Here is a 144,179-nt window from a genome sequence, read left to right as displayed (position 1 = left end):
GGTTAAGGGGGTAAGTCACATGGGTTAGGGTTTAAGGGTAAGTTACATGGGTTAGGGTATAAGAGTTATGACATTAAGTCATATAGGCTAGGGTTTAAGGTTTAAGGCATTACGTCACATAGGTTAGGGTTTAAGGGTAAGTTACATGGGTTAGGGTATAAGGGTTATGGCATTAAGTCATATGGGTTAGGGTTTAAGGGTAAGTTACATGGGTTAGGGTATAAGGGTTATGACATTAAGTCATATGGGTTAGGGTTTAAGGGTAAGTTACATGAGTTAGGGTATAAAGGTTATGACATTAAGTCATATGGTTTAGGGTTTAAGGGTTAAGGGATTAAGTCACATGGGTTAGGGTTTAAGGGTAAGTTACATGGGTTAGGATATAAGGGTTATGACATTAAGTCATATAGGCTAGGGTTTAAGGGTTAAGGCATTAAGTCACATAGGTTAGAGTTTAAGGGTAAGTTACATGGGTTAGGGTATATCACACGCCATATCTCCTTAGCCATAAGCCTTATTCTTTAATCCATATATCACAAGCCATAATTCATGAATTGTAACTCCTAAGCCATAAGCCTTATGCCTTAATCCACACATCATAATCAATAAGCCATAAGTTATAAGCCTTAAGCCTTAAGCGATAAACTATATGCCAAAATACTTAATCAATAAGCCACATGTACCTAAATCTTAAGCCATTATCCCTAAGATATAAGCCTAAGATCTAAACCATAAGTCATAAGTCATATATATGTCCTAAGCCTTAATCTCTACACCCTTAGCCAAGAACCATACATTATACGCTATAAATCATGAGCCCTAAATACTAAACATTAAAGAATAAGTCATCAACTATAAGCCCTAAGCCATAGTCCTTGAGCATTAAGCCATGAGTGATAAGCCCTAAGACATAAACAAATAAGCCTAAACCCTAAGCAATTTATTAAAATTATCAATTATAATATTCAGTTAATTAAATTTATAATCATATGTTAAATTTTAATTTTATTTTTTTCCACCTAATAATTATAATAATTAAAAGTTCCATCCATTAATTTCACCAATTTTGATTTCCCTCCTTTAATTTCAGCGATCTTGATTTCCCTCCCCACTCAAAGTAATTTATGTTTTTTATTTTCCTTTTATTTATCTTAACCTAATAGATTTTCCTCTAGGACTATTTGTTGTATACAAATAGTGGACGACCCTTCTCCACATCATGTCTGTAAACAATATTTCAGCTCCAATCGGTGCCACCATGTTTCTTAAATCTCAACCGACCCTCATTTTACATCGCGACCGAATTCATTTTCAATCTAGATGAGATAATCACGAACATATTAGGTCACACTACTCAGAGGATTCTAAAGTTGGGAATTGTTGAGAAATTGTCGTTTGCAACAACAAGGCATCAGAAGACCATCAGTTGCCAATAAGATTGCACCGATAATCAATAGTACACTTTCTTCACACCGTTCTTCATACCCTTAGCAAGTCAACGATTCAACGGCTTCAGATTTCATTGTAATTTGCAAGTCAATAGTAATTTCAATTTTCCTAATTTCTAATTTGTCTTTGACCTTCATTATTTCAGTATAAATCAAAATCGACTACTCTATCATATCGTCTCTTCTAATTCTCTGTAATATGTATCTATGCTCAGGCTTCTATTCTAAGGATTTTGCTTCTAAGGGTCTGTTATTCGGATTTTCTTCTATCACAAATCTGATTATCTAAGGTAATTTTTTTTTTTGTAATTTTATACTGTTTAGTTGTATTAATCATAACGAAATGTTATCTGGTTATCTAAGGTAATTTCTATATATATATATATATATATATATATATATATATATATAGTGGTGGGGTGAACGATCAATAAGCATAAGTGTTCAGGAAGTCCAGAAAGATGCAAAGGATACATGGCTAGTTGCAGATTGGACCAAACTAGTTTGGTTTAAAAATAGAATCCCAACATTCTTTGGATAGCCATGTAGGGTTGACTTCACATTTTTTTATCTTGTTTAATTAGTACAAGTTATAAGTTCTTTAACTTCACATACACATTCAATTAAATGGATTGGGCTCTCATCCAGGTATTTGCAAGATGACTTTATAGATTAAGGGGCAAAAAGATTTTTAATTGGAGTTTGTGAAGCTCTTTATTGCTTTTTGGTATGCAGGAGACCTCAATCGAAATATGGTTTGGTATAGATGCGCTTTGAAGGCAAAGCGTTTTTATTCATTGGCCAAGTACAAAAGACCCTTGATTCATACATTTTCTATATCTCCATCTGCCATTTGATGATTTGCATTGATGGGAAGAGCTACCATGTAGCGTCTACATCATGTCCATGTCTCCATGTTTTCTTCAGTAATGAATGAAAATCTGATAGATGAAGGAAAATGTCTAATTTAGATGAAGGAAAAAGGCATAATTAGAAGGACCCTTGGTGGAAGAACTCATTGAGTAGGATATAACTTTTGTTAAACCCAAACCTGAAGAATTTACAGAATATCATAAAATATTTTATAGTAGGAAAGGTAAAAAAAGAGTAGATTTCTTTATTTAAAATGTTTCCAAATTTAAGTGGTTATGTTATGTATATCGATGTAATTTTTAAAGTGCACATGTTCATGTAATTTTTTTGTTACATAAGGTCATTTTATGTAGTTTTAGTATTACATAAGCATTATTGTAAAATAAGCATTAACTTTGATGAATATTGTAAAATAAGCATTATTTTTTATGATGTGACATTCTCTAGTTGTATCAAAACACACAATAACTATTTGACAATATCATTGACCATACCATTTCTGTTAATGTACACTACATATATTATACTATACTATTTCCGTTAAAGTACACTACATATATTATACTACTAGGTCAAAATGATGTTAGACACATAATAAGTTATGTGACCATGTGTACTACTACACTAATATTACTGCATGTGACCATGTATAGTCTCATGATTTAGACAGATAAACAATTACTGCATGTGACCATGTATAGTCTCATGATTTAGACACATAAACACTCCATGCGACTAATATCAAATTTAATGATAACCGTTTTTGCCCATTTTTGCTCTAAGTAATAGCCACATGAATATTTCAGGGTGTGACTATTATAAATATAGTGAACATATATAACCACCAAAATTGTTAGTGATATGACTCTCCAAAATTGATAACATTTTTACTTTAAAAAGTAGTTTTTTGCCCATATATTTATAATTTTTCTCATATTATGTAGCTTTTTGCCCATAAATGTTTATACTTTTTCCCATATTATGTTTTTCGCAAAAATATAAATGTAATTACCTGTATATGTGCTTGTATATGTACTATATATATGGTGGTTATTGTCCACATATAAGAAAGTTTTCACCAACGAATGTAGTATTTTTTTTTATTTGAACATAATATTCTTCAACAACACATATTTTACAATTCCGTAGCACAATTCTATAGGTAAATAGCTATGATTGCTACTTCCTTAGCAAAGCAACTATGGAATGTTTTTCCGTTGAAAAATTTCGTTGCAGATTAACATCAACTTCTAATTCCGCAGCAGAATTACAACGAAAAGTATTTTCATAACAAATTTCGTTGCAAAATTGCTATGAATGGTTTTTCCATAGAAATATTGGTAGCAATATAGCAACGGATTTCGAGGTGGTAACAGTTTCCATAGCAATTAACATGTTTGCTATGGAAAATTAATTACGTAGAAATTGTGGTAGCAAATTAGCTATGGAACGACATTCCGTAGCACGATCCGTTGCAGAATAACAACGGAAACACGTTCCATAGTGCCCTTCCCTAGAAAAATTGCATTTTTCTTGTAGTGCAACTAGTTATGCTCTAGCCGACTTGGGAGAAAGTGTTAATTTGATGCCCTAGTCATTCTTCAAGAAGATCGATCTCCCCGAACCAAGACCGGTCTGTATGGTCATCCATTTAGCCAACAAGACCATGACCTTTCAAAGAGGTATATGTGAAGACTTGCTAGTAAAAGTTGACAAGTTTGTTTTTCCCGCAAATTTCATTGTTTTAGACATGGAGGAAGACGAACAAGTCCCAATCATCCATGGAAGGCCCTTCTTGAGCACCGCCCGATGCTTGGTGGATATTAGAGAGTCCAAACTCACTCTTTGAGTTGGAGAAGAAGCATTCACTTTTAAAGTGAATAGAGCAATTCAAAATTCAAGAATAAGTGATGACATGGATTTTTCAGTTGATGTTATTGATGATGTACTTGAAAAAGAGCTAAGAGGGTGGAAAGAAAAAGAGACCGAGGGATATATGGTTCTAGGAGAAGGTGACTTTGATGTCGAACTTGATATAAAAGAATTAGAGAAGCTATTGGAGGAAAGCGGGTACAATCAATTGAAAAAGGAGACAGAAGAAGCAACACGACGTGGCACAGGCAACACGTCGTGGCCCTCAATTTTTCCACGATCTCATATTAAAAGCTGCGACAACACGACATGGCAGCAGGCCTACGTCGTGGTGACTGACAAAGAACAAAAAGTCGAGCTTAAAGCCTTGCCCGAACACCTGGAGTATGCATTCTTGGAAGAAGGACAACAAAAACCAGTAATCATAGCATCCGATCTAACAAAACACGAAAAATAAAGCCTCGTGGAAATACTAAGGAAAAGACAAAGCGCCATAGCATGGAAGATTACCGACATAAAAGGGTTTAGTCCCACCTATTGTTCACACAAAATTAACTTAGAAGAAGGAGCTAAACCGGTGGTGCAACGCCAAAGAAGACTAAACCCAAACATGCAAGAAGTGGGGAAAAAGGAGGTGGTCAAACTTTTGGATGTCGGCATAATATATTCAATATCCGATAGACCATGGGTAAGTCCGGTACACATGGTGCAAAAAAAAGGAGGAATGACGGTGGTTACCAACGAAGACAATGAGCTAATCCCAACAAGAACGGTAACCGGGTGGTGCGTTTGCATCGACTATCGAAAGCTTAATGATGCTACATGAAAGGATCACTTTCCTTTACCATTTATCGATCAAATGCTCGAAAGGCTATCCGTTCATCTTTACTATTGTTTCCTAGAGGATTTTTCGGGGTATTTCCAAATTCCAATTGACCCACAAGACCAAGAAAAGGCCACTTTCACTTGCCCAAGTGGGACTTTTGCATATAGACGCATGCCATTTGGGTTATGCAACGCACCAACTACTTTCCAAAGGTGAATGATGACTATCTTTCATGACATGATCGAGAAATTTATGCAGATTTTCATGGATGACTTCTCGGTTTTTGGGTCCTCTTTTGAAGATTGTTTGTCCAACTTAGACCTAATGCTAGCTCGATGTGAAAAGACCAACCTAGTACTAAATTGGGCAAAGTGCCAGTTCATGGTCTTGTGTTAGGACACAAAGTCTCAAAATTGGGGACAGAGGTGGATCGAGCAAAAGTTGACACTATAGCTAAATTACCACCTCCAACAAATGTAAAAGGGGTGAGGAGCTTTCTAGGCCATGCGAGATTTTACCGCCGATTCATCAAGGATTTTTCGAAGATCACAAGGCCATTGACTCAACTTCTTTTAAAGGATACCCCATTTGACTTTTCTAAGGAATGTCATGAAGCCTTTCAATTGTTGAAGGAAAAGTTGACTAGTACCCCTATTATGATAGCCCCAAATTGGAGTCTTCCTTTTGAGCTGATGTGCGATGCTAGTGACTATGCAGTGGGAGCTATTTTGGGACAAAGGGTTGACAAACATTTTCAACCTATCTACTATGCAAGCAAAACTCTAAACCCGGCTCAATAGAATTACACTACTACCAAGAAGGAGTTGCTCGTAGTGGTCTATGCTTTTGATAAATTCCGCCCATATCCAGTTTTATCCAAGACAATTGTTTTCACCGACCATTCTGTCCTCAATTATCTTTTTACTAAACGAGATGATAAACCAAGATTGATACGTTGGGTGCTTCTTTTACAAGAATTTGACATTGAAATCAAAGATAAAAAATGAATGGAGAACGTGGCTTCCGATCACTTATCAAGACTTGAAAACCCGAATTTGGAAGAATTGGAGGAAAACAAAATTGGAGATGATTTTCCCAAGGAATATCTTATGGTGATAACAGGAGAAGTACCTTGGTATGAAGACATAGCTAACTATTTAGAAAGTGACTATCTTCCAAAAGAGTTGACACGTCAACAAAAGAAGAAACTATTTTCGGAAGTCAAGTATTACTTTTGGGACGAGTCATATCTGTTCAGAAGTTGTGCTGACGGGATAATACGAAGATGTGTGTTCGGGAAAGAAAGTCTTGAAATCTTGAAACATTGCCATAACGGGCCCACTGGAGGACATCATGGAGCACAATACACGGTGAAAAGGTCTTTAATACCGGGTTTTACTGGCCCACTATTTTCAAGGATGCTACTAAATTTTTTAAAGAGTGTGATCGTGTCAGAGAACGGGAAACATTTCATCCCGAAACGAGATTCCCCAAAATAGCATCCAAGTTTGTGAGATATTCGATGTTTGGGGAATTGACTTCATGGGACCTTTTCCAATATCAAAAGGGATAAGTATATATTAGTGGTAGTCGACTACGTTTCTAAATGGGCTGAGGCACAAGCATTACCTACTAATGATGCTCGGGTAGTGGTTCATTTTCTTAAAAAGCTATTCTTAAGATTTGGTGTCCCAAAAGCTCTTATTAGTGATCGAGGTACCCACTTCGCAAACGATCAATTGGCTAAGGTGTTAAAAACATATGGTGTACACCATAGGTTTTTGACATCATATCATCCACAAACGAGTGGGCAAACCGTAGTTACAAACCAGGCGTTAAAACGAATATTGGAGAGATCAGTTGGTGGTAATAGAAAGAAGTGGTCGGAAAAGCTTGATGACGCACTTTAGGCATTTCGCACGACTTTTAGAACACCTATTGGTACTACGCCATATAGGTTGGTATATGGAAAAAATTTTCACTTGCCGGTTGAAATTGAACATAAGGCATTTTGGGCTTTGAAGACTTGTAACTTTGATTTGGCCGAACTCCATAACAACTGTTTGATGCAATTAAATGCGCTTGAGGAATTGAGGAATGAAGCATACACTAGTTCATTAATTTATAAGGATAAAACGAAGAAATGGCATGATGCAAGGTTAAAAGGGCGAAAGGATTTTCATGAAGGTCAAAAAGTGCTACTTTGCAATTCAAAGTTAAAGCTTTTTCCTGGAAAATTACAAACCCGGTGGGATGGGCCTTTTGTTATCAAACAAGTTTTCCCACATGGTGCCATTGAGTTAATATCAAGAGATGGAACTCCCTTCAAAGTTAATGAGCATAGAGTGAAGCATTATGAGCAAGGTATGCCAATTGAAGAAAGAGAAAGGGAAACTATGGAATTTTCACTAGCTGAATCAACGTCGACGGGAAGGATTCCGGCTCATGACTCCCCAAAAAGAAGCGCTTGCAGGAGGCAGCCTGTGATTTTGAGTTTGCATTTTCTTTCATTTTCTTTTGTTTATTTTTTTTTATGTTTGATTTTTACTCTCTCATTCTTCTAAATTTTTATCGATTTCGAAGTGGGGAATGGCATGGAATGAGTGTAGGGTGGACACTTTTATAAAAACTTTGACTAAATTATAACATTTGTAGCAACACGACGTGATATACTTCAACACGTCGTGGTGATTTTCCAGAAAACAAAACCACGAACTTTTATGCGACACCACAACGTGGTGCCCTCGCCACGAGATGGTGAGTTTTTAAACTCAGTAAAATTAAGGGTTTCTCTCCACATTCAAACTCATTTTCTTACTTTTACATCTACTTGCTCTCGTCGTGTCATCGTCTCCCACGAAGAACTTCCTTCCAAGGCTTCAATTTCTTTGCTTTTTCAACAAAAAGGTATGGTTTCTGTGTAATTTCCTTGCTAATAATCAAGTATCTACTAGTTTTTGGTATGTATTTGTTGATTAGAACAACATCTAGGACCGATTTTAGAACTAGTTTTCCGATTTTTGCAAAAATCGGACCCGATTGTTGATGTTTTTACTTTGAGTTTGTTGCTATCCTACTCGTTTTCATCCCCAGAGCAAACCCTGAAGTTAATTTCAGTTGATTATGTGCGGATTAGTACTCGACATTTCCCAGATTCACACGACAGTTCGTCGACCACGACGACTCGTCGTGGTCCTCGACGTGGTGAACAATATTGAGGCCTAATCTATTTTATTTTGATTTTAATCTTGCATATGGGTTCTTTGTATGTTATTTTTGGTAATTTTGCAGCCATGGCTAGTCGTTCACGCTGCAACCAACCCAGCCAATGCAACGATTTCCCGTGGTACACTTTTCAGCGGGTTGTTGGTCCCGAAGTTCTTGCCCAATGGAATGCAAAGCTAGAATGGATGAAGCAACAAAAATTTTATGTTCCTGCAGCAGTCAATTGGTAATGGATTGACCAAACGAGGTTATTGGAGGGCATCAATTCGTATTTGGTTAGGAACTTTGCTGGGGTACATGGACGGTTTATGTGCATGGGGTGGAGAAGGTTATTCCAGATCCAAGAAATAGTATATAAGGAATTGGTAATTAAGTTTTTAGCCACAGTTTCGTTCCGGAAGAAGGATGGTGCATTTGATGAAGACAACCTTACTTTTTGCCTTGGTGGGGAAAGGCGCACTCTTAGCCTCGTTGATTTCGCGTTGAGGACGAAAATCTATATTCCATCCGAGGTCCATTCCGAGCCATATCTCCAATACATTACAGGTTCCTTGTGCATCACGGAAGGTTTCAAGGCGGAAACACATTGGAACAACATAGAAAATGGAGCATATCACAAGGGGACATCTCAGGAAAGTGACATTCGGTCCCCTTTTCATCGACTCTTGCACCGGTTGATAACTAATACAATCAATAAAAGGCAAGAGGGGGACAAGGTCCCTACTATTGATGCATTTTTCCTATGGGCCTTAATGACTCCCGATGTTTATGTTAACCTTCCTTTCCTATTGGCGGAGTTTCTTGTAGTTAGAGCGGGTAAAGACAGGCATGGCTCTCCTCTTTATGGTGGCATGTTGATTACTCGCCTTGCACGATCATTTGGTATTCTCGTGAAACGCGAGGCTATGTTCTTGACGATTGATCCACATAAAGCCTTCTCTCCTCTCCTTTATAAGAGGGCACACATTGTTGAAGATCATGGGATGGGTACTTTTTCCATTCCCACTAACACTCCCTGCAACCAACCCAGTAGGCGGGTCCGACGAAGAGGAGGGGAACCGAAAGAAGATGAGCCGCCGGTGGTCCCGACAGAGGACGAGCTTCCCATGGATCCTTACAGTGATGCATGTAGAAGATTTCAGGATAACTTGGCAAGGAGCGGGAATTATACTAATATGACTCTAGATTATATGATGCAACAGCTGCATTTTTCTAGACCCGATCATTTTCCTGCATCGTACCCTTATGTACCTAGTTGGGAGGATTTGTGGCGAGAGCAGCAAGGCGGAGTAGGAGGCAACAGAGGAGGCTATGTTGATGATGAAGAATGAGAGTTTCTATCCTTTTTTTAAGTGGATTCAAGGCTTGTTTCTTTTGTGTTTTATTTTTCATGTGTTTGGTTTGTTTCTTTTGTTTTGTTGGATGCTTATCTTTGGTTGTTTAACTATGTTTCCTAGTTTCATTACTTTTCTTTGATTTAGATTCGGGAATTTTTAGAGTTCGAGTGAGGGTATTTTTGGCAAAACGAGGTTCTTTATAGAGAAAGATTATAAAACGACGAGAGAAGCGAGATTAGAGCATTTTTGGGTGTTTATATGCGTCAACGAGTGAAGAGTCGCGCTTAAGATATGCGTACATTAGTTGGTGCCACCACATATTCCAAACATCTGTTTATTTCGGCACATATAATTTCCATTTCAAAACCAACACATCGTGACACTCTCCACCACGTCGTATTGTCACAGTCAGAACACCCATAAATTATTCTGACAAAGCCACCACGGCGTGTTCCATTTCACCATGAGGTGGTGCCTTTTCAAGTCCGTTTTCCGAGTTTGATCACATACATTCTGAAGTCTAAGTGTCCAATTCCTTAATAAGTGAAGGAGGGTATATTTGGAAATATTATTATCCCGACGAATGGCGTTTCTAATTATACGTTGATTTCCATGGCATGGATGAGTTGCTCCCACACCATGGAGTTTTATTTTGACGCGATGACGAAGTATTATCCCGGCTGCTATGACATGGTTGATACTTTCCTATGTTGTGGGGGAGTTTTTCATCACGTAAGGAGGCTTCCATTCTACATACCACTTCCGTTTCCACACTTTCGAGCAAGCTGGCTTTCCTACACATATCCACACGATTCGAGATGCATCTTCTATCCTAGGGGAGTCTGTTCTTTTTTGTCCCTCTTTAATTATATTTTCATAATATGCAATGACGGCATTGCATAAAATAAGTGTGGGGTAGGGGGTATATTGCATTAAAGAAAAAGCATTTGATTTTTCAAAATTTGCATTGCTAGTTTCAAAATTTGCATTCATATAGACTTGAAATAATAGTTTAACTTAGAAAACTTAGCTAATTAAAAGCATTTGATTTTTCAAAATTTGCATTAAAGAAAAAGCATTTGATTTTTCAAAATTTGCATTGCTAGTTTCAAATTTTGCATTCATATAGACTTCAAATAATAGTTTAACTTAGAAAACTTAGCCAATTAAAATTTTTCCTAGTATAGTATGGGATGATCCGATGAGAACCTAAATGTTTACCTGAGCCAATATATGTTATAGTGTATTTGTGGTTTCCTATTTCTTAGTGAAAAGTCATGAAGTATGAAAGGTAATCTGGTAGCTTATATAATGCAATAAGTTTTGCAGCCTGTACCTGAAATCTATCCAGGAAAGCTTTAGTAGTCATTGCACCTAGACTAATGCATCAACCAATAAAGGTTGAAGTTAAGCTCCTTGCTTAAGCATGTAGGTTTTGAGTGAAAAAAAGTGAGGTACATGTAAAAAAGAGAGAAATTACCAAAAAAGTTGAAAGAATTTTGGAGCAGTCAAGGTATAATATTCAAAGATCAAAATTCAAAAGAAATTCAAAAGTTGAAGATACCAAAAATCAAACAAAGAAGGTGGTGAATTCAAAGAGATCAAATATCAAATAAGTGAAGAGTTCAAGGAGCTCCATTGTGGTATCAAAGTTTTAATTTTGCTAGAATTTATGTATGCTTGGTTGTTTAACCAAAAATACCTTGAGCATAAGAAAGATTTCTGGGGATTGATTCAGAGTGTTGCAAAAATGAGTGTCGTATAACTTAAGAGGTGAAGGTTCATAAAGATTGTGAGTATTTAGGAGTGGGAGGTTCTTAGGAATTGTAGACACAAATACATTCATTGCGGTCTTGGGATAATGGTTAGGTTTGAAATGGATTTTTCTATGCGATATTGGTGAGATAACAAAAATCAATTTGCTTAAGGGAAAGCAAAGAATAAGTGTGGGGTATTTTCATATGTGCATATTTATACACACAATTATACATAATATCTTAATATTTTAATTACTTTTATGCCCTTATTAAAACAAAAGGTACTTAATTTCTTATGAATTGTGTTGTAGGAGTAAAAGACATGCTTGGAGCAAAAAGGGAAGCAGGAAGCTGGAAGCTGGATGCTGGAAGCTAGGAGTTTGAACCAATGCTTTAAAATGAAGTTTAAATATACTCAACATGTCGTGGTGGATTTCCCATGACGTGGCGACTTGAAGTTTCCCGATCAATTTCGAAGACTTATGGAATACGGGATAACCACGAAAACCACAACGTGGTGGCCTCAACACGTCGTGGTGCCCTGATTTCGGGAAAAGTATAAATATAACTCATTCTTCTACGAATAGAAGACTTTTGGCTGAAGTTTATGAAGAATTTCAAAGATCAAAGTGCAGAACTAAGGATTGGGATTGAAGATACTAATTGAAGCTTGGAAATTTAAGGCATTAAGGCAATAAAACTTCTCATTACGATTTTCTCTTTAGTTTAATCATGACTATGCTATTGAAATTTGTTTTTATATCTTTAGTTGTTGAAATCATGGGCTAAACCTCATGACTTTCGTTTAGCCTAGGATTATTTGCTAAATTATGAGTTGATTTATGGATTGGATTTAGTTTTTATTGGTTATTTGTTGATCTAACTTATTAAAGAACCTCACATACTTTTGATAACTGCTTTTCTCTACTTATTGTTGAATTTAAGTAAGTTTGTATGACCATCTTTCTTAGTTAAATTTAAATCTTATAATCTTGTGACCAACAAAATTGTAGGACTAGAGTTTTGAATGAAACCTAGGGTTAAGTAGAAAAGTGGGTAAAAAGTGTAGGAGCTAATATATGACGACAAATCATATATAGAATTGATTCAAAGAACCAATTTGATCAATTAATTATAACTCTAATCAACTCGAACTGAACACTAGTAAACTTGCTAGTTTGTCCGCCTGATCACCGTATGAATGAGCTTGTTTGCTAAAGGATTAAAGGAGTGAACGCGAATTTGTTCATTATAGGAATCGGTAACCAATTAAACTATAATCCATTGTACTTCCATGAATCAACCATAATAACAAATAAATCTGAAGCTAAACAAAAGTATCTCAATTACCTTGGTTAATTAATCTTCGTGTTCCTTGCTTAGTTTTAGTGTTAGCTTAAATAGTTGATAGTTAGTTAGTTTGGTAAATCAAGTTTCTAGTCTTGCAAAACTAGAGAAAAACCCGTTTCAATTTTATTAGCAATTAATTAGTAGTAGATAAAAATTAGCTAAAACATTGTTCCCTGTGTTCGATACATGTCTAGTGTGCTATACTATCTTCAACAAGGTACACTGCCTTAGGAAATAATTAGTCACATTAGTAGGATTACCTAGTGCATATTATTTTTCGCATCATAAATATTATAGCAAGACATATAAGGTCTCTATGTAAGACATAATTAATTGAGTCTCATATGCTTCAGATATAGGATCGATTACATATGTTATAATATTCACTTGTTCTGATTTTTCCAAATGCCTTGGGAATTAAGAGGGAAAAGGACTATAACTTTGTGTGACTAAAGTTGTTAAACAACTGTCAAGAATATTCTAAGGTTATACCAAAAGATTGGTTGCTTGTGGACAGTTGAAGTATAGTATTGTTTGGAAGGACCATATTGACATGATTTTAGATTGAGATGATTATTGGTCAGAATTGATGGTCATATGGGAATATGGAAATGTTTCCATAGTAGGAGTTGATTATTGAAATCAACATGTGAGTTGGAAACTTTAATGCAAGGAAGGTGTTTAAGGAGTGTACCTTGAATTTGAGACTTCGTTACCATGGAAATGTTTTTAGTAACAAAGTTTCAATGAAACATTTTGTAATATCGTTGGCTAAGTCTCTGTGACTTTGAAGCCTCGAGAAGGATAATGCATGTAAGGTTGGAATTCTAGCATGTTTAAGTAGTGACAAGAATTTGGAATGTGAAATGAGCATCATTGGAATAGTATCCAGTCGATCTGTTCACAAAGGAAGGACCATAGAGAGACATAGTAAGCATGGCATGACTGATGTTTAATTCAAGTGGTTAGTTGATTACTCGAAACATTATACAATGAATAAAGTCTTTATTAATATGGAGATTAAATAATAAGAGTTTTATTTATATTCAATAGTTTTGAGACCATAGTTAATTAGGTTATTATTGTGTTTCACTTTGCATGTTTTACTTCCTGAATAATTTGATTATTCGAAATTCCACAGCCGCTCATAATTTTGGAAGTAAGTAGTGAATCAAGAGTGTCATGAATTGAATTGTAGATTGTCTATGGGGATTAGATATTGCAATAACATTTCTACAATGTTCATGAGTACATAGAAAATAGGGATTTTGAGTATTGGATAAACCCACACTCAGAGAAATACTTTATGGATTTTATCACGAGTAATTCTGAGACGATAATATCTTATGTTCTTGAAACATATATATATATATATATATATATATATATATATATATATATATATATATATATACTAGTAGCGGACCCGCGCGATGTGGTGGCGCCATATAGTTCCTTTCGGCAAATAGTTTTCATTCGGCGATTAGTTTCATTTTTGTGATAGTTTGTTTTGGCCTTTTGATAGTTTGTTTCAACCTTTTGGCGAACTGTTTTGTGTTAGAAAGTTCTTTCAGTGAATACGTACACCGTACACCGATTAATTCTTTCCGGTAAATATTTTCTTTGCAATAATTAGTTTCATTTCAAAGACATGTCATATCATAAAAAAAAACACAAAATACATCGAGTCCAACAAGTCATGCATTATAATTTATGACCTCAAGATCTATGGATGTTTTTAAAAGAATTAATTTTGTTATCCAAAAAAGGTTACGATACAGTTTGTTCCTCGGTTACCCATCAAAACAATACTTTTTAATTTTCAAAAAAGTTTTATTAAAAAAAACCATCATCTATTTAAAAAGATCGATGCTTTAATTCAAACTATCATACTCCGCATGAATCTATAATTTCCTTGGGAGTTGATTTTACGTTTATGATATTAAATTATCATTTTCATTGTTAGTAATTTTTCATGTTATTTATTTATGTATTTATCATTTCAAGTTTTCTTCACACTATCAAAGTTATTATCATTTCAAGTTTTCTTCAAACTACCAAAACATATACATTTTTACTCTTAGATTTTAGAATTAACAAAATTAATATCAATGGTTGCATTTTAAATCTGTTGGTTTTGTTATGTAATGTATGAACGATAAACAAAAAAATGTTAAACCATATATAAATAATATGAAAGTAAACTTTTTTTTTTGCTTTGAAGCATTATTAGAGTAATTTCATTGTTCTTATACTTTAAAAAGGACAAATGTTGGCAACAAAATAACTAAGCACGATAAACACATAGATCTTAAAATTAGGAAATAAAATAACAAACTGAATAAAGTTATTTCAATTACAACTAAATTCTTAAATCATATAGATCCAAAAGTTACAAAAAACTTAAGAGCTTTCTTTAACTAATATTATGAAGGAAAAAAAACTAATTACAAGAGTCCAAGAAATAAATCTTAAATGTCAAAATTTAAATAAATGCAGATTTAAACAGATTAGGGAACTATATTTTTATAAAGTATCAAACCAATAATAATGAGTGTTCCATTTTTCTTTTCTTTACTGCATTTTTGTCATCTGCTACAAAGCAAAAACGAAAATCGGATATATGGTTATAATAACATACCAAGACAATAATAATGAGAGCTCCAAAAAGTTTCTGCATAGATTTATACATAAATACAACTTTATGTCGAGAGATCTGCAACACAACCACATACAAACCTTCAGATCTTCCCCATCCTCAAACCTTCAGAAAACATACAAAACTCGGTAAAACTTTACAAACATAGAACAAATTATAAAAACAAAAGCTTATCAACAAAATAATATAGAGTTGTTTACCAGCAATGGAGGTGAGTGGTGGTTTTCAGATAAGCTTTTATAAAAACAGTGATAGGTGGCGATAAATAAGAAATGTATGCCATTACAATATTTTCTCAGATCCATCTTTTACAACTTCTTGAAACTTTTATTCTTATTTTATACTCCATATAATTTGATTTTTTACCTTAGCGTCATACTCTCCTCCTTGTGGCTCCTGGGCATTTCTACAAGCACATTATGTGTACAATCCTTGAGCATCTTATGAGCTTCTACCTTTTTCTGGACTAATAAATGAGATTAGGCTCCTACCTTTTTCTTTTTTTATGAATCAAGACCTCCAAACTCCTTAGATCAACAACCTACAAATGAAAATATAAGATATTAGCTTCCAATTGTTGTATAAAGTAACATTTTTTCAAAATCACAAATACCCTTTTACACCACTTCATATATGTGCAAAGTAGAATGCCATATTACAGAACTTAATATTGGAAAGTAAAAAATAGTCATCAAACCTTAATATTTGCTCAAATTAAAAAAACTCATACAAATAGGATATCAAAAAGGGTAAAAAAATATGCGATTGAACCAAAAAATAGATAAAACACAAACGAAAATCATATCAAAAAACATGTATATCCAGATATCTCTAGTTGGACCAATTGATTTTTTGCAAAGAAAAGGCTCGCCAAATCTTCTATGTAAAAACATGCATGATCTTGGAGAAGACATGGAGGTCAAGATGGCAGAGAGAAAATTACTTTGTTAGTGTATTTAATAGGAAAATGGGATCAAAGGAGAAAATAGTGATCATGCCAGGGCCGGTCCTAAGGATTCAAATGCCTAGGACGACGGAAAAAAAAGCCATTTGGCATTAACGTATGTCAATCCGACTTAAAACCAATGAGAAGTGTTTGTTTCTAGAATTTCATAGAATACTACTCTATAATATTAATCTAATTATCTGATATAGTGAATTAGTGATAAACTATAAAACTAATAATGATTCGTATCATTCAAGTGATTCAACATGAAAATTGACAACATTCAAGATTTCAAGTATTCAAGAAAATCAAGATTTCAAATAAAAATGATAAGGATAAAACATTAAAACTGATGAAATTGAATCTGAGAAATTGAGAATGATAATTGATAAACTCATAAACTGTAAAACTAATTCTGGAATTCATAAATCATAATCGTTTATTGATTTGCTTATCTGATTCAAGGCCGATAATAACCTGAGATAAACTAATTCTCAAATTCTCGTTTTGGATGTTCATGTTGCCGCCTTATGCCTCTCCTGTATGTGTGCCTCTCTTGTACGTGATCCCTATTTTTATTGACTTTGGGCCAAAACCTATTAAACTAAATATTGTATATTAAAAAAAATGGGCCCCTATAAAGAAAAGGCCTTGTGCATGTGCACAGCTTGCACACCCCCATAACCGGCCTTGGATCATGCCTTTCTTGATTATATCACAAAGAGCGGGATATCGAAAGCGAGCAGTTTCAATTTCTACAACAAAACTATATATTGGTTAGTTTTATATCAAGATTTATTAATCAATGAACATAACTATATCACATATCACATAAAAAATATATTTATGTTGGTGTCGACAGAGAGTAAGAGTTTTCCAGCTGTATGTTTGTAGTAAGTATTGAGATTGAGAATAGATTGTGCTTATGGAAAGGGGTGATCGGTGGCCAATTAGTTTTGCATAGTGATCAGGGTACTATCACCTCATGAAATTAAACAACATATGAATCTCAATATCATATACCTTTTGGTTCCGCTTCTTTCATGGTTTTGTCATTGAAGATATAAGCACCCCGGTCATCGCCTCTTCTGGACAGTTCACTGAAAGACCCACCTAGTGTCATTTAAACACCTACACAGGTAACTTCCTTGAAATACACACCATCTCTAAAAAAATAGAACCTATTAAAACTCAAACAGACAAAATCAAATATACTTCAAATGAGTATAGAGAATTAACATACAGGACAACAAAATGAAACCAATTAAAAAACAAACCTTTCCGGCAAAATCTTGGCAGAACTGAAGTTTCTTTTGAGCCCCGACACATGAAACCGAAAACCATAGCAAAATCGGTTAACAAACAGGACATTATTGTAAAAAAAAAATATGCCAAAGGCAACCTTACCTTGATTTCTCTCTGATTGAGGCGTCTCTTTTCCAAAAACAGGTTGGTGTGCAGACCTACGAAATCGACATAGACACATAGTTAAACATACATACACTATTAATCATACACATATAGAGATCTAGACCCAAATCCACTAAATCCACACAACTTCTTCTGAAGCTATCAACTCACCTGATAGAACTCTTGTATGGATTGCCATCTCCACATGTCTTGTGTAACGCACGTAGATCCGGGCTAGTCAGTTTAGAGATAATAGGGCTCGAAAACGACTTTTCGACAAAAGATTATTGAGAATACATAATCTTAATCAAGTTTTAGAATATGTCACAAGGATTCCGGGGATATAAAGAACGCCAAAATCCGAGTTATAACGAAGAAGTTATGACCCGTCGAAGTTTTACGGCAAAACCGGCACGGCACCGGGAAACGTAAATAGTGAATTTACGACAGAGGGGTTTTTAGCCTTAACAATCTAAACAAAAGTTGTAGAATATGTTAAACCGAGAGCGTCCATAAAAAGAACGCCCAAATCTGACTTCGTATGAGGAAGTTATGAATTTTCTAAGATTTGACATAGTAGTGCACGGCCCGAAACTGGAATTTTAGTTCGAGCGGTTTTTGGCTTACGCAACCTAAATGAGAGTTGAAGATCTCATTAATAGGAACTCCACGATAAAAAGACAGACGAAAACGGAGTCCGTATGAAGGAGTTACGAATTATTCGCGGTCATTTAACAGTCTAATCTCCTCCTACTATTAAATTTAAGATCGGTCGAGAAATAGCCAACGGAGTCAAAATGAAAGTTTTAGATCTTATTTTTACCTATGCGTGGATATAAAGAACGTCGAAAATGGAGCTCGTATGAGAAAGTTATGAATTTTTGAAAATCGGTTGATTTCCACCCTGTGTGCGATGCCACGTGTCAGCACCAGGCTGTGACTTGGTGCCCAAGTTGGCTCACGACGTGAGCATAATAAAACTCACGACGTGAGTGACCCTCCAACCTCCTATAAATAAGAGGTGAAGCCTTCATTCTTCCTCACACCTCCCATCACTTCACTCTCTCTCTATAACTTCTCTCTAGCCCCGAAACCCCCCGAAAAGCCTAGGGAACCTCCCTAGCACGAGGCGGAAGCCCCGAAGCGCCCGACGGCTCCGAGAAGAAGAGCCTTTCGGCTCGGGAATGCTGCTCCAGCGAAGCCCGGTTTTGAGAAAAACCCGCTGTAAGTGAGCTATGCCTACCCTATCTTTAGTATAACTTATGTTTTAATATAGTAATGTTATTAGGATCTTAAAATAATTATTTGAGCTATTATTATGAGTTATATAGAGTGTTGTTTAACGCTTATATAACAATAATAATAGCTAGACTATTAATTAGTCGCGATTAATGTTAGACTAAACCCTAGTGGTATTGATACTAGCTTTGTCAAGGGAAAATTATTTTGAGATAACGAAGTGTTGTTCGAGTGCCGAGTCACCACCTAGTCAAGTGAGTGCATAGTCCCTTTCATCTTACACATATATATGAAGTATTTAATATAAATTACGTGCTATGTGTGCATATTGTCTGTATACTTGCCGTCTGTGCTGGGTGAAAGATTTTTATACATGTTTTAAATGATTTAAACTGTATATGTATTTTATATCTACAAAATGTGTTGGGTAAAACATGGGTAGATGAAATAGTTGCTGTGTGACAAAAATATAATGATGAGAAGTGATATAGACCATGAGATAAGGGTGAGAGGTAAACCATGAGAGAAGCCTTTTACCCATGTGTTGGCCCCGTCATTCAGCAGAGTATGGATGACAACCACGGACTATTCTAGACAGTCCAGTGGACACTAGCAGGCTCGCAACCTGTAGGTGTTTTGAACTGTGTATTCACCAGGTGTACTCTAAAAACCCATTGACATGTATTGCGAGTGGATTCTCGAAAACGATACTGTCGATAAACAAACCCTGGCGACTATGAGACGTAGTGCCTAAACCCTGGCAACTATGCGACTTAGTGCCTGTTGTATAAACCCTGACGACTATGAGACTTAGTGCCTAAAACCTGGCGACTATGCGACGTAGTGCCAATTGAGTAGACTCTGGCAACGATGGATTTCGTGCCGATTCCTTAGGACAATCCTTAGGAATAAATGAACGAGGAATAGTTGATTCTTAGGGTAGAATAAAGAAGATAATGGGGATGGGTAATTGGGTTGATTGTTTAATTGTTTAAACATAAGAATTATATTATTGTGGGTTGAAAACCCTATGTACTCACCAGGTTTCCCAACCTGACCCACTCAGTTTATTTGAATCACAGGTGCCGATATGAAGTTACATTACACTGAGAGATTTAAAAGAGATGTAGATCACTAGTGTAAATGAATGTAAGTTCTGTTTATGCTTATGTTTATGTATTGACGATGACATCCCAAATGTTTTAAAATGAATAAAAATACATTTCTTCGGAAATGCTTTGATAATGTATTTATCATGTTTTACTGGGAACTAATTCCGCAACATTTTTATTAAAAGAAGTACTGTGATTTTTATAAAGCATAAACAAAATCGGTCTTTTCTGGCCGTGAAAATGGGGATGTCACACCTTGTTTTGCTGAGAAGCTCCTTATCCCAAAGAAACGTTAACCTTTTTTCACACAACCATTTATGATTAAAACAGAAAAAGTATTAAAATTGGGAAAATGTAAAATACTTTCAAAACTTACACTTCTTTAGATATTTAAATATAAATATAGTTATACTCATTAAAAAATAGTTTAACGATTCAATATGACTAAATGACAAAGTGCATGATTCATCATCTATGATTTACCAATCCTATAAAAAAAATTTTGCTAATCAGAAGGTAGTAAGATGTATTTTCAGCTCAACTAATCAAGATTCATCTATTAAACTTACTTTGAAAATTGAATGAACTTCAAGAACATATATCCCAATCTTTTCTGAGATAACATAGATTAGAGGTCATGGTTCGAATAATAAGCTTTCTTCCTTTTAAAACAAAAACCCACTCACAAACTTAACACAAATCATGATTCAAGAAGCTATCAACCTACAATCTGATTTTGAAACCATATGAAGATAAATAAAAGATCACAACTCTCGAAAAGCACAAACTTTAAATAGTTAACAAAGAGAAAATAAAATAATATTTCAGAACTTTAATATTTCAGAACTTTAAGCTATTTCAGAACATGTAAAATAGAACTAAAATTCAAGAACATGGACATTATCAACTCCAAGCAGCATAAAAGATGAATCAGATTCACATAAAACGTACACAAGTGGCAATGGATCAAATAGCTGAAGAACACATACATATTTAGCTTCCTTGAATTCAGTCACGGCTTTGTGAGAAGCATTTGAGAACACCACATCAGGGCCCAAGTCAGGAACAATGTAATGGTTGTGTATAAACAACAGTTCATGGCATCAAAATGGAATTATATGAAGGAAAAGAGAAATAAGAACTTGAACAATGCAACTTACTAATTTGTGTCAAACCACTTGGTCATTTCCCTAGCAGGGACACATTCGTTTCATCTTTCCACCCTAAAACGATTCAAGCGCAAGATTCAGGTCTTTTTTACAACAAAGGGGGAGTGAGAAATCGGTTTGTGTGTGATGCCTGGTGGCAATGGTGGAGCCACTTAAGGGTTAGGGTTTCCAGTAAACGGTTCTGATCCATGAAGGTGTTTGGGCTGTGAATGTTTGGTGGACTTCCAGGGCGTCGATTGAGAAAAGGAGACACTGCGATTTTTTGGTGAGTATCTATCGATTCTGAAACGATTAGGGAGGAGACGTAGAGAAGAGGGGTTCAATTTCCTACTGATGGCGGCTGTTTTTGTGTGTAGAGAAGATTAGGGAAACATAGAAGAGATAAGGTAATACCTTGTATACGTATACGATGTGATTATAAGCTTAATATTATTGTACATGAGGTAATAGGTATTGTACCTCTTAATTTTCAAGAAACAAGCAATATGTTTAATAATATAGTAATATATATATATATATATATATATATATATATATATATATGAGTTGTTGTTTATAAGTCAGTTTTGCATTGATAATACGTAAACGCATCAGTAACTTGATGTTATAAAACATATTGTTGTGCTTGATTTGATGAGTAAATAGTACAAGCATATAAGTCAAACTTTATTCGTTCCTTTTGACCTAATCGGAAAAGCGATATCTTTGGTCACCTCGATGATTTAATGTCGACATCTGAAGTGCTTGGCCGAGCCCGAACTAAATTTGACGTGTTCAATTAGTAGTCTGAATTCAGTCGTCATAAATTGGGAAATCGAGAAATAGAATTTTGGACAATGAGATTGATTTCAATCCATGTCTCGTGTCCATGTGATATCTTGTAGAACGAAGAAATATTTGATCACTTATCTTAGGACACGTAACTGACTGGGTCAGACTTCAACAACGACTTTTAGAAGCAACAACTTGTTGATCAGTTTCGTAGTTATACTGACAATTATAGTTATTAGACTTATCCAAGTGGGAGACTGTTGGATTAGGTGTATAAGCCCATAACTATACTTGGTATATACTTCAATTGATAGTAGCACAGTCCTTTTGGGTTGCCCTCAAAGCTAGCAATTTCATATGATAGCTTTTAAAGAGAGAGACTGATTTATTAATTTATTATATGGTTAACAAATTAATTAGAAATCAAAATAAATAATTTGTTAATATATTATGAGAATAATATATTAATTAGATATAGTATTATTTAATTAATAATTAATCAAAAATTAATTGAAATTAATTTTGGGATTAATTGTATTAATTAAAAGTTCAGGGGTTAAAGTGTAATTGTTCAATAGTTAAATAAGAGGAATTCTAGATTCTTCCTAGGACCATGGACAGTTTTGAAGAGGTCTAGAAGATCTAGAATTATCCTTGGAGGATAATTAAGAAACTGGATAACTACCAAAAATAAGATAATGTTATTTTATTGTTTGGGCTTATCTAGGGTTTCTTTGTTACACTATATAAGGACCCTTAGCCTTAGAATTTCGGCCATGACTTTTAAGGGATAGTTAGGCCGAAATTTCTACATCTCCTCTCTCTCTCTCTCTCTCTCTCTCTCTCTTCAAGCTCCTTGGTTTCTAGGGTTTGGGTGTGAACCATTAGAGGCACGAAACTTGTGGTGCTTGCTTCCAAGAGTTTTTCAAGAAGGAATTCAAGATTGTTTGCAATAACAATCTTCAAGGTAAGTTTCTTGTTCTTATGAATTAGTTTTTCATAAGAAAGTTTTGTAGGATGATGATTCATATTACGTTGCCTATATGTGAAAGACATAGATCCTATTAGGTTGCATGTGCCCTAATTATTTAATTGTTTAAATGTTTTTCCGCTTAGAGCATTATAGTTGTAACCCTAATAACCCATCAGTAATACGCTTCAGGAAGAAGGGTAAATTGGGGCACCAATATATTGGGCGATAGCCAGGGTTGGCAAGGCAGCGTACATATTGGATTTTCCTGAGGAGCTTAGCCAGATCCACAACACCTTCCATGTGTTTCAGCTTCAGAAGTATGTGGCTGATGGTTCCGCAGTGGTTCCATTGGGGGATATTCAGGTGGATGAGAGCCTAAATTACATTGAGAGACCGGTGGCGATCCTCGACCGGAAGACGAAGACCTTACGGAACAAGGAGGTGGGTTTAGTGAAGGTGCAATGGTTGCACCGAAAGGGTTCAGAATGGATGTAGGAGCCTGAGGAGTAGATGAGGGAGCATTATCCCGAGTTATTTGCGGCGGCGGACTTCGAGGACGAAGTCTGATTCTAGTTGGGGAGAATTGTAACACCCGGGTATTGGAGGTACTTATTTATTGATTTATAGCCTTTGGATGAGGGTCACGACGTGAGACATGGTGGTCACGTCGTGAGTAACCATTAAATAGTTGACCAGTGTTTTTGAACCTCACCACGTGACACTTTGAGTGCTCACGACGTGAGAACAGTCCGATGAACAAATACCTAATATTTCAGGTATTTAATGGAATGAGATGGCTAGGGTTTCCCATCCTTAGCCTCGCTCACTCTCTTGCCTTCTGAAAACCCTAATCTCGACCTGCTTGAAGTCCTTAGCCATGTTTGTGACATCGAAGCATTCTTTGGTGGTTTTTGACTCATTGAAGTGGAAGAAGACCTTGGTGGAGCAACCTCTTGGCAAGCCAACTTCTACCTCACCTTCTTTTAGAGCTTTTGGACCATTGTAAGTCATAAAGCTCTGGCCTTTTTACTTTTTGCATGCTAGATCTAAGTTTTAAGCTCCTATTTGCATGGTTGTGAAGGATTGCATGCATGGGATCCATAAAGTTGGAAATTTTATGGATCATTTAGGCATTCTCTATAGTATAATCATTGGATCTGAGTTTTGGTGTAGTTTTAGACTCCAAGCATGAGTCTTGATCTCATTTTTCCCTCTTTTGGACCTAGTGAGTGTTTAAGTCATGCATTGGACATGCATGACTAAAAAGCTATGATTTTCATCATCCTCTGGATGAAAGAAGACCCTTTGGAAAGTCCCAAGTATTGGCTGAAAGGAATAAGAGCTTAATGATCAAAGGTGGCCAAAGCAGTGCTCACGACGTGAGAAACAAGCCTGTCACGTCGTGAGAAGGTTTGTCATCCCAAATGTTTTGTCCGGATTGAGTCACGACGTGACTCAGGAAGTGGTCACGATGTGAGGGTCAACTGTTGGAGTTTGGACCGTTGACTTGAGACCATTTTAGAACATTTGGGCCTTAGGGTTCTTTAGATGGGTTGGGCCACTAGTGGGCCTAGTTTGGACTTGGGCCGTTATTGGACCTCATGATTATGGGTTTGACCTTAGAAAGTAACTAGGGTTGGTATTGATTGTGTTCAGCGTGAGGAACCGTTATGCAGCTGACTTGGGTGTGAGATTTGCTATCTTCTTATTGAGGTGAGTTTTCCTCACTGTACTTGTGGGTCGAAGGCACCAATGCCAACCCACTAGATTTTGTATCCTAGTATATAGGATGTTGTTATATGGTAGCGATCTATAGATCTGCATGTTTGTCTGCTGACTGGTTATATGATCATCTATTGCTAGATATATGGCATTTATTATGTATATGTCGACATATTATATTGGGGTTGAGACTACTGCTTTGTGCTAACATCCAATAGATCGGACAATCCAACCGAAAGGTTGTGAGCCGGGGCATTCCAACCAAAAGGTTGTGGGCCAGGGGTAATCCAACCGGGAGGTTTTGAACCCGATACATGTTGCTTATATGTTATGTGTGTTGGTAGTTTGGGGGAACTCACTTAGCTTTGGCTTACAGTTTATGTTTATTGTTTCAGGTGCTTCAGATGACAGTGGCAAGACGAATGCGTGACCATGCACATCCTTTAGTTTTATGTTATTTGGATTTTTGGGATAATCTGATTACCGAAATACACTTTTGAAACAATGGTTTTGTAAACATTTATGGTTTTGGGTTATTTTTGAAAAGTTAAAATTTGTTGTGATTTTTGGGATGTTACAGAGGCGCCAACTCTACCGTTAAGCCGAGACACATTTTCAATTTCAACATTCATTAATATAATACATTGTTGTAAAGTCTGCTAACTTTTAAAGGGAAACAAAAATGGAGAAGACAAGAATCAAACATGGGTCAATTCTTACTTTGGTGAAGATCTTACCACTAAGTGAAGCCTTAGGCTAAACGGAATGATTGCTTCTGTTACGTGTATGCTAACTTAGAAGGCTAACTTACACGTGAATTGGGGGGGGGGGGGGGGGAACCACCCCTACATAGTAATGATGTTAGTTCTTGTGACTCCATCTACGCATCTTCAAAATCTATTTCTTACTCCTCCCCCTCTATCCCTCCCTTATATATTTCTCTTCCTACCGGTAAGTATGTAGTGAACACCATTCCTCAATCCCGATGAATATCATGTGAAAGAGTATTTGATTGATGTGACTAGCTCCTACTCATGATAAGTTGGAGATTATAACCTTATGGTTGAAATAAAATGCTACCCTTATTGTATATAATGTGTATTTTTGGTACGTTTTTTAGTATCTTTTAGTATCCGTACTTATTATTTAAGTATTAATACATACAAATAAATATAAAACATTTTGATTTGTATAAATGAAGTATTTTTATAACAAATATGTATTTTTATATTTAAATGTGTATATCCATGGGGGAGGGGCATTGAGGGGAGGCAAAGTGGACAACTGCATAGAGCCCAATTTTTTTTATTATATATTCTATATATTTTTATTTAAAAATAAAAAGTTATATTAACGATAAGGGCCATTTATTTAATTAGCTCGTCTTGAGCCTTTGGGGATATTAATTCTTTAGAACCGATCCTGTGTATATCTAAATGTATTTTATATATTTATACAAATAAATTTTTACGTATAATTTTTTTTTAAAGATATATACTTTTATAGAAAAAATAGTTCAAATGTTAAATTGATTCTTTTTCCGAAAAATAAAACAAACATATTCAAAAAATCAACTAACAAAAATGCAATCCACACTTATAGTAATGTTATCTTTTTTTTTTTTTTAATTAGGAATGACATGTTTTCATTATTAGTTACTTTAGACAATATTCTCGTCATTATATATATATATATATATATATATATATATATATATATATATATATATATATATTAAATCCAAAGGAACTTAGGAATAATATTCTTTTAGCCTTTAGGATTTTGGCACATAAGTTTGCTGAACTTGACACTTTTAGTCCTTAAAGTCAAAATTTTTATATTTTTGCCTTTTGATTAAGTTTTTGTGCCTTAAGGTTTTTGCCACAAATCTTTAATGACTTTGACACTTTTAGTCCTTATATTCAAAGGTATTACATTTTGGTGTTTTTGCCACAATTCTTTAATGAATTTGACACTTTTTGTCATTGTAGTCAAAAGTTTTACATTTTGACATAAAAAACACAAAAAAACCTCCTTTAAAATTTTGCCAACATATTTTCCCAACGTTAACAACTTTAATATTATTGCCACAACATTTTGGATTTTCTCCACCAGTGTCCCTTTTTTTCGTTGTACACTTTTGACATCTAATTTTAGGAGTTGTCGACTTTCTTCCCTATTTATGGTGATTTACAATTTCAGCACATATCTTTTAAAGTTTGCCGATTTTTTCCATATTACCCCAAAAACGGCATAGCCGCGGGTTCTTTACTAGTTATAAAATTAAGATACGATAATGACAAGCTAGAGTTGACCAAGTAGATTCTATAGTTCTAAAATGTCAAAGGTGGTATGAAACATAAGATTGGAGGGTGGATTTGGTCTGGGCTAAATCAAGAGAATATCCTAATATTTTTCTTTCTACATATTCTCGTACTCATTTGAAATGATAACAAGTGTACTAAATTAATGATAATCTTATCCAAATATGACACATGTCACCATTTTACATGGGTAGGAACATAAGTAGAAAGAAAATGTAGGAGGATATTTAATTTCTCCTAAATCAACTCAACAAATACCCGCTCTTAAGTTCGTCATGTTAGTTCAACATCCAAACTCGGTAATGCCTTGAAAGGAAAGAGAGTCTTCAATCAGTTAATTTTTTTACCAATTTCGAAAAAAAAACTATTATTTTTCTCCAAAAATTCTAATATTTATCTTTCAACCAAAATAAATATCAACATTATCTATCTCCATTTCTTACCACTTTTGTTCTCAAAAGAATTGTGCCGTTTCAAACTACTAGATTCTCTACTTATTTTACAATATTTTAATTTGTAAATATATAACTAATAATTGTCCGTTTCTTTGCAGCATTATCTGATGGGTAGGGAAGGACTCAAAATTTTATCGAAGAGGGAGAAAAAATAATTTAATTTCTTTTATGGGGGTAAAAAAATTTTAAAGAGTAAAAATATGTTATTTTGAAATGATAAAATAATTTTTTTTTAAATACCTATTTATTATTATTATTATTATTTTTGCAAGTGCCCCACTGCTCCCATTGTAGGTCCGCCTATGCTACTGGTCAAACATTATCAAATTGTATTTCATCTAATAATCTAATAATCTAATAATATGAACTAGATTATTGACATCGATAAATATGGTTATTGGAACGCATAAAAAACATATATTCCCTCCGTCCCAAAATTATTGTCCACCTTACTATTTTAGTTTGTCCCAAAATTATTGTCCACTACCAAAAGTAGATATACACTTTTACCATATTACCCCTAACATTTAATAAAGTAACTTGAATAATTACAAATGCACATTTTCCATTGTTTTCAGAAAATGGCAAGAGAGTCATTTTACTCAAAAAGACAAAACTAATGATTGTTTTTCTTAATTTGTGTGTTTTTTGTCTGTGGACAATAATTTTGGGACAGAGGGAGTAATTGTCTATAGATGTTGTATAATAATTATAAAAAAAAATTATGGTTATTGGTATTATTGAAATGTATAGAAGATATATTGAAATCGATAAATATCTATAATCATTGAAATATCTATTTATACACAACATTTTTTGTTTTATTAGTTGAACGACCTTACTCGTCACATATAGTTATGATATTGTTATATAAGCATAAGGATTTTAATTAGACGTTTCTTCCATAATAAGGTTACCTAATTTAAGCATATATTGACAACCAATATACCGTTTTTTCCATTGCATTAAATATTGACAACTATTTTATTTATTCAAATAAAGTCATATAGTATAATTTATGAAATGTTAAATGTTATATCGATTTAATTTCAGTATATCATCAATGGAAATTCTTTTCTAAATCATGATTTGTTTATTTTAAATTGATTATGAATATAAGTGCTAGCTTTTATGTGTGTTCTTATTTATTTGGTGTTCGCAAAAACTTTGCATTAGTCTTGGCGCAACTTTGAATAATTTTAGTATACCATTAATGTAATTTGGTATATCTTTCAATTATATTAAATATCAAATAATGACATTTCATTACTATTGTGATAATTTAGTTTATATATTGCATTTTTACTAATTTTAACGGTCTTTTTTTTTTCTAATAACCGTAACGCTTTTACTAATTGTACTTTTTACAAATCTCCTAATATCTTATAATTTTTATCTTACTTTATAATTTTCCATAACTATGTTATTTTCAAAATTGACTGTCTTAATAGTTTTTTTTTCAGTCTATTCAATTTTATATTTCATTGTACAACATCATCGTTTGTATGTATTCTGAAATTTCACTTTAAAAATGCTTAATGTTTACACCTTGATATTATTTTTTTGGGTTATTGTCATTAAAACCCAACAACATTTTGTGTTTGGTTTTTAAAAGGTCCTTAAACTAATTTTTGTTCCTTTTAAAGGTATAAACTCAAAAATAACATGTTATTAAGGGGAAGATAACCTCTTCTTCCCAGTTACCATGTAAATTCAATCTAAACTTAGATGACATGGCATATATTATTCCACATGGATCCCACGTGTAAGACAAACCATTATCTTACCTTCCTATGGCTATCTATGATTGATACTCATGGAGTCATGAGTGTCTCCCCGTCATCTCTATCATCATCTGTAATCAATCACCGACATCTTCGTTGTATTCCCCACCAGGACCAACCATCTCATTCTATCTCCAGTCGTTGTCAATTCAAGCTTTCGTTAAAGGAACGAGGGGAAGAAATTGGGGTTACGCATCCTCTGTCTCTCGTGGCTACACCCTCCCTTCAGTAGCGTTGCTTTCTCACATGCATATCCATCTCTAGCAATCAATCACCAATGCCTTTCAATAAAATACAATGTATGTGTGATGGGTGAGTGTAGCATGTGGGCTTGAAGGTGACTAAGGTGATGATCGACAAAAGAATCGAGGGTTTGTGAAACGTTAGCTCCAATAGCGAGAACTTGAAGCAAATAATTGGTAATGAAGTCGTTAGATCCAATCGTGATTGAGAAGATAAATTTCTTAATGATTTGTTCTTTTACCTTTGATGCACCGATGAGTTTATCAACATGTTTCCTTTTGCAATTTCACTAAAATTGTCCATGTGGCGTTTATGATCTACTTCCCTCATCCACCGCCAGGTCTGTCTCTTGGCCTTGTTTTGGTCAGAGAGCGATATATCAGATTTGATGGCAGGATAGCTGCAATCATCACAATTGATGGTTTAGATCCCGATGTGACCATAGACGAAGGTGGGTGGGGTGGGATGACATGCGAATTGAACAATCTAGACACTCTCATTGGGCAACATCAGCTAGGGTTTGTAGACGAGCATATAGACAGTTGAGGTGCCAAGGTGTAACACATGTGCTCCAAGTAAGCATCTCTTCCACCGATGGATTTATTTTTGCAGATCATGAACTGTAACGACCCAATTTTTACAAAGAAAATTTTCATTTTTGAATACTTAAACACAATTCCAATATCAAGAAAACCAGTTATAATTGTTTTCAAAACATAATTCAAATACAACTTTTATCCCAAACATTAGAGTGTCCCACAAAAGTACGAGAGAGTGCACGTCGCGCCATCAAGCTTTGCCCTTGCCCTTGGGCTCCGACGTACCTGAAACAAATCCACAAACTGTAAGCTAATGCTTAGTGAGTTCCCCCAGAGCATACCCCAAGCACAAATCACATAGCACATATCATAACGGCTATAAAGACCACCTCTACCTCATACCACATATCATCTTAGCTATAAAGTTATCTCTACCATTAGCCATACAGGCTATCTCTACCGTTAGCTGTAAAAGCTATCTCTACCAATAGCCATAAAGGCTATCTCTACCGTTAGCTATAAAAGCTATCTCTACCAGAGCCGTGAAGGCTATCTCTACCGCATATTACAACAAAATCATGCCACACACCTCTACACAATGAGTATACCAACTAGTATGAAATGGGCCGGCCTTGGTGCCTTAGACCCATTGGTATGGTGGGAAGACTCACCTCTCAAAGGCTGAACTGGCAAACTGAAGTCAGATATATCCCACGCTGCTCTTCCCAAACTGCCTATAATCAATGAGTAAATAACTCAGCAAAATCCCATAAATACCCCCAGAGCCAACCCTGGTCAAAGTCAAGGTCTATAATCTATGTTGACCCTGACTCGTCGAGTGTAGCCTGACACTCGTCGAGTTCCTTGTTTAACTCACCAACTCGCCGAGTCACCCCAGTGACTCGTCGATTTCCTTGATGTTCACGGCCGTGAACTCCCAACCGGAAACCCATGACCGTGAAACCTTGCCCGTGAACCCTTGCCGGTGAATGAGAAAACCTTTCTCGACTCGCTGAGTCACTTTCACGACTCGTCGAGTTCCCCTAGTCCAACATGTTTACGGTCCTTTCTAGTGGGACTTAAGGTCCCAAACTTCAGATCTATATTCTTCTAGGGCGGATGTCATGTAAAGTTGCAAACTTTACTTGCATGCATGGCCTCACATGGCCATAACACCAAAACTAACCTCAAATAAGGTTTTCATGCATGGAGAGCGGATAAGCTTATAAAAATATGCAACTTTATGCTATTTGGGACCTAAGAAGGTCTAGTTCTAGAACCATATCACTGTGATAGGTCGAAATCCAAGCTTGATTCCATTTTCCCCTCAATAATGACCATAATCATCCAAATGGAGATCTAAGACTTCAAGGCTTAAGATGACGAATTAATACCTCAGTAAAGTGCCCAAAACGAAGTAGATGCTGGATCTGATGTTTCTCCTTTGATCCTTCTTCCTCCAACTTGAAATCCTTCCCAAGATTCACTAATTTATCTCACCAAGGATCTCACTTCTCTCACAAGAGGGTTTGCGGCCGTGAACAGTTCCTAGGGTGCAAATGGGAGGCTATGAAGGCAGTTAATAATGTTTATATAAGGAGCAAACCCTAAAGTTAGGGTTTTCATTAAACAACCCCAACTCGCCGAGTCGGGCCTTCCGACTCGCCAAGTCACTTCCAACCCGCGTCCATGATACACGACCCTACTCGACGAGTTGGACTCCCAACTCGCCGAGTCCATGCATATAACTTCTCCAATTGGAAAATTTTCAACCAATACCCGAAACAGGCGTTACAAGTCTCCCCCACTTGAACTAGACTTTGTCCTTGAAGTCTGCTGACCCAAACAAATCTGGGTAATGCTCTTGCATCTCTTCTTCCAGCTCCCAAGTCCATTCGGATCCCCTACGATGCTGCCATTGCACTTTCACAAATCTTACTTCCTTATTCCGAAGAACCTTGGTCTATCCAGAATCACAACGGGCTTCTCAATGTAGTTCAGGCTCTCATCCACCTGGATGTCACCCAACGAGACGACCGCGGCCTCGTCAGTGACACACTTCTGAAGCTGAGAAACATGGAAGGTGTTGTGAATATGGCTAAGCTCTTCCGGTAAATCCAGACGGTAGGCTACTTTACCGACTATATCGGGGTCTGAAATTCCCTACCTGAAATTCCTGAATGACCCAATATATCGAGGTCCTAGCTTACCCCTCTTTCGAAATCTGATGATTCCCTTCCAAGGTGACACCTTTAATAGTACAAAATCCCCTACCTGAAATTCCAGGTCTGAACGTCGTCGGTCGGCGTAACTCTTCTGACGACTTTGCGCAACTCGCAGTCGGTCGCGCACTTGCTGAATTAATCCGGTAGTCTTGAGCACTACCTCAGTGCTCCTCATGACCCGGTGTCCAACCTCATCCCAACAAACCGGGGTCCTGCATCTTCGACCGTATAACATTTCGAATAGGGCTCGATCGATACTGGTATGATAACTGTTATTGTACGAAAACTCTGCCAGTGGAGATACGTATCCTAACTCCCTCCAAAATCCAACACGCATGCCCACAGCATATCCTCCAGTGTCTGTTTCGTCCTCTCGCTCAGGCCGTCGGTCTGGGGGTGATACATTGTGCTAAAATGTAGCTGAGTGCCCAGCTCCTCGTGGAATTTCTTCCAGAATCTGGATGTAAACCGAACATCACGATCAGAGACTACCGAAACAGGCACCCCGTGTCTAGCCACCACCTCACGCATGTTCGTCAGTCTATCCACAATCACCCATATGGCATCCACACCCCTCGTCATCCTTGGCAACTTCGTAATGAAGTCCATCGTGATCTCCTCCCACTTCCACATGGGAACGGGTAGCGGCTGGACCTTACCATGAGGTCGTTGATGCTCGGCCTTGACCTTCCTGCAGGTCAAGCATCGCTCTACAAACCAAGCAATTTCCCGCTTCATGCAGGGCCACCAATAACTCAGCCTCAAGTCCCTATACATTTTCGTAGCTTCTGGATGTATAGAGAACTTGGACTTATGCGCTTCCTCCAATATCTTTTGTCTCACTCCCCCAGTCACTGGTACCCACACCCGGCCACACTGCGTCAAGAGGCCACGACTATCCCTAAAAAACAAAGGATACTGTCCTCGGATCCTCTCTATCTTCCAATTCTCTTTCTTCACTCCTTCAACCTGGGCCTCTTTGATCATCTCCAACAATGGAGAGATCACCGTCATTCTCAAACACACATTCACAATCAGGGAACCTGCCGTCTTACGGCTCAAAGCATCGGCCACTACGTTGGCCTTCCCTAGATGGGATAGAATCTCGCAGTCATAGTCCTTTAGCACATCCAACCACTTCATCTGTTGCATGTTGAGGTTCTGCTGATCCATCAAATACTTCAGATTCTTGTGGTTGGTGTAAATGGTATACCGCACTCCATACAAGCAATGCCTCCAAATCTTGAGGGCAAACACCACTGCCCCCAGTTTCAGATCGTGAGCGGGGTAATTCGTCTCATGTGGCGAGGCGTATGCTATCACGTGCCCCCTATGAAACAGTACCACACCTAACCCTGAAATCGATGCGTCACAGTACACCACCAGATCGTCTAATCCCTCAGGTAGTACAAGGATCGCAGCCTCACACAATCTCCGTCACAAGGTCTCGAAGGCCAACTGTTGATCCGCACCCCACTGAAACATCATATTCTTCTTGGTCAGACGGGTCAATGGCACAACAATCTTGGAGAAATCCTGGATAAATCTTCGGTAATAACCCGCTAAACCCAAGAAGCTACGAATCTCTGATGCATTCCCACCGCATCACAGCCTCAACATTGGCTGGATCAACCGAAGTACCCTCCTGATTGATGATATGCCCCAAAAATTGTACCTCTCGCAGCCAGAAATCACACTTGGAGAACTTGGCGTACAACTTTACCGCCCTTAGGGTCTCCAACACCTCCCTCAAATGCTGCTCATGCTGCTCCCTTGTCTTAGAATAAACCAGGATATCATCAATAAAAACGATCACCGACCGATCCAGCATTGGTCTGCACACCCTGTTCATATGGTCCATGAACGCTGTTGGGGCATTGGTGAGCCCAAACGGCATCACCACGAACTCATAATGCCCATACCGAGTCCTGAAAGCTGTCTTCGGTATATCCTCATCCTGAATCCTCATCTGATGGTACCCCGACCGGATATCAATCTTGGAAAACCAAGACGCACCATGTAGCTGATCAAACAAATCATCGATCCTTGGCAATGGATAATGGTTCTTCACCGTTAGTCTGTTCAGCACCCAATAATCGATGCACATCCTGTATGATCCATCCTTCTTTTTCACGAAAAGGATCAGTGCTCCCCACGGGGAACTACTCGGTCTTATGAACCCTCGGTCTAGCAGCTCCTGAAGTTGCGTAGATAACTCCTGCATCTCAGGTGGGGCCAACTGATATGGTGTCTTTGCTATCGGAGCGGCACCAGGCACCAAATCAATGCGAAACTACACCTGCCTCTCCGGAGGCACTCCCGGTAACTCCTCGGGGAAAACATCCCAAAAGTCCTGTACAATCGGCACACTGCCCACCTCGGTCGTGGTCTCTACCCTCGCATCCGAGATATAAGCCATAAATACCGTACATCCCTACTGCAGAAGTCTCCTAGCCCTTGCAGCCGAACAGAGAGTCGGCCCCTGCGAGGCCCTATCACCATGTATCACCAGTTCTCCTCCACTTGGGGTCCGAACCCTCACCAACCGGCGCTCACAATCGATCATGGCACCGTTGGCCCCCAACAAATCCATCCTGACAATCACCTTTAACCCTCGCAACGGTATCAGAACTAGGTCAACACGAAACCTCTCACCAAGCACATTCAGGACACAGTCCCGATACATCCTCCCAACACTCACAATGCGGTCATCCGCAATCTCTACCTCGACCAGGAATCCAAAGTTCCCGGCGCGTCCCATAACTTCTTTCTAAGCGCAAGAGACACAAACGATCGTATAGCACCCGAATCAAACAAAAAATGAGCCGACATACCATTGACCAAAAAGGTCCCTAAACAAGCATAATATATATATATATATATATATATATATATATATATGAGTCGAGCAAAACATAATGAGCAGAGAATAATAGTTACGTACCAGCCACAACGTCTGGTGCTGCCCGAGCCTCCTCGGTGGTCAACTGAAATGCGCGGCTTTTCACTGCCAGAACATCCGCCTTGGCCAGGAGGCCATCGGTAATCCTTAAAGTGGCGGGCGCAGGCGCCGCCACAGCTCCTCCCCCTCCTTGCAACTTTGGACTGTTGACCCGCTTATGGCTGACCTGGTTGCAGTGAAAACAAATCAAGCTCTTTGTGGGACAGTCCCTGCTCAAGTGGCCCTCCTGGCCACATGCATAGCATCTCGAGCCTGTGACACGACAAGCTCCACTGTGCACCCTACTACACTTAGCACACCGGCCCCGACCCTGCTGACCCCTGCTGGAAGTGTCTGAGGTCTTAGGCTTCTTAGCCTGACCCACCGCTGCCTGTGCCTGCTCCGGCTTCCGCTTGGTGCGGAAGTCCAACTCCATTTCCCATTCTCGGGCCTTCTCTACAATCTCATTCAGGGTTTTACACCCTGTAAAGCTCACAAACTCCCGGATATCATCCCTCAGCATGGAATGATATCTCGTCCTCCGCATATCCTCATCGGTAGCGTACTGCGGAATCAACAAAGCTCGTTCCCGAAACTTGGCGGTGATCTCCGCCATAGTCTTGGTAGTCTGCTGAAGGTCATGAAACTCCCTTACAAGCCGTTGAACCTTAATAGGTGGTGCAAACTCCTCATCGAATCGCCGAACAAACTCGGCCCACATCATCTCAGTCACACCAGCCGCTCCCACCTAGATGGTCACCTCTCCCCACCAATCTCGGGCTCTGTCTCTCAGCATACACAAGGCAAAACCCACCTTGGCCGCATCCGGGCAAGAACTCATGCGCTGGGCGTTCTCAATATCCGCCACCCAGCGTCGGCTAACGATGGGGTCCCTGACCTCGAGGAACTCCGGCGCTCCACACGCCTTGAACTCCCGGAACGAAGGAGTTCGGGCTCCGATCTGGCCTGCAGCAATCTCAGTTTTGAATGACCTGAGCCTCTCCTCCATGATCTCCATAATACCTTCCTTGACCGTCCCAAAGATCACTGGGGTGGCGTCAAGGATACCCTTCGTAATCTCGGCTGCAATGATCTCCCGCATCCTCTCATCAACGGGCTCTGCACCGCTGCCCGGTCCGGATCCCGATCCTGATCCCCCTGTCCCTAATTGTGTCATCACCAGGCCGAACTCTGGAATGTCATAAACCATAATAATTAGGACTTCTACATAGGGGATCTGCCCACATCAGTCCTCCTTAAAGCTGTCAGGTCTAGCACTAGTTCGGGTATAGGTCCTGTGCTTTCAGTAGTACAGGCCCAATACTACCTTCCATACCTACCTGTACCTTTCCCCCAAAGCTCTACTTGATAACCCCAATTCGTCCCAAAACCAAACCACATCCCACAACTATCGCATACATCAATCTCAGGCTACCCTAAGATTTACTCTACTCATATCAATCAAACCAATCATAGCAGGTTGCCTTTATGCTTGCAAATTATACACAGTAAGGATCAAATAGACTTTCGAATAAGAGATTCTACCCTACGACCACAACCAGACAAGGAACAGGAAATAAAGCCAAATCAATCATTCTAGGGCTATAAGCTCCTAACCGTATATAATTTTTAAAATCATACACATAGCAACTTCCATACGATTATCATAGCTCAATTATCAGTATAACAAGTCTAACATATTGGGGAACTACTTACTTGGCTCAGCTGATCAAGGGCGTTGCACTCTCGTCTTTTCCATTCCTTAAATGTTTTTAGCTTTTATTTTAAAAACCATTTTTACCATTTCCTTAGTTTGAGTCCTGACACACCCGAGAGTGTGCCCGAATCCCTCAAACCAAGGCACTGATACCAACTTGTAACGACCCAATTTTTACAAAGAAAATTTTCATTTTTGAATACTTAAACACAATTCCAATATCAAGAAAACCAGTTATAATTGTTTTCAAAACATAATTCAAATACAACTTTTATCCCAAACATCAGAGTGTCCCACAAAAGTACGAGAGAGTGCACGTCGCGCCATCAAGCTTTGCCCTTGCCCTTGGGCTCCGATGCACCTGAAACAAATCCACAAACTATAAGCTAATGCTTAGTGAGTTCCCCCAGAGCATACCCCAAGCACAAATCACATAGCACATATCATAACGGCTATAAAGACTACCTCTACCTCATACCACATAATAGCTCTACCATTAGCCATACAGGCTATTTCTACCGTTAGCTGTAAAAGCTATCTCTACGAATAGCCATAAAGGCTATCTCTACCGTTAGCTATAAAAGCTATCTCTACCAGAGCCGTGAAGGCTATCTCTATTGCATATTACAACAAAATCATGCCACACACCTTTACACAACGAGTATACCAACTAGTATGAAATGGGTCGGCCTTGGTGCCTTAGACCCATTGGTATGGTGGGAAGACTCACCTCTCAAAGGCTGAACTGGCAAACTGAAGTCATATATATCCCACGCTGCTCTTCCCAAACTGCCTATAATCAATGAGTAAATAACTCAACATAATCCCATAAATACCCCCAGAGCCAACCCTGGTCAAAGTCAAGGTCTATAATCCATGCTGACCCTGACTCGTCGAGTGTATCCTGACACTCGTCGAGTTCCTTGTTTAACTCACCAACTCGCCGAGTCACCCCAGTGACTCGTCGAGTTCCTTGATGTTCACGGACGTGAACTCCCAACCGGAAACCCATGACCGTGAAACCTTGCCCATGAATGAGAAAACCCTTCCCGACACGCCGAGTCACTTTCATGACTCGTCGAGTTCCCCTAGTCCAACATGTTTACGGTCATTTCCAGTGGGACTTAAGGTCCCAAACTTTAGATCTATCTTCTTCTAGGGCAGATGTCACATAAACTTGCAAACTTTACTTGCATGCATGGCCTCACATGGCCATAACACCAAAACTAACCTTCAAATAAGGTTTTCATGCATGGAGAGGGGATAAGCTTATAAAAAGATGCAACTTTATGCTATTTGGGACCTAAGAAGGTCTAGTTCTGGAACCATATCACTGTGATAGGTCCAGATCCAAGCTTGATTCCATTTTCCCCTCAATAATGACCATAATCATCCAAATGGAGATCTAAGACTTCAAGGCTTAAGATGACAAATTAATACCTTAGTAAAGTGCCCAAAACGAAGTAGATGTTGGATGTGATGTTTCTCCTTTGATCCTTCTTCCTCCAACTTGAAATCCTTCCCAAGATTCACCAATTTATCTCACCAAGGATCTCACTTCTCTCACAAGAGGGTTTGTGGCCGTGAATAGTTCCTAGGGTGCAAATGGGAGGCTATGAAGGCTGTTAATAATGTTTATATAAGGGGAAAACCCTAAAGTTAGGGTTTTCATTAAATAGCCCCAACTCGCCGAGTCGGGCCTTCCGACTCGCCGAGTCACTTCCAACCCGCGTCCATGATACACGACCCTACTCGACGAGTTGGACTCCCAACTCGCTGAGTCCATGCATATAACTTCCCCAATTGGCAAATTTTCAACCGATACCCGAAACAGGCGTTACATGAACCAGCCATCTTTGTCGTAAACTATCATGCGTCATGGAAGAGTTCTTAAGTGTGAAGGATAACGAAAGTGAGAGATTGAGTAGATACAGGAGAATATCAGCGTCAAATTTTTAGATCCCAACCTCATGTGCCAATATTTAGCTGTAGGGGTCCCTCACGTTTGAAAAATGGCAAAAATAAATGTCTATCTATGCCACGTCGATGATTGTTGTCTATGTGGCTATATTTGTTTAAGTCATGTAAGTCGACTGTAACATCCCAAGTTCGGAAGCAAGAAGTTGGAGGGTGCTAAGTGTAAATTAAGGAAGCTACTCGACGAGTAGGTATGCTACTCGTCGAGTCGGAGCAGGATTTGATCGCTGGTTAAGTGGCCAACTCGCCGAGTCGAAAGATGTACTCGACGAGTTGGTGCTGGAATGAGAAACCCTAATCCTGAGGGTTGCACCCTATTTAAAGGACTTTATGTCCTTCTCCCAGCCTCCTATTCCCCCTTTTGAGATCCAGAAACCCTAATTTCCGTGTGAGACTTCATTGTTGAGGAGATTGGAGCTTGGAAGAGGAATTTGGTGGAAGGAGCTTGAGGAATTAGAGGCTAGCATCAAGGGGCTTGTGTAGATCTGCGATCTACATCAGTTTGGGCACATCTCAGAGGTTAGGATCCATTATCTTAAGCTATTTCCTTTTTGGTTCATCCTTGGTGGTTGATTTGGAGTTCCTTGGCTTGTTTGAGATATATTTCGGGTTTGGAGTTTAGATCTGGGGTTGCTACTCCAGATCTAGGCTTGTGATGGTCCAAAATGTCATAAAGCTTCTGTTTAAGAGTTGTTGGTGAAGCCCCCTAGTCCTTAGCCCTAGCCCTAGTGTGTTTTGGGCCTATATCTCCTTGGTTTCACGTAAAGTTTGCCACTTTATGTGAGGGTTAGACTGTAGAAGAGTGGATCTATGGATTGGAGCCCCTGAATGGCTCGAAAAGCCTCTGTGTGGATTGAGAACTGGAGAGACTCGACGAGTCACATGGGTGTACTCGACGAGTTGTATGAACATGTGCATGGACTCGGCGAGTTGGAAGAACAACTCGGCGAGTCTGTTGAAGATTGCCTTGGACTCGGCGAGTCTGTTCTTGGACTCGGCGAGTCTGGTCACAGAACCCAACCTCTTTTGGTTAAAGCTTTGGATTAGTGAGTCGGTTGGCGACTCAGTGAGTTGGACAAGATGGAATTCCGAGATCGTTGAACTCGACGAGTCTTGGGGCGACTCGGCGAGTTGAGTCGTACTATGGGAGTTTTCTGAGTATAAGAACTCGACGGGTTGACTCGGCGAGTAGAGTCAACCAGGAAGGTTGACTTTGACTGAGGACTTTGACTTTGACCAAGAGTTGACCAATTTGATTTCCAAGGGTATTTTGGTAATTTTGGTATTTATGGAATTGGTTCTTTGGTAGTGTTCTGTGGTGGAGTTCGTGTCGGTGGTCGGAGCAGCTTGGTCTTATCTCTTCAGTCGGCAATTGCAGGTGAGTTATCCTCACTATATCGACAGGGTCTACGGCACCAAGGCCGGCCCTTTATCGGATGGAAATCCGGGTATTGTTTGTTATGTTATTGCTTTGCTAGATTTGCATCCTTGTATTTAGGATGGTGTTATGTTAGTGACCTGGTTAAGGTCGGTACCCGGTATATAGGGTAATGTTATGCTAGTGACCGGTTAGGTCAGAATCCTGATTAGGATGTTGATATGCTATGTGATATGTTAGACTGTTTGTCTGGTTAAGGATTTGTTACGCGATTAATTGTTTATGTGCACATGGTTGTTTGACGGAGGTTGGGTTGAGGCGGGTCCTGCTTTGTGCTGTAAGCCAACATACCCAGGGCGGACCGGATATTCCGAAGGCCCAGCGAGCGGTCCGGATAGGCTGAAGGCCCCAAGAGGGCGGACCAGACGTGCCGAGGCTCGGAGAGTGGACCAGGCCGACTGAAGGCCCGGTGTGGGCGGACCAGTCATACTGTAGACTCAGAGAGTGGACCAGGTGGATTGAAGGCCCGGTGCGGGCGGACCAATCACACTGTAGACTCAATGTACATGGCTAGATTCGGAGGGTGGACCAGGTGGACTGAAGGCCCGGTGCGGGCGGACCAGTCACACAGTAGACCCGTTGTGCATGGATGTTCTATTTGTGATATGTTATGAGTATGTTTATGTGTGGTTGGTATTTTGGGGGTAACTCACTAAGCTTTCGGGCTTACAGTTCAGTGTATTGTTTCAGGTACTTCAGGAGATCGTGGCAAGGCGAAGGCGTGATCGTACCGCTCCTCATGTTTTATGATTTATGTGATATGGTTATGGGGGATACTCTGATGTTTAAACTATTTTGAAAACGAGATATATGAACTTAATGGTTTTTGAATGAATTAAAATGTTTTAATTTGGCTCAATTTTTATGGGTGTTACAAGTTGGTATCAGAGCCTTGGTTTGAGTGAATTGGAGGAACACTCGTGTAACTCCAGTCTCAAATCAAGGAAAGGAAATTTCAAAAGGTTTTCAAAATAAGTAAAGGAGGATGCAGGGTGTACGATCAGCCGGAGCCAGTAAGTAGACCCCAAAATACCATACAAGTTATTTGATATTATGTGATATGTTAGAACAACATGCTAGTAATAAGATAGGGATCCTCAGGACTCGTATGATAGAATTGCCTGATCTTTGATGCCTTATCTTATGCAGAGTACCTCAATTGATTGTTTGTGACTCTTTCGCGTGTGAACTAACTATTGGGTGAATACTCTAAGTCACATGCTACATGGGTTAAATGGTCTTAGGGTAAGGGATTTGGTCCTGCTGCACAGCTCTTGTCTGAGTCCAACCGTTGTGGGGTTAAATCTTTTAGTCTATGATTGTTTAAGTCGTGTGGTATGTGATTGTATTCATGCAATAGTTAACTGGCACCCATGGAGGGTCGTGTGGCAGTTGATGGATGGGAGGGTTGCGTGAGACCAGTAGGTCGGTTATGGGATAGTGGTGCTCCTCTAGGAGTGGGGATCGAGTGTTCATTATGTATATGCTATTGTTAGGGTGTTGTGGTGATACTTGATACACATATGGGTAGGTGTGGAAGGTAGTATGGGCCCGTACTACTGAAGGCACAGGACCCATACGCGTATCAAGGAAGTCACAACCCCTAGGATTTTGTTGGGAGCTAGTTCTCGGGGTTATTATGAGGAATGCCTAATATCTCGTGGCGTATTTTCAGTATGGCGATTACGAGACGTCTCGGGGCAGGATCCAGTTCGGGATCGGGATCAGGAGGGGGTGATCAGGATGGATTAGTAACACCCGAGGTCATTGGTCAGATGAGTACGGATGAGTTGGATGCCAGGATTCGTGAGACCCTGCATGATGAGGTTGCTGCTATGTTCCGGGCTGAGTTGACGGAGATGTTTGGGTCGATCAAGACCGCCATGGTTGAGTACTTTGATGAGCGCTATGCGGCTCTTGCGGAGACGGCTGTAGCAGCGGTAGGGGGAGGAACCGGTCGAGGTTTTCAGTATCGGGACTTCGATAATACGAAGCCCCCTACTTTCGATGGAGTTCAGGATCCGATCATTGCTATGAGGTGGTTGTCAGACGTGGAGGGATGTTTCTTCACGTGTTCATGCCCTGCTGATCAGAGGGTGAGGTGTGCTCTGAACCTTTTGAGGCTCGGGGCGAAGGATTGGTGGAGGTTGACTACGGGATCTTATTCGGATGTGCAGCGGGCTGCGGGTACTTGGGATCGGTTCCGGGAGATGTTCAGCACTCGTTATGTTCCACGGGTTGAGAGAGAGAGGTTGGCTCAGGAATTCCTGGAGCTGAAGCAGGATTCAGAGTCGGTGACGGAGATCACCAGGATGTTCACTGAGAGGGCGATGTTTTGCCCGGAGTTTGCTTCGGAGCAGGCTCAGATGTCCCGATATCTGAGTATGCTCAAGAGGGACATCAGGCAATTTGTGTCCACGCAGAGGTGTGATACCTTGTTAGAGCTGCAGGGGGCCGCCAGGCGGCGGGAGTTAGAGATGGAGTTGCAGTTACGAGAGCAGAGGCAGGCCCCGGTGCAGTCGCAGTCGGCGCCGAAACGGTCCAAAACCGTTGACTCTAGGGTTGGAGGTCAGAGCAGCCGCACTTGTGAGAAGTGTGGGAAGGGTCATGCCGGAGTTTGTAGGTCCGGTGGTGCGTGTCGCAAGTGTGGGAAAGAGGGACATTATGCGAGGGATTGCCGTCAGTCGGTCCCGGCTCGGGATATGAGGATATGTTATCATTGCCATCAGGTTGGACACTTGAGGGTCAACTGTCCACAGCTTGTTGCAAGACCGGTGCAGGCTCCAGCATCGGCCACTTTGAGGATTATGGGTGGAGGTCAGGGTGGAGCGGAGCCTCCGAGGGCTCATGGTCGTGTTTTCTAGCTTACAGCAGAGGAGGTCAGGGCAGAGCCGGATGCAGCTGCAGGTATGTTTCCATCTTGTTATCTTGTTATTTGTGTGGTATTGTAAATCTGTCTGCCTTGTTCCGCATGTTTCGTAGTACGATTGAGGATCTTAGTAGTTAGGAGTTGTAGTTAGCGTTCAGGAGGACTCTTGGTCGAAATATAAGGTATATGATCTCGTTGCTAGGAATAGCAACTGCGATGCGAGAAGTGTTCAGTTGAGATTCGAACTTCCTTGGAGTTCGGGATGTGCGATGAAGGGAAAGTGTTCTGTGGAGGTTGCTCACTCCGGAGGGATTTAGTTCCGAGAGAAGAGGGGGAAACTTTATCAAGTAAGGTCGATCGAGTTATGCCAGTTTGTCAGCGAAAGTTAGGAGAATTGGAAAATTCTCCGGTAAAACAGCAAGTATTCAAGGTTGGTTAGCTGTTTAGATTTATCAGTGTTGTTAGCCGAGAGTGTGGCATGATTGGAGCAAGTGATAGACAAGTGGGGCAGGGAACAGACCATGGTTTCAGTTAAGGTCGTTGGTCAATGTGAGGCCTGGGTTTAGGCCATGGAAAGGATTCTGGGAACGGAACTGGAGTTCGGAACCCCAAGAGGGCTAGAACAGACTGCATGGGAGAGATTCCCGGGAAGGATGGTTCAGGGTGACGTACGACAGTTTTGAGCGGTCCGGATAGGCTGAAGGCCAGAAGGCATACCAGTCAGACCGAAGGCTCGGGGAACGGTCCAGACAGGCTGAAGGCCCAGGAGGGCGGTCCAGACATGCTGAAGGTTCTGAGAGTGGTCCAGATAGGCTGAAGGCCTGGTAAGGCGGTCCAGTCATGCTGAAGACTCTGTATGTGTTAGTAGATCTGTATGCGTAGAATGAGTGACTGTGTCGCCATGCAATACTAATCGATATGGTCTGGCCCCAAGTATTGATCATGATGATGAAGTTGGCTGGAGGCCGTGCGTGGGCCGTGTTAGTTATGTGATCAGATTCGGAGTATATGGGAGTTCGGGAATTGCAGTTGCTCTACATGTATAATGTAGAGTGGAGTTTAGCTCTGTGGCACTTATAGGTGCGGTAAGGGTTGTTGAGTAAACTTCCTGGAAAGGAAAGGTATGTAGCTCCGGAAGGAGTTTGGGTCCTCTGAAAGGAAGGCAGTGGAGTAAATGGATGATCGAAAGTGCTTGGTAGTAAGCACTGGGATTATACCAGATATATGGAAGCACATACGGGTTGGATGCCCGTTGAGGTTGTGGCAATGTTGGATGATGCGCAGGCATGTTTTCAGTCTCCTTGGAAGAGGAGGAGGAAAGTGGTTCCAGATTGGAGATTGGGACAGAGGAAGGTGAGACAGCAGGTTAACAAACTCGGGAGTAGTCTGGACCGGTGCTGAGGACTGTATAAGGATATTACAGTCGGAGGTCAAGGACCTAGAGATCGTGATGGGGAGGTGTGAGTGGGTTGCACTCTGTTGTGTCGAACCGAAGGGTTCGAGGGTGACGCAAGGACAAGGTCCTTAGTTCCGAGTATGGTTGTAGGCTTGAGTTATATATGTGGAGGTATTCCAATCTGGGGTATTCCATCATGAGGATTCGTTCCAGGTTGCAAGTTATCAGGGTTATCGCCAATCTTGGGCGAAGGAAGATGGATTAGTGTCTTGGCGGAGCTCAGTGGGTGTTGTGGTATCCAGTTTTCGCAGGTTGCGAATGAATGCGTAAGACGGAAGTAAGGCAGTGTCTTCAGGTGGCACTTAGTTGATAAGTGTTGTCATCAGAGAAAAGAAGCCGGTGGCTGGCTTGAAGCAGTTATCAGGACCCTGCAAGGGAAGAGATGGATTTTAGGGATTCGATAACTGTGTTTGAAGGAATCTGGGCCGGTTTGAGATCAGTGGATGCATTGTAGGAGTATCATCCGGAAGTTTGTGTTGCCGCAGGCTTCGAGGACGAAGCCTAATTTAAGTGGGGGAGAATTGTAACATCCCAAGTTCGGAAGCAAGAAGTTGGAGGGTGCTAAGTGTAAATTAAGGAAGCTACCCGACGAGTAGGTATGCTACTCGTCGAGTCGAAGCGGGATTTGATCGCTGGTTAAGTGGCCAACTCGCCGAGTCGGAAGATGTACTCGACGAGTTGGTGTTGGAATGAGAAACCCTAATCCCGAGGGTTGCACCCTATTTAAAGGACTTTATGTCCTTCTCCCAGCCTCCTATTCCTCCTTTTGAGATCCAAAAACCCTAATTTTCGTGTGAGACTTCATTGTTGAGGAGATTGGAGCTTGGAAGAGGAATTTAGTGGAATGAGCTTGAGGAATTAGAGGCTAGCATCAAGGGGCTTGTGTAGATCTGGGATCTACATCAGTTTGGGCACATCTCAGAGGTAAGGAGCCATTATCTTAAGCTATTTCCTTTTTGGTTCATCCTTGGTGATTGATTTGGAGTTCCTTGGCTTGTTTGAGATCTATTTCGGGTTTGGAGTTTAGATTTGGGGTTGCTACTCCAGATCTAGGCTTGTGATGGTCCAAAATGTCATAAAGCTTTTGTTTAAGAGTTGTTGGTGAAGCCCCCTAGTCCTTAGCCCTAGACCTAGTGTGTTTTGGGCCTATATCTCCTTGGTTTCACGTAAAGTTTGCAACTTTATGTGAGGGTTAGACTGTAGAAGAGTGGATCTATGGATTGGAGCCCCTGCATGGCTCGAAAAGCCTCTTAATGGATTGAGAACTAGAGAGACTCGGCGAGTCACATGGGTGTACTCGACGAGTTGTATGAACATGTGCATGGACTCGGCGAGTTGGAAGAACAACTCGGCGAGTCTGTTGAAGATTGCCTTGGACTCGGCGAGTCTGTTCTTGGACTCGGCGAGTCTGGTCGCAGAACCCAACCTCTTTTGGTTAAAGCTTTGGATTAGTGAGTCGGTTGGCGACTCAGTGAGTTGGACAAGATGGAATTCTGAGATCGTTGAACTCGACGAGTCTTGGGGCGACTCGGCGAGTTGAGTCGTACTATGGGAGTTTTCTGAGTATAAGAACTCGACGAGTCGACGGGTTGACTCGACGAGTAGAGTCAACCAGGAAGGTTGACTTTGACTGAGGACTTTGACTTTGACCAAGAGTTGACCAATTTGATTTCCAAGGGTATTTTGGTAATTTTGGTATTTATGGAATTGGTTCTTTGGTAGTGTTATGTGGTGGAGTTCGTGTCGGTGGTCGGAGCAGCTTGGTCTTATCTCTTCAGTCGGCAGTTGCAGGTGAGTTATCCTCACTATATCGACAGGGTCTACGGCACCAAGGCCTACCCTTTATCGGATGGAAATCCGGGTATTGTTTGTTATGTTATTGCTTTGCTAGATCTGAATCCTGGTATTTAGGATGGTGTTATGTTAGTGACCTGGTTAAGGTCGGTACCCGGTATATAGGGTAATGTTATGCTAGTGACCGGTTAGGTCAGAATCCTGATTAGGATGTTGATATGCTATGTGATCTGTTAGACTGTTTGTCTGGTTAAGGATTTGTTATGTGATTAATTGTTTATGTGCACATGCTTGTTTGACGGGGGTTGGGTTGAGGCGGGTCCTGCTTTGTGCTGTAGGCCAAGATACACAGGGCGGACCGGATATTCTGAAGGCCCAGTGAGCGGTCTGGATAGGCTGAAGGCCCCAAGAGGGCGGACCAGACGTGCCGAGGCTTGGAGAGTGGACCAGGCGGACTGAAGGCCCAGTGTGGGCAGACCAGTCATACTGTAGACTCAGAGAGTGGACCAAGTGGATTGAAGGCCCCGTACGGGCGCACCAATCACACTGTAGACTCAATGTACATGGCTAGATTCGGAGGGTGGACCAGGTGGACTGAAGGCCCGGTGCGGGCGGACCAGTCACACAGTAGACCCGTTGTGCATGGCTGTTCTATTTGTGATATGTTATGAGTATGTTTATGTGTGGTTGGTATTTTGGGGGTAACTCACTAAGCTTTCGGGCTTACAGTTCAGTGTATTGTTTCAGGTACTTCAGGAGATCGTGGCAAGGCGAAGGCGTGATCGTACCGCTCCTCATGTTTTATGATTTATGTGATATGGTTTTGGGGGATACTCTGATGTTTAAACTATTTTAAAAACGAGATGTATGAACTTAATGGTTTTTGAATGAATTAAAATGTTTTAATTTGACTCATTTTTTATGGGTATTACATCGACAGTACAAATTAACCTGCTAACCGGATGAAAATTTTGAATTTCCCCTTTTCAACAAGTCATTTCTCACTTTAATGGTTCAGAAAGGAACAAAAATAAGTTTAAGGACCTTTTAAAACCAAACAAAAAACCTTGTTGGGTTTTTATAACAATAACCCTAATTTTTTTTAATAAACTCGTGTAATAATTATGGAATATATATCTCGTTTTAATTAACATTTACTTCCTTCATTAAATTAAATTCCTCATTAAACAGATATATTTTTGGAAAGTAATATTTATAATGGGGCAACATTATCTAAGACGTAAATGATTGATATACTTTTGGAGGAAAAAAAATCAGGATCATTAAAAAATTTTATATAAAGAAAATACAAATTTAAATTGAGTGAAATTATGGATGAAATTACTCACGAAAATTATTTTGGAATGAATTGTATTTTGTAAGGTATAATAATATGACAAAATTTGAAATGTGTATATTTGTTGTGTAAATTTATAAATTTTATTGTGTAAATTTATAAATTTTATTGTTACTATATAAAGATAAAAAGGTAGGTTAGTATGTTATACAAAAAAATAATAATTTCAACGATTTTTTAAAATCACACCACAATTAACTGGATTATTATGACATAAAAATTAAAAAAAAATCATAATCATCTCTAATATATAAAAGTAACATTTTCGTAGTTAATGTTAATTTTCCAAGATAGTTGATTTCTGTTTTGTAAAAGGTACGTAGTATCTTTTACTGTTTATTTGAAAAGTTTCAGAAAAGTAGTTAACCGATTTCATGTAATTTGTAACAAATACAATCGAAATATATGAATACATATATTTGATATAGGAACAAAAAAATAATCGAAAAAAATATAAAAAGCAAAAGAATGTACTGACCTTCAAGTGCACAACAACGAATGTTTGAAGCAGAGAATGATGATGGAAGTTATAAGCAATAAGAATGATGTTGTAGGAGAAGGTTTGAAGAAAAACAATGATTGAAAATAAGTGTGAGCCACGGATTCAAAGATGAATCGTATATGTATGTGATAATTTGGATATGATTTTTTGGTATTAATGATTTCCTAATAAAAATAGATTTTATATCAATGGTTTACTAATATAAACGGATTTATATTAATGATTGATATTAATGCCTTAATTGAAATGGTTTGTTAGTAATATGTTTTTAAAATTGACCATATTAAAACCTTCATAATCGAAAATTCAATATTTAAAATATGGAAAGCTTTGATTGGAATTAAATACATTTCATTTCAACAAATGTAAGTTATTGTTTGACGATTGGAAAACATTTATTGAAATTAACTACATTCCATTTGGGGAAGATGATGTCAGCAATAAAACATAAGATTGAAATACAATCAAATGTCCAGATTGTTTAAGATGATGTCATAAGGTTTCTATTTTAATAATATTTAGAGATTTGTGACAAAGAAAATCGAAATATATGAAGACATATATTTGATATAGGAACAAAAAAATAATCGAAAAACATATAAAAAGTAAAAGAAGGTATTGACCTTCTAGTGCACAACGACGTTTGAAGCAGAGAATGACGATGAAAGTTATAAGCAATAAAAATGATGTTGTAGGATAATGTTTGAAGAAAAACAACGATTGAAAATAAGCGTGACCCGCTGATTCAAGGATGAATCGTATATGTATGTGATAATTTAAATATGATTTTTTGGTATTAATGATTTCCTAATAAAAATGGATTTTATATTAATAGTTTACTAATATAAACGAATTTATATTAATGGTTGATATTAATGCCTTAACTGAAATGGTTTGTTATTAATATGTTTTTAAAATTGATCATATTAAAAAATTTATAATCGAAAAATCAATATTTAAAATATGGAAAACTTTTATTGGAATTAAATACATTTCATTTCAACGAATGTAAGTTATTGTTTGACGATTGTAAAGCTTTTATTGAAATTAAATACATTGCATTTTGGGAAGATGATGTCAGCAATTTGATCTAAAGGTGAAAAATATAAGATTGAAATACTATCAATGGCCCAGATGGTTTAAGATGATGTCATAAGGTTTCTCTTTTAATAATATTTAGAGATAATGATAGTTGTGCGGTGTGAGAAATAAAGATTTACCAAATAAAAAATAAAGCAATTTGATGAAGGATATTTATTATAATTCACTATATATTTATTATTATAAGACATAAATAAAAATAAATTTATTCTTATATCTGTAACAATATCTCAAACAACTCCTTTGACCTCACAGGCTCACACGCCTCCAAACCTTCAGTGTTTGGATAAAAAGAAATTCAGTGTCTTGTAATGTATTTAGGCAGTTGATGCAATTCAATGAACAATAATACTGATCAACAAAAGATTTAAAATAGCAGTATAAAAAGAAATAGAGATAACATGTGGAGATTTAAGATGAAGTTCGCCTTCTCAGCCTAGCCAAAGTCAACTCCACTCTTAAAAGAACCCAATCTTTGACGACATTCAAGAATCCATAATACGAATGTCTCCATGACTCTTTTAGAACCAACGACCCATAAAAACCCCAAAACCCAAACGCAAAACCAGCCACAATGCCAAAAATGAACCCCTTATTTATTATCTTATCATTATCATCAGATTTTTGTTCAGTAACACCATCTGGGTTTGGGTTTCCACTGTTTGTCTCATCACCAGGGCATACGTTTTTCAGTGGAACCCCACAAAGTGCAAGATTTCCAGCGTACGATGACACGTCAAAGCTCTGTAACTGCGTGCCCTTCGGGATTCTTCCCGACAAGTTGTTGAAGGACAAATCCAACACCCCAAGATTACTCAACTCTGAAAGGCTTGTAGGGATTCCACCAAGAAGGTCGTTTCTCGATAGATCAAGAAAATCCAACTGTCTCAATCGACCGATGTCTTTAGGTATTGATCCAATTAGGCTGTTTCTTGAAAGATTCAAGGCAATGAGAGCCGAAAGACTCGTGATTTCACTTGGGATTTCGCCCGTTAGTCTATTGGAAGAAAGATCAAGGCTAACGACAAGACCCAATGTCTTTTGGTACTCCGATTGCCTTCCTTTCCATTGCAGTAATACTTTAAACACAACCCTAGCTGTGATAATAAGTCTGCTTTGATCCAACCCGATTGCGTTGTACTCAATACTTGCTTGCAGTATCCCTTTCTCCCTCATTATCATCCCCGAAATGTTACTGAGGCATTTCGGTATTTTCCAGGTGATATCGTTAACTGAGAGGTCTAAAATTTGAATGTTCTTGAGCTTACATAAGCTTGTAGGAATGGTTCCATTGAACCGATTTGATGGTAAGCTAAGAACAAGCAACATTGAAAAGCTTTCACCTAACCATTCTGGTATCTTACCCGATATTTCATTTTCTCCAAGATCAAGAAGTAGCAATGAAGTGCAGTTTTGTAAGGACGTAGGCAGCTCCCCGATCAAGCTATTGCCTCGTAAACTCATCATTTTAACAAACTCGAGAGCCCCAATTGAGTCGGGAACTTTCCCGATAAATCCATTGTTTTCAAGGTTGAGAATATTCAGGTTATCAAGGTTGTTCCAGCAGTTTGGAAGCTCTCCCGACAGTTTGTTATTAGAAAGATCAAGGTGGCTTAAACTAGTTAGGTTACACAAGGAAGAAATGGGCCCGGAGAACATGTTGTCATTGAGCTTTAGAGTAACGGTGTCAAGAGGAAACAACGGTAAGTTACCCGAGAAGTTGTTTGAGCTCATATCGATTAAAGGTCGGTTACCAGATATTAAATCCAAATCCGGAATCATGCCATGGATCTGGTTCGAGGAGAGATTTAAGTAACGAATGCCTGGAATTAACGACTCCCAGAACCAACTGGGGACGGAATCATTGATTCCGGCGTTAGATATATCAAGCACGGAGAAGTTCGTTTGAGTTCTTAGCCATCCCGGGAAAGAACTCCCGAGTTTGCAGGATGACAACGAGATGGTTTCGAGTTGAAAAGTAGCAGACCAATCGGAACCGATTTCTAAATCCAACGAATTAAACGACAGATCAAGGAACGTCAAACGAGAAAGATTAGCTACATGTGTTTCAGATATCGTTCCTTGAAAGAAATTCGAAGATGCACCCAAAGACTCGAGCTTAGAGAGAGGCTCTAACCTTTCGGCTAGAGTTCCATTTAAGAGGTTTCTCTCAAAATACAATTCCCGCAAAGAAGCGAAAACAGAAAGATTAGGGAGCAATCCATTGATACGGTTATCCGCCAAATCAAGGATGAAAAGATTCGAGATTTTTTCAAAATTTTCTGGGAAAGATCCGTTCAACTGATTGCGTCCAATGAGCAGTTCCTTGAGAGACGTGAATGTTGTAAAATCAGGCAAAGAACCTGTAAGTTGATTATCATATAAATCCACAACTTGTAATGACCTCTGTGGCCCTAAACCAGAGAGTTTGTCAAAAAAACTAGGAAGATCTTGATTCAGATTGTTCCCAGATAAGACAAGTTCCCGAATGTTGCTCAAATTCCAAAACGAGCTTGGGATACCACCTTCAAGGCCATTGTTGGTCAAATCTAGGGTTTGGAGGTTTTTAAAAGTACCAAATGCTTCCGGAATGATACCAAGTAGCTTGTTGTCAGATAGATCGATGTAAGTAAGGGTGCTACTAAAATTGAATAACCATGGGTATATCATAGAGTTTGGAAGATCGTTATAACTTATATCAACAACTGAAAGAGAATCGGATAAGTTGGTTATGGAGCCAACGAATGATTTGGCAGTGTTATTTGGAAGTAAGCAGTTTGCAAGGTGCAACTCTACAAGGGAGGGCAATCTGATGGCGTTATTTAGTAACCCAACAGATTCACTGAGGTCTATATAACTAAGATTTAGGTATTTGAGAGAGGAAAGACGAGAGAGCCAATTTGTGTTCTTCATGACCACAGGTGTAGCTAACAGATCAAGAGTTTGTAAGTTGGAAAGATTGCCTAATTGAGATGGAAATTCAGGTGAAGTTAACTCGATGTTAGCGAGTTTGAGGTGTTGTAGTGTTTTGAGGGAACCAAGGAAGTTTGGGATACGAGTGAAACTGTTTCCACTCAAATCTAAATATGTCAAAGAATTTAATGAAAGCAATGAAGAATCAATTTCACCACTGAGACCAAGTAATTGTTCGAGTTCATCTGACCATACTGCATGAAGATCAAGTTTAATGACTTGGTCAGTGTTGTTGTTGCATCCTACGCCTCTCCATTTACAGCAATCTCGTGAAGCGTTGTTATTTCTCCATGATTTGAGAAGGGCGTAATCGTCCGTGAGCCCTTTTTTGAATTCCAAGAGTGCCCTTCGGTCACGCTCCACACACCTTGTTTCAGCATAGTTGAGGTTGCTGCATATGAAAATGAAAAGGAAATGAAGGAGGAGATGCATGAGTGATGAATTTGGTTTCAAGAAATTAATTAAAAGGAGTATGAGATTAATAGTGTTGAAGCTCCTAATTAATCATTATGCTATTATTTATAGAGTTATGGGCAATATTGTGTTGTAGATTATAAGATTAACATGGGATAATGACAAAATAGAGTTGACTATGGAGATTCTCCAATTCCAAAATGTCAAAAGGGACATCCTCTTCACAAAACCTTTTTTTTTATTTTTTTTAAACATATAACTAATAATCATGCGTACCTAGGACATATTCCTAGTACCAGAATTCACGTCAATTAGAATGAAACAATGTGTCATCACCTGTGCTTTTAAAAGAAGATGAGTTGTAAGTGGCACGGAAAAACGAAACCCTTTTTGAGGTTTCAGTTTGGCCAATATGTGTAACATTCTACACTGAGAGATTGAGAAATCTGGAAAAGCTAGAGCCTAGAAGACAATTTGTCAAACACTTGGTGGCTGTTTTGCTTGACCTCACACACACCTCAACCATGTGAGGCTTTAATATGCCATGCATAGAATCATGTGCAGATGTGTTACAAGATAGGACCTTCCTCGGATAAAACCACTTCATAATTATACTATATATAGCATATATAAAAGACTCTAAAATACTAAAATAAAAAGAGGAGATCGAATAGAAAAGGAAATTAAAAAATGGTATGTTATACCTTCGTTTGGAATAGCACTAGAATTCATGTCAAGTAGCATGAAACAATACGGGTTAAGTTACCCGAAAATTAATTATTCAAGCTGGTGAGAATTCACCCCTCCCACCGGTGATGCCTCATTGAGGCTACATTAATCTCATCTTCCTTTCAACACTTACATCCTAAACATTTTGGCGAGGTTCACGGATTTCGAAAGAATTTAGAGTACTTGAAATGTAAATTTCGGTAAAAATTGTGTTTGGTTGTCAAAATTAAATAATTATTAATTTTTTGGATTCCATTAAATTATGTTTGTGAGGGAATTGGTCCTTTTTTTTTGGATAAAAGCACGGATTTTAAATCCCATTTTTTTTAATGTTATATTATAAATACAAAATATCTTCTCACCTCCTCTTTATTTACAATAATTCATCAAATTAACCATATTATCATCATCTTTCATATGTCTCACTTATCCACCTACTCACTTACAAGACCCATGTACCCCCCCCCCCCCCCCCCACACAAGCCCATGCCCATACTCCCACCACAGGTTGAAGGGTTGGTCGGGTCAAAGAATGCCCGTACTCCCGCCACAAGTATCTTATGGCCGGAAGCTGAAAGTCTGTGATTGGTATTGTATATGAGTGTTTGACAAAAATAGTTTGAAAACTTTTGATTAGTTTTGTTAAGGGTAAAGTAGTAATTTTGTTATAATAAGCAAGAGTTTTTTTGTTAAACGTTGAAGTAATTTTTGGATTTTGAGTTTTTTATTTAAATTAAAAACTAAAAGCTTCTACCGACAAACAATTTTATTTTTCGAGTTTTTGTCGAAAGCTAAAAGCTCCCCAAAACTTTGTACCGAACACCCTTTAGAATGGATTTATACCAAATTATATAAGTTCCCTTCTATAATTTTCTTATAAATAATTATTTATTTTATAAATAATCTGTAAACATAAATTACATAATTATAATAAAAGTAACTTAACAAAACAACCCACTAGCACCTTGACTGCAAACCCACCTCAAAACCACTGACTGAAAACCTTGGGAAACATTTGATCTCCGGCGAATTCAAAAACTTCAACCAAGCACAACAATCCACCCATTTTTCTTTCAATTTTTTCGAGAAGCAATTGTGGGTCTCACACCAATTTATAATTATTGACAAGTAGATGCCACTTTAAGAAGATAAAGGAAAAAGGAATCGAAAATGAACATTATGAAAATGGTAGTGACGCTGTGGTCTTGTGGAAGCACGACGGTGATGGCGGTGCATGGTAACCGTGGTTGTAATCTGAGGTGGAGTAATATGCCGTGGTGTTACTTACATCTAGTTTGAGTTAATATATTAGCAAGGGTTCATTTTTTTTTAATATGATTCAAGTGTTTAACCGTGAATTCTGGAAAATGGAATCTGTCTTCAATTATTCATGTAGGAAGTGTGTTATCAAGTTATATACTTCCGTTTTGGGTTAATTGTTCAAGTGTATTGTCTAAAGCTCAAATAGCATACGTATTCTATTTTTATTTTTTGGATGTCTTTCACACTGAGTTCTCTTTTTCGGCTGACCTTGACCACTTCAATGAATCAAATTTGTGCTGAATGTTTAATCCTTCTCCTTTATAATCAATAGATAATAATATAGATAGTTAATCTGTTTGTATTTGTTCAATTGTTTGTCAAAGCGGACTGCATTTATACATTAATCACTTCAATTTATGTTTTTTATTTGATGTAATGCTTAATGAATCAAAATGCTCTTCATTGTTTTATGTCCAAACCTTTTTTATAATCAATTCTCTCTCTCTCTCTTTTTTTTTTTTTTTAGTCAAAGCAAATTTGTATTTATCAACTACCATTTGTCTGCTTTGTTCTTTAATTCTCGATCTATGCAAACATATGACGGACAAAGAAAATAATTTGTTTCATTATTAGTGACATTTAATGAAATTTTCATCTTGAAGGGGATCTTTTTTAATTTCTCTCTTTGGAGACTCCCACTCTATGTTTATTTGTCACACCATTAAAGCACCAAGCTGTCCTTGTTCATGACATTAACTCCGTTTTGATAATGTTTGACCCAATAATTGATTCAAAGAAGCCATCGGATATTAAATTATATATTTAACATATCATACAAAATAAGAAGAAAAAAGATTGAATGGGATCTAAATTGTAATGTCCCTTTTGTTTTAGCGAGCAGCCTTTGACATTTTGGATGAGATCTATAGTCTCGCGCTCTTAACAATGTACAAGAGAATATTGCTCATAACTCTATAAATATTGACATTACAATAAATCATAAAATACAGATTACTAGTATAACTTAATACTTGTTTTAACTTCTTCAACAAAAATTCATCAATCATGCGTCTCCCTCTCTATTTGCTTTTCATTTTCATATGCAGCAACATCAACTATGCCCAAACAAGGTGTTTGGAGGGCGATCGGATGGCACTCTTGCAATTCAAACACAGGCTGGTGGACGATTACAACATTTTAAACACATGGAGAAATACTAGCACTTCACGAGATTGCTGTCAATGGAGGGGTGTAGCATGCAACAACGACTCGGGTCAAGTCATTAAGCTTGATCTTCCTGCAGTTTGGTCGAAAGATCTTCAACAATTACTTAGTCTAAGAGGTGAAATCGATTCTTCGTTGTTGTCGTTAAGTTCTTTGACATATTTAGATTTGAGTGGAAATAGTTTCACTCGTATCCCAAACTTCCTTGGTTCCCTCAAGACACTACAACACCTCAAACTCGCTAGGATCGAGTTAAGTTCACCCATGTTACCCTATCAATTAGGAAATCTTTCCCAATTACAAACTCTTGATCTTGCAACTACATCGGTGGTCATTAAGAACACAGATTGGCTCTCTCGTCTTTCCTCTCTCAAGTACCTAAATCTTAGTTATATAGACCTCAGTGAGTCCGTTGGGTTAGTTAATAACGCCATCACATTGCCCTCCCTCGTAGAGTTGCACCTTGTAAACTGTTTGCTTCCGAATACCACTGGCAAATTGGTAGCTCCATCAATGATCACCAACTTATCCGATTCTTTTTCAGTTCTTAATATCAATTCTAACGATCTTCCAAACTCGATGATATACCCATGGTTATTCAACTTTAGTAGCAGCCTTACTTATATCGATCTATCCAACAACAAGCTACTTGGTATCATTCCTAAAGCATTTGGTACGTTTAAAAACCTCCAAACCCTAGATTTGACCAACAACGGCCTCGAAGGTGGTATTCCGAGCTCCTTTAGGAAGTTGAGGGACTTACGCGAACTTTTCCTATATGCGAATAATCTCAACCAAGACCTTTCCAGTTTTTTCGACAACCTTTCTGGCTATGTAGGGCCACAGAGGTCATTACAAGTTCTTGATTTATCACAAAATCAATTAAGCGGTTCTTTGCCTGATTTCACAATATTCACAGCTCTGAAAGAATTCTATATTTTTGGAAATCAGTTAAATGGATCTTTCCCAAGAAGATTCGAGAAAATCTCGAATCTTTCAATCCTTGATTTGGCAGACAACCAAAATCAACAGATTGATCCCTGATCTTTCAACTTTCGCTTCATTGCGGGAGTTGTATTTTGAAAGAAACCTCTTAAATGGAACTCTAGCCGAAAGGTTAGAGCCTCTCTCTAAGCTCGAGTCTTTGGGTGCATCTTCGAATTTCTTTCAAGGAACGATATCTGAAACACATGTAGCTAATCTTTCTCGTTTGAGATAGCTTGATCTGTCGTTTAATTCGTTGGATTTAGAAATCGGTTCCGATTGGTCTGCTACTTTTCAACTCGAAACCATCTCGTTGTCATCATGCAAACTCGGGAGTTCTTTCCCGGGATGGCTGAAAACTCAAAAGAATTACTCCGTGCTTGATATATCTAATACCGGAATCAACGATTCCGTCCCTAGTTGGTTCTGGGGGTCGTTGATTCCGGGTATTCGTTACTTAAATCTCTCCTCAAATCAGATCCATGGCAAGGTTTCGGGTTTGATATATGGTAACCAACCTATAATTGATTTGAGCTCAAATAACTTTTCGGGTAACTTACTCTTGTTTCCTCCTGACAGTGTTACACTAATGCTCAACGACAACATGTTTTCAGGGCCGATTTCTTTCTTGTGTAACCTGACTAGCTTAACCCACCTTGATCTATCTAACAACAAACTGTCTGGAGAGCTTCCAAACTGTTGGAAGAACCTTGGTAACCTGGTTATTCTAAACCTTGAAAACAATGGATTTACGGGGGTAGTTCCTGACTCCATGGGGGCCCTCAAACTGCTCGATATGATGAGTATGAGAGGCAATAGGTTGACAGGGGACCTGCCATCCTCCTTGAGAAATTGCATGTATCTACGACTTCTTGATCTTGGAGAAAATGAACTCTCTGGGAAGATACCAGAATGGTTAGGGGAAAGCTTATCAATGTTGCTTGTTCTTAGCTTACCATCGAATAGGTTCCATGGAACCATTCCTAGAAGCTTATGTAAGCTCGAGAATATTCAAATTTTGGACCTCTCTGTTAACAATATCTCCGGGAACATACCGAAATGCCTCAATAACGTTTCAGGGATGACTATGAGGGAGAAAGGTTCCGCACGTGCAAGTATCGAGTACAATTCGATTGGGGTGGAACGAACCAGGCTAATTACCAGACCTAGGGTTGTGTTTAAAGTATTACTGCAATGGAAAGGAAAGCAATCAGAGTACCAAAAGACATTGGGTCTGGTCGTTACCCTTGATTTATCTTCCAATAGACTAACCGGAGAAATCCCAGATGAAATCACGAGTCTTTTGGCTCTTGTTGCCTTGAATCTTTCAAGAAACAGCTTAATCGGACCAATACCTGACAACATCGGTCAATTGAGACAGTTGGATTTTCTTGATATATCGAGAAACAACCTGGTAGGCGTTATCCCAACAAGCCTTTCACAGTTGAGCAATCTTGGGGTGTTGGATTTGTCGTTCAACAGCTTGTATGGAAGAATCCCGAAGGGCACGCAGTTACAGAGCTTCGAAATGTCATCATACGCCGGAAATCCTGCACTTTGTGGGGTTCCGTTGCTGAAGTTATGCCCCGGTGACGAGTCAGGAAGTAGAAACCCAGATGTTGCACATGAACAAGAGTCTGAAAATGATAAGCTAATAAATAAGGGGTTCCTTTTTGGCATTGTGGGTGGTTTTGCCTTTGGATTTTGGGGTTTTTATGGGACATTGGTTCTCAAAGACTCATGGAGACATGCATATTATGGATTTTTGAATGTCGTTAAGGAATGGGTTCTTCTAAGGCTAGAGTTGAGTTTCGCTAGGCTCCGGAGGAAAACTTCACCTTAAATATACACACGACATACATGTGTTTTCGTGTGGCGTTGTTGAAAGTTTGTTACGTTTGCAATCTTGTTACTTGTATAGGTAAAAGTAGTTCTAATATATTTTATGTCCAACACACATTCCATTTCCTAACATCCTTCAACTTGATGCGTCTACTAAATTTGGCTACTCTTCATAAATATTTGGATTTTAACAAGAAAAACAAGCTATATATATATATATATATATATATATATATATATATATATATATATATATATATATATATATATATATATATATATATATATATATTAGGGGTGATACTAGTAAACATATGAATGTTATCATGAAATTGGCCATTGATGTGATTTAATAGAACAATCGTGTGAATCTAATAGAAAATTTAAAATAGTAAGATAGAAGGAATACAAATGAACGACACCAGAATTCATATCAATGATCATTATTATACAATGTGTTGTTGTAACAAAACAAGCAACGAGCTTATGCATACCAAACATTTTATCTACAAGCTTAGGCCATGTTGTTGGATGAGAGGAACGTCGCATAAATAGGAAGAACATAGGGTTCAAAAGACCGATAATCTTGGCATATCAAAGAAGTGAAAGCAGAAAGATCAGGGTATGGTTATCCGCCAAATCAAGGATCAAAATATTTAAGATTTGCTCGAAATTTAGGCAAATAATCATTCAAATGAATGTTTCATTACTCCGTGAATCTCATTCCCTCTAACCCCATGCTTTTTCATTCTCTGCAAGACCCTCTTTTGTTCATTCCATTCCTCCTGATAGAAATTACATCAAATCAAATCATATAGAAATTATGTGTTGTGTTTTTTCTTCGGTTTGTAAGAACTTCCAACTCCATTTAGTTTATCAGTACACGATTTACCTTTTCAACATTTTTACAGTTTGACATGCACATGAAGCGTTTGATGCAATGCTTCAGTGAAAGCTTCTTTTGAATTTTTTTTCTTTTTTAAAAAAAATGAAACTTACACTGATTTAAAGGAGCATATGAAATGAAATCTCTTTAATTATCACCAGTATTGTAGCCTTGATTCCTTCATCCACTATCACCCAAACTTATTGAACCCCTTTTGTGTGTAAAATACATGTTGAAACACCTTTGAAGAGACGGGTTTTTTTTCCTGCACTTTTAGCCCTCTAATACACCGTGTGAATAACACAATTTTAAGCGGATTAATATGTGCACTGAAAGTTTCTCAAGAGACGTTTAAGTCCTAATAAGATCAAAAGTGGAAAACATAGACTTGTAGGTATAAAATAATAAATAAGAGGTATTACATTTACACATACTGAATAATGGATCTATTAGCTTAGGCCATGTTGTTGGATAAGTGGAACTGTGGTAGGCCAACAAGGAAGCACAAATGGGAAGAACATAGGGCTCAAAAGACTAATAATCTTCACATCTCGAAGAAAACATGGTAACTTCAAAATCTTGTTCCTCATGTTGTATTCAACAATTCTACACGAGGATCGACACCAAAAGAAAACAATATCTTGATCAAGTGGATGAGGTGAAAGCAAACCCATGCAATCCTTGTTAATTGTTTCAACTGTGGATTTCATTTCATCCAAGTGAACTTTATGCAACAACAACCACTCACCACCATTCTTGAGTTCCCACACTCTGTAATTCGTATCATCCCATGAAAAATTAGCATATCTAAGACAACCAGCAGACTCCCCTAAGCAATATTTAAGAGCCCATAACGGCTTTCTTATCTCATGTGGAAGCTCAATGGTTCTACATTCACCATTATAAGGATCATAAGTGAAAATACCACAGTTTGAAAGAGTATCCCAATGAAGTAATCCATCACAAACTACAGCACTAGGACACCTGTAATTCCATCCATAGAACAATTCATGATCTGAAGTCGAACTAGACATGAAATACTCCTCAGTCCATTTCCCTAATATCGAACAAAAGATTTCCAATTTCAATGTACCTGAGAGTTGCATAGGTGACTCACACTTAACTACTTCAATTCGAACCACTTTGAAGCTTGTTTTCCTATCATCATTAAATGAATATTGGGGATTACATATAAACCCAGTGTAAACTGTTTTAACATTACTAGGAGGGGGAGGAAGAGAAATCCATTGCTTTGTTAACGGATTACAAACAAAGTAAACAATTGGGCGACGCATAGCAGCACAGCATAAAACTAATCCGTTGTTTGAAGCTAGGTACTGAAAAGTTTCTTGGTTTTGTTGTTCAGAATCAGAAGCAAGAAAAGATAAAGAAAACCCTGGAGATTCGAAAATGGGGAATCCGAAAGCAATATCGATGCCCATTAAGGAAGGACGAATCATGTTATGGAACGTAGGTTTCGATTGATAATAAAGAGCAAAAGAATTGTTGATTTGATGATGATTCAAATAACAACGTACGAAATATGAAGTGGAAATCAAAGAGCGAAAGCGTATTGAGACGCACTTACAGAAATTGGCTGGCTTTATAGGGAGACGAATTAGGGTTTCGATTAAGAGCTCGTCGGTGAGCTTATCAAACACTGATGATGAAACTGATTCCACACTCTTTTGTTTTGGAAGTGAAGAGCCGTCGAACATCACTTCCAACTCTGCCATACGACCACCACCTGAACCGCCCTGTTCGTCGGAAAATCGCTGATTTCCGTTACCGACAAGTCAAATATAGATTGCTATGGAAGGCTACTACGATCACCGGTAGGTTAATGAATTTTCGAGACAAAAGTGGAATTAGGTCTTTCTAACGGGATAATGTTATCTGTATATCGTTTAAACTTTGGTTTTAAAAGATAGGAAATCTTCAGGTCTTAAAATTTTGTTTCCGTTTACATTTTAGTTCTAAATTAATTTTTGTTTACGAAAAAGTCTTAAAAACCAGTAAAAGTTTGTATTTTGCTATTTTTGACCGGTTGGAACTGGTAACAAATTAATTTGGTATTATTTCGTAAACTAACCTAAAATTTTGAGACTTTTCTACAAACAAAAATATTATGAATTTTCTGCAAACAAAAACCTTATTATTATTATTATTATTATTATTATTATTATTATTTTATTAAAAATATAAATAAATATACTGTTTTTTAAATTTGTTTTTATTAATATTGTTAATAATACATATAAATACGTTTAAATGAAATATATATATATATATATATATATATATATATATATATATATATATATATATATATTAAAAACATTTTTTAAGGGTGAAGGTGGAACGGATGATAATGTTTTAAGCATTGATATCATGAATGTCTACTTGTATATTCTCACTTTGTATATGATCATGTCACATTTGTTATTATTTTTTTCAATTCAAAAGAAGTTGTATATTTGTAAAATTGTTTATAAATAGTTTAAGGTAGAAGAATTTCTCACTTTGTATTCACGATCGCTGGTTGTTAGGTCCGATCCATTTTTACGCGATGTTATTCCATTGACGTATTCACAATCGTTAGCTGCTAAGCCCAATCCATTTCCATGCGATACTCTACCGCATGATGCTCGATTTGTTTCACGCGATGCTCTCCTGCGTGACACTTTCATGATTGATGGCCGCTAAGCCCACTCATAAGCAGCGCAATATAAGTCGTGCACCATAAGTCATGCATTATAAGCCTAAGTTGTGCTTAGCACTATACATTTGATTCTTCTTCTCTTACAAAGATCAACAAAGACAACCAACACGGTCTTTTCCTCTGCTCCGACAATCAATAACATTTCTCATATTATATACCCAGCAGGGGTGGCATGTGCTACCCCTCAAAAAATCATGGATACTGTACAATTTTTTTTTAAATGTTTAGTTTAAGTTTCTACAACTTCCAGAACTTGTGGTGTTTCTATTTAGCTTAATTTTGAAGTCTAAAGAGGCTAAAACCCCAATTATGTCCATCAAATGTCTTTATGAAATATATGGGTCCATTGACTCCATTAAAATGCAACGATTGAGGGAGCATATCCTTATTTGTTTATTTGAAGGAGTGGTTACATATTATAAGTCACAAACCCCACTTATTAGAATTATAAGAAATATAAATACATGTCGATTGAAGTTCCATGTGTGTTTGGCGTTGGAATTATAAGGAAATTTGAAGAAGTGTCATGGTTTGTGTCAAGTGAAATAATTTTTTTTATTTAAATTTAAAATATTTTATGGGCAATATTTAATTGAGTATACATCTTGTACAAATCATTATATGTCGTGTTTATTGAGTTTTATTTTCATGTCGTATCGTGTTAATTTTTTTGTTAAAATTTGAACACGAACACGACACAATACAACATTGGCCTCGAGAGGCGGTCCACTCAGACTAAAGGCTTTTGTGTGTGCATGCATTGTATGTGTATTGTGGTATGTGGTATTTTGGGGGAACTCACTAAGCTTTGGCTTATAGTTGTGGATTAAATATTCTTTTCAGGTACTATTGGTGATCGTGGGAAGACGAATGTGTGATTGTACACACTCATTAGCAACATTGGAGATTCCATATTTATTATATTACTCTGATTTTCAAACAATTGTATTTTGGAACAAATAAGTTTTCTTAAGTTGGTTTTATGAAAATGGTGTTTTATCTTAAATAAAAATGAAAAAATTGGTTGTGAAAATGAGATGTTACAATGAAGAAGTTCATATTGACGACATTAAACATAGCAAATGAAAAAGGTGTGACATGTTGCTCAAACCGAATCCGGCTAAAACGATAGTTCAGGTATGATTAGACATGCGCAAAGATGTAAAAAGAACCCAAAAAATTTAGAAAAAAAATTAAAAAACCAAATCACTTTCAATTTCAAAAAAAAAAGAAAAAAAAAATAGAGATAATAGTATTGACACTTGGAAGCATGACGAAAAAAAAAAAACTTTGTTAAAGTTATTTTTTAATTGCATCCAAAATTGGGTAAAAAAAATCAAGAAAGTCAATTGTGGACAACATTGATGAAATTTTGAAAGACGATGATGTAGCGAAAGCTTTGGAAGATGTGATAAACAATGAATGTGTTAAAAAATCAAACCAAAATATAGCAAAACAAATTATGTTTTATTTGTTCAAGTATCACTACCAACAGTGTACACCATTGACCATTTCATGACCCTTGTGCTCAAGTCTCAAACATTTTATTAAATGTTATTAAGTTTTTCACATAGACACAATTATTTTTAATTTTGTTATTTAAATTTTGATATTTTTTCAATATAACTTTATCACTTGTCTGTTTTTCATATAAATAATTTTCTTGTGAATGCATATTTTTTCAATATAACTATAATTTGTAAATGTAAAATGTTATTCGGGTTTATTCGGGTTAATCAGATTTTTTCGTGTCTGTTGGGTTCTTAATTATATTGTAAATATTATTCGGTTTATTCGAGTAAGAACCAAATCGAACCGATTACCACCCGAACCAAACCGGACCTGTATTAATTTGATCTGTTCGACTTCGTTTATTTCAAATAGTCTTATTCGGTTTTTGGTTTTCAATCCGGATAACATCCCTTATATATTTGTATCAGATTTAAACCTAAATGAAGTTACCTAAGTCCATCCATAAAATATATTAAGCATAGTAAAAAATTATTAAATTTAAAAAATGATTTGACGATGCTGAAATATATGGAGGGTCGAATTATTAAATTTAAAAAATGATTTAATGATGCTGAAATATATGGAGGGTCGGCCAGAAATGTAACGCCCGTGTTTCTAGGCTAGACATTAATATTGACATAATGGTCTAGGTTAACCTTTGTAACTCATTTAGAAGAAATGAAAAGGAATTATGTGAATATTATGTGAATTATGTGTTTTATGCTTAATTATTAGGGTTTAATTAATTAAGAATAAAAATGAGCGTCAAAATTAAATATTAGATAAAACTGATATCTATTAAGAAACATGAAGTGGGCGTGACAAGGATTACGGATATATAAAGAATGCCGAAATCCGAGTTATAACGAAGAAGTTATGACCTGTCGAAGTTTCACGATAAACCGGCACGGTGCCGAATGTCGTAAAAAGTGAGTTTCTGATAAACTACTTTTTAGCCTTAGTGATCTAAACGAGACTTGTAGTGTTCGTTAAACCGAGAGTAGGTATAAAAAGAACGTCCAAATCTGACTTCGTATGAGGAAGTTATGATTTTTCGAAGTTTCAGCTTAGCAGTAGACAGCTAAAAACTCGAATTTTAGATCGAGTGATTTTTAGCCGACACGACCTAAACGAGAATCAAGGTCTCGTGAATAGTAGCACAATGGTAAAAAGACAAACGAAAACGGACGTCGGATGAAGAAGTTATGAATTTTTAACGGATTTCCTATCCCGGTCTGTTAAAAATAATAATATAAAAATTAAAGTCAAAATTAGCCGACGAAGTCTAAACGAAAGTTGTAGAGCGTAATTTTACCTACGCGTGCATATAAAGAACGTCAAAAACGGAGCTCGTATGCGAAAGTTATGGATTTTAGAAGTTTTGGCGCGAAAATCGAGGAATAATGCCAAAACCGGGAATTTTTGCACACGTGGACTTCGGCCACGTGTCCTCGCTTCGCAATCCGACGCGTGTCCGGAACCTGCTGAGTCACCGAAGCCACCTGGCGAGGCGTGTCATGCTCTTCGCGAGTCCGAGGTTCGGTCCAATAGGAGGCTGCCCCGTGTCCGATCTCGGTGTGTCATCAGCAACGTGTCCGAACCGAGGAAGCTGTCCGAAGCGGTCCAATCAGAAGCCTCCAGCGAGGCCCTCGCACGCGCAGCCCATGTGCGAGCACCTGCGCACCCTCGCCTGCGGACGCCACCTCCTTAGCCGACCTTCGGATCCCACTCCTATAAATAGGAGCCTTGCGAACCCTCCCGGGTAAAAATGGGATTTTGCCATTTTCGACCCCCTTTTCCATATTTTTACTATCCCGACTTCCCCCGAAGCCCCGGTACTTATTCCAAAGCCCAGAATACGCCACGAAGTGCCCGAGAAGCCCGAAAAATTTATCTTTTCGGTTTCGAAGCCCGACCCTCGCAGAGCCCGGTTTCTCAATAAAACTCCCGGTTTTATTAGAAACGATCGTTTTAGGAAACGAATTGCTGCCTGATTTTCATTAAATCAGGTGAGTGTGTGGTTACTTTCACCTTACACATATATATGAAGTATTTTCTTTAAAATACATGCTATGTGTAATTCTATTGATTATTTAATTAAGGTGACTGTTAAATAGATGTTTTATACAAGTTTTAAATTGTATATATATTTTTATCTACAAATATGTTGGGTAAAACATGGGTAGATGAATTAGATGATGTGTGATGAAATAAAAGTGATGAGAGGTATCGATGTTTAAGATGATCTAGTCATCTAGCAGAGTATAGACAACGTCCACAGACTATTTTAGATAGTCCAGTGGAACGTTAGTAGACTTGTAATCAGTACGTATGTTTGAACTATATGTTCATAAAGTGTTCTTGAACTATATGTTCATTAGGTGTTTTTGAACTATGTGTTCATCCATTAGTTCTTCCTTTTGACACTATTACGTGTCGGGGTACAGGAGCGTACGGGAGTACTTTATCAGTATTTTCCCTATACTTTTATTTGGAAGAGCTTTGGAGTCTTTGTTCTTTTATGAAGTGATCAGACTAGCTTCATGAGTTAGTGATATAGATCATGAGTTAAATAGTGGGTGTGTGATGAAAGGTGAGTTGGATAGATGAGATGATCAGTGATATAGATCATGAGTTGAGAGTGAGTGGTGAAATATGGGAAAAGCTTTTACCCAAACGTTGGCGTGAGTGGTGCAATATGAAAAATGCCCTTACCCAAACGTTGACCCCCGTCATTCAGCAGAGTAGGGATGACAACCATGGACTGTTCTAGACAGTCCAGTGGGAAACATTAGCAGACCCACAACCTGTAGGTGTTAATGAACTTGAGTGTTCATTCGCTGTACTCTATTCCCCTCATGATTGCCTTTAGTGCATGTGTGGCTGGGGAAACCCCTTAGTATGTTCATCAGCTGTATGGAAAACCCATTGACATGTATTGCGGGGGGAACACCCGTGGGAAATACCGTCGATGAATAAGAGCTATGGACTTAGCATATGGAAAATCCACTGACATGTATTGCGGGGGGGGGGGGGGGAACTTCCGTGGGAAATACTGTCGATAAATAAGAGCTATGCGCTTAGCACATGGTAACGATGTGACTTCATGTCTTATTTGACATAAATTGCAGAGGGAAGCAATGTTGTCACTTTATAGGTTGTTTTATGTTAGGATGTCTTGTTTGACATAACTTGCTGAGGGAAAGCAATGTTGTCACCCCGATGTTTGTTTTATTTGACATAACTTGCTGAGGAACCCCCAAAGCAATGTTGTCACCCCTAGTGATAATCCTTAGGCTAGGTCCCTTGTGATAGTTGTTTTAGGGACGTAAAGTGAGGATAATGGGAATGGGTAATTAGGGTTATTTTTGGTTGATGAAATTAATAAATTTATTATTGACTGAGAACTTAATAAGTTTATTATTTATTGTGGGTTGAAAACCCTATATGCTCACCAGGCTCCCAAGCCTGACCCACTCAGTTTATTTGTATCACAGGTATCGATACGAAGTTGCTTTACACTGAGAGATTAAAAGAGAAGTAGATCACTAGTGTAAATGAATGTAAGTTTTGTTTATGCTTATGTTTTTGTATTGACAATGACATCCCAATGGTTTAAGTTAATAAAATACATTTCTTCGGAAATGATTTGATAACATAGTTATCATGTTTATCTGGGAACAAATTCCACAACACTTTTAATCAAATGATTACTCTGAAATTATTTTAAAAGCATAAATTAAATCGGTCTTTTCTGGCCGTGAAATTGGGGATGTCACAGTTGGTATCAGAGCATTAGTTTAAGCGAACTAAGAAATTGTAGGATTTCTAGACTTAAACTTAGAATGCTAAGCGATGATTGTGAGTTGAGTGTGTCTATTATATTTTAGGTAGTACACCTAAATTGACACGAGCACTAGTTTATTTTAGGAAGGATGCCTAAAATGCTTTTATGTGCTATTTGTTTTGTGTTATAGCTATAATGATGCTATTATTTGTTCGGATCTATGGTCTGTTGCCGACCAGATCTGGAAACCTTATGTGTGTAGGATTCTAAGCGTATGATTACAAGATTAGAACTAACATGTAAACGTTTCGAAGTGATAAGGAGATTTATACGTTTATCGTAAATAAAACTTTCATATCTTAAATTCTCGCCTGGTACACCGAACGTCTGCTTGGGTATACAAAACGTTATGGTGAAGACTCGTTGAGAATTGAGTAGATGGAGGAAATGAAAAGCTTATGATAGTAAATGATACCTATCAGAAGATATCGTAAGAGTGGTATCTTGTCTTTAGAATATGTTTGATAAAATAATGAAACGTTTAGAGGAGTATGGTACGTCTGAAGTACACCTTCGATTGGCAGGATGATGGAACGATTGGTGTAATTCCTGAAGTTGTCCCATCATTTGGAATTTCCATCACCAACCAAGTTGAAGCAGAATTGATGACTGCAGATACGCATGGAAGAAGTCCTAGTAGAGTCTAGGAAAATTTTATGATTAATTGGACACATTCGTATGTGTTAAATTGTTTTGTGATTTTAAGACTTGGGGACTGCGAGACAATACTTGGGACGAGTATGAGTAGGTGTGAATAGTAGTAGAGATCTATACTACTGGAAGCACAGGACTCACACTTGGATCAGGGAAAGTCACAAGGTTACCAAGGAACTCGTAATTGATTCCGTCTTATTCTAGTCTGTCGTTACCATCGTTTCGGTAATGACTAAGAAGATGATTGTTATTCCGACCCTAGTGGTCATATCAAATTGAGTCCGACTACGATGAGTTTGTTACGTGGTTCAGAGAACCAAGTTCGATGTAGTAGTTGACTTAAGTCAAATCGAAGTAAAGGATGATCAAAGCGATCAATAGAAGTATCGCGTTCGTTGTTAAAGAAGTTGGGTTATGTTGTATTCTGACCCAAAGGGATGAAGTGATAGCGTATGCATTGAGGCAATTGAAGGAGCATGAAAAGAACTACCCCACTCATGATCGGGAGTTGGCAGTGGTAGTATTCGCCTTAAAGATAGGGAGGCACTATCTTTATGGTACTAAATTCAAACTTTTCACTGATTATAAGAGTCTTCAATATCTCTTTAATTAGAAGGAATTGAACATGAGGCAACGACGCTGGCTAGAGTTACTCAAGGACTACGACTGTGAGATATTTTACCACCCTGGTAAAGCAAATGTTGTTGCTAATGCTCTCAGTCGGAAGGTGAATCTTGAAAAGAAAAGGCCAAGAGCGTTGAGAATTGAAGTTGTCTCTACAATTGTGGGAAGTATAAAAGAAAGCTCAGGAGGAAGCTTTAAAGAAAAATGACCGAGAGAAAGAACGTTTGGGATAAAACGTTGGTGTTTGATACAAACAGTCAAGGATTGAAGGTATTCAAAGATAGGATTTGGGTACCTAAGACGGGAGGAGTAAGAGGTCTTCTGATGGAAGAAGCTCACAAAACCATGTACTCGATTCATCTCGGCAGTACGAAAATGTATAGGGACCTAAAACCGTATTACTGGTGGCCGACGATGAAGCTCGATGTTGCTAAGTATGTGGCTGAGTGTGTAACTTGTGCTAGGGTTAAGGCACAACATCAGAAACCATATGGGAGTTTAGATCCTTTACCTGTACCCATGGGTAAATGGGAAGGTATCACTATGGATTTTATGACTAAACTGCCCAGAACAAGGAACGGTCACGACATGATTTGGGTGGTCGTTGATCGCTTCACTAAGAGTGCGCATTTCATAGCAGCCAACGAGAAATGGTCTATGGATAAACTTGCGAATTCTTATGTGAAGGAAAGTGTGAGGCTTCACGGTGTTTCGTTAACGATTGTATCCGATCGTGACAGCCGTTTTACCTCAAGGTTTTGGAGGAGTCTATCAGAGGAATTGGGTACCAAGTGTGTTTGAATACAGCTTACCATCCACAAACCGATGGTAAGAGCGAACGAACAATTCAAACATTGGAGGATATGCTGAGAGCATGTACCCTGGAATTCCAAGGTAACTGGGGTAAACACTTACCTCTAGTAGAATTTTCCTATAGTAATAGTTTCCACTCAAGCATCAAGATAGCACCTTATCACGCTTTGTATGGGGAAAAGTCTCGAATGCTGTCATGTTGGCTGGAAGCTGGGGAAAAGCAGTTTATGGGACTTGAAATAGTCCATCAGACTGCTGAAAAGTTGAAAGTGATTAGGGAAAGGAGGTTAGCTGCTCAAAAGAGCTATGCTAACAAGAAAAGACAACCGATATCATTTGAAGTTGGAGATTCGGTTTTACTTAAAGTCTCGCCGTGGAAGGGACTTATAAGATTTGGTAGAAGGGGAAAGTTGAGTCCAAGGTTTATTGGTCCATTTAAAGTTCTTCTGAGAATCGGGAATCAAGCTTACAAGCTAGAATTACCGGAAGAACTAGAGGGTATTCATAACACCTTTCGTGTGTGTTATTTAAGAAAATTTACGGGAGATGTGCCCGACATAATTCCCACTCTAAATTAAGGTTGGATGAAAACAAGAGGTTGATTGAAGAACCTAAGGCAATCGTTGACCGTAAGACTAAGAAGTTGTGATGTAAAAATGGTCGATTTAGTGCTTGTGCGTTGGAAACATACGAATGGGCCAAATCTCACCTGGGAAAACGGAGAGTGACATGAGGAGTCGCTACCCGTATTTGTTTGCTGATGTGTGATTCCGGGGACGTAATCATTCTAAGGGGGAGAGAGTTGTAACGCCCGTGTTTCTAGGCTAGGCATTAATATTGACATAATGGTCTAGGTTAACCTTTGTAACTCATTTAGAAGAAATGAAAAGGAATTATGTGAATATTATGTGAATTATGTGTTTTATGCTTAATTATTAGGGTTTAATTAATTAAGAATAAAAATGAGCGTCAAAATTAAATATTAGATAAAACCTATATCTATTAAGAAACTTGTAGTGAGCGTGACAAGGATTACGGATATATAAAGAATGCCGAAATCCGAGTTATAACGAAGAAGTTATGACCTGTCGAAGTTTCACGATAAACCGGCACGGTGCCGAATGTCGTAAAAAGTGAGTTTTTGATAAACTACTTTTTAGCCTTAGTGATCTAAACAAAAATTGTAGTGTTCGTTAAACCGAGAGTAGGTATAAAAAGAACGTCCAAATCTGACTTCGTATGAGGAAATTATGATTTTTCGAAGTTTCAGCTTAGCAGTAGACAGCTAAAAACTCGAATTTTAGATCGAGTGATTTTTAGCCAACACGACCTAAACGAGAATCGAAGGTCTCGTGAATAGTAGTATTGCTAAAAAGACAGACGAAAACGGACGTCGGATGAAGAAGTTATGAATTTTTAACGGATTTCCTGTCCCGGTCTGTTAAAAATAATAATATAAAAATTAAAGTCAATATTATCCGACGAAGTCTAAACGAAAGTTGTAGAGCGTAATTTTACCTACGCGTGCATATAAAGAACGTAAAAAACGGAGCTCGTATGCGAAAGTTATGGATTTTAGAAGTTTTGGCGTGAAAATCGAGGAATAATGCCAAAACCGGGAATTTTCGCACACGTGGACTTCGGCCACGTGTCCTCGCTTCGCAATTCGACGCGTTTCCGGAACCTGCTGAGTCACCGAAGCCACCTGGCGAGGCGTGTCATGCTCTTCGCGAGTCCGAGGTTCGGTCCAATAGGAGGCTGCCCCGTGTCCGATCTCGGTGTGTCATCAGCAACGTGTCCGAACCGAGGAAGCTGTCTGAAGCGGTCCAATCAGAAGCCTCCAGCGAGGCCCTCGCACGCGCAGCCCATGTGCGAGCACCTACGCACCCTCGCCTGCGGACCCCACCTCCTTAGCCGACCTTCGGATCGCACTCCTATAAATAGGAGCCTTGCGAACCCTCCTAGGTAAAAATGGGATTTTCCATTTTTGACCCCTTTTTCCATATTTTTACTATCCCGACTTCCCCCGAAGCCCCGGTACTTATTCCAAAGCCCGGAATACGCCACGAAGTGCCCGAGAAGCCCGAAAAATTTATCTTTTCGGTTTCGAAGCCCGACCCTCGCAGAGCCCGGTTTCTCAATAAAACTCTCGGTTTTATTAGAAACGATCGTTTTAGGAAACGAATTGCTGCCTGATTTTCATTAAATCAGGTGAGTGTGTGGTTACTTTCACCTTACACATATATATGAAGTATTTTCTTTAAAATACATGCTATGTGTAATTCTATTGATTATTTAATTAAGGTGACTGTTGAATAGATGTTTTATACAAGTTTTAAATTGTATATATATTTTTTTCTACAAATATGTTGGGTAAAACATGGGTAGATGAATTAGATGATGTGTGATGAAATAAAAGTGATGAGAGGTATCGATGTTTAAGATGATCTAGTCATCTAGCAGAGTATAGACAACAGCCACAGACTATTTTAGATAGTCCAGTGGAACGTTAGTAGACTTGTAATCGGTACGTATGTTTGAACTATATGTTCATAAAGTGTTCTTGAAATATATGTTCATTAGGTGTTTTTGAACTATGTATTCATCCATTAGTTCTTCCTTTTGACACTATTACGTGTCGGGGTACGGGAGCGTACGGGAGTACTTTATCAGTATTTTCCCTATACTTTTATTTGGAAGAGCTTTAGAGTCTTTGTTCTTTTATGAAGTGATCAGACTAGCTTCATGAGTTAGTGATATAGATCATGAGTTAAATAGTGGGTGTGTGATGAAAGGTGAGTTGGATAGATGAGATGATCAGTGATATAGATCATGAGTTGAGAGTGAGTGGTGAAATATGGGAAAAGCTTTTACCCAAACGTTGGCGTGAGTGGTGCAATATGAAAAATGCCCTTACCCAAACGTTGACCCCCGTCATTCAGCAGAGTAGGGATGACAACCATAGACTGTTCTAGACAGTCCAGTGGGAAACATTAGCAGACCCACAACCTGTAGGTGTTAATGAACTTGAGTGTTCATTCGCTGTACTCTATTCCCCTCATGATTGCCTTTAGTGCATGTGTGGCTGGGGAAACCCCTTAGTATGTTCATCAGCTGTATGGAAAACCCATTGACATGTATTGCGGGGGGAACACCCGTGGGAAATACCGTCGATGAATAAGAGCTATGGACTTAGCATATGGAAAATCCACTGACATGTATTGCGGGGGGGGGAACTTCCGTGGGAAATACTGTCGATAAATAAGAGCTATGCGCTTAGCACATGGTAACGATGTGACTTCATGTCTTATTTGACATAAATTGCAGAGGGAAACAATGTTGTCACTTTATAGGTTGTTTTATGTTAGGATGTCTTGTTTGACATAACTTGCTGAGGGAAAGCAATGTTGTCACCCCGATGTTTGTTTTATTTGACATAACTTGCTGAGGAACCCCCAAAGCAATGTTGTCACCCCTAGTGATAATCCTTAGGCTAGGTCCCTTGTGATAGTTGTTTTAGGGACGTAAAGTGAGGATAATGGGAATGGGTAATTAGGGTTATTTTTGGTTGATGAAATTAATAAATTTATTATTGACTGAGAACTTAATAAGTTTATTATTTATTGTGGGTTGAAAACCTTATATGCTCACCAGGCTCCCAAGCCTGACCCACTCAGTTTAATTGTATCACAGGTATCGATACGAAGTTGCTTTACACTGAGAGATTAAAAGAGAAGTAGATCACTAGTGTAAATGAATGTAAGTTTTGTTTATGCTTATGTTTTTGTATTGACAATGACATCCCAATGGTTTAAGTGAATAAAATACATTTCTTCGGAAATGATTTGATAACATAGTTATCATGTTTATCTGGGAACAAATTCCACAACACTTTTAATCAAATGATTACTCTGAAATTATTTTAAAAACATAAATTAAATCGGTCTTTTCTGGCCGTGAAATATGGGATGTCACAAGAAAGGAGCCAACCCTATGCATTTCCACAAATTATGTCGACCATATGTCTTGATATCCATACGACACTCACCATTTAATAGGTAAGAGTGGCATATTTAGCCAACCGACCCTTTTAGTTTTTAAAATTCCACCTTTCCCCCTTCATATACTCTTCCTCCGCTACCAAACTTTCATCTCCCATTCGATGTGGGATAATCACCTCAAAACTGTAAACAATAAGCACAAGACTTTCCAACATCAATGACCTCTCTCCTAAAACGTATGTCTTCTCTTTTCATTTACTTCATTCTATGATGATTCCTTTTGTTATTATTTGGGTTTATTTTAGGTTTTGACATGTATGAATACAACCTACTCCATAATTAATTCTATTTTGGTTTCCCTTTTCTTTGTAGGGTGAAAGATTTGTTCTCAATTCCCGATTTGGATACACAAATTCTTGAATAAAAACTGTGATTGAAAGGTACTTTTAATAGGCTTTTTTGGTGGATGTATAACCTGAATGATAATCGTGCTTCTTTTCCATGGTTTAGGGAGTTGTTTGATTGATTTTATAGCATATAATAACAATGGATATACTTGATGTTAGTGTATACAAGTACTTACTACTACTAGTATCGCATTTCTACCCTTGTTCTTTATTTCTCTTCTAAATAAACCCTTGTTACATGTAACACCCCGTTTCCAAGAGAAACCCTAAAATCAGAAAATGTGTTTTAAGTATTATTTTATTCTGATTTGTGATTAGTGGAAAAGTGTGTAACTGACATTATAATTGGTTTTGGAGGTCTAAATAGTGCCTTCAGGATTCATAGTGGGAAGAATATTTGAACATATGGCTAAAGGGGAATCAATTGGGTTCGTTTTGTAGTTCGTGGACTTATATTGAAAATATTTCGTAGAGGAGGGGCTATTTGGGTAAATATGGATTTAATTTGAAAGGAAAAGAGAAGGGAAGGGTTGAATATGTCATAGATGAGAATTGGGGGTTAAAAATGTAAATCATGGATTAGTTTTGCAAAGATTCTCAAAGTGGAGGGTTGTTAGGTAAATGTTGTACCTAAATTGTAATGGATTTTGATGTTGAGGGTTTAAATGGTAAATATTGACCTTATTCTGAAAGAAAATGTCATGGGGAGGGACCATTTCTGCCATTATGGCATTAAGTTTCCTAGGGCACGAGTATATAGCCCATACAAACCCTAACCCTAGCTAAACCCTCCAGTCGTCACCCCCTTATGTCTCCCAACGGCCGCCACCTCCTTCTTCACTTTCGGCGCCGCACCACCACCACCGTGGAGATCGGAAACCACCGAACGACCGCCATCAGCCGTCGTTTGCATCGTCAAGCTCGACAACTGTTGTCTCCATCGCTGAAGTCTAAGAGGAGAACCGCCGCTGTTTTCACTCCATTAAAGACCACTGACGAGTTAGTTGTTGCATCGCCGCAAGCGGTCTTCTCCCCTCCACTACATTCTATTCGTCGTCGCTTCACCGGTGGTACGTCTCAGCCCCGTGAGTGCCGCCTTCTTGTCCCAGTGCTGCCGTCGCTGCCGTCCGGGGATGGGGCTACTTCATCATTTTCTCCGGTTGTCATGCACCACCGCGAAGGTGGCTGTGTTTGGACGCAAGTCCGGCGTGAAATTGTGTGGGTTGAAGTGCTGCTGGGTTAGGGATCGAGAGGAAACGCCGCCACCACCGCGAGGTGGTGGCTATCATTGTAACCACCGCTGCTACTGCTGTTTTGTGCTGCTGTCGCCGCCGTGAGCCACCACTGTATAATGCAACCTGAAGTGTGTGAATGTGTGTTTTGTGTGGTTGGAAAACCGAGAACTGCCACTGCCACCACCGTAAGGTGGTGGCTGCCACCATGTGCCGCCATGTGTGTGTGTTTATTTGAGACTTTAGCATTGTAAATTGTAACAAAAAAATAAAATAAAGGAAAGAAACTCAAAACCACCACCGTGAGGTGGTGGCTGCCGCCTCCTGCCGCCACCGGACGCCGTGTCGGATGGCGGTGTGCTTAGTTTGTGTTGGATTGCTTTTGGGATGCTTGGACAGAATGGGCCTCATGAAACCCTAATGGGCCCAATGAAGCCCTATTGGACCTAAAAGCCCAAACATGTGACTAATGGGCATAATGAACCCTAATTGACCTATTGAAACCCTAATGGGCTTAAAGATTTAGTCTTGGGCCTATTGGGCTATGAGTGGGTGGAAACCCTAGTTAGGGTTTAGAAAACCCTAACATTGGATTTATGGGCCTTGGACTTATCGGGACCCACATTTGGGCCATTGGAATGGAATTGTGAATTACACCCACTCACACCAAATGATTTATTTAGTAGAGTAATGGACTTAATGGATTAAGTCCTTAATGGGTTAAGTGAGAAACACTTAATCGTAATTGACATTTTATGTGCAACCCAAATTTCACATGGGCCTTCAGTTGGGCCTTCCTATTGGGATTTGGCGATTGGACTATTGATGGGCTATCCAAGAACAAGTTAATGGACCAAAATAATTAGATGGGCTTTAGGATAAGGCCCATGTGAGGACTTGGGCCCAACTTGGAAAATTGGGCCATATATGGGCCATAACTGGGCCATTACTATTATGAGAGATGGGGCCACTAGAATGCCAAGTGTTGGACCAGGATAGATGGTTGGGCCTAAAGGTAAGGCCCATGTGAAGGGTTAGGCCCAATTTGGAAAATTGGGCCATGTGTTGGGCTTTGGCCCATTACTTGACTATTGGGCTTTTGTAGTGTGAGTTGGACCTTGGGCTTGGAACCCAATTATTAATTGGGTTTTGTTTGATGTTGGCAGTTTGGGAATTTGTCAACCAGCAGCTGGAGTTTCATCCACGGGACTTCAGCTGTGCCAAGTGAGTTATCCTCACTTAAGGGGTCTAAGGCACCAAGGCAGGCCCATTGGATATGATATCCTAGCAGTTGGTAGTATGTTGAGTATGATTTAGGGTTGCATGCTAGTTGCTATGCCAGTTAGGTAGATCTATAGGACTACCTGTGTTGTTATGTGATTATCTGTATGCGCATTAGTTGTGTTATATGTTGACATATTATGTGGGATGGGTTGAGGTGATATTGCTCCGTGCGGTAACCAACAAACCCGGGAGCATTCCATATACGAGCTGAGGGCCAGGTGGGGCATGCCAGACACGTACTGTGGGCTCGGGAGCATTCCAGATACGAGGTGAAGGGGACTCGTACTGTGGGCTCGGGGGCATTCCAGATACGAGCTGAGGGAGACTCGTACTGTGGGCTCGATGGAAATCTAGATATGAGTTGTGGGCCCGGAAGGCAATCCAGACTCACACTGTGGGGCCAGGGGTAATCCAGTCTGTGGAGCATTCTAGATACGAGCTGAGGGAGACTCGTACTGTGGGCTCGGTGGCAAACCAGATGTGAGCTGTGGGCCTGGAAGGCAATCCAGACTCACACTGTGGGCCCAGGGGTAATCTAGTCTGTAAATTTGTGGACCCAGTACATGTTGTTATTTGTATATGTGTTATCTACAGTGTATCGGTATTTTATGGGAACTCACTAAGCCTCGAGCTTACAGTTTCAGTTTATTGTTTCAGGTACATCAGATGATCGCAGGAAGGCAAAGGCGTGATAGTACAGCTCCTCACATTTTATGACTATGTTTCTGGGATGCTGATATAGAACTGTTTTGAAAACAAGTTGGTAATAACTGTTGGTTTCTAAATGTTTTAAAAAGTTTAAATTTGGTCTGATTTTTATGGGTGTTACAAGTTGGTATCAGAGCCTTGGTTTGAGTGAGTTGGAGGAACACTCGTGTGAATCCAGTCTCAAATCAAGGAAAAGGTTTTCAAAAACGATTTTTAAAAAAGGATTTTCAAAATAAGTAAAGGAGGATGCATGGTGTACGATCAGCCGGAGCCAGTAAGTAGGCCTCAAAATACCATACGGTTATTTGATATTGTGATATGTTAGAACAACATGCTAGTGCTAGGCTAGGGATCTTCAGGAATTGCATGATAGAATTGTATGATTACATGATGCCTGCTAGCCTAGGGTTTCCTTTACATGAGATTGACATCATTACTGCAGTTGCTTATAGTGTGCATCACGGTTATACATAATTAAGATCTTACAAGATAAGATGGTTAACGATTGCCTTTGTTTTTAAGGTGATTGATATTTTGTACTTTCTGATTCTTCTTTATTTCTTGCATATTCACTTCCATTTATTCATTGCAACTTTTCAGAATTATACGCTGGACAAATTAACACAGAGGTCATCAAATATTTTTATGCAAATTTGAATTATATCTCCAAGTTCTTCCTGGATGTGCCATGTGCAAAAAAAAATCTTATACATGCATCTTTATCCATATTTAGTGTTTTAATTTAAGATTTTAATCTGCTTAAAATTTTGTGATGAAAAAGGTTTCCATAATTAGCTTCTTATTTAGGATACTATGATCGATTTGAACTTGCAGCATTGAAAAACTATAATTGCTTTCTAGGTAATTCTCTATATTTTGTGTGGGTTCTTTATAAGTATATGTATTATTTTGAAATAAAAAATGGGTACGATTTTGGTGACATACGTAAATACTAAATAATAACATGTTGTGGCAAGGCTTTGTGTCATCAGACTAGCTTTTCTATATTTCCTTGGTTATGCACTTCATTGGATTTTCTTATAATTTCACCCATATAGATCCATAAGTTATAGTGGGGTTTTGTGATTCTTCTTTTATAATTGTTTACAACAGCACATCCATCTTGTCCCTTCTTATCTTCTTTGACTGGTAATGCTATCATGACACATATTTTTTGTATTTGTAATATTGCAACATTCCCCGAATTCTTAATTATAATTGTACTATATTATAAACAAATATTCAATTACTAGAATGAATATGAGTTCTTAGTTAACATAATACATTTCCATGGCAAGTTGGCAACATGATTTTTTCAAAGAGAGCCTAAAACCAACAGGACTATCAGGATCGGATAACGGTGCAGAATTATATGTTTCCATTTTGGATATCATAGAGACTAATGAAGATATAATAGTACAACTATTAGCAATTTTCTTTATATGGATTTCATCTACCATGTTTTGGTATTCTTATACAGAAATTCTTACACAGAAATGCTACATAGATATAACAGTGAATAAAATATTTCTGCAGACTGCAGCGTTATATCAGGGGCCAAAACATGAAAGTATTCTTACACAAAAATGCTACTACATAGGCTACTATATTACATCATTGATATTATAAATTAACATACGTACTTTACTTACTTCTACAATTCAGAAGTTCTTTTAGTGGGTTATCTAAAGTACGATGTTATTTTGAATCTTCCTCCATAAGTACAATGTTATTGTTGGGTTTTCTGTCTTTTGAGAAATTCATTGGTTCTGGTATGCTTTGTGACCAGTGGTGATCGACATCAGGGTATCATGGTGTTCCCTCACAAGTGTGAGATATTGAGTGCTCCTACCTTCTACATGTCCACGTCAATTTGTTTGGCTTGTAGGGTTCGACAAGGCTATTACTTTTTTTATTTTTATTCTCATCATGGGTTGCTTTAATTTAGATGTTTGTTATATATTTTTGTAATCTGTATTTTAGCTAGCTCCTCGTTGGCTTTTATTTTTTTTATAATATTTTTATTGTTCTAAAAATATTTGTGTGATACATTCATAACATTGTCAATATGGGTTTGGACACAATCTTAATTGTACTCGACAAATAAAATGCTATGAAACAACAAGAAATCACAAGGTACTTTAATTTAATTGTATAATACAACATCTTACTTTCATTTTCTTTTTCTTTTTCCGGCTAACACGTCCAAAAATTACTTTTATTTTATGTTTCTTAAAAATATAATAGCAATAGTGTTTTTTCTTCAACCGTGAGTTTTAACCTAGTCAATACATATTATAGTAATTCACAATACTAGTTTCATTTTTAGAGGAACTTAACTCCATAACTCTTACACAATACTCATGGATCGCCTGCTTGTGAGAGAGGCTTAGTCAACAAATCCTCAACGTTGTCCATTGTGTTTAATTTATTAATTGCTAATATCATCTTTCGACAAACTCTCAAATGAAATGATACTTTTTGAGTATGTGTGTAAACGTATAATGTAACCAACTGTCCTTTTTGCAAGAGCAAGGGCAACAATATTATCACGGTAGATTTAAATCAGGTTTGATGCACTTGAAACTACGACAAGTCATGCAAGAAATTTTATGATCCAAAAATCCTTCTTTAGTTGCATCTATTTTTTTTCGATGCACTTAATTTTGGTCATTGAATTAGAGACGATGCCTCACACTAAACTTTTCATTAGACAATTTTGACATTCATGTAAAATAAGAACCGTTGCTAAGACTTGAAGTTGTCATGATCAATTAGTTGGCATCTATGTAACATTTTTACTTATAGATATCCCTTAGTACCACTGTTTACTAAGAACACAGACCTTGGTTCTTCTTAAGTACTTGAGGATGGTCTTGGTAGTACTCATGCAAGCTTTATCTAGATCTTCGCGATATCTATTTGACATGCTCAATGCATAGAATACATTGGGTCTTGTATATAAAATAGCATACATTATGGATCAAATTGTCGAGGCTAAATTTTTAACCTTATATAAAAAAAATATTGTAAATTAGATAAAATAAAATAAACATTGTTTGTAAAAATTATGGAAGTTTAGGCTTGTCTCAGCTTTAATTAGAAGTTATTCTAGTGATGTGGTGTATAGCTTATTTCCTAATATGTTTTTGTAAATAATATTGATTTGTAACCAATTATTGTATAAATATAAATCTGAATGGAATGAGAAGGTTAAATAATTTTACTCTACCTTTACTTTTAACCAGTGTTGTAAAAATCTCAACTAAGTCCCGATTAATCTCCGATTAGTCCTTAGGTGCTACTCGACCAACTAGAAGGCGCGTGTAGATTAATCCATGCATACACAATGAGTGAAGCAGTAGAAAACGATGAAATTTAAACACTTTAAAGAAGGTATATCTCAATAGAAACTATTTGATAAATGATTAGTGTTGTATTAATCATATTAACATATTTTGTTATGATATTAATGGCTTTTACAAACTTTGTTATGATATTAGTGATATTTAATTTTTTAAAATTCAATGAATTAGCAATTTAGGGTCCCCGATTAATTCCCACCTAGCCGATTAATCCATTAACCCAGTCCACCGACTACCTAACGTTGAGCATTTTTACAACCTTACTTTTAACTAGTACAGCTACTCAAACTCCAGATTAAATCGAAATCTTCTTACACAAACAACCGACCGAATTTGGTAATTTGTTGATAGCCCCCAAAAATTCTGAAAAACTGGTTCCTTAGTCAGTGATGGTGGTAGATGTGTGAGAGGGAGGGGGATGGGGTCTTGCTGAATAAGATCGAGCAGTTGGGAAGGGCAATGTCTTGCCGAAGAAAATAAAGGGTTAGAGGAGATGTGGGGTGGGAGGTATGAGGGGCCTCACATCATATTTTAGACTAAACTCGGAAACAAATGCCAGAAAAGCAAAAATAGAGGATATGTTTGATGGGTTTTTTAGGTTACAAAAAAAAGCACAACAGATTTTACACAAACTCTTATGGGTGCATGCAACCTAGAACATACTATGACATTTTCACTATTATAGCAACATTCTTTATGAACCAACATTCGATCTACTAAAATCGAAAATTGCAAGGATTAGAATCACACCTTTAGTAACAAAAAATCGACGCTGGAACCTTTCTTGTAGATCTCCTCAAGGAGTGATAAAGTTGCCAACTTTATCAAAACTAACCATTCATATCAACATATCATGAAGGAAATGAGCTTAAAACCTGTATCTACAAAAGATGAACCATAAATGTGAGAACTTTGAGACTTACAAAAGTCCAAAAAATGCACCAAGGAATGGAGATGAGTTTGCTAGCTGATTATTGGCTTAACAAAGCCTTCCTTCAACCTTCAAGTGACCAAAACACCATTAAAGAGCTCAAAGGACATGAGGAGAGGCTAGGGTTCGAAATGGGAGAATGGATGTTGAAGATGATGCCCTAATGTTGGAGTTAATGTCTTTAAATATGGAATAAACCTTAAAAATTGTGGGCTTGGGCTGCAACATCTACCACGCTGTGGCCTCCCTCTTTCCACGTCGTGTTGTTTACCAAAACACGTGATCCATAAATGTCATGCAATGTCGTGGTCTTCCATACACAACGCCATGGCATAAGGTTTTCCCTAAAAACATTATCCTTGACCCCTTTAAGTCTTTAACTGATCCGTTATGGAAAACGGATGTTACACATAGGGTGGGGCCACTTTATTTAAACTTTTTTTTTAATTAGGAACAATACATAAATAAATAAAAAACTTAAAACAAATATAGGTAAGGGCAATTAGTCTTTTCAAATCCAGAAGAGACTGAAAGCGTAACAAAATCAAATCATAGAGATAGTCCGAGTGAAAAAAAACGATTGTGAATAAACGTGCAATTTTGCTCAAACCATATACACCATTTCAATAATTTACTCTAAAAAATTATTATAAATTGTAGCTATGTAATATATAAATAAATATAAGTTAATATTTTTCGATATTTAGCCCATTAACCCCATTATCTGTCTAGGCCCATCAAATCATGAATGCAGCCGATCCTTTTTAGCGAGGTGGCTGTAACGCCCGCAGATCCGGGCTAGTCAATTTAGAGACGATGAACATCAAAAATGAGTTTTTGATGGAAGATTATTTAGAAGTATTAATCTTAACCAAGTTGTAGTATATGTTACAAGGGTTCCGTACATATAAAGAACGCCGGAATCCGAGTTATAACGAAGAAGTTATGGCCCGTCGAAGTTTTACGGCAAAACCGGCACGACACGGGGAGACGTAAATAGTGAATTTTTGATAAAGCACTTTTTAGCCTTAGAAATCTAAACAAAAGTTGTAGCATACGTAAACCGAGAACATACAAAAATAGATCGCCCAAATCTGACTTCGTATGAGGAAGTTATGAATTTTCTAAGATTTGGCATAGCAGTGCACGGCCCGAAACTCGAATTTTAGATCGAGCGGTTTTTGGCCTAAGAGACCTAAATGAGAATTTAAGATCTCATTAATAGGAACACAACGGTAAAAAGACAGACGAAAACGGAGTCCGTATGTAGAAGTTATGAATTTTACGCGGACATTTAACAATATAATCTCCTCGTACTGTTAAGTTTAAGATCGGCCGAGAATTAGCCGACGGAGTCAAAATGAAAGTTGTAGATTTTATTTTTACCTACGCGTGGATATAAAGAACGTCGAAAACGGAGCTCATATGCAAAAGTTACGGGGTTTAGAAGTCGGCAGAATGCTGCTGCAAAAGGGGTGACGTGACACAATCTTGGTCATTGCTTTCTCCCTAAGGCTTGCCACTAGATGGTGACATGTGGCACTAATTTCAGCCATATTTCACCCTATAAATACAAACCCTTCCACCCTCATTTCTTCACACCTCCACCCTTCTCTCTCTACTCTCTCTCTAAACCTCCCAAAACTCCCCTAGCGCTAGAAGAAAGCCCCGGAGCGCTCGACGGCTTCGAGAAGAAGAGCTTTCGGCTCGGAAGTTCTGCCCCTGCAGAGCGCGGCTTCTAGCCAAACCCCCTCGTAGGTAAGATACGCCTACCTAATTTTTAATATAGCTTTTATTTAAATATAGTAACGTTATTAGGACCTTATAATAATTATTTGAGCTATTATTACGGGTTATATAAGTGTCGTTATAATATCTTTTTAACCACTTGCGGTACGGGGAATCCGGTTTGAAGGGCCGCCTGGGTTGTTGGATTTCAGAAGTGCTATATGCCAAAATGATCCTGCCCTCGGGTGTTTCATGTCTGGCCCCTGTCTGTACATAGTGGGTGAAGAGTATTGTTTAACGCTTATATAATAGTAATAATAGTTAGACTATTAATTAGTCTCGTTGAACATTAGACTAAACTCTAGTGGAAATGATACTAGGTTTTGTCCAAGGGAAATTGTTTTAACAGTAACGAATCGCTGTCCGAGTGCCGAGTCACCACCTTTTTAAGTGAGTGCATAGTTACTTTCATCTTACACATAAATATGAAGTATTTTATATAAAATACGTGCTATGTGTGTATACTGTCTGAATACTTGCTGTCTATGCTGGATGAAACGTTTTATACATGTTTTAAATTATCTAAACTGTATATGTATTTTTATATCTACAAAATGTGTTGGGTAAAACATGGGTAGATTAGAGGTGAGATAAATGATGAGTGCTAAAAGATGAGATAAATGATGAGCGATGAAAGATGAGATGAATGATGAGCGATGATATATGAGTGATAAAATATGGTGTGAAGCGATGAGCCAAAGCGATGAGCCAAAATGATGAGCCAAGCGATGACCCAAGCGATGGCCCCGTCATCTAGTAGAGTATGGATGACAACCATGGACTATTCTACACAGTCTAGTGGAACACTAGCAGGCTCGCAACCTGTAGGTGTTGTGAACGATGTGTTCACCTGGTGTACTCTAAAAAACCATTGACAGGTATTACGAGTGGACTCTCGAAAACGATACTGTCAATAAACGAGATAAACCCTAGCGACTATGCAGACTTAGTGCCGATTCCTTAGGATACTCCTTAGGAATGAACGAACGAGGAATAGCTGAATCTTAGGGTAGATCCTTAAGAGTAAAAAAGATAATGGGGATGGGTAATTGGGTTGATTGCTTGATGTTTAACATAATAATTATATTATTGTGGGTTGAAAACCCTATGTACTCACCAGGTTTCCCAACCTGACCCACTCAGTTTATTTATATCACAGGTGTTGATATGAAGTCACATTACACTGAGAGATTAAGGAGATATAAATCACTAGTGATAATGAATGTAAGTTCTGTTTATGCTTATGTTTCTGTATTGACGATGACATCCCAAATGTTTTAAAATGAATAAAAATACTTTTCTTTGGAAATGCTTTGATAACGTATTTATCATATTTTACTGGGAACAAATTCCGCAACATTTTTATTAAAAGAGATACTCTGATTTTTATAAAGCATAAACAAAATTGGTCTTTTCTGGCCGTGATAATGGGGATGTCACAGTTGGTATTAGAGCATTAGTTTAAGCGAACTAGGAATATGGATTTATTTCTAGACTTAAACTTAGAATGCTAAGTGATGATCGTGAGGAGTGTGTCTAATAAATTTAGGTAATACACCTTAATAGACAAAAGCACTAGCTTATTTAGGAAAATGCCTAACATGCTTTTATGTGCTAAATGATTTATGATGTGCATTATATGATCGGATCTATGGTCTGTTGCCGACCGGATCCGGAAACTTTACGTGTTCAGACTTCTAAACGTTTATTTACGGTATTAGAACTGGCATGTAACTTTTCGGAGTAATAGGGAGATTTAAACATCGATCGTAAATAAAATCTTTCCTATCTTAATTCTCGTCGTTTCGCACCGAACATCTGATTTGGTGTATAGAACGAAATGGCAAGAACCCGAAGTGGAAACGCGAATGGAAATAGAAATCAACCGCCTCAACCACCAGTGATTGAGCAAATACATGTTGTAGTAGCCACTCCTGAGCCAATCACAATGGCTGGAGTACAAGCCATGATTCGGGCTATGCTGGCTGAGCAAAAAGAAGAAATGAGGCAGATGTTGCACGAAAATAGGGATGAACCTACGGTGCCCATTGTGCAACCTGAGTTGATCGTTGAACAATCAGAGGAAGGAAATTATAGTCGCACTGTGAGTCAAGTTGGAACCCAAGGGGAAATGAGGAATGGCCCGGAGAAGGGAAATGACAAGGATGGGCGGATGTATAAGAATTTCTTGGGTGCAAAACCACCGAGTCTCTCTGGAAGCCCAAAACCAGTGGAGATTATGGACTGGATCTCCGAGATGGAGATGGTATTTGAGACCTGCGACTGCAGCGATAAGCAAAAGACCGTCTTTGCAGTCAGACAACTACAGACCGGAGTGTTAAGTTGGTGGAAGTTGCTGTCACACCCCCGGCCAAGGCGGAACACGCCGGGAGCGGGACTAAGTTTATAGATCACAGATAAACTGAATATATAGCACAAGTACAACGATAAACAAAATTGTATTTCTATTCCATCATTATGTTTGAATACAGGGTTCTTACAGATAGTAATAGTACAGTAGTTTCCTTAAATAGGTAAGCAGATAACAAAACAAGCTAGCTAGGTCTTCTGCAATCCACGGCTAATCTTCTGTCTGAACGCCTGTCTGATGATCCCTGAAAAATACATGTAAGTTTGAAAGTCAACACAAAGGTTGGTGAGTGTCACAAGTTTTCTGTTAACGTAGTAATACTTTTAATAAGTCTAAAAAGTATTATCTTTGTATGTATAACAACAGTTAAAACAGTGTTTTCAATGAGTCTTTAAAAGCTAAAATGTATAGTTTGTATAAGTAAACCCATACATAAAACTGTGTTTGTAATGAATCTTTGAAAGCCAAAACGTTATGTTCCATAAGTAATTACATACTTAAAACTGTGTTTGTAATGAATCTTTGAAGCCAAAATGTTATGTTCCATAAGTAATTCCATACTTAAAACTGTGTTTGAAAGCAACCAAATACATGGTTGTACGGGTAACGAATAAAGTTTTCTGCCAAGGTTGTACTTAACAACCGCAGATACGGATAAACAAACATACGGATATACGGATACAGTTATCTGTCAAGGTTGAACTTAACAACCGCAGATACGGATAAACAACAAGTATATTTGATAAGCATACACGTAAAGTGTAAGATACTTGTTTAAACAGTTGACAAAACTTAGTATAGTGTACACAAGCACATGTATGAGCCTAAGATACAAGTTCTATAACTTGTATAAATGTATAAACCTATATATTTATGTCATAAACAGACATACGGATATACAGATAAAGTTATCTGCCAAGGTTGAACTTAACAACCAGATACGGATAAACAGGTAATTGACAAGTATATTTGATAAGCGTAAACATAAAGTGTACGATACTTGTTTAAACAGTTGACAAAACTTTGAGTACAAGCACATAAATGAGCCTAAGATACGAGCTCTATAACTCGTAAAAATATATAAACTTATATATTTTTGTGTATGTATGAGGTATAATGAAACTACCAAGTTGATAACTGGCTATACAGTCATAGCACAATTTTAGTTGGAACGTATATGTTATTTTTATTAGTTGTATTATCTTTAACAACATAACATATGTAGCTATTGAGGTTTAAAACGATTTTGTTTACTTAACATGTAAGCGTTTAAACAATTATTTCTAAAACTGGTAAAGTATTTACACAAAACAATGATATTTTTTTGTGTATTTCATATGATAAATATTACTCATTACACGTACTATCATGTACAGACGAGGGCCAGACATGAAACACCGGGGGCAGGACCATTTTGGCATTATAGCACTTCTGAAATCCAGCAACCCATGCGGCCCTTCAAACCAGATTCCCCATACCGTAAGTAGTAGTGTAATAAATGATATTTTTGTGTGATTTATATTGCATAAAAACGGTGGTGTTGTTTGTTTAAACAAAGTCTTTAGAAAATAGATGTATACTAGATATACAAGTACTACATGTATTCCCCCCCCCCCCCCCCCCCCCCCCCCCCCGAAAATATGTAAAAGTGGGGCCGTAACACTCACCTCAAAGTGCGATTGACGATTTGTATTCGAGAATGGATGCGAGAAGATCGGGATGTATTGTCGTGAACGCGGTATTCCGAGATAATTTAGTTTCCTAGAAAATTTCAATATAAATTAATATTTGGAAAGTTATTTGGTATTTTATCTAAAATATAAGACCCATTTATTAATTTAATTAAACAAAAATAAATTAATAATTTCCAAAAATGAGTCGAAATAAATTATTTAAATTCTAAGTTTGATTTTGGATTTATTTTGTAATGGTTTTTCCATATAGGGGTGGTTTTTGAACAATTTTATGAAATTTAGAAGGTTTTGGACTTGATTTGTAAAGAAAATCCAAGAGAGGGTGGTAAGTAATTAATTTAAATGAGAGTTTGATGGGGGGCTGCTTTGTAAAAACTCCATAATTTAAAGGTTTGTTTTAATTATTCTAACTATGGGAAGGGACTAAAAGCGTTTAAAAAAAATGAAGCTTGTACAGTAACTTGCACATTTACGTACACAGGAGGGTATACCTCCTGTGTTCTTCATTTACGATCGCAAGAAAAAAAAATGCGTAGATGATCCTGTAACTATCGGTAATGCATGAGGATGTAAGAATCAAGCAAGGAGATGGGAGGAGGGATGACTTACGGATGAAGAATAGCAGCACAACACAGGTGGTGACCGGTGGTTCACTGCAATGGCAGTGGAGGTGCTCGGTGGTGATAACAGGTAGCCGGCAGCATCCTGCTGCCGGTTTTCCTTTCTTTTTCCGGTGAATTCAAAGGCTGGGGGAGGTGGAGGAAGGTTGGAGAAGAGTTTCTTCGAGTTTACAGCAGTTAATGGTGGTTTTTGGGTGTTCTTGGTGGTAAACCGGGAAAGAGATGGAAGGTGGTTTTAGAGAGAGATAGGGACGTTTTAGAGGAAGAGAAGATAGCTGGAAGTTTTTTGAGGAAGATGAGGATCCAAGGCTCCCTTTTATAGCCATGAACACACATATACACTCCTCTTATGATTCATACCTTCTTTCAAATCACAACCCATGTTTTGTATCATTTAGAAAGAGTGTAAGCAAGATGATAGAGTATAGGATGAAGGAAGAATACGTGGGTAAGGGGTGAGAATGAGCTGGACATTTTGGTTCCTACAAGCCTAGTGGGCCCCACATTGGGTTGTATGTTCATTCACTAATTGCTCAAAAACACACCTAATCGAACGTATCGGGATCCAATTGTCGAGAATTTTTTTCGAACATGTCGTTAGATAGAGTTTAATTCAAGGATTCCGGAACATCAAATGGATTAATTTTTGGAGTTACGGAACTCCGGGAAATTGAATTTAAAGTTTTGCGTTTAAACAGCTCGTGGTGTCCGTTTACGCGACTTTTGTAAATATTTTCGTATAAATTATTTCGAGTGTGAAATTAAATAATAGACTATAACCTTAATCCAAAAACGCTCTCGGAAATCCCGTCGGCAAAGCGTAAGTGCCTCAACGGATTGATTCGGTTTTACGCGATTAAAGAAAACCAGTGTTTTACTGTCTGTTTTCTTAAAATTGTTGTATCTTTTGCATACGAACTCCGTTTTGGACGTTCTTTATATTTTCGGAAACAGGGGAACATGTACTATAATATTTTAATGTTTTCTTTGCTCAAAATTGGTTAGTGCAAAATTTCAATTTTTCAAACGCATTAATTAGTGTTGTCGTTTAAGCGATTTAATACGGTTTACATTTGAAAGCATGATATCATCAGGTATCATATAATAGTTAAAATGAATTTATTTAATTTATTAAGATACATTAAACACAGTAATTCGGGTAAACAAGAGATTCACGGATAGATTGGCGATTATAATAATAGCCCTAAATTCCGGGTTGTCACAGTTGCTGGCAGATACAATGCCACGAGGAGAAGCCATACGAATGTCTTGGGAAGCATTCACGGAGCAGTTAAAAATGCATTACTGCTCAGAGATAGATCTGATAGACCTAAACAACGAGTTTCAGAACCTGAAGAAAGGGAAGATGAGTGTTGATGAGTATGCCACCGCATTCACTGAGAAGATGAAGCTATTTCCCTACTTGGTGCCTACTGAACTCTCCAAGATAGATAGGTTCGCTAACGGACTGCCCGCAGACTTTGGCCCAACGGTCAAAATGGCAACTACTTTGAAAACAGCCGTTAGAGCAGCTAAGAATATAGAGACCCAGATAAGAGAAAGGGGTCTAGGAAAAGATAAGGCAGGAGAAAAGAGGAAGTTTGAAGGATATTCAAGGCCCAACAACGAGAGTAAATTCTCGAAGTTTGGAGGAGGAGGAAGAGGCGAAGCAAGATGGTGTGATAAGTGCGAGAAGAAACACTTAGGAGAATGTGGCGAAGATATGATATGTTTCAAGTGTGGAAAGTGTGGCCATTATGCCAACGAGTGCACATTCAACAAGAAGGTATGTTTCAGATGTAACAAAGAAGGGCATATTTCTAGAGACTGCACAAAGAAAAACGAAGCAGCAAGGCCAGATGCACCGCCAAAGCCAAGGGCATTTCACATGATCCTCGACGAAGCAGATAACAACGCAAGGAATCAAGGATGAGGACTCCATATCCGAAGATCCAGTTATGAAGTAGCCATGCGGATAGTATCGTATGATGTAGCCTGTTAGAGGCATAGTCTAGGGTGAACTTGAACACCTATGTAATAGTTTCAAGAAATAATAATAAAATCTTCGTTTTGTTATCTGGTGTGTTAAACTGTTATGTGATTTTCTTGTATGGTGACTTGGAAAACTGCGAGATAATACTTGGGACGAGTATGAGTAGGTGTGAATGGTAGTAGAGGCCTATACTACCGGAAACACAGGACTCACGCTTGGATCAGGGAAAGTTACAAGGTTACCAAGGAGCTAGTAATTGATTTTGTTTTATTCATGTATGTCGTTACCATCGTTTCGGTAATGACTAAGAAGATGATTGTTATTCCGACCCTAGTGGTCATATCAAATTGAGTCTGACTACGTTGAGTATGTTATGTGATTCAGAGAATCAAGTTCGATGTAGCATCTGACTTAAGACGTAAGATTGAAATAAAAAGCGATCAGTAGAGGTATCGCGAAAAGTTGCTTGTAGCTATAAATACTACCTTTTAAGATGAGATTAGAACATGAACGAAAGTATAGTCTGTTCTGGAAGACTCTAAGAGACCCGAGTCTAAGCGTTGCAACATACGATGATAGGTCATTAGAATATGACACATCGTTCCATTATAGTAATAAAAAAAACTTATCTTAAGTTCGTATCCAGTGAGGATCGATATTGTGACTTGAAGGTCATAATTTGGAGTCTAACGTGAGATAGGGAGCAAGTGCAAGATCGAGCACCGCCTGCAGTCGAGAAGTCCAAGAATTAGATACTCATTCGAAGGAACATAGAAGTTACGATTATTACCTAGGATAAAGAGATAACGTACAGAGTCATTATACAGCCCTGTTTCGTTGATGATTCCGGGACGTAATCATCCTAAGGGGGAGATAATTGTAACGCCCGCAGATCCGGGTTAGTCAATTTAGAGACGATGAGCATCAAAAATGAGTTTTTTATGGAAGATTATTTAGAAGGATTAATCTTAACCAAGTTGTAGTATATTTTACAAGGGTTCCGTACATATAAAGAACGCCGAAATCCGAGTTATAACGAAGAAGTTATGGCCCGTTGAAGTTTTACGGCTAAACCGGCACGGCACCGGGAGACCTAAATAGTGAATTTTTGATAAATGACTTTTTAGCCTTAGAAATCTAAACAAAAGTTGTAGTATACGTTAAACCGAGAACATACAAAAAAAGATCGCCCAAATCTGACTTCGTATGAGGAAGTTATGAATTTTCTAAGATTTGGCATAGCAGTGCACGGCCCGAAACTCGAATTTTAGATCGAGCGGTTTTTGGCCTACGCGACCTAAATGAGAATTGAAAATCTCATTAATAGGAACTCAACGGTAAAAAGACAGACGAAAACGGAGTCCGTATGTAGAAGTTATGAATTTTACGCGGACATTTAACAGTATAATCTCCTCGTACTGTTAAGTTTAAGATCGGCCGAGAATTAGCCGACGGAGTCAAAATGAAAGTTGTAGATTTTATTTTTACCTACGCGTGGATAAAAAAAACGTCGAAAACGGAGCTCATATGCAAAAGTTACGGGGTTTAGAAGTCGGCAGAATGCTGCTGCAAAAGGGGTGACGTGACACAATCTTGGTCATTGCTTTCTCCCCAAGACTTGCCACTAGATGGTGACATGTGACACTAATTTCAGCCATACTTCACCCTATAAATACAACCACTTCCACCCTCATTTCTTCACACCTCCACCCTTCTCTCTCTACTCTCTCTCTAAACCTCCCAAAACTCCCGTAGCGCTAGAAGAAAGCCCCGGAGCGCTCGACGGCTTCGAGAAGAAGAGCTTTCGGCTCGGAAGTTCTGCCCCTGCAGAGCGCGGCTTCTAGCCAAACCCCCTCGTAGGTAAGATACGCCTACCTAATTTTTAATATAGCTTTTATTTAAATATAGTAACGTTATTAGGACCTTATAATAATTATTTGAGCTATTATTACGGGTTATATAAGTGTCGTTATAATATCTTTTTAACCACTTGCGGTACGGGGAATCCGGTTTGAAGGGCCGCCTGGGTTGTTGGATTTCAGAAGTGCTATATGCCAAAATGATCCTGCCCTCGAGTGTTTCATGTCTGGCCCCTGTCTGTACATAGTGGGTGAAGAGTATTGTTTAACGCTTATATAATAGTAATAATAGTTAGACTATTAATTAGTCTCGTTGAACATTAGACTAAACTCTAGTGGAAATGATACTAGGTTTTGTCCAAGGGAAATTGTTTTAACAGTAACGAATCGCTGTCCGAGTGCCGAGTCACCACCTTTTCAAGTGAGTGCATAGTTACTTTCATCTTACACATAAATATGAAGTACATTATATAAAATACGTGCTATGTGTGTATACTGTCTGAATACTTGCTGTCTATGCTGGATGAAACGTTTTATACATGTTTTAAATTATCTAAACTGTATATGTATTTTTATATCTACAAAATGTGTTGGGTAAAACATGGGTAGATTAGAGGTGAGATAAATGATGAGCGCTGAAAGATGAGATAAATGATGAGCGATGAAAGATGAGATGAATGATGAGCGATGATATATGAGTGATAAAATATGGTGCGAAGCGATGAGCCAAAGTGATGAGCCAAAGCGATGAGCCAAAACGATGAGCCAAAACGATGAGCCAAACGACGACCCAAGCGATGGCCCCGTCATCTAGCAGAGTATGGATGACAACCACGGACTATTCTAGACAGTCTAGTGGAACACTAACAAGCTCGCAACCTGTAGGTGTTGTGAACGATGTGTTCACCTGGTGTACTCTAAAAACCCATTGACAGGTATTACGAGTGGACTCTCGAAAACGATACTGTCAATAAACGAGATAAACCCTGGCGACTATGAAGACTTAGTGTCGATTCCTTAGGATACTCCTTAGGAATGAACGAACGAGGAATAGTTGAATCTTAAGGTAGATCCTTAAGAGTAAAGAAGATAATGGGGATGGGTAATTGGGTTGATTGCTTGATGTTTAACATAATAGTTATATTATTGTGGGTTGAAAACCCTATGTACTCACCAGGTTTCCCAACCTGACCCACTCAGTTTATTTATATCACAGGTGTTGATATGAAGTCACATTACACTGAGAGATTAAGGAGATATAAATCACTAGTGATAATGAATGTAAGTTCTGTTTATGCTTATGTTTCTGTATTGACGATGACATCCCAAATGTTTTAAAATGAATAAAAATACTTTTCTTTGGAAATACTTTGATAACGTATTTATCATATTGGTCTCATAATCGATTTAGTACTTATATTTTTTTTATTCAATTAAGTCATAAAAAACGGTACTCGTATTCAATTTAACCATTTTACCCGGTCAATACGTCGTCTAACTTTAAAAAATTACTCTTTTGGCACAGATTTCAAATTTTATTACAAAATTTACACTTTTTGCATAGATTTTTAATTTTATTATAAATTTGGTTAAAATCTACCCTTTTGGCCTTAATTTCAAAATTTTATTATGAATTCATCCTAACTTTAGTTTTTTACAATTTTTTTTCTCAAAAAAAAATTTCGAATATGTTTTTATTTTAAAAAAATCATATTTATACAAAAAAATAAAAAAAACATACTCTCACATAAAAAATCTTTTATTTTCTATATAAAAACTTTAAAAAAAACTTTTTTGTATACGAAATACTTATTTTTAAAAAAATAGGTAATTATTAAGTACATAAATATATACAAATTCATTTTTATAAAAAAATATATACAAACACCTATTTTATATATAAATATATTTGTATACAAACTAATATTTATAAAAAAAATGTATACAAACACCTATTTCATAGTAAATGTGTATGTATGTGTGTGTGTGTATATATATATATATATATATATATATATATATATATATATATATATACACACATACACACACATACACTAGCCTTTTACCCGCGCCAAACGATGGGTGCAAATAGTTTCTTTCGATATATTTCTATTCGGTAACATGTATGATTGGGCACCGAACTTTGACACGAAGTTAATGAAAAGGTAAACCCCTAACAGTGAAATCTAATTTGCTTGGAAGATGGTATCTTATAACTTGGAAATTAACCCATTTTGATATATTATTTTGGGTTTAAAACAAAAATATAACGTTGTATGGATTGAAAAAAAAAGTTGCATGACAATAAATTCTGTTTTTTAATTTGAAAACACACATATTTTTATCAATGATCAAAATTCCTTTGAATTTTGAATATGAGTTATTATTTTATGGTATTAATTATTATATTATTATTATTTAGAGAGTATACATTTAAAAGGATAAATTAATTGTCGATAATTTACTTCTCAAATAATGTTTTTTTTATCAAAAACATGTTTGTATATATATTTTTTATAAAAAAACATGTATGTATATATTTGTTTATAAAAACGTGTTTGAATATATTTTTATAAAATACGTGTTTTTATATATTTTATATATGAACGTGTTTGAATAAAAATGCATTTATTATAAAATAGGTGTCTATGAAAAATATATAAATATGTTTTTACAAAAGAAATGTATACAAACACTTATTTGGATGCAAATAAATATGTTTTTACAAAAGAAATGTATACAAACACTTATTTGGGTGCATATAAATATGTTTTTACAAAATGTATTTATAATAAAATAGATGTTTGTATACATTTTTTCTTGTAAAATATGTGTTTGTATATATATATATATATATATATATATATATATATATATATATATATATATATATATATATATATTATAAAAATAGATTTGTATATATTTATGTACTTAATAAATACATATTTTTATAAATATGTATTTCGTATACAGAAAAGTTTTTTAAAAAAAAAAAGTTTTTATATAGAAAATATAAGACTTTTTATGTGAAAATATGTTTTTTTTGTATAAATATGATTTTATAAAGAAAAAATATATTTGAATTTTTTTTTTTGAGAAAAAATATTGTAAAAAAAACTAAAGTTGGGATGAATTTATAACAAAATTCTGAAATTTAGGTCAAAAAGGTAAATTTTGGATCAAATTTGTAATAAATTTAAAATCTGGGCCAAAAATGTAAATTTTAGACTAAATTTGTAAAAATAATTAGAAATCTGGGTCAAAAGTATAACAAAATTCTGAAATTTGGGTCAAAAATGTAATTTTTTTTATAGTTTTTCCTTTAATAAATGATTTTTATAACTTAGATATCCATTTAAAAAAAAAAAAAAAATCTTTATTTCACCGTTTGAACCTAATAACCTTAACAGACGTCTCCATCTGTCGATCAGTTCCTCCAAGCGAGACCTCCCCTGTGAAGCCACCGGCCGGAGACCGTCGCACCCCCACAGCATCACTGGAGACCGTCGACCCCACTCCTAGGTTCGTTTTTGATCAATTTTTCCTGCTATCTTCGTTTTTTCCTGCTGTCGATTTTTTTTCCCTAGCTTTATTCTTCCTTTCTTTTCCCTGGTTTGTGTTAGAATACTTTGTTGGTTCACTGAATTTATGAATTGATGCATAAGAGTTGTAAAATCGAAACATTCACTGTGTCGTTTTTTTCCTGCTTTCTATCCCTCCCTTGATGTCGATTTTTTTCCTTGCTTTATTCTTCAATTCTATTATCAATTGATGCATAAGAGCTGTGAAATTTGTTTATCTTTCAATTCTGTTATATGATTGTAGGATGCTAGATGTTAAATCATAAGAACAGGAAATAAGATTAATTACCAAACTGAACCATATAAAAGTTTGCCAATGTTAAATCTGTAACCTAGATGTTAAACCTGTTATATTCATAGGATGCTTATATGATAATAAGCTATAAGTTAATAAGTTAAAAGCTATTTTAATTTTAATAAGCTTTGCCAAATAGACTCAGTAATGGCTTCGTCACGAGAACTACAGAAAGAGTTGGAGGGGAAAGCCAATGATCTCAGCAAAATCCAAAAGGGCAAGTCCTGCGATTCATCCACATAACATAACATCATTACTATTACTGAATGAAATGAATTATAAATTAATGTTTTGATTTTTGACATCTTACAGACATATCCAAGAACCACCAAGTCAGAAAGAAGTACACCATCCAGCTTGGTGAAAATGAACTTGTCCTTAAGGTTTCCCTCTTTAATGTTTTCAAATTTGGGTTTCGTTTTTTCTTTTAGCAATTCACTCTAATATTACTATGCCGTTTTACTAGCATTTTATCATTGTGATTTAATGCTTCTCTTTTTTGTTTACAGGAATTGGATTTGTTGAATGAGGATGCAAATGTGTACAAATTAATAGGACCAGTGCTTGTAAAGCAAGATCTAGCTGAGGCAAATGCAAATGTTCGCAAGAGAATTGAATATATTTCAGCTGAATTGTAAGTTTAAATTATCATATTTATGGGTGCATGTTTTCACAACTCATTATTCGTTTTTTTTTGTGCACAAAACCTCTAATTTCTTTAATCTATATGTTTGTATAACTAATTTAGGGTTTAGGGCATAGAGATCTTATGGAACAATGTTATGTTAAAACAGATGTAGAGGGGACTTTGATTATGATACATCCAAGTTTATTTTTTAATTTTTGGTTTGTTAATATTAGTTTTGTACAACAGGAAACGTCTGGATTCAACTCTTGAGGATATGGAGGAAAAGCAAAATAGCAAGAAAGAAGCGGTTAGTGTCGCCTTTCTCTCTCTTCATCATGAGTTTTTATAATTTAGATGATGCTCATAAATGACAATAGTTATCTAAGAATTGACAAAAAAAAAAAAAAAATTACTTTTTACAGATTTATAAGTTACAGCAAAGGATTCAATCTCTTCAAGCTGGAAAAGGCAAGGGTTAATTTGCATTATGACAACAAGTGTGCACTTGATTGAAATTTGTTTCATTTTTGTTATCATGTAAAATTAGAAAATGTTTGCATGTAGTTTGAGATTCATAGAGTTTTTGCATAATTATATTTTGGAATTGTGATTTTCACTACAATGATTTATATTTTCCATTTTCTAAATCATTTTAATAGTTTTGTTGTTTGGAACTTAATAGAATTATTTTCAATTTAGAACGACATTTTAATGACTAAAAAGTCGATAAAATGGTAATACGGTGTATTTTTTCTGTATTTAATCATTTTCCAAAATCAGGTAACTAGGAAAATTGGTTTTTGTGAAATGTGAAAGATTTATGAATGTTTAAATTATGTTTGGCGTACAACTAACTGATTATTGATAAAACTAACTGATTATTGATAAAACTAGTTCCTAGCGTATACAAGCCAAAAAAAAAAAAAAAAAAAAAAAAACTAGCAAATTGTTGAAAAACTATATGTTAACCAAAAAACTTATAAACTAGTTGATAAAAATAACAAATAACATTTGGTAAAACTGATATAAAACGAAGACAAAATTGCAAAAATGGTCCCTGTGGTATGCAATTTTTTGGGGTTTTAGTCCAAACTCCGAGTTTTTTGGATTCATGGTCCTTTTGGAGTGGTTTGTATGTGGAAATGGTCCCTGGATTTAACTTCCGTTAAGTTGTTGCTGTTAACCCTCTCATGTGCCTCCTACATGAGGGTATATTTGTCTTTTCACTTCTAAGGGACCATTTTTGCAATTGAAAAAAATATATTCCCATTTGGGCAAATTACTAATCTAACCAAATTTATTAATGACTTCTTATTTTTTAGCCAAAATTTAGGACTTATTTCAAAATAGTCATCAAAACCGTAGGTGGTTAAAATGGCCTACTGTTTCGCCCATTTACCTACGGTTTTGATTTTAGTATATAAGGATTTTTTTTTCATTTTTCACTACGAAACCGTAGACGAAAAAATGGTCTACTGTTTCCTCTGAGAAGTCTACTGTTTCCCAAATAGTAGATTAAAAATGATCCACTGTTTCGTCTAAAAACCTACGGTTTTGGGGTTTTTTTGGGTATTTGACTGCTATATCGTACCTAGTATATATTAAAAGAAAAATCTCTTTTAGAGTAAAAGTTAGTGTTTCTTTTTTCATCTTAAAAAAATAAAAAACCCAAAACCGTAGGTTTTGGACGAAACAGTAGACAGTTTTTAATCTACTATTTGGGAAACAATAGACTTCTCAGAGGAAACCGTAGACCATTTTTTCATCTACGGTTTCGTAATGAAAAATGAAAAAAAAAATCATTATATACTAAAATCAAAACCGTAGGTAAATGGGCGAAACAGTAAGGATTTTAACCACCTACGGTTTCGATGGCTATTTTGAAATAAGTCCTAAATTTTGGCTAAAAAGTGAGAAGTCATTAATGAATTTGGTTAGATTAGTAATTTTCTCTTTTTTTTAAAAAAATTAATACCTATTTATTTATTTTAATAATTAAAAAATAAAAGATTTCTCTCTCTCTCTCTCTCTCTCTCTCTCTCTCTCTTAATTCCAACCTACACATTCCCATATTCTTCTTCCTGGGAATTAATTCAGTCCCAGATGAAAAAAAACACCGAGAAAAAAAAATACCTAGAAAAAATCGTTGAACTCGGTGGTTTTTTTCTCATTATTTGCATAACAGTTAGATGAAATTGGAAGGTTTTCTCAACGAAATGAAAAATTGTTGCTTGATTTAGATATGTCCCTGTTATAAGAATGGTATGATTTGTTGTGTATGAGGGCAGGAGAACTGATGATAATCCAAACACTACAACGTTTCATCAGGCATGTTCATGCCCTTGTACCGTTTCTTAAGCCTCTGATTCGTGAAATCGTAAGTGCTCTCTATATGAATCAACATTGATGACCAATCTTAATGTACGATAACTAATGATCCATAAATTTCTAGGTAACAGAGCACATTGAAACCCTACACCTACCCTTAATTGTCAAAAGAGATGGGATACGAACCTGTGTTGTGACATAACACAAGAACGAATTATGTATTGTGTAGAAAATCAAATACTTGTACTGTACAACCTCCTTAAGCATTTGAGAATAGTCCTCCACTACAGACATGGGAAGACCTAGATGTTGAAATTTCATGGGTTTCAAGGTAGGTGTGATGGATTTCAGTTTTGGGTTTAAAGGATTTAGAAGAAAATTTGGGGGTAATACGACATTTATTGCTATTCTGATGCTTCATGGAGGAGTCGAGTATGGAGATGATAACGGGTCGGGTGTGGATCGTTCCTGGGACATGGAAAAGCGTCTTAATGGGTTCACTTGTTGCCAGTTGAAGCAGCCTCTGGTGACGAAAAAGTAGTAGGAAACGAGCAAGAAAGTTGTTGCTACGATGCATAGTGCTGCAATGGCTAAGACTGGAAACCAGAGGTTGATGGATCAGATTGGTAGACAGACTTTTGTTGAGTCTCGATTGACTGATGAAAATCCATTTGGATTAAAACTGGAATTTGAGTTTTTGAGGATTGGGGTTTGCAAGATCTTTGAAGGAACAGTTGCCCCAGTTTGAAGGTGCAGAGAGAGAGAGAGAGAGAGAGAGAGAGAGAGAGAGAGAGAGAGAGAGAGAGAGAGAGAGATCTTTTATTTTTTTATTATTAAAATAAATAAATAGGTATTAATTTTTTTTAATAAAAATGGTAATATATTTTTTTCAATTGCAAAAATGGTCTCTTAGAAGTGAAAAGACAAATATGCCCTCATGTGGGAAACACATGAGGGGGTTAATAGCAACAACTTAACGGAAGTTAAATCTAGGGACCATTTCCACATATAAACAACTCCAAAAGGACTATGAATCCAAAAAACTCGGAGTTTGGACTAAAACCCAAAAAAATTGGATACCACAATGACCATTTTTGCAATTTTGTCTAAAACGAAATAAGTTGACATTTAGAAGTATATGTTTTTTTATAATTAATTAAGGGTATATGTTAGAAAAAAAATATAAAAAAAAAGAAAGAAAACTTTTAAAAAGCTAATCTAAGTAAAAAACTACTTTATAAATTATTTTTTGTATTGTAAAACATGACAACTATTTTTTATATTGTAAAACATGACAACTTAAAAAAAAATTGAAAAATAAACTATATTATCACATAGCTATGGTTAAGTAAATCAATAAAATGATAAAAATACATTATAATTTTCTGTAATTTTTCCAAAAATAAAACAACATTTTTAATGCAACATAAATTGAATAATCCATCTACACATTCTACTTAGATTTAATTGCATTCAGCAACCTTCACTTCCAACTATTGCAAAATATTCAACAGATGAGCTGATTAATTTTTTTTTATAAACAGCAGTGTAGACTTTTTGTTCCTCGTATAACTTGGAATTTTCCACAATGTGTCTCAATGCAAAAGTAGTATGTTGCTAATGGACGAATATAAAAATTATTTTTTTTTTTTAAAAAAAAATCTTTGTTTTCCAAGGCGGCATGAAAGCTCTTCAGCTAAGGCTTGAGCAGGTTCATCATCATCTGTGGCTAGGGCTGTCAATTCTCGACACAACCCGCGACACGACACGAAATAAATGGGTTTGAGTTGAGTTTTTCAACCCGTCAACCCGTTTATTAAACGGGTCATATATGAGTTTCTCAAAAAATAAACGGGTTGACCCGTCAACCCGTTTATATTTTTAATAAAAAAATTATTTTATTTTTAAATTTATTTATGTATCAAGTATTAATATTTAATAAGAATTATATAATATATACCATTGATTCATAGACCATTTGACTGTTTTGACATTTTGACTCATGGTGGATGGCCTAAGGTCGTAAGTCGTAACCTGTAAGGCTAAGTCTGTAACCATTTGCCCAGTTGCCCTAAATAATAATCTCAAAATCAAATCGCGTATGAGGATATCTCCCTCTTCCAGACTTCCAGTCACCCGGTCTCCCACAGTCTCACTCTCCCATCTGTTACTCTGTGATCGAAATCATGTACGAAATCAAATCGTGTATCGAAATCACAAACGACGTTGACGCCTGAAGGCTGAAGCGGTGAAGCCCATGAACCCGCCAACCTGTGAACCCGTATAAATAAATGGGTTGGCGGGTCATATATGAGTTTATGTTCCAAACCCGCCAACACGTGACCTGTATATTTAAATGGGTCGTGTTTGGGTTGACATATTTTGACCCGCCAACCTGCGACCCGTCAACCCGCGACACGCCAACCCGAACACGACCCGATTGTCAAGCCTATCTGTAGCAAATATAATTCGAGATGCCTACAATAAATTTATATATAATAAAAGGGGTTGGCTAAAAAGACACCCCATTTTACCATATAGACACCTTAGTTTTATTTTGAAATATTTTTATTGGTTGAAATTGTATTTTTTCCGAAAAAGATGATTATAAATAGTTAATTATAGACTGACTTTTTAAAAAGTGGTTAATGGGGGTGTCCAATGGGTATCTTATTAGCAACACCCTAATCAAAACATAAAAGTTCTTGTTTTTTATTTTTTAGCAGCATTGACTTTGATTTGACTAACATAAATACAAATAAATAAATTACACACCTTATCCTGATTCATACAGATGATTTAGTAACACACTAATTAATGTATAACTAAGTGGTCGTTTTATATGTTTATAAAAAAAATGGGTTAAATCAAATAAATAACAATGTATTTTTATTCGTATGTTTATTATAACATCATACTTTATAGCATACAGATCTCACAACTAATAGATAAATAAAATAAAAAAGTAAAAATATCATGTCTCATATTTAATTTTTGACCAACTAGGTAAATAATAATATTGGTGTTCACCACCACACAAAATTAAATTTCACAAAGATATCTTAGAAAAAATATTTTTAAAATTATAGCATTTTAATTTTCTAATAAGTTTTTCATTCTTCTTCTTTTTTTTTTTTTTTTTTTTTTTTTTTTTTTTTTTTTTTTTTTTTTTTTTTTTTTTATATTTAACTTGTTAGCAATAATAAGTTTTTATTTATAATCTACTTTTTAAATCACTTTTTATTAATTCATGATTTAGTCATGTATACACTTCACTATATAATCACATATTTTTTTTTAATTAATGATACGAAATTAAACATTACAAAAGACAAATTTACTGGTAAGATTCTCAACTTTTTGTAGTGATAAACCGCATACATAATATTTGTTTTCTTCAATAGGATGTAATTATATTGGTGGTAGTTATGTCATTAAAATTATAACTTTAATAAAGAAAAATATGTAAAAATTTAATAATAAAAAACTAAGAACTAAAGTGGTAAAGATATGTTATGTTCTTTTAAAATTTGTAAAAGCCAACTTTATCTTAAATAATAGAGAAAGTAATAAAACATTGACAAGTTGCGCCTGTAGCTCAGTGGATAGAGCGTCTGTTTCCTAAGCAGAAAGTCGTAGGTTCGACCCCTACCTGGCGCGAGTTGTTTTTATTTGAGAAAAAAGCAATTATTATATTATTTTTGATCTTATCACTCCCAACCTATTTTTATTACTACCGCTTTGGTCAATTTTCATCTTTATATTTTTTAAATGTTTGAACCTTTCAACTTCAAATTTTACAAAATATCATTTTAATCTTGTTTATTTTCTAAACTTTTGTATTTGTCTTCATGGATTGGCGTCTTTGAAGATGTGCGAGGTGGACGACCACACAAGGCCCATGTTGTAGAGGAGGTCTAATCTTTACATACGACTCATTATAGTAGACTAATAATTCATGTTTGAAAACAAAATTTATTTAAATGTATCGTCACCAGGCCAAAGTCACTTCACCCTATGATTCTCACCAATCTAAGTCAGAACACACTACATCAATGCACTATCCGATTTAGAAATCAAAATTGTAAGTTTCAAAATCAATAAGATCACTCAATTTCATAATCACATTTGGCATTCGATTCATATTATTGATTAATTGATTGTTTTAATTTTAAAATTCAAAATCGATTTTTTGAGAAATTTAATGCTCAGCTATTGTGTCTCAATTTCAGAATTGATTGACTTCTGTTGTGGCTTGTGTGTTTAATTGTTTCATTTTCAAGCGATTACTTCTTTTAAAACAAGATTTGAACAATACAATAACTATGAAAAAAATCTTGGTTTTTTTGCAAAAATTGAAGGAGTTTGATGACAAATATCTTAAGTTGTGTTGTAGTCATCTTCAAGCTACACTTAAGTACGATGAACGATCAGGTATTGATGCCAATAAACTTTATCTAGAGTTAAATATTGTTGACGAGTTCTTACGGTTGACGAGTTTTTACCAAATGAAACTACTCACTCTATCAATGTTTTAAAATATATGAAAAAGTCGGTTGTTTTCCTAATGCATATAGAGTCTTGGTGATTATTGTAGTAACCGTTGCATTTGTAGAAACATTTTTCTCAAAATTGAAGTCGTTAATGTCCTACATACAGTCCACAATGTCACAAGACACTTATCACCCATCAACTTTGTAAAATGTCACGTTGACTCATTGGGCTTTGAACTTTGTAAAATATCATTTTGATAATATCGACTTTCTAAACTGTCATGCTTACCCCCGTAATATATATAATATTCTACTCCTAATAACTTTTATGTTTTGACTTAAAAAAGACTAATTTTTTGCGTGATTATTTTTATATATGTGCGCTATAAATTAGAGATAGTCAACGTCTGAATGTAAATTTAGAACTTTCGCTCATCAATTTTTTAAAAAAGTTATTTACATGTTGGTATAAATTCGAGTTTGTTTATGTTTCGACGCAATTTTTTTTTATTATTTATTATTTTTTTATTTTTTACGTTTCTGACTTTACGTGTTTATTTTTATGTACACTTCCTACATATGAATGAAGTTAAATATAATATGTACTTTATTATTTGAACTTCCATTCATTAACTTTTAAAAAACCTTACTTGATTATTTTCAAGTACGTGTCAGTATAAATTCAAATTTTTTTCTTTACATTTAAACGTAAATTTTGTTTATGTTTTCACACTTATTTTTATATATGTTTCGTACTATGAGTTGGATCCCATATAATATATTTTCATTCGACGATATAAATTGGAGTTAGTAAGGGGTACCGACCCAATATATTTATCTATCAACAAATTCAACGGTGTTCAACTTTATCAATACAATCATCTATACGTAATTTCCAAGACTTTGACATTTTAGATTAATATTAACTTCAAACTATTTTGTTTTTGTTTTTATAGCCAAAAGAACAACCTTCCGATCATTTTCGATTAAACAGAAATAACACTTTTCATTTCTAATTTACACAAGTAAAGAAACCGACTGACATGAATCTTTAAAATTCGGTCGAACATAATCTTCGTGTTATTTTCAAATTAAATCAGCTTCTTTATTCTTAAATATTTATTCCAAATTTTGTAACAAACAAATAATCATAGATTAAAAAAAAAAACTCAACTAACATGATCAACCAACCTCCTTTCCACATAAATTGTAACCACCGCTCTATTTATATCAAAACCCTTCACTTCCTCAACACCACCACCACCACCACCATGGAACCCACCATCATAGGAGCCTCCGATTTCATTAAAGCCTACTCCGATGGTACCATTGAGCGTTTCATACCGGAAACATCTTTGGCCTCTCTTGACTTGTACGATGGCTACAAGTGCAAAGATGTAACCATAGATCCATCAAAACCAATAACTGCAAGACTTTTCATCCCCACCGCCGCCATCATGCCACAATCACTACCAATCGTTGTATACTTCCACGGCGGCGGTTTTGCAATCGGCTCCACCACATGGCTAGGCTACCATCACTTCCTAGGAGACCTTTCCGCCACCACTAAATCTATCGTTCTTTCCGTCGACTACCGCCTCGCACCGGAAAACAGGCTCCCGATTGCATACGAAGACTCTTACGCATCCCTCATTTGGTTATCCAAACAAAAACCTTTTGATTCTTGGCTCCAAGACGTGGATCTTTCTAGGGTTTTCCTCTCGGGAGACAGTGCCGGAGGAAACATAGCTCACCAAGTAGCCATTAGAGCGATCCGGGATACGCAGTGTCCGGTTAGGGTTTCTGGAATACTCTCCATTCACCCGTACTTCGGCAGCGAGAAGCGAACCGAGTTAGAGACGAAAGTTGAGTCAGTTGACGATGTGAAGTCGAACGATATGTTTTGGAGCCTAAGCGTGCCTAAGGGCTCGAACCGTGACTATGACGGGTGCAACCTTAAAAAGATGGTGGTCTCGATGTCGGAATGGAATCGGTTTCCCGACGTTCTTGTTTTTGTGGCAGAATTTGATTTCTTGAAGGAACGGGGAGTGGAGTATGCCGAATTTTTGAAGGGAAAAGGCGTGAAAGTTGAACTTATTGAGACGAAAAACGAAAAACATGTTTTTCACGTTTTCCGGCCCGATTCCGAGGAGACTAAGTTGTTACAAAGTCAGATGAATGAGTTCATACATAGTTTTTAAACTCTTTGTACTCGTTAAAGATTTAAACGCATAAAATTCGAAGAATAAATATAAAATATAAGACTTATTTACATGATTTATGTTACGGTGGAACATTTTGTATACCTACGGATGAATCTAATGATCAAATCCGCTCATGAAACCGCCTACAAAGCCGGCTCCATTACAACCTCCGCATAGCATTTCTTTCCTGCCTCTGCAAGATGAATGACATGAAAAATAGCATCAAATAAGTCATAAAATAACAACATGCTTTTCAATTTGTCTCACTAGGATACTTTTCTTTTTTCGATACATACCAAGTCACTTTATTTTTCAAAAAATCTCACTTGGGTCGGTTGGTAACTTGTTTCACGGTTGTTTACATGTATTCTATTTATGTTTTGTCATTCATATTTTGTTCATGTACGATGCATGACAGTTTGGGTTGTTTTCATGTATTTTATTCATGTCATAATCATTACATCAATATTAAAACCAAAATTTATTAACACCCAACATTTTTTATTGTTTTCATGTATTCCTAATATAAGTAATGTGTCACCAAACTTAGTAAGTGACAAGTTGGACATTTTTTGAGAGCACATTGATTATGTATATGTTCAAAAAAAAGTAAGGAAGTTATCAATGTATCAAATAAGTAAAAAACAATTATGAAAAAATGAGGAAGGAAAATAATTAGTACCCACAAAGCCAACATGAGTCCCCAGCTTTAAATTGCCCGTTAAAGAAATCTTCAGGGTTAATACCAACACCTTTGCATTGTGAACATTGAACAGCACCTGGAATTCTCATAAAATTTAGGGTGCGTTTGGTTGTGGAAAATTTTCTAGTTTTCTAGGAAAATTTTCCAAGAAAAATGGAAATTTTGAAAATGCGTTTGGTTCATTCGGTTTTCCACAATTTTTCTAGAAAATGAAAATTTCCAGTTTTCCAAATTGTATGTAAATTAGAAAAGTGATTTTTACGGTTTTCCAAAGTTTTCCAAATTTCTAAGATGGAAAATGAAAACTCCACCCGTTCCAACCAAACGCGTTTTTATTAAAAATTGAAAATGAAAACTCAACCCTATTTTCTGAAAACATTTTCATAGAAAATGAAAACAGTTTTCCACAACCAAACGCACCCTTAGTGATCCAAGGGAAAACTTTTGCCACGTTTTTTTTATTCCCACAAGTGCTATTAGTATAAACTGTTGTCTGGATAAATAATATTTAAGGAATATCTGACCAACTAACCACAAACTCGAGAAAATGGAAGAACAAAAAATGAGGGGTTGGATCAAATTAATAGGATTTGGATTATCAAGTAGTATTGAGATAAGTGTAAAACTGTAAATTCACCACACTATCCCTAGCTTTAAGTAATTTTGGGTATATTTAATTCTTAGCATAATCACTATCAAAACACACATTCAAACACCTCCTAAGTGGCAAACAAATACCATTTCTATTATGTCAAGAAATACTAATAAGCATAAATTTTGATTTTAAACAATCGAATTCATCAAATTTAGTAATATATGAAAGGGAGTTTTTCTACTTTTCTTGAAAATACATATATAAAAGTGACTAAAAGAAACTTACCATTTCCATCACAATCCGTACATATGACACTCTTTACTTTTGGCTTCGTTTCCTTGTCTCCTGTAGCCTGCATATTTGCCAATAGTACACGATTCGTATATCAATAACTCATAGTTTCCATACCCGAAAAGCCCTAATTGTGAAAGTAAGATTGCGATAATAAAAGGAAGATTAGAACATTTGATTGAATGCAATAAAAGAATGGACCTTAGGTTTCAAAGAGTCAAACTTGACTGTTCTATGAAGCTTTCGATTGCTTTGATTGGCGATAGGAACACCTATGATTGAAAACCCACAAGCCAAATTGAAGCAGAATCTGGTAGAGTTAGATTAAACAGCATGAAAGTGTAGATTTTTGGTGGGTGGGTGTGAAAATTTGCAGTGGGAAGAAGACAGTTTACCTGGGTTCTGAAGAGGTATGAATTGTATGGCTAAAAAACATGAAGATAAAGCCATTGTATTATTCGGAAGTAGGAAGTGAGTTGAGCGATTTACTTATTTTCTGGTTCGTTAATGATGATATAGGCCACACTTCCCATTGTTCCGTTCTAGAAATCAAATCTGAATTGCCCACAAAAATTTGTAACTACTTACGTATTTATGTAACTGTTAAATTTTCATAAAAACAGTGCGTTTTCTAGGAGAAAATCAGAAAACTTTTTTTGTTTCTTAGAAAAAAAAGGAAAATGACGCAACGTTACTATTGTATATTTGGATTTTATCTTTTCAGCTCTTAAAGTTTTTTTTTCGTGCCTTTTAAGTAACTAACAAATTTCGTGTTGGTTAGTGACCTGTTCATTTAGTCCTCTTAACTTTTTTTAGCCGGTTAATAAACATACGTGACTTTTAGTTAATTAAAAAAATAAATTAAATCTCTCTCTCTCTCTCTCTCTCTCTCACTCTCTCTCTCTCTCTCTCTCTCTCTCTCTCTCTCTCTCTCTCTCTCTCTCTCTCTCCAACACAAGGAAAGGCATAAGAGTGGTGTCCATGGCTTTTCTTTAATTGTTTTAGTAAAGATCCTAAATTTATATCTCATTTTCTTGTTCCTGACGGTCATGCCCTTCTGTTCCCATTGGAGACGATGATGTTTTTACAGGTGGATACAACAGGTTATGTAGAGTAGACATCGGCCTGAAAACAGTCGTCAGAGCAAAAAGATACATCCCCGTGTAACGTCCCAAAAATAAGACCCGAAAATTTCATTTTTAAATTGATAAAACCAGTATTCCGGAAAACATCGTCATAAAAATACAAATGAAACAAATGTATCAATTGTCACATCATATCAGAGTGAGTTAAGAAAGTGCGGAACGATGTGGTGTGTGTCCTGGAATCATCCCGAGCTCTTCCATTTGAAAACCGAAGTACCTGAAACATAAACTGAAAACCGTAAGCACGAAGCTTAGTGAGCTCCCCAAAATACCACATACCAAACATATAAATAGGCCCAGCCTTGGGGTTCATTCCAACCCAAAAAGCAAGTATGGGCCCCGCCCTGGGGCCTCGTCCTGGGGTCTATTTCAACCCGAACATATCACAGTGGGCCTCGCCCTGGGGTATATTTCAACCCAATCATAACATAGTGGGCCCCGTCCTAGGTATATTTCAACCCAAACATAACATAGTGGTCCTCGCACTGGGGTATATTTCAACCCATGCATAACATGTATCACACAACATCTAACATACTACATAACCAAATAATGGGCCGACCTTGGTGCCTTCGACCCATGGATATGGTGAGAAGACTTACCTTGCACTGTCGAAGAGAAAATCCCTAGCTGCTGGCTGACAGATCCCCAAACTATCAAAGTCAAAACAACACCCAATTAGCAATTGGGTTCCAATCCATAACCTTAAATCCATACTTGGGGTAAAAATACCATTTTACCCCTAACCTAGCTTGGTCCAAGACTAAGGCCCAAGCTCACAATCTGAAAGGCGCAAAGGCCAATAAAAATTGGGCCCAAACCCCTTACATGGGCCTTACCATAAAGCCCAACCATTCTTCCTAGTCCAAAACACTTGTACTCAGATGACCCATTAATAACCCAACACCCAAGCCCAAAAGAAAGCCCAAAATTCAAAATCTCATCTGACTGAGTACGCCCCACGTACTCAGTGGGTACGCTAAGCGTACGCCCAAGAAACCCAGTACGCCCCCCGTACTGACCCTGCCCACTACCAACCTAGAAAACGTCTTAATCCTTTAAGCCAAGACGTCCAAACCTCAGAATAGCTAAAATATAAGTGACTTGGCCCATAAAGTCGAAGGCTTTAAACCTTTGCATGGCTTAATGAAGCCCAGCTGTAACACCTGTTTCAAGTATTGATTTATTTTTATAATTTTAGGGTTTTGTGCATGGACTCGACGAGTTGGGGCGCTCCAACTCGTCGAGTAGAGACTGTTAAGGGATGCAGGGTTTGGGTCCTACTCGACGAGTCGGAAGGCCCCGACTCGATGAGTGGGAGCTGTAAAAGGAAACCCTAATTTTTAGGGTTTGCACCCTATTTAAAGAACTTATTGTGCCTCTTGTGGCCTCCCTTATCACCCTAATATCCAGAGGAAACCCTAGATCGATCTTGAACCTTCTCGAGTGAGAGAAAGAGCTTTTGTGAGTGATTTTGGGGCATTTGTGAAGGATTCTAAAGCTTGAAGAGGAAGGAACAAGGAAAGGAGCAGTAGATCCAACATCTACTCTATCTTGACCATCATTTTGAGGTATAAAGTCGTCACCTTGATCTCTAGTTGATTAGATCCCTTTTCCTGGAAGTAAATGGCCATTTTTGGTGCAAAATGGAGTCAAGCTTGGATCTGGACTTATCACAAGAATATGGTTCCATTTCTGGACCTCTCAAGGTCCCCAATGGCATAAAGTTGCTCACTTTATGCAGCCTAGTCCCTTTCCATGCACAAAAACATTGTAAGAAGCTTAGTTTTGAGGTTATGGCCTTGGAGGGCCTTGCATGCACGTAAAGTTTGCAACTTTACGTGGTATCTGCACTAAGGGAGTTTAGATCTGGAGTTTGGGACCATAGATCCCATTGAAAAGGGCTGAGCTTAGAATGGACTGAAGGAACTCGTCGAGTCCCTTAGCTGACTCGATGAGTCGGAGTAGGGTTTGCCCGTGTTTGAGTTTCTAGGATAAGTGCAGTGAAGGATTAGGGTTTTGGTCCGTTTAGATATTAGTTTTCTGGTCATATGATGAACTTGACGAGTCACCAGGATGACTCGGTGAGTCGAGACGGGATTCAGTGGAATGGACTCAGGAGGAACTCGACGAGTTACAAAGGTAACTCGGCGAGTTAACGAGTTATGCAGCTAACTCGGCGAGTTGCTGGATGCACTCGACTAGTTGAGGTCAACAGGGACTGTTGACCTTGACTGTTGACCTTGACTTTGACCAGGGTTGACTTTGAGAGTAATCATGATCCCTGTTGACCTTGACTGTTGACCTTGACTTTGATCAGGATTGACTTTGAGAGTAATTATGGGATCATGACAAGTCAATCATTTAATGTTTATAGGCAGTTGAGTTGGAGCAGTACGTGGGGCATATCTGATTCTAGTTTTCCAGCACAACATTCGGGAGAGGTGAGTCTCCTCACCATACCAATGGGTCTAAGGCACCAAGGCCGACCCATTTTATATTATGTAGTATCCTAGCTGAGATTGTGTTATGTGACATGTTAGTTGGTATGAGATAGGAAGTATGCTAGTGGTATGTTTGTATGGAAGACCATGGGAGAGCCCATGACACTTGGATGTAAGACCATGTGGAGAGCCCATGGCTTTCCTATCAAAGACCATGGGAGAGCCCATAACACTTAGGTGTAAGACCATGTGGGGAGCCCATGGCATCTTGGAGTAAGACCTTGGGGACGAGCCCACAACATCCCTGTCTGTTGTATGCATGGCGTATGTGATATGTGTAGCTGTTATAGCTAGTATGATATGTTGTATGTGGTTTGTGTGTGGGTATGCTTTGGGGAACTCACTCAGCATTAGCTTATAGTTTGTGGATTTGTTTCAGGTACATCTGAGCCCAAGGGCAAGGGCAAGGCTTGATGGCGCGGCGTGCACTCTCACTCGGGTATTTTATAGGACACTCTGATATTTTGAAATAAAGTTGTATTTGAAATGGTTTTGAAAACAATTGTAACTCGTTTTTGTGGATGATGAAAATGTGTTTTGGATAATTAAAAATGAAAAATTTTCTTTTGAAAATTGGGTCGTTACACCAGCACCAAGGATGAACTTCAAGGGTCAAAATCACTTCAAATTGTCTTAAAACTTCTTAATACCTTAAGACCTTATTCCAAACTTCCAGATCTGATTCAAAGGGACTTCTTAAGTCATAAAGTTCCTGACTTTATGACTTAGCATGACTTAATGGAACCCAAATCAAAACCCTAAGTCCCAAGCTTCACCAAAAGACTACCAAATCATGCATGGAAGGTTTATACTCATCAAGATCCAAACTTTATGACTCCAAAGGGCCAAATATGAAGCTCAAAGGTTCTGGAGTAACTTCTACTCACAAGAACCACCACAAAGGGACCAAAATCATAACAAAGTGCCACCTAGCTAGATCTACAAGAAAGAGTTGTCAAGGTTGAGACTTTATACCTCCAGACGTTAGGTCTAAGTAAACAAAGTCTGGATCCAAAAGCTCCAAGTCAAGCAATGACTCTTCAAGGAGTTCCTTCTTCCTCCTTAAGCACCAAAAACACACATAAATCACTTTGAAGCACAAGAATCACTCAAATGGGGGCTAAGGGTCGGTTTCTAGGGTTTAGAGGGATGGTGGTTGAAGATATTAGGGTTAGGTTATGAGATAAGGAGCGTAAATAGGGTCCAAGACCCTAAAATAGGGTTTGGGTTTGATTGGAGTACACCAAATGTACATATGGTACGCCCAGCGTACTCCGAAGAGCATCTACGACCATCCTGGTCAGTACGCCCAGCGTACACCAAGGTACACCCCGCGTACTTCCCTTTTCACTAGTACGCCCCGCGTACCCTTTGTGTACGCCCCACGTACCCATCTAAACCTTAAAACCACCAAACTTCCGAAGGCCATAACTTTTTCGTTATAAGTCTGTTTCCGGCGATCCTTATATCCACGGAAAGGTAACGAGAAGACCTACACTTTTATCAAATCATACCAGCCTTAAGACCTTTCGAACAAAAATCCAATTTCCACAAAAGCCCGAACTAACACTTTACCGAAATACCCCTAGGCTCCAAAACATAAACCGAACACCCTGATCACTTTAATTGCATCACTTGCACCCAAATGGGCCTAGATCTAACCTATTCAAAGGACCTAAGCCTTATGATGACCGATCTTGGGGCCGCAACCTCGGGTTAGGAATCGATTCGGAACAGGGTGTTACACCACGGTTCAAAGCTTTGTCTCCAGCCGGACATCAAATCATCAATCAACCCAACAAGACAGAACCCGCAACCAATATCCTCTCCTTCCCGGACTGCCCGAAGACCTCGCCGTCGCCTGTTTAATCTGCATCCTAAGAATCGACCACCACAAGCTCCGCCTAGTGGGCAAAAGCTGGTACCGTCTCCTCGCCGAAAAATTCTTTTACTCTCTTTGCAAAAGCCTTGAAATCGCTGAAGTTTCTTAATGATTAGAGAGAGTGGGTGAGGAAAGAATCGTTGGAGAATATAGATTAATAGAGGGAAAGAACGACCTAGATAAACATCTCTAGTCTCGACTGATATGAAGTTCAAGGGTTGTGTTGATTATTGATGAAAATTATAAACACACATACACACCAAAAATGAAAAACACACATAGGCACATGCTAAAAATTAAAAGAACCCAAAGAACATTAAACTCACACATGATGATTATTAGTTGGAGTTCTTCTATGTGTGTTTGTGTTTTAGTGTGTGAAAATAAAGATATTGGTGGAAGAACTTAAAGAACCTTGAAGAAGATCATATCGGGTTAAATGACTAGAGAGAGAGAGAGAAGGGACGGTGGGTTTTTATGTGCATGTGTGTGAGAGATGCATATGAACCAAAAGTAAAAAGCCAATGTTTATGTGGCAAAGGGGTAACCGGGTCACACCTCCATTTTGTTCAAAAGTGTAACGACCCAATTTTCAAAAGAAAATTTTCATTTTTAATTAGTCATAACATTATCACTAAACCATAAAATCTTGAGTACATATGTTTTCAAATTCATAACATTCACAATATTATTCCAAACATCAGAGTGTCCCATAAACTGTAAGCTAATGCTTAGTGAGTTCCCCAGAGCATACCCCACACAGTCCATATAATCACATAATTATATTAGCTATAAAAGCTACATAACCACATAAACCATACATACAAACATATAGGGAAGCCATGGAAACCCTTCAGGGTCTTACACCTGGTGTCACTGGAACCCCCACGTGGTCTTAAATACCTGCCATGGGAACCCCCACATGGTCTTCCTGCCGTGTGAACCCCCACATGGTCTTCCTGCCGTGGGAACCTCCACACGGTCCTTACTACCAAGAAATGATATACAAATCACACATGAAAATATACTAGAGTGCCATGGAAACCCTCTAAGGTCTTACACATAAGCACCTCGGGAACCCCCCGAGGTCTTTCATGCAAACATCACAAATAACTAGCATACCATATCTCCCATAACCAACTAGTCATAACTCATAACAATAATGGGCCAGCCTTGGTGTCTTAGACCCATTGGTATGGTGAGGAGACTCACCTATCATGAATGCTGAACTGACAAGATAAGATCCGATAAGTCCTAACACACAGCTCCAACTCAACTGCCTATAAGAATCATGTGATTAACTTGTCACAATTCTGAAATACCATAAATACCCTTAAAGTCAACCCTGGTCAAAGTCAAGGTCAACAGTCAAGGTCATCAGTCCATGTTGACCCCAACTCGTCGAGTGTATCTAGCAACTCTTTGAGTTCCTTCAGAGTCCAGAAAACCGGGACAAACCCTAGCCAACTCGCCGAGTTGTCTCAACAACTCGACGAGTTCACTCGATATCCAGTAGACGGGGAAACCCGACCCAACTCGTCGAGTTGCCCAAGTAACTCGTCGAGTCCACCCTGTTTGTTTATTCCCTTGATACATCGATTAAAGGGACTCTAGGGCTTAGATCTGTAACCTAAAGGTGTATAGAAGGATAAAGTTTCCAACTTTATCCTCTGGAACCACTCTGAATGCTCTAAGGCCCTTAACAAAGGTTGGAAAGCTCAAAAGCTTAGCCATGAGGTTCAAGACTCTAAGGATCTGGAATCCCTCCTTTCCAGAAGAGTTCCTAATCCTCAAAACGTTCCAAAGATGGAGGCTTTATGGACATGCATGTCCAATGCATGTCTTGAAGTCAAAATGGCTAAAAAGGGGGATTATACTCTAAAAACTCATGCATGGCATCCTTACTTGACCAAAAGCTAGATCTAGCCCACCTTGGGACCATTGTGCCCTGGAGATCCATAAAGTTGCAAACTTTATGAACCCCATGCATGCAATTAACAAGAATGAAAGGAAAATGAAGAGTAAACTCAAGATCTAGTCATATTCTAAGATAAAAATCGAATCTTGAAGACTTACAATAGTCCACAAGATGATCAAGCTCAAGAGTGAGGGCTTTGTTTGCTGGATCTTCTCCTTCTTCTCATTATCTCCTTCTTTTTAAGCTCTAAAAGTCACTCTAGCTCACAATATGAGAGGAAATGGTGATTGGGGTTTAGTACAGACGTTCTTAGGGTTTGGAGGCTGATGGAAGGTCAGCCTCAAGGTTCTTAAGGAGATTATATAGGGTGCAAACCCTAAAATTAGGGTTTTTCCTTTACATAACCTACTCGTCGAGGTGGGCCTTCAACTCGTCGAGTAGATCTTAGATTCCGCATCCCACAAATGAATTCTACTCGACGATTTGGGGCTCCCCAGCTCGTTGAGTCCTAGCACAAAACCCTAAAAACTGATAGAATTAAATGATACTTAGAACAGGTGTTACAAATATCCCCCACTTGAACTAGACTTCGTCCTCAAAGTCTGCTGACGCAAATAAATCCGGATAGTGATCTCGCATCTCATCGTCCGGCTCTCATGTCCATTCGTAACCCCTTCGGTGCTGCCATGGAAGTTGTTGTGTATCTAGCTAAGCTCATCCGGCAGATCCAAGCGATAGGCCACCTTGCCCACCTGGGCAGTAACTCTGAACGGTCCAATATATTGGGGCCCTAACTTGCCCCTCTTCCGAAACCTAATGACACCCTTCCATGGTGACACTTTCAGCAAGACGAAATCTCCCACCTGAAACTCGAGATTCGATCGGCGCCGGTCAGCATAGCTTTTCTGATGGCTCTGTGCGACTCGTAGTCTGTCACGCACCTGCTGAATCAACTCAGTAGTCTTAAGCACCACCTCGGTGCTCCCCATAACTCGGTGCCCTTCTTCACCCCAACAAACAGGGTCCTACACCTCCGACCATACAACATCTCAAACGGTGGTCGGTCGATACTAGCATGATAACTATTGTTGTACGAAAACTCTGCTAGTGGGAGTTATGTATCCCAACTCCCTCCAAAGTCTAACACGCATGCCCGAAGCATATCCTCGAGTGTTTGAATCGTCCTCTCACTCTGGTCGTCTGTCTGGGGGTGGTACGTTGTGGTAAAATGTAATTGAGTGCTCAGTTCCCCGTGGAACTTCTTCCAGAATCTAGATGTAAATCGGACATCCCGGTCAGAGACTACTGACACTGGTACCCCGTGCCTAGCCACCACCTCTCGCACGTAAATATCCGCCAATTTCTTAGCGGATATGTTATCTGAGATCAGAATAAAGTGGGCACTCTTCGTCATCCTATCCACAATAACCCATATGGCATCCACGCCCCTCGCTGTCCTCGGTAACTTCGTGATGAAGTCCATAGTGATCTCTTCCCACTCCCACATACGAATGGGTAGCGGTTGAACCTTTTCATGCGACCACTGATGTTCGGCCTTGACCTTCCTGCAGGTCAAGCACCGCTCCACGAACCAAGCGATCTCCCGCTTCATGCAGGGCCACCAATAGCTCAGTCTCAGATCTCTATACGTCTCAGATCTCTATACATTTTTGTAGCCCTCGGATGTATAGAGAACTTGGACTTGTGTGCCTCCTCCAATATCTTCTGTCTCACTCCCCCAGTCACCGGTACCCACACCATCCACACTGTGTCAGAAGACCTTGGCTATCCCGAACAAACAAGGGATACTGGCCCCGAATCCGCTCTATCTTCCAATTCTATTTCTTCACACCATCGACCTGAGTTTTTTGATCATATTTAACAATGGAGAGATCACCGTCATCCTCAAGCAAACGTTCCCAATCGGGGAAACTGCCGTCTTGCGGCTTAAAGCATCAGCCACCACGTTGGCCTTCCCTGGATGGTACAAGATCTCACAGTCATAGTCCTTCAGTACATTCAACCACCTCCTCTGCCGCATGTTCAGGTTCTGCTGATCCATCAAATACTTCAAACTTTTGTGATCCGTGAAAATGGTGCACCGAACTCCATACAAGTAGTGTCTCCAAATCTTGAGGGCGAACACCACTGCCCCTAATTCCAGGCCGTGAGTGGGTTAGTTCGCCTCGTGAGGCTTCAACTGCCTCGAGGCGTAAGCAATCACATGCCCCCTCTGCATCAGTACCGCCCCTAACCCTGAGATCGATGCATCACAATACACTACCAAATCATCCAGCCCCTCAGGTAGCACTAGAATCGGGGCCTCACATAACTTCTTCCTTAGGGTCTCGAAGGCCGACTGTTGATCCGGGCCCCACCGAAAAGTCACATTCTTCTTGGTCAAACGGGTTAAAGGCACGCCGATCTTGGAGAAATCTTGGATGAATCTCCGATAATAGCCCGCTAAACCCAAGAAGCTATGGATCTTAGATGCGTTCTTCGGCACTTCCACCGCATCACTGCCTCAATCTTTCCTGGATCAATCAAAATACCCTCTTGGTTGATGACGTGCCCCAAAAACTGCACCTCTCTCAACCAGAAGTCACACTTTGAGAACTTGGCATAAAGCCTTTCCGTTCTCAGTGTCTCCAATACCTCCCTCAGATGTTGCTCATGTTGTTCCTTGGTCTTAGAATAGACCAGGATGTCATCAATAAAAACGATCATCAACCGATCCAGCATTGGTCTACACACCCTGTTCATGAGATCCATGAACGTTGCTGGTGGTGAGCCCGAATGGCATCACCACAAACTCATAGTGCCCATACTGAGTCCTGAAAGCTGTCTTCAGTATATCCTCATCCCGAATCCTCATATGATGGTACCCCGACCAAAGATCAATCTTGGAAAACCAAGACGCACCCTGCAGCTGATCGAACAAATCATCGATCATCGGTAACGGATAACAGTTCTTCACCGTTAGTTTGTTCAGCTCTCAATAATCAATACACATCCTGTGCGACCCGTCCTTCTTTTTCACGAACAGGATCAGTGCTCCCCACGGGTAACTGCTCGGACGAATAAACCCTCGGTCCAACAGCTCCTGAAGCTGTGTAGATAGCTCTTGCATCTCGGGCCGAGCTAGACGGTACGATGCCTTCGCTATCTGAGCGGCACCCGACACTAAATCAATGCGAAACTCCACCTGCCTCTCCGGAGGCACTCCAGGTAACTCCTCGGGAAAGACATCCCGAAACTCCTATACAACTGGTACACTACCAAAATCTTTCGTGGTCTCAACCCTCGTATCCGATATATATGCCATAAATCCCGAACAACCCTGCTGAAGAAGTCTCCTAGCCCTCGCAACTGAGAAGAGGGTTGGCCCCTGCGAGGCCCTCTCTCCATTAATAACCAGTTCTCCCCGACTTGGGGTTCGAACCCTCACCAACTGGCGCTCGCAATCGATCATGGCCCCATTGGCCCCCAACCAGTCCATCCCTACGATCACCTTCAGCCCTCGCAATGGTATCGAGACTGGATCAACACGAAACCTCTCCCCAAACACATTCAGGACACAGTCCAGATACAACCTTGCAACACTCACAGTGCGGTCGTCTGCAATCTCAAACTCAAGCGGGGATCCCAAAGTCCCCGGTGCATCCCGAAACTTCTTGCTAAGCGCAAGAGATACAAACGATCGGGCAGCACCCGAATCGAATAGAACGTGAGCTGACATACCATTAGGGTTGGCAATTCTCGACATGACCCGTGACACGACCCGTGACACGACCCATGACACGACACGAAATAAATGGGTTTGGGTTGAGTTTTTCAACCCGCCAACCCGTTTATTAAACGGGTCATATATGGGTTTCTAAAAAAATAAACGGGTTGACCCGCCAACCCGTTTATATTTTTAATAAAAAATTATTTTATTTTTAAATGTATTTATATATCAAGTATTAATATTTAATAAGTATTATATAATATATACCATTGATGCATAGACAATTTGACATTTTGACTCGTGGTGGATGACCTAAGGTCGTAAGTCGTAACCTGTAAGGCTAAGTATGTAACCATTTTTCCCATTTTCCCTAAATAATAATCTCAAAATCAATCGTGTATAAGCGTATCTCCCTCTTTGGATATGTTTGCATCAACCATCAAGAATTTATTCATGTTTAATTGTCAATTTTATTTATGGAATCTGACCCACGAACCCACCAACCTGTGAACCCGTATAAATAAATGGGTTGGCGGGTCATATATGGGTTTATGTTCCAAACCCTCCAACCCGTGACCTGTATATTTAAATGGGTCGTGTTTGGGTTGGCATATTTTGACCCGCCAACCCGCGACACGCCAACCCGAACACGACACGATTGCCAGGCCTACATACCATTGACCAAAAAGGTCCCTATACATGAGCACATATATACATATAAGCAATGCAAATAAATATAGAGCAAGAAGATAAAATACGTACCAGCCACAACGTCTGGTGCTGCCCGAGCCTCCTCGGTAGTCAACTGAAATGCACGGCTCTTCACCGCTGGAGCATCCGCCTTAGCAGGGCGGCCATCAGTAATCCTCATTGTGGCGGGCGCAGGCACCGCCACTGCTCCTCCCCCTCCCTGCAACCTCGGACAATAGGCCTTTTTATGGCCAGTCTGGTTGCAGTGGAAACAAATCAAGCCCTTCTTGGGGCAATCCATGCTCACGTGGCCCGTGTGACCACACATATAACATACCGGGCGCGTCCCTTGGAAAAATCCACCATGAGATCTCCCACACTTGGCACACCAGGCACGGCCCTGCTGGCCCCTACTGGATGAATCTGAGATCTTAGGCTTTTTAGCCTGACCTACTGCTGTCTGTGCCTGCTCGGGCTTCCGCTTGGTGCGGAAGTCCAACTCCATCTCCTGCTCACGGGCCTTCTCCACCATCTCATTCAGGGTTTTGCACCCTGTAAAGCTCACAAACTCTCGGATATCATCCCTCAGCATGGAATGATATCTCGTCCTCCTCATATCCTCGTCTATAGCATACTGTGGGATCAAGAATGCTCGTTCCCAAAACTTGGCGGTAATCTCCGCCACAGTCTCGGTGGTCTGCTGGAGCTCCTGAAACTCCCTCACCAACCGTTGCACCTTAATAGCTGGTGCAAACTCCAGATCAAAGCGTCTGACAAACTCTACCCATGTCATCTCAGCCACACCGGCTGCCCCCACTTGGCTAGTCACCTCTCCCCACCAGTCTCGGGCTCGATCTCTCAGCATACATGAAGCAAAACCCACCTTTGCCGCACCAGGGCAAGAACTCGTGCGCTGGGCGTTCTCTATGTCCGCCACCCGGCGTCGGCTAACTATGGGATCCTTGAACCCAAAGGACTCCGGGGCCCCACACGCTTTGAACACCCTGAACGAGGGAGTTCGGTCCCCGACCCGGCCCGTAGCAATCTCGACTCTGAATGATCTGAGCCTCTCCTCCATAATTTCCATCATCCCTTCCTTGACCGTCCCAAATATTACTCGGGTAGCGTCAAGGATGCCCCTCGTAACCTCGGCTGCTATCAGCTCGCGCAGCCTCTCATCGATGGGCTCGGTACCTTTGCCGACCCATATTTGGATCCTGATCCTGGTCCTGATCCCCCTACTCCAAATCGTGTCACCACCATACTGAACTGCAATATTATGAACATAATGATCAGAATGTCCAAAAAGGGGATCTTCCCACACCGGTTCTCCTTAGAGTTTCCAGATCTAACAACAGTTCGGGTACAGGTCCTGTGCTTTCAGTAGTACGGGCCCAATACTACCTTCCACACCTACCTGTACCTTCCCCAAGGTTCTACCTGATAACTCTAATTCGTCCCAGAACAAAACTTACCCCACAAGCTACAACATCACTCAAATCCTAGGTTACCCTAAGATTCGCTCTACCCACATCAAACCAATCATAACAGATTGCCTTTATGCATGCAAATTATACACAGAAAAGGATCAAATAGACTTTCGAATAATAGATTCTACCCTAGGACCACAACCATACGAGGAACAGGAAATAAGGCCAAATCAATCATTCTAAGGCTATCAGCTCCTAACCGTATATAATTTTAAAAGCATACACATAGCTAGATCCATACGATTATCATAACTCAAATATCAATATAACATGGCTAACATATTAGGGAAACTACTTACTTGGCGCGGCCGATCACGCGCATTGCACTCTCCTCTTTTCTAGTTTAAGAAGTTTTTAACTTTTATTTTGAAAACAATTTTACCATATCCTTAGTTTGAGTCCTGACACACCCGAGAGTGTGCCCGAATCCCTCAAACCAAGGCTCTGATACCAACTTGTAACGACCCAATTTTCAAAAGAAAATTTTCATTTTTAAATAGTCAAAACATTATCAATAAACCATAAAATCTTGAGTACATATGTTTTCAAATTCATAACATCCACAATATTATTCCAAACATCATAGTGTCCTATAAAAACGCCTGAGAGAGAGTGCATGCCGTGTCATCAAACCTTGCCCTTGCCCTTAGGCTCATATGTACCTGAAACAATTACACAAAATATAAGCTAAGGCTTAGTGAGTTCCCCAGAGCATATCCCACACAGTCCACATAATCACATAATCATGCTATAAAAGCTACATAACCACATAAGCCATACATACAAACATATAGGGAAGCCATGGAAACCCTCCAGGGTCTTACACCTAGTTCCACTAGAACCCCCATGTGGTCTTAACTACCTGCCATGGGAACCTCCACATGGCCTTCCTGCCGTGTGAACCCCCACACGATCTTCCTGTCGTGGGAACCCCCACACAGTCTTTACTACCAAGAAATGATATACAAATCACACATGAAAATATACTAGAGTGCCATGGAACCCCTCCACGGTCTTACACATAAGCACATCGGGAACCCCACGAGGTCTTTCATGCGAGCATCACAAATAACTAGCATACCATATCTCCCATAACCAACTAGTCATAACTCATAACAATAATAGGCCGACCTTGGTGACTTAGACCCATTGGTATGGTGAGGAGACTCACATCTCGTGAATGCTGAACTGAAAAGATAAGATCTGATAAGTCCCAACGCACAGCTCCAACTCAACTGCCTATAAGCATCATGTGATTAACTTGTCATAATTCTGCAATACCATAAATACCCTCAAAGTCAACCCTGGTCAAATTCAAGGTCATCAGTCCATGTTGACCCCAACTCGTCGAGTGCATCTAGAAACTCTTCGAGTTCCTTCAGAGTCGAGAAAACCGGGACAAACCCTAGCCAACTCGTCGAGTTGTCTCATCAACTCGACGAGTTCACTCGATACCCAGTAGACGGGGAAACCCGAACCAACTCGTCGAGTTGCCCAAGTAACTCGTCGAGTCACCCCCTCTGTTTGCTTATTCCCTTGATACGTCGATTATAGGGACTCTAGGGCTTAGATCTGAAACCTAAAGGTGTCTAGAAGGATAAAGTTTCCAACTTTATCCTCTAGAACCACTCTGAATGCTCTAAGGCCCTTAACAACAGTTGGAAAGCTCAAAAGCTTAGCCATGAGGTTCTAGACTCTAGGGATCTGGAATCCCTCCTTTCGAGAAGAGTTCCTAATCCTCAAAACATTCCAAAGATGGAGGCTTTATGGACATGCATGTCCAATGCATGTCTTGAGGTCAAAATGGCCAAAAAGGGGGATTATACTCTAAAAACTCATGCATGGCATCCTTGCTTGACCAAAAGCTAGATCTAGTCCACCTTTGGACCATTTTGCCCTAGAGATCCATAAAGTTGCAAACTTTATGAACCTCATGCATGCAATCAACAAGAATGATAGGAAAATGAAGAGTAAACTCAAGATCTAGTCATATTAAAAATCGAATCTTGAAGACTTACAATAGTCCACAAGATGATCAAGCTCAAGAGTGAGGGCTTTGTTTGCTAAATCTTCTCCTTCTTCTCACTATCTCCTTCTTCTTAAGATCCAAAAGTCACTCTAGCTCACAATATGAGAGGAAATGGTGATTAGGGTTTAGCACAGACATTCTTAGGGTTTGGAGGTTGATGGAAGGTCAGCCTCAAGGTTCTTAAGTAGATTATATAGGGTGCAAACCCTAAAATTAGGGTTTTCCTTTACAACACCTACTCGTCGAGTTGGGCCTTCCAACTCGTCGAGTAGATCTTAGATTCTGCGTCCCACAAATGAATTCTACTCGGCGAGTTGGAGCTCCCCAACTCGTCGAGTCCTAGCACAAAACCCTAAAAACTGATAGAATTAAATGATACCTGGAACAGGCGTTACAAAAAGTGACCAAATCGGCCCGACAAAAAACATTTTGTTTCCTTAAAAGGCACGAAAAAAATTTAAAGACTGAAAGGGTAAAGTCGAATCCATAATAGAACTGTTGCGTCATTTACCCAAAAAATAAGGTTTTAAGTAGAAAATTTAAAAGACGTAATTAGTTAAAACAAATGAGTTTTATTTCCTTTTTATATTTGAAAACGGGTTGGGTGTGTATTTTATCAGTTTTAATTTTAAAAATCTATTGTTTTTAAATAAGATTTAAATTGTTTTTGGGAAAAAAAAATTAATTGTCTACAAACTCAAAAATTATTATGAAAAGATAACGGATTATGGATTTTTGCTTTGCTGTGTGGATTGGTATATATGTTTCAGATGGATCATTTACCAGTTGGTCAAGCATGCTATTTTTGTATTACATAAATTTATTAGTTTAATCAAATTTGATAATTCCTTTTCCAAAAATAGCCAAAAAATCATTTTTTTTTGTAAAGTATCATTTAAATCGCAGATAATTAGATACCATATGTTATTTAAGCTTTTCATCTAATATTTCACAATGTTATAAAAAGGCTAAAATTGTGCAATTGAGACATCAAATCGCAGATGGACTTTGTACCATCTGTGATTTCCTCTCTTCCTCATTTGCGATTTTATCTTTTTTTCTTAGGTTTAACAACAAATTTTGTTAGGTTGACTATGAATTCTGAAACGTCCAAAAAATAATGACATAAAATTTTTGTTTTTAGATTAATAAATCTTTAATACATAACGTTTCCATAAAACTAAGTTAACTGAGATTTATCAAAACATCATTAAATCAGAGTAAATCACAATATGGAGAAACATGTGGTGTGTGCTCTGCAATCATCCTGAGCTCTTCCATTGAAAACCGAAGTACCTGAAACATAAACTGAAAACCGTAAGCACAAAGTTTCCGATTAACAAGCGACTCCACATACGAATCCCAAATCACTAATACCGCTTTGACTTACCTCGATGCCCCCTAGCTGCTTTCCAAAAGAAACTGAGACCTCCCTGGTCCCAATTTGTCTGCCACTAACTGAAACACCGGATTCCCGCCCGACTAATGTGTCAAAAGACACACACAGTCGCCCTACGCGACTTCTGAGTAAAAGCCTCATCCGAAAATAATTGCTCAAGCTATCTCGCCACTTATGGCTCCAACCGATCATAACATCCCGACACCCTGACACCACCAAATCCAATGCTAAAAGCAAATGCTACAAGACCAACTGAAGTTTTGTATCACAACCGGCCACCAACGACCTAACACTTCATGGTTCCATGCATGATGTAGTCTTCCCACAACCTTACGAACTGACCCACCCTGGTCTAAACCATCTGAAGAAATACATGACCAATCATATAATGAAATCCATCTAAAAATCCGAAACCCCATACTTTCCTGACCCCACATAGATAGAACCAAATCAAAACACAAGAGCCTGATCTGCCAACAAAATTGAAACCATTCATTATCCTTGAGCCCTTCGATTGATGCCCTCGACATATAGATATCCCTATTCTTACCTCGATGGAAAGAAAATCTTGCACAAAAACACTCGTGATTCCCAACTCAAGATCTCACTCAAAAACCAACCCGATACTCAATTCATAACCCGAGATCCACGGATCTACACTTGCATTTTACCAAAAACCTTTTGTTTCACAGCAACCCCTCAATAATCTGGGGTATAGAGATTCCAAAACCATTTCTGAGACTACCAGTCTCACACCTAGTCCAGCCACCAGGTTCCGAAGAGTCCAAATGACAAGGCTACCCATCCCAAACATCCCTCTGCGCCCCTTACTGACCACACACTCCATCCTGACACCCAAGATCCAATACCTTGACCCAACGGTCTCTTCCAGGTCCCACCTGCATTTCTATACACACGGGCCTTGCCCACGGGTCCCACCTAAACTATACCATGGAGCGGCCTCGCCCACAGGCCCCACCCATCTAGGGCTACGCAGGCCCGACTCCGCCTCGGACCCGAATGGTCCACAATCTAAAACAGAGAAATGCACTTTGACAATCCTGAACTCCCACTTACACAATCTCAATCTAAACGGCCACTTGGGTCGTCTCTCTTCCTGACCAGGATGCGAAACTTGCCCTAGCTCCACACCTGAGCCAACTCCTAAAATTTTTGATCGATTCTCCCCCACTTGGATTCGACGAATCTCTATCATCTCATAAGTCTGATGGATTCCCAATCCATCAAACCTCATATAGCATGAGTCGCCTATGACATGTGCTTACCAAAACTAGTATTCCATTACTAGCCAATCTCAACGATTTCCCAACTCCTGAAATCCGGAAGAATACTCTTGAGACCGTAACCAGTCTGATAATCCGAATCACTTCCCATGATACCACACCAAATCCTTAAGTCTTTTATGTTGATGACTAAAACCATAAAACTTGTCCTAAATGACGAATCTTCACCCCCACTTCCATTTTCGAAGAACCACTGAACTCTAACCGTCTACAACCCATGCGATCATACAACTCCCTTGACATTTCCAATGACCAAACAACTCATGCAACCGACACCACCATCTTCCTTCTACCGCCCCTCTCCTAGCAACGGTAGTGTTTGAACTCCAAAAGTTCTTCCATAGATGACTGCCGATCCCACCAGGTCAAAAAAAAATAATTGAACCTTGACTCCACTGGAGAACTAACCCGCAATTCCAACCATAGATTCTTCAAACAATACCCCTGAAATGATCCCGACAAAGACCCAGAATAGCAACCGAACACACTAAAACTTGCTCAACATGATACGACCCACGAATGATTCATGGCATGCAGAACGACATATAACAATCATTGATAATATAACCCAGACAATAACAGAGGACCCAACCAGAGATAACACTTACCCAAACCAAAACAAAATTCCAAAGAAATATAAATTCGGATAACCAAGAAGAAGGAAAAAGATAACATACCCGCAATATCGTCTGAAGAAACCCTGAAGCTCTCTTCCCGCCGAAGTACCTGCGACGAAACCTGAGCTGCCCAACCACTAAGCGGGGGTAATTCGCACTGATATGACCATGATGATGTCAACGATGGCACAACTCTACCTCTAATGTGCATCCTTGGTGGAGGTGACCCTTCCATCCACACCTGCCCCACTTAGACCTGCTGCGAACATCCTCATGTGCCCCTTCATCCTTCGTGCAACCACCACGACCCGTCGGGTCTCTGGCACTAGCTACGGAAGCATCTAACAGCTCAGATCGCGATCGAGACCATGATTCCGCTTCCTCTTCCCCAGTTGCCTATCCAAACCAATCTCCCGCTCCCGAGTTACCCCGACCATCCCATTAACCGCCTGAACAGTCGCGGTCCGACCCTCGAACCTAGCGACCAATCTATTAGTGACACGCCCAATGATGTCGGGTAACTCCTCGCGAAGGGCTCGCGAAACCTCCGCGGTAATCCAATCATGTGGTGGACTCTCCTGGAGGCATGGTGCATAACCCACCTCTGATCCCAAATGACAAAAGCTAACAATATGATCCTCCTTCCTGAAGGATCCCAGGGATCCACAAGCTTTGGGCTCCAGATGAGCCCCCAACTGCCCTGCAAAGATCTCGACCCGAAAGGCCCCGATACGACTATCCAATAGCTCCAAAATCCCATCCTTGATTGAACCAAAGATCACAGGAGTCTGCTCCAAAATGTCGCGGGTAATATCCGACGAGATGAGCTCCCGCATCTGCTCGCTAATCGGCTCAGTACCTGCACCTGAGCCGGAACCAGAACCAGAACCTCCTTCCTGAGTGTTCATCAATAACTGAAATACAACATGCAAATGATCAGAACATACCTAATAATCCTCTTCCCACAAGCTTCCTAGATTTACCAAGACGCTCACCGATTTGAGTATGGATCTTGTGCTTTCAATAGTACGGGCCCAATACTACCTTCGACACCTATCCATACTTTCCTCGAGAATCATCCTGAATCCTCTAAGTCACCATCTCAAGTTGATGCACCAAATACTCACTAAACAGCGTAAAAAATCCACTGAAGCACTTCCTAGGCTCCCCTAGGTTCCCGACCCCACTCAACCCTCAGCTGCTGGAAGACTCTCACCAATGTCAACTAGCTACCTCATGAATATAGTCACATGCAACAGAGATCAGATAATCCTTCGAGTAAAAGATTCAACCATAGAACGGTTGGACTCAAACAAGAGATGCGCAATAGGGCCAAATCCATCACTCTGAGATTATTTAACATGTGTCACATGTGACTTAACATATTCACTTGTAGTTGATTCACATCACTAAGAGTCCCACAAAGCACAAAGCAAGCAACATTCAGGCAACGGAAAATCTAACCAGCACACACTAATCAAGCTATTCTATCCACTTATCTCAAAACCATACTAACATGCAATTCTAAAAGCTCATACAATCAGGCATATAAAGGCATCTCTCTTATCATAAAATCTTGAGTAGATCCTTAGCCCTAACTAGCATGCGATTCACAGATTCACAATTCAAAACATATCAAATAACATGTATGGGTAACTTGGGAAAAACTTACTTGAGCTCAGCTGATTGCACGCACCACACCCTTTCTTGTCTTAGAAAACTCTTTTCTTAAAAATACTTTTCTTTTTGAGAACTTTTCCAAATCATCAGTTTGAGTTCAGACACACCCGAGAGTATGTTTGAATCCCTCAAACCAAGGTTCTGATACCAACTTGAAATATCCCAAAATAATGACATAAAATTTTCGTTTTTAGATTAATAAATCTTTAATACATTATGTTTCCATAAAACTAACATAATTGAGATTTATCAAAACATCATCAAATCAGAGTAAATTACAGAATGCGGAAATATGTGGTGTGTGCTCTGCAATCATCCTGAGCTCTTCTATTGAAAACCGAAGTACCTGAAACATAAACTGAAAACCGTAAGCACAAAGCTTAGTGAGTTCCCCAAGATACCACATACCATACATAACTAAGTATATAATGGGCCCCGCCCCAGATACGGGCCCTGCCCACTGAGATATGGGCTTCGTCCACACTGAGATACGGGCCCCGCCCACACTCGCATATCAGGCCCCGACCACTGAGATATGGGCCCTGCCCACACTCACATAACCATATAATCATATAAACATTCAAACACCTACGAAAAACAACAAAGATAATAGCATACTGTACAATCATCGGGCCCCGCCCACATAGAAATCATATATGCATAACCAGATACAGAATAACAATCAGGCCCCGCCCATACAAGCACATACACATGCAAGAGTCACACATACATCTAGCACCCTACATAGCAACCCATGGGCCAACATTGGTGCCTTCGACCTGCTAAGCATAGTGAGGAAACTCACCTCGCGAATCTCACAGAAAGAATCTATGGCTGCTGGCCCTTAAGAATCCCCGCGTTATCAATCACAAGTTAACCATCCATAAATAGTCGGATCCGACTCATACAAAGTGTCCAAACCAGGGCAAAAGACCTTTTTACCCTTTTCATAACTTGGCCGAAAACCAAGGCCCCATTCAACAATCCAAAGGCCCAAACTCCACATAAACACCCAAGGCCCAAAATAACCCATGGTCAACTTTGGTCAAACTTCTGATCAAAGTCAAAGTCAACAGTCCATGTTGACCAAACACACCATGTTGAGTTACAAACACGTCGTGTTCTTCCATCATCCAGATAACCGGGAAAACCCTAGCCAACACGCCGTGTTGGATTGAAAACACGTCGTGTTTGCCCGAGTTTCCACAACTTAATACATTAAGCTACTATCTCCGATTCAAAGAGCTCCAAAGCTCAGATCTAGACCAAAATGAGACTTAGAAGGGTAAAGTTTCCATATTTACCCATAGGGACTACTAAAAGGTCCAAGAAACCAACCCACAATGCTTGATTATGCAAGGGCTTAACCAATAAGCACTTGGTCCTTGAAGACATAACCCCAAAACATAGATCTGACTTCCTTGAGCTGGAAAACCACGTAAAGTTGTCAGATTTACGTTTATGCATGCCTAAATGAAGCTCTTAAGCTTAAAAGGGACTTAATAATTGACTTAATGCATGCATTACACCTAAAATCTCACAAAGCTTGCACCTTTATGCTCAAAGGGAGCAAAACAAACTTAGATCTGGAATAATAAGCCCTTAAAACGTCTTCACTCTCTCCTCAACCCAAAAAGGGACCAAAAGCACAACAAAGCACAAAAGAAGAGATCTAAACATATATAAGGCAAGATGCAAACTTGATACATCAGAAATATTCTTCGCAAGATGATGATTCTGGATCTAAATCCTTTTCCCCAAACAAAGCAACTTCAAGATCTCCTCTTCCTTCACAAAGACCAACAATGAGCACCAAGAACTTCTTACTATCTCAAGAACACCAACAAGAGACCTAAAGATCGATTTTAGGGTTTTAGTGTCAATGGAGGTTGGTAAGGAGACTAGCCCTTGGCGCTTAAAGAGATTATATAGGGTGCAACATCCTAAAAATTAGGGTTTCCTTCCCAGCTTCCAACACGCCGTGCTTAGATACCAACACGCCGTGTTGACCTTAATGAGAACCACACTTTTCCTCAATTAGACACACCGTGTTGGTTCCTCCAACACTCCGTGTCCAATCCTCAAAATGGGATTCATTCCTTACAATTGCTCCTCAAGATTCCGGGTGTTACAACTCTCCCCCACTTGAATTAGATTTCGTCCTCAAAATCGTTCCTTACCATCCCAGGTGCCCAGACAGCCTGAAGAACGCAACCACAGCCCTGAACACACATGGCCTTCCCAAGGCTACTGAACCAAACAAAAGCAGAACTCTCTAAACCCGATGATAAACGAATACTTAATCCCTTTGTAGAAAACCATTTCTACCTTACCTGAAACCCGAGATTTGAAGTCTCAAATTGGTCTGACTCCCCGACAGACCGCCCATACTAACCGCTATCATGCCAAAACCTTATTGAATTCCAGACCAAACGAAATGCTTCCAACCTTTGATTATCTTGATGCTCCCATTGGGAACAAAATCCCTGACCGTATACTGCTGCAGAACACTTATACTTGAAAGAAGACTCAGATAATCCTTCAAGTAGAGGACTCATCCCCCCAATGATTAGACTGAGACGAGAGTTGCGCAACAGGGTCAAATAATTTAGTCTGAGATTATCCAATCCAATCTGCAAGTTAATGATGTGGGTGACCATTTTGTTAAAGATCCCCAAAAAAATTCAAGGTAGCGACGACGGTGTAGTAGATCAAATTAAAAATAAAAAAGTTATGATTCAGAACAATGAAAATCTAAATGGTTACAAAGATTTTACTAATGTTGCGGATGTAGAATTAGATATTTCTGACTTAGAAGGTAAATCTGATGGAGATGAGTCGGGTGATGAACCTAAACTTGTATTTTCTGATAATATTTTTATGGTATTCCCCATTTACCAACATGTCCAGTTGATGGTAATGACAATATTCCATCATAGAGGGTAGACTCTAATCAAAAGATCGAATGCCTATAGATATTTAGAAATAAAGAGCACATTCAAATCGACGATTGGGAAAAATGTTTTGATGAAGGTTTTCAATCGAAGACTAGTAGGTCAACCAAATCAGAGTATGAGATTGTTTGTGTTGGGAAAAATTGTTCTTGGTTAATAAGAGCAAAGGGAATAAAATATTCGGATGGACTTTTCCAAGTCTCAAAAATTGTTGATGAACACACATGCTCTTCAACAAACTTGCAACCTAATCATCGACAAACAAACACACAAGTTTTGGGTGAATATATTTTTGATGTGTTATCTGAGGATTATAGTAGAGTCTATCGGGGAAATGATTTTGTTAACTGTAACATCCTAAAATTTTAAGACCGGGGTCTTGAATTAATAAAGAAAATAAATGAAAGACGAATTATATTGTTAAATTATCGAGGAATAAACATATCATTAGTTTATATGAAGTCTAGAAAGTTGGAAGTGAAAATAATAACATTTTAAAAGTTAAAGGACCAAAAGTGCCAAGGTGGAAAAGTAAGTTGACCAGAGGGTTTGACTCAAGCAATGGGATGGACTAAAAAAATTTACATAATGGATGGAAGAGGGCTTGTTATGTCAAACTTTAAGTTAAAAATCACAAATATGAGTTTATGGTAGAATTTGGAAAAATAAGCAAACTTGAGGAAACCAATGGTAAACTTTATGAAATAAGATGCATCCTCATTCCTCTCTTTCACCAGATCGTGTTTTGTAAGAAATGGAGGAGCTCTCATGGCGTTTTCTTCATGTTTATACATCTAGGGTTTGATTCAAGTGGGTAGTTGAGCATCCAAGCAAAAGAAATGGAGGAGCTCTCATGGCGTTTTGTAAGAAATGGAGGAGCTCTCATGGCGTTTTCTTCATGTTTTGTAAGAAATGGAGGAGCTCTCATGGCGTTTTCTTCATGTTTTGTAAGAAATGGAGGAGCTCTCATGGCGTTTTCTTCATGTTTATACATCTAGGGTTTGATTCAAGTGGGTAGTTGAGCATCCAAGCAAAAGAAAGCGGGATCACAGACTTTTTTAGGTATAATTTCTCCCACTCTAACTCTATTTCGAGTTCATGATTGGGGTTGAACCCCAATGTCGAATTTGGCTTGAATTAATGATTGAGGTTTTGTTTTCTAACCTCCATTGGGTGATTTCAATGATTCCAATCTCAAACCAATAATTCCATTGATGGTTGTGGTGATTTGGGTACAAAGTCAACCATGAACCCTAGAAAACCCAAAACTATGGATATTGCAACTAATGATGAAATGGGATTGGATTCTATGACCTAGATGATATTTGATAGCAAAAAATCCAATTGAAATGCTCAAATTCATGCATGATGGTAGAATCAAGTATAAACATGGATTTGTATTGATTTTGGGAGAAATTGTGATGACACAACGAAATCCTTTGAATATGAGCATTTGATGAGTATATGATACTCATAAACATGAGTTGATACTAATAACATTATGTGAATGCAAGCACATGAAGGTTAGAGTGATCTATATTAGAATTTATGGAATAACTGGTCATAAGGGCATTTTAGGAAATCTAGGGATAACTACATGTTAATTGACATCTAAGAGGTGAATGAAATTCATGGATATGAATTGACGCTTTATAGATGGAATTGAAACATAAACATGAAGGATCTCTTGATTTGTAAGTGGTTCTAGTGATTGTTTTAGCCTAAAGGGCAATTTGGGAAACATGGAATGGAATTGAGGATTCCATGGTTAGTTTATGTATTTACAATGAAATTAAATGTGGTTTCATGTACTTGACAACTTTCATATAAGTGTTCAATGAGTTAGGAACAAACTATTTGAACTTTAGAATGTACAATTGGAAATTAGACTAGTTAGACTTTCATTTGAACTTAAGGATCATCATATCCTTAATGTTTTCACTGATCACTTAATGGATTATGTGCGAGGACTTAAATAAATGGTACAAAGTGATTTGGAAAAGTGTATTTAATAACTATGCAAAGTAGGGTGTTATTTTCAAAAAAATCGTGTCTTGGGTGTGTCCAGGCATGAAAACACGGCCCGTGGAAATTCATGCCTTAATTTGCACGGCCCATGGAAGTCTTTGATTGAAGATTTTCTTGTTTTCTTCATAAATTTTGCATACAGACTCGGTTTTACGCACGGGTTTTGCCTACGTTCATATTTTTTCATGAGGAATAGTATGAAGCAATAAAATTTAGTATTTTAACCATTGAGGAGTATTTTGTTCATTTTAATTACTTATATCCATATATGGTGTAAGTAGTGTTTGAAGAGGATTGCTCTAGGGAAAGGAACTAGAAGAGCACTAGCTAACCTATGTGTGATTGAGGTGAGTACGTGTTGGAATTTTTCCCACTTTTGGGTAGATGGAAAAATGATCTTATGATAATGAAATGCAATGCTTTGATATATGAAATGTTTTGAAATGAAAGCGTCAAATATTTTTAGGAAAGGGTATTTTGAAAGAGTGCCTTGAAGGCAAGAATGATTTTGAAAGAAAAGAACGTTTTGGAAGATCGAATACTTTGAAAATATGTTTGAAATGTTTTGAAATATAGATGCTTTACTTTTGAAATGAGTTTATGATACTATTGTATGAAATGTGTAAAGCATGGAAAGTAATGACAAGAAATGAAAAGGAATGAAAAGGAATGGAAAGTAATGAAAATAATAGGAAAGTAATGAAATGAAAATTGTCCGGGCCATGATACCTCGTAAGAGGCACTAGAGGAATCTATCGGGGTGGTACCTCCCCTTCGCGAGATAGACGTCCTAATGGAAATGATGCCTTGGTGGATTGATTTTTTCTTTCCACTTTGGTCTAGACTTGGGAGTTGTTCCTTTATTAGACGTAGACCCAAAGTATAAAAATGGCAACGGTTTGATACCAGAATTAGCTCTTAATGATAAAAGAGAATGAAATGTGGAAAGATGTCTTTTGAATTGAAATGAAAAGAAATGAAATGATAAGATATGAAATGATATTTATGATGTGTGTGAAAAGAGTTTTACTTGAAAATCCTTGAAATGTTTTATGGTCTAAAACTATGTTTTGCAAATATGAAATGTTTTTGATGTAAATGTGATAAATGTTTTGGGTCCCAAACCCACGTAGCTCACGAGACATTATTGTCTTACGTATCTCTTTTAATGTCATGTATCTTAGGTTATGGTTAAGGATAGAGGATGATAGATGAAAGTTAGAAGTCCAGAGATAGAGAATGGAGTGGAACTTCTTAAGTGTTGGATTAGGTGTCTAAGTCCATAACTATAATTGGTATATGTAACGCCCATGTTTCTGGGCTAAGCAGTAATAGATGATGTAATAGTCTAGGTCAACTATTGTAAATCTTTTTGAAGTAATAAAGATGAAATATTTGAGTATTATGTGAATTATGTGCTTATATATTTGTTTATAAAGAAATAATAAAAATAAGCGTCAAAATTGAAGTTTTGAATAAACCCGATATCGATACATGAAGTGATAGTGGTCATGACAAGGGTTCCGGACATATAAAGAACGCCGAAATCCGAGTTATAACGAAGGAGTTATGACCTGTCGAAGTTTCGCGACAGAACCAGCACGACACCGGGAGATGTAAATAGTGAATTTACGATAGAGCGACTTTTAGCCTTAGAGAGCTAAACGAAATTCATAGAAAACGTTAAACCGAGAGCGTGCATAAAAAGAATGCCCAAATCTGACTTCGTATGAGGAAGTTATGATTTTTCGAAGTTTTAGTTTAGTAGTATGCAGACTGGAGTTCGAGTATTAGATCGAGCGGTTATTAGCCGACACAACCTAAACGAGAATCGAGGATCTCATTAATAGTAGCGTAACGATAAAAAGACAGACGAAAACGGACGTCGGATGAAGAAGTTATGAGTTTTTAACGGACCAATCCTGTCCCGGCCTGTTAAAAACAAAACTTTAAAAATAAAGTCAAAATTAGCCGATGGAATCTAAACAAAAGTTGTAGAGTACGATCTCACCTACGCCTGGATATAAAGAACGTCGAAAACGGAGCTCGTATGCGAGAGTTATGAATTTTTGAAGTTGAGACTCGAATATGCGAAGCTGATGCGAAGTTGATGACGTGGCCGCATCACAACCATCCCTTGTTGCCCACGCTTCGCTTTGGATGGGTGACACGTCGCACCTCGGACGCGAAGCATAGCCAAGGAACGCCCAGCGTCTGAGTACGCCCCGCGTCTGAGCTCGGTTACGCCCAACGAACACCTCTTCCGCGGACCAGAGCAAGCCACGTCGCCCCACCAAGAATCCGACGCGTGTTGTACGGAGCGAGGACTACGCCCAGCGTATGGCCTCGGTACGCCCAGCGTAGGACCACAACTCGTCCTATAAATAGTTTGCGAAGTCAGCCTCTTTTCTTCACCAATTTACTAACCATTTCTCTCTCCACTTTCTCTCACTACCCCCCCTAACCCCCTCCTAAGCCTAGGTAAACCCCCTAGCACCCGAAGGAAGTCCTGAGGCTCCCGGAGTCCCGAGAAAAAGAGCCTTTCGGCTCGGAAACGCTGCTCCAAGCGAAGCCCGGTTTTCGAGAAAACCCGTTGTAAGTGAGCTACGCCTATACTATTTTTACTGTAGCTTTTAATTAATTATAGTAATGTTATTAGGACCTTATAATAATTAGTTGGCTATTATTATGAGTTAAATAAGTGTCGTTATAATATCTTTTTAACCACTCGTGGTATGGGGAATCTGGTTTGGAGGGCCGCTTGTGTTGCTGGATTCAGAAGTGCTATATGCCAAAATGATCCTGCCCTCTGGTGTTCCATGTCTGGCCCCTGTCATAGTGGGTGAAGAGTATTGTTTAACGCTTATATAATAGTAATAATAGCTAGACTATTAATTAGTCGCGGTTAACGTTAGACTAAACTCTAGTGGTATTGATACTAGGTTTTGTCAAGGGAAAATTGTTTTGAGATAACGAAGTGATGTCCGAGTACCGAGTCACCACCTTACAAAGTGAGTGCATAGTTACTTTCATCTTACATATAGATATGAAGTATTTAATATAAACTACGTGCTATGTGTGCATATTGTCTGAATACTTGATGTCTATGCTGATGAAAGATTTTTATAGATGTTTTAAATGATTTAAACCGTATGTGTATTTTATATCTACAAAAATGTTGGGGTAAAACATGGGTAGATGTAATAGACGACGTGTGATAAAATGATGAGAGGCCTCGATGTTGTTGTTGTTGATTCTGTCATCTAGCGGAGTATGGATGACGACCACGGACTCTTCTAGACAGTCCATTGGAACGCTAGCAGGCTCGCAACCTGTAGGTGTTTATGAACGATGTGTTCACCGGTGTACTCCATCCCCCTCATGGTTGACTTTAGGACATTTATTGTTGAGGAACCCCCCTAGCAGTAGTGTCTTTCCCGATGTTGATCCTTAGTCTAGGTCCCTTATGATAGGTGTTTTAGGGACGTAATGTGAGGATAATGGGAACGGGTAATCGGGTTATTGTTGGTTGATGAAATTAATAAACTTATTTATTGTTGGTTGAAAACCCTATGTGCTCACCAGGCTCCCAAGCCTAACCCATTCAGTTTCTTGTATTACAGGTAGTGGCGCACGAGCATAGATATGATGTTTGGGATGAGAGATTACGGATATAGGCCTGTAGATATGAATAAATGTAGTAAGGCTTATACTATACTGTTTATGCTTTTGATCTGTATCGAACATGACATCCCAAGGTTTTTAATGAAATACATTTCTTCGAAAATGCTTTGATAAATCTTTATCATATTTTATTTTGGGAACAAATTCCGCAACACTTTTATTCAAAATGTTACTCTGATTTTTAAACAAGCATAAACAAAATCGGTCTTTTCTGGCCGTGAAAAATGGGGATGTCACAGTATATACTTGAATTGATAGTAGCACAGTCCTTTTGGGTTGCCCTCAAGACTAGCAACTGGGAAGGATGATTTTGGAGAAAGAGGTTGATTTATTAATTTGATTAATAAATTGAAATAAGTAATTTAATAATATATTATGAGAGTAATATATTAATTAGAAATTGTAATATGTAATAAAAAATTAATTAGAATTAATTTTAGGATTAAAAGAATTAATTAAAAGTGAAGGGACTGAATTATAATTGTTCAATAGTTGAGAAAGAGGCAATCTAGAACCCTGCATAGGCAATGGACGTTTTGACATGCCTTAGGGTTTCTAGAATAGTCCATATTGGATAATCAGGAAAGTAGATAATTACCCAGTTTAAGATTATCTTGGACTTGGACTTATATAGGGTTTCCTATCTGCATTATAAATAGGGATATAACCCTAGTAATTTCAGCCACTTCTTCCTATAGAAAGCTAGCCGAAAATTTTCCTCCTCTCTCCTTCTCCATAATCTTCTTAAACTGATAGTGTTGGGTGTGAGTCACTAGAGATGTGACAATTGTGACACTTGTTCTCAAAGTCTCAACAACATTAAGGAATTGGATTGTTATTGCTATATAACAATCACATGTATGTTTTGTAACCCTTATTATGTACTTTTGATTATATACTAGTGTTCTAAGGTTCTCACATTGTTATTCACATGGTATGTTCAATTAGAGAAAACGTAGATCAATATTAGGGTTGCATGCACACATAGGATCAATATTAGTTATGCTCAAAATCCATCAGTAGTATCAGAGCGTAGGTTTAGTTTTCTATTGAATTGATATTAATGTGAACTTAAACAAGGAGGTGAAAACAGAATCATCATTCTGTTCATCAAACACGCCGTGGAGTTCTTCCAACACGGCGTGTTGTCCTGCGGAATCGACCCAACACGGCGTGGTGATTGCTCACCACGGCGTGTTGAGAATCCTAAAAATTCGATTTTTTTCAATTATATCATGGATTGATTGGGATAATTACCTTAATATTGTTTTAATTGAATAAAACTAAATATTTTAAAATGTAATTTGATATCCTTATCTTGAATTCATGATTGGTTTTATTTTTTAATTTAATTAATTGAATATTAATTTTGAAATTTTAAAATATAACCTAGTATTTTTGAAAAGTTTTAAAAATACACCCTTATATTATATGTAACATTAAAAGTCTAATATTACTATATATATAAGACAAGTCAGTCGAACCGCTAGTACGCGTCATTCACAAAGCCGATCTATAAGGGGAGTTTAAGGAAGCGACCTATAAAATGACCGCCATTTGGTATCCACTATTACCCACCGCTCCCTGATTGGTGAAGTGTCATTAGCCGAATGGGTTTAATAGGACACTTAATCCTCATTAATAAGTATAATGATCTATAAAGTAACTAAATACATTTTTTCCCAATCTTAGTTACTTTAGGAAAAATGTGAAATTGTATGCGAATCCATGAAATTGTACATTGCACTTTATTGGTCGTTAGTGGATCGTGTTTGGTTAACCGACACACTAATAGGGACTAATAAAGAGTGCCAATGGGTGTCTCGCAAATTATCATTGATTAATGGAGCGTGTGTGGCTAACCGGCACATTAAAATGAGATGATAAATGACATCGAGAGTGCCAAGCAAATTTGCATGGGTATTCACATCTTGTTTATGATCCTCAGTATCCCAGTCACAAATGGAAGAGCATAATCGAGATTAAACATGTCATTTAAAAGTTCAATGATTCTCAAAAATATCTAGGAATTTCATTCAAAACCTAATTCGTAAAAAATTTCATTTTTGTTTGTGGTGAAATTGGTAAATCGTCATTTACCTACCTTTATATAATTTGCAATTAGATTACGGCATCCCTTTTCTATGTTGTAAATTGTTTAGTTGGATCCTATCCTTGATATTTCATTTGCGTGTTATATTGAGGATTATTTTATCTAACTAAGACTTTCTTTTCTATTATTTCAGATGTCTACTCCTACCGATGGTCCTGGTTCCTCCTCCTCCAACAAAAACAACTTCTCTCCCTTGAACATTTGCGCAAAAGTGCAATTGGATGGCACCAACTACAATGATTGTGTAACACTCATAAATATGGTCCAAAAAGTTTCGTTTTAAATTATTAAATAAACCATAGTTATCAAAACATTCCATCAAAACGTGAGTCAAAATATCTCAACACTATCATCAAAGTTTCCAAATCAAACATCAAAGTAAACATCCCAGGCTAAACATCATGGTGTGTGCAATGCAGTAATCCCGAGCTCTTCCCTTTGCTACCAGAAGTACCTGAAACCAAAACTGAAAATCGTAAGCATGAAGCTTAGTGAATTTCCCCCAAACTACCACATACCACACATATCATGAAAATAGGAGATACAGGCCCTACCCACACTCAATGAGATATGGGCCCTGCCCACACTCGGATAACGGGCCCCGCCCTATATGATACGGGCCTCGCCCACACTCGTTGAGATACGGGCCCCGCCCACACTCAGCTAACTAAGAGACACTGTGTAACATCCCAAAAATGCGGTCCAAAAATTTCGTTTTAAATCATTAAATAAAACCATAGTTATCAAATCATTTCATAAAAGCATAGTCAAATATCTCAAAACATTATTATCAGAGTATCAAAACATCAGAGTAAACATCCCAGGCTAAAACGAATTGGTGTGTGCAATGCAGTCATCCCGAGATCTCTCCTCTGCAACTGGAAATACCTGAAACCAAAACTAAAAATTGTAAGCACGAAGCTTAGTGAGCTCCCCAACCTACCACATACGATACACATAATCACATATACTGGGCCCCCGCCGCTACATCGGGCCCGGCCCGGCATCGGACCATGTCCGGCATCAGGCCCCGCCTGGCATCGAGCCCCGCTCGGTATACAGATTTGTTTCTTTCAGGCCTCGCACGTCTCTAGGGTCCGCCCGCTATACACATACAATAATATCATATAATCATACTAGCACATAAAGAATCATACACAGTACTATATGCTCCAATCCTAAGGCCTCGCCTATCTTCGACCCCGCCCCTACTCTGCTAATGATGAGATATAGAACCCCGTCCATACTCAATTATTGGTGAGATACGGGACCCCGCCCACACTCACCTCCCTACCAGGCACATATGAGTATCACAAAGACAACAAGTATAACTAAACATACATACCTTCCTCGGGCATTGCCCGACATCGAACCGTGGTCCGAAAACATACATAGAAACATTCCTCGGGCCCCGCCCGGCATCAGACTGAATTCGGAAACATACCTCGGGCATGCCCCGACATCGGACCGAAGTCCGGAAACATACAAAACAAGCACATGCAATAATCACAAAGACATCAAGCATACAAACATTCCTCGGGCTTTCCCCGACATCGGACCGTAATCTGGAACATATAATCACACATGCATACATATACGGGCCAACATTGGTGGCTTAGACCCGTTCACACAAAGGGAAACTCATCTCGCACTAAAGAATCACACGAATAATCCTCTGGATGCTATCTGGCAGGTCCCCAAACTGCTGATCTCTCGACTCCCCGAGCTATCATTATCAAAATAACACTTAGTCCAAAAGCCAATAATCCTCCTTAAGGTAAAATGACCATTTTACCCCTGATCTAGTTTGGTCCAAACCTAAGGCCCAAAACCATAATATGAAAGACCCAATACTAGGTAGACTTCATAAGCCCACTAGTGGCCCACTAATGGACCATATTGCTAAATTGGGCCCAACCCCTCTAATGGGCCTTACCCTAAAGCCCAAACATAATCTTAGCCTAGAATATCTGACTTCTGATGGCCTACTAAAGCCCAAAGTAGCCAAGTCCAAAGAATGTCCCAAACTGAGGCCTACTAGCTCAACACCCACTCTGAATGAGTACGTGGGGCGTACTCAGCTGTACGCAGGGCGTACTGGGCTTGTGACATGTATGCTGCGCGTACCAGCTTGTACGCCCAACGTACTCCCCTGTTAAGATCTTTTTTCTTATTAAGCACTTAATGCTTCCAGTCAATGGTCCAAATCATAGATTTGAGTTCCTCTTAACGTCTAAATCCATAAAGTCACGGACTTGGTGACTTTGCATGCCCCACATAAGCTCAAACTCCAAAAATGGTAATCTACTTCCATAAAAATGGTCTTAACTCTTGCATGAACCCATTAAGACCTCAAAGATGACAACTTTCTGTCATAGGGACTCATTTAGCACTGAGAGTGGCAACTTTAAGCCTAGGAATCAGATCGGAACCATAAAGCTCCATCCTTGGGACCAAAAAGGTCCAAAAACTCAAAATGATAGATCTAAGCATTCAAGAGGCAAGTTTGAGACTTTATACCACAAGATGATCTAAAATGAAGCAACAATCTCGGATCTACAGCTTCTCCTTTGAACCACCACCTTGCTTTGCTCTTCACTTGCTTGGAAAATGGAGTCACAACACCAAAATCCTCTCGAATGGCCTTCTAAGCTCCAAGAACACTCAAGGAAGGATTAGGGTTTCGTGGTGGCTGTCTAAGGGTGAAATGGAGGCTGACCATTAAGGCATATTATTCCTTTTATAGTGGCATAGCCCTAAAATTAGGGTTTAGAAAGTACTTCTTGTACGTTGGGCGTACTTCTCGTACGTTGGGCGTACGCCTCCAACACTCGCGTCCACTTTACTCCTCTACGCTGGGCGTACTTCCATGCCTACCACCTTGCATGCATGGTACCTTCTTGCCACTTTTCTCCATTAGGGAGCAATGTTGCCAATAACTTCAAAGTGCTATAACTACTTCGTTCTAAGTCCGTTTCCGACGAACTTTATATCCACGAAAAGGTGGCGAGAAGCCCTACGCTCCTAGCTACATCCCCAAGCCTAAAAACCTTCCGAATAAAACCTGAAACCCATAAAAGACCGAATCGTCATATTACGCCTATGCCCTTGGCCTCCGAAGCCACAACTGATCACTTCAAAACTGGGTGTTACAACTCTCCCCCACTTAAATTAGATTTCGTCCTCGAAATCGCTCCTTACTAACACCTGTATCCAATGACGGATATGAGGAACGCAACCAATGATTCCACGTGTCAGACCATCTTATCGAAACAACCGAAAACAATCGAACTTCCATCCCGAAGAAAGCAAACTTCAAGCTTCATTAACTCACTTCTGCCTTTCCAAAGTCCAAATCCATACTTATTTGTCTCCCTGACAGACTACCCCTACATAACCATTTGCAGGACAATTATACTTGACATAAGGCTCAGATAATCCTTCGAGTAGAAGATTCATCCCTGAAACGGTTAGACTAAGATGAGAGTTGCGCAACCGGGTCAAATCAATTACTTTGAGATTATTTAATCACACGGCAAGTGTATTAGCATTTTCAATCCACAAGCTACCTCCACACACCCAAGACTCCTCGCATCACTAGTGCCAAACATCCTGCTGCCTCTTATCCACTGTCTGAATGAGCCGAGACCTCCCAGGTCCAAACTTATCTGTCAACTATCTAGAAATATTGGATTCCATCCGGTTATTGAACCAATGAACACCCTATCAGTCACTCCCAGCGACTTCAGAAGAAAACTTCGGCTATTGCAACTGCTCTATCCACATTGCCACTCTTGGCTCTATAAATCCTAGAATCCCTGTGTAACGCTTGGGTTATGTGTTATTTGGTTTTCAATATTTTTAGACTTTTGGACTGGAACTCGACGAGTTGGGAGCTCCAACTCGTCGAGTAGAGATCATTTTGGATGCGGAATGAAGGGTCTACTCGATGAGTTGGAAGGCCCTAACTCGACGCGTAGACACTGGAAAGGAAAACCCTAATTTTTAGGGTTTGTACCTTATTTAAAGGCCTTAAGCCTCACTTGTAGCCTCCCTTATCACCCCCTTTGTCCAGAGAAACCCTTAATTGTGTCTCATCTCCTATTTTGAGTGTGTGAGGGCTTAAGGAGTGCATTTTTGGTGTTTATGTGAAGAAGCTTGAAGTGGTGGGTGCATAGTTGAAGGGAGAGGCTGTAGATCTGGTGTTTAATCTGCTGTGGCAACCATTTTAAGGTATAAAGTCGAAACCTTGACCTTCCATTGATTAGATCTTCTTCTATGAAAGTTTATGTCCATTATTAGCCTAGTTCGGTACCATTCTTGGTTTTGAGCATGATATGAAGATATGGCTTTAGATCTGGACATCTCAGGGCCTTTGGGGACTTAAATTTGCCAACTTTATCAAGTCTTGGCCCTCCTTCATGCTCTAGGTCCCTTGACAATCTTTGATTAAGTGTTTTTAGCCTTTGATGCCTTGCATGGATGTAAAGTTAGCAACTTTACGTGTATCTTAACCCTAGGGGGTTGGATTTGTAGTTTGGGGCTTTAGAATCGACTAGAAAGGGGCTGAATATGTTGAGACTGGGGAAAAAAGACGAGTTTCCCTGGAAACTCGATGAGTTGGGTCACGTTTTTCCCGCTTTCTGGATACTGAGCGAACTCGGCGAGTTGATGAGATAACTCGGCGAGTTGGCTAGGGTTTTACCCAGTTTTCTGAACACTGAAGGAACTCAACAAGTTGCTAGATGTACTCGACGAGTTGGGTCAACATGGACTGTTGACCTTGACAGTTGACTTGGATTTTGACCTTTGTCTTTGGGCAAGTTAGTCCCAAGGGGTGCTTGGAGTAAACCAAATTATAGTGAAGGAGATTATGGGATTAGGGTAAGGCTCGTAAGGGGTTGGGGACCAATTTGGAAAATTGGGGCATTGATGGATTTATGGACATTACAGTGTTGGGATTTTGTTTGGGCTTGGGCCTCAGTCTTGGATCATACTGGACCAGGGGTAGAATGGTCATTTTACCCCATGTATGGATTAGGGATTATAATATGGAACCCAATTTGCTAATTGGGTATATTGATTGGTATTGATAGCTCGGGAAGTCGGCAGGGCAGCAGCTAAGGATGTCATTCGGGAAGCTTTTGTATTTGAGGTGTGTCTCCTCACCATACCAATGGGTCTAAGGCACCAAGGCCGGCCCATTTCATGATATGTGGTACCCTAGCTGAAGTTGCATTATGTGTCATGTTAGTTGGTATGTGCTAGGAAGTATGTTAGTGGTATATGTGGTATGCTTGTATGGGAGAGCCCATGTCACCTGGATGTAAGACCGTGTGGAGAGCCCATGGCTTTGTTGTTAAAGATCATGGGAGAGCCCATGGCACTTAGGTGTAAGTGTTGGATTAGGTGTCTAAGCCCATAACTATAATTGGTATGTACTTGAATTGATAGCAGCACAGTCCTTTTGGTTGCCCTCAAACCTAGCAACTGGACAAGGAAATTATGAAAGGAGATATATTGATTTATTATAAGATTAATAAATTAATATAAATGATTTATTAATATGTTAAAAGATTAATATATTAATTAGAAATCATAAGGTTTAATTAATAGTTAGCTAGAAATTAATTAGAATTAATTTTGGGGTTAATTGTATTAATTATAAAGTGCAGGGACTAGTTTGCAATTATCAAATAGTTGAGTGGAAGGTTCCAGAACCTCCTTGGAAAGGGGT

General features: G+C 38.4%; 7 protein-coding genes, 1 long non-coding RNA gene, 2 other non-coding genes and 1 pseudogene across 10 annotated transcripts; 6 read left to right on the top strand and 5 right to left on the bottom strand.

The window, feature by feature from the left end:
* The first annotated feature begins 6,026 nt into the window (after positions 1 to 6,026).
* On the top strand, positions 6,027 to 6,929 carry LOC145111543 (uncharacterized). Its single transcript, XM_079047807.1, has 2 exons — positions 6,027 to 6,397; positions 6,587 to 6,929. The coding sequence occupies exons 1-2, from the start codon at positions 6,027 to 6,029 to the stop codon at positions 6,927 to 6,929; spliced, it is 714 nt and encodes a 237-aa protein (XP_078903933.1).
* A 42,893-nt stretch (positions 6,930 to 49,822) lies between these two features.
* LOC145111541 (receptor-like protein EIX2) lies at positions 49,823 to 52,816 on the bottom strand. Its single transcript, XM_079047805.1, has one exon. It carries the CDS (start codon positions 52,814 to 52,816, stop codon positions 49,823 to 49,825), a length of 2,994 nt encoding a protein of 997 aa, XP_078903931.1.
* A 3,039-nt stretch (positions 52,817 to 55,855) lies between these two features.
* On the top strand, positions 55,856 to 57,058 carry LOC145111540 (receptor-like protein EIX1). The gene has a single exon (XM_079047804.1). It carries the CDS (start codon positions 55,856 to 55,858, stop codon positions 57,056 to 57,058), a length of 1,203 nt encoding a protein of 400 aa, XP_078903930.1.
* Positions 57,059 to 57,770: 712 nt separating this feature from the next.
* On the top strand, positions 57,771 to 58,841 carry LOC145111539 (receptor-like protein EIX2). The gene has a single exon (XM_079047803.1). It carries the CDS (start codon positions 57,771 to 57,773, stop codon positions 58,839 to 58,841), a length of 1,071 nt encoding a protein of 356 aa, XP_078903929.1.
* Positions 58,842 to 59,252: 411 nt separating this feature from the next.
* Positions 59,253 to 61,627, bottom strand: LOC145116785 (F-box protein At3g26010-like). Its single transcript, XM_079053103.1, has 2 exons — positions 59,840 to 61,627; positions 59,253 to 59,625 (listed from the first exon to the last, which is right to left on the bottom strand). The coding sequence occupies exon 1, from the start codon at positions 61,460 to 61,462 to the stop codon at positions 60,176 to 60,178; it is 1,287 nt and encodes a 428-aa protein (XP_078909229.1). The 5' UTR covers positions 61,463 to 61,627; the 3' UTR covers positions 59,253 to 59,625; positions 59,840 to 60,175.
* Positions 61,628 to 73,859: 12,232 nt separating this feature from the next.
* Positions 73,860 to 73,991, bottom strand: LOC145118167 (U11 spliceosomal RNA). The gene has a single exon (XR_013713143.1). It is a non-coding gene; the product is annotated as a U11 spliceosomal RNA (small nuclear RNA).
* Positions 73,992 to 86,090: 12,099 nt separating this feature from the next.
* LOC145117551 (uncharacterized) lies at positions 86,091 to 88,648 on the bottom strand. The gene is made up of 3 exons (XR_013712705.1): positions 88,289 to 88,648; positions 87,653 to 87,746; positions 86,091 to 86,229 (listed from the first exon to the last, which is right to left on the bottom strand). It is a non-coding gene; the product is annotated as an uncharacterized LOC145117551 (long non-coding RNA).
* Positions 88,649 to 95,537: 6,889 nt separating this feature from the next.
* On the top strand, positions 95,538 to 97,311 carry LOC145116109 (prefoldin subunit 6-like). Its single transcript, XM_079052464.1, has 6 exons — positions 95,538 to 95,679; positions 96,173 to 96,250; positions 96,346 to 96,416; positions 96,543 to 96,667; positions 96,908 to 96,968; positions 97,084 to 97,311. Exons 2-6 carry the CDS (start codon positions 96,181 to 96,183, stop codon positions 97,138 to 97,140), a joined length of 384 nt encoding a protein of 127 aa, XP_078908590.1. The 5' UTR covers positions 95,538 to 95,679; positions 96,173 to 96,180; the 3' UTR covers positions 97,141 to 97,311.
* Positions 97,312 to 102,576: 5,265 nt separating this feature from the next.
* TRNAR-CCU (transfer RNA arginine (anticodon CCU)) lies at positions 102,577 to 102,649 on the top strand. The gene has a single exon. It is a non-coding gene; the product is annotated as a tRNA-Arg (tRNA).
* Positions 102,650 to 104,728: 2,079 nt separating this feature from the next.
* On the top strand, positions 104,729 to 105,754 carry LOC145115884 (putative carboxylesterase 6 pseudogene; annotated as a pseudogene).
* LOC145115885 (protein BUNDLE SHEATH DEFECTIVE 2, chloroplastic-like) lies at positions 105,705 to 107,842 on the bottom strand. The gene is made up of 5 exons (XM_079052246.1): positions 107,671 to 107,842; positions 107,477 to 107,547; positions 107,270 to 107,336; positions 106,369 to 106,465; positions 105,705 to 105,879 (listed from the first exon to the last, which is right to left on the bottom strand). Exons 1-5 carry the CDS (start codon positions 107,723 to 107,725, stop codon positions 105,801 to 105,803), a joined length of 369 nt encoding a protein of 122 aa, XP_078908372.1. The 5' UTR covers positions 107,726 to 107,842; the 3' UTR covers positions 105,705 to 105,800.
* Positions 107,843 to 144,179: the final 36,337 nt, after the last annotated feature.

Source organism: Lactuca virosa, chromosome 5 (genome assembly GCF_052849685.1).
Source record: "Lactuca virosa cultivar CGN04683 chromosome 5, Lactuca_virosa_CGN04683_v6, whole genome shotgun sequence".
Lineage (NCBI taxonomy): Eukaryota > Viridiplantae > Streptophyta > Magnoliopsida > Asterales > Asteraceae > Lactuca > Lactuca virosa.
The sequence above is the reverse complement of the archived record's forward strand: the minus strand, read 5'-3'. Positions and strand labels throughout refer to the sequence as shown.

Excerpts from the sequence above, each read along its gene's own strand:
- LOC145111543 (XM_079047807.1), top strand. The coding sequence starts at position 6,027 with ATGGAGAACGTGGCTTCCGATCACTTATCAAGACTTGAAAACCCGAAT. Across the intron at positions 6,398-6,586 it reads GCACAATACACGGTGAAAAG|GGATAAGTATATATTAGTGG; the intron begins GTCTTTAATACC and ends CAATATCAAAAG.
- LOC145111541 (XM_079047805.1), bottom strand. The coding sequence starts at position 52,816 with ATGCATCTCCTCCTTCATTTCCTTTTCATTTTCATATGCAGCAACCTC.
- LOC145111540 (XM_079047804.1), top strand. The coding sequence starts at position 55,856 with ATGCGTCTCCCTCTCTATTTGCTTTTCATTTTCATATGCAGCAACATC.
- LOC145111539 (XM_079047803.1), top strand. The coding sequence starts at position 57,771 with ATGGGGGCCCTCAAACTGCTCGATATGATGAGTATGAGAGGCAATAGG.
- LOC145116785 (XM_079053103.1), bottom strand. The coding sequence starts at position 61,462 with ATGGCAGAGTTGGAAGTGATGTTCGACGGCTCTTCACTTCCAAAACAA.
- LOC145116109 (XM_079052464.1), top strand. The coding sequence starts at position 96,181 with ATGGCTTCGTCACGAGAACTACAGAAAGAGTTGGAGGGGAAAGCCAAT. Across the intron at positions 96,251-96,345 it reads TCTCAGCAAAATCCAAAAGG|ACATATCCAAGAACCACCAA; the intron begins GCAAGTCCTGCG and ends GACATCTTACAG. Across the intron at positions 96,969-97,083 it reads AAAATAGCAAGAAAGAAGCG|ATTTATAAGTTACAGCAAAG; the intron begins GTTAGTGTCGCC and ends TACTTTTTACAG.
- LOC145115885 (XM_079052246.1), bottom strand. The coding sequence starts at position 107,725 with ATGGCTTTATCTTCATGTTTTTTAGCCATACAATTCATACCTCTTCAG. Across the intron at positions 107,548-107,670 it reads CATACCTCTTCAGAACCCAG|GTGTTCCTATCGCCAATCAA; the intron begins GTAAACTGTCTT and ends TTTCAATCATAG. Across the intron at positions 107,337-107,476 it reads TTGACTCTTTGAAACCTAAG|GCTACAGGAGACAAGGAAAC; the intron begins GTCCATTCTTTT and ends GCAAATATGCAG.